The following is a 135332-nucleotide window of genomic DNA, read 5'->3' as shown; positions in this document are numbered from 1 at the left end:
CAGTGTGTAAATCTACAGCAGAAGGACTCTATCCTACATGGATTGTTACTGCAGTGAAACTTTAGCTGTAGATTTGATTTTATATTGAACATTTATCTAGATATTTATACTCTACAACTTCTCATCAACTGTTGTTCAAATATTATAGACCCGAATGATCTAGGATTTTGTTTCAGTCTGGTACTTTATTACATTTTACTAGAGCTGACTAGAGCTGATACTAATTTATTATGTTCGATACCGATACTGATACAAATCCGATACCGTCATTTCTCCTGTCTAACAACTAAGCAGTAATAATACACATCTCAATGCACCATGGTTAAACTAGCTATCTAAATAACAATATGCTAAAGGAATAAATACAGAACCTACAACATCACACTGATGCTAAACTGTTGTTTTTATTGTCACTTTTACACACAGAACATTTAGCAGCATTTTTGGCTTGTTTAACAGCACCGTACAAACATTTAAAATACAATGTAAAGTGCAACTTTATCTGTATTTAACAAATAAATTATCATTTCAATATAAAATTATACATCTGTCAACTCTCAAGTCTACTCCTTGAAGAAGCAGTGAAAAAAACAAAAACAAATGTAACTATCTTGCCTGTTTAGCCATTCCTACCACTCTATGAAAAAGTATTTGCTCATTTTGCTATTAAATCAACCAGTTAAACAAATTAATTTGCTAATTAGGTTGAATTGCACTAGCCACACCCAAGCATGATCACTGCCAGAACTGTTGGATCTGAAAATCACATAAATAGAACCTGTCTAGTAACATAAAATGTTGTCGGTTACATAAAATGTTGAAGATGTGGAAGTTTAATGCAGCTGAAATACGACCAGGGTAACTGAGTTAGGAAAACTCCCAACCGATTCAGTAGACGCAGAGGATGGTGTGTCAAAACATAGACATTCGCCTCTGAGACGGAGCTTTTATGTAGCTGTGCAGTGTACTGTAGCTTTATTTATTCTATCATTTACTTTATGAATGTAATTTAATGATACCTTTTTTTAAGAATTAAAAAGATTACGGCTGGTGGAAGAGCATTTTCTTACAAAGCTCCACAACTTTGGAATAATTTTCCTGCCTCTGTTCGGGATTCGGACACAGTCTCAATGTTTAAGTCTAGACTGAAAACATATTTATTTTCGCAGACTTTTGATTAGTATAGACAAAGGCGCAGAGATTGGGGGTTCTTGGTGATAGAAACTTGTGGTGATCAGGGATGTTGGGTTGCTGTCGTTCTGCCTCTCTTGTCCGATCACTCAGGTTTGGGTAGGAGAGGTGGGCGCTGATGTCCTGTGAAAGCCTTCATGACCTTGTTACCTGTTTGCTCTCCCTTTTAGTTATGCTGTAATAATTAGGGCTGCCGGAGTCTAAAACTCTCTGTAAAACTGTTTTACTAGCATTGTACATTATTAACTACATTCTCTATTGTTTTACCCCAAGGGCATTCTGATGGAAACCTGTTTACCCGCCGAGGTTAAGGATTAAAGTCGAGACTGCAGTGCCAATATTGCTGCTTCTGCCAGATGTGATGGGTCGGCAGTAATTGCACCAAGAATGACAAGAACTCACTACAGACTTTATTGAAGACTAGAGCGAATAATAACTCTATTATTATTATTTAATTATTTATCTATTTTTTGCCAGTTATAACTTTTAGTTCATTTAATTCTGTGTTTGTATGATTTGTGTAAATTGTGTATTTATTTAAAGTATCCTCCAGGCCACCCAAAAAGGATGGGCCCTGCTGAGTCTGGTTCCTCTCAAGGTTTCTTCCTGTAATTTTCAGGAAGTTTTTCCTTGCCACAGTCACCGTCGGCTTGCTCAACAGGGTTTTTTTGTATCTGTTGGTCCTGGATTTTGTAAAGTTGCTTTGAGACAATGTCTATTGTAAAAAGCGCTATATAAATAAAGTTGACTTGACTTGAATTAATTCATTAATTTATGAGTAAATTAATAAACTGAGCTGAACTGAGAGAGTGAAGAGTTTACCACATAAAGTACACATTTACAGTAAATTAGTGAATTAATTAGTTGTGTGTTTTAAATTGCCTTTTTTTAACTCAACTTCAGGGGCCTGGACAGCGAATAGGATTTAAACTTCTATTAAGATCACGTGACACAAAGGTTTCCACCCACCATGCAATTTAACCACTTGTGTTCAGTAGGTGATGCTAAAACCTTAGTTTTGACGAAACATTCTAATTTGCTTTAATTTAGAATTTTGGTAAAAGATTGTAAAATCTTGGTAAAACTTAACTCTTAATATCACTTAAACAATAAACCAAAATCTAAATAACCATACATGGATTACACAAGTCTAACATACAGAAATCGTCACATATGTGATTTAAGCATGCAGTACAAATGTCCTTTTATCCTTATATACAGCAGTGTTATGATTCAGCAAACATGATTCTTAACACTATATTTTTAGTTACAAACATTATATAAAAAAGAACGATGTATAGAAAGTATAATTTTGTGGGTAAGTATGTCTGAAGCAAATTCATAGACATTACAACCATAGTGATCTTTGATTTAATTAACTTGGCTTAGTTCTTTTACCAATACTTTCTCAGATCATGGGAATTCCGGATGTGTGTGTGTGTGTGTGTGTGTTATAGTTAATAAATTGTCTTGGCATCTTTAGGGCTTTTACGAGATTTGAAAGCCCACACTGTGGGTCCCATATTGAAGGACACGTAATTTACATACAAAAAGTGCGGTTTTATGTCTGATTTCTGCCTGGCGTCTCCAAAAGTTGTAAACGGAGTTAGAAAATCCCAGGAGGGAAAAGCAAAATGGGTCTGTGTTGTGACACTCGTGTGACCTCTAGAGTCATAAAATTGTTCTGAAGGGGAAGCATTTAGACTCTTCCTTTGGGGTTGTAAAAATCCTTGAAGATAAACATAAGGCCATAGGAAGAAACAGAAAACTGAAGAGAACATTTTTAAGAATAAAATAATCCCTGGATCCATTTTTTTTAGCAGCGTTCCGCTACATTTACAACATAAATATAGTATAGAATCTATAAGTGACAGGTGATGATTGCACATACAAAAAGAAAAACATCACACATGATTTACACAGATCAGATCCAGTATGATAATAATTGTTACTGAATGTGTACATTCAATTGCATTGTATGAAGTCCAAAACCCAGTTACAGCTGGTCTTGACCAGTTCCTATGTTCTAGCTAAAAAATCTCTTTTAACAGTGGAATCCTTTCGTATCTGTAGCTGTTCCTAAAATGGTTGTTCTGCACAATGATGTTTATGTAGCATTTGCAGGAAATTAATGAATTATTGTGTTCTGAATTGATGAACTGCGAGAGTGAAGAGTTTATCATTGTTCTCTCTGCAGGTTGTATAATTGTGGTGTATCAGATGAAGGTTGTGCTGCTCTGGCTTCAGCTCTGAGATCAAACTCCTCACACCTGATAGATCTGAGTCTGTCTTTTAATAAACTAGGAGATTCAGGAGTGAAGCGTCTCTGTAAACTGAAGATACCGGGGTAAGATAATCTCTCTGAGATTCACACATGATCTGCTACTTTTGTGTTCTGGCATGAATGTGTCTCTAAGCATAAAGCTGGACTATGGAACATGTGGAGGAGCTCCAGTGACCTTTTCCCATTTTTGTCCAAATTTTTGGTCAGTATTTTGACATTTTTGAGGCTAGACTACTGCAGTTTCCTGCTGGTCGGTCTTTCAATGTTCATCATCAGACCTCTGCATCTAATTCAAACTGCAGCCACATTCCTGATTATTCATCTACCCAAGCAGTGCCACATCTTTCCTACTGCTGCACTGTTTCTTGTAGCTGCCTGCATTAAATTAAACAGCATGATGCTTTCCTACAAAGCCAAAAATAAACCAACTTTGACCTGCCTTAAGCATTTATCACCCACATCCTCATAACTTTTAAGTCACAAGTCTGGCTTGTCTTTCACTTTTCAAGACTAAAAAAAGCCAGACATCAAGGAGCTTAGTTATTGTTTTATTAAAACACTGTGTTAAAACTTTCTTAAAACTCTAACTAAAAATCCTATTTTAGCTGTTGGGTGCATAATAGTACTCAGCTTTCCTGTGACCATGATGACGTGCCGCCAGCAGCTGTCTAGGTGGAGCAATAATGGACTTATACACTATTTTCTGTTAGCATGATCATGAAATTCAGACCAGTTTATGCTAATTCAGTTGTTTATTATACTTCCAGATTGCCACCACTTTATGAAAGATGAAGACTGAGATAAAACAAAACCTTTCCTCAGTGGTTATAGTGGAGACTACTTACCATCTTTTCAAAGCTTGATGTCAAAGGGTGTTGGGAGTGCAAACAAGTCACAAAACGACACAGACTTGAAACATTGATTAGTTTCATTGATTGAATCAGGATAGAATTATTTGTTAATGAATCCACAGGATTCAAATGAATTACATTGTTGAAGGGTGACTATAAACCAATCAGAGCTTTTAAATTCAGTTTAGGTGGAATGTATGTGTATACAACCCAAAATCAGAAAATGTTGAGGCAGTATGGGAAATGCAAATAATGGTACAAAAGCAGCATCCAGGAAAGGCTGAGAGTCTTTGATGAGCAAAGAATTTCAGTGCATAAAGGCCAAGGAATCAAGCTTAAGCTGAACGCTTGTGATCTTCCATCCCTCAGACAGCATCAAGAACCTCCACTCAACAATAGTTGAGAGAACCACATGGGTGAGGGATTATTTTGGCAAACCTTTATCAAGCTCTACAATGAAGAGTTACTGCACAAATGATAATTAAAACTTTACAGTGCAAAAAAGGAGCCTTATGTTAACCATGTCCAGAAGCGGCGTCGACCTCTCTGGGCTCTGAGCCATCTAGGACGGACCATCACACAGTGGAAATGTGTATTGTGTTCAGGTGAATCAGCATTAAGCATTTTGGAAAAAACACATTACAAAGGCGTGGCTGTGGCAGAAGAGGGTACAGGTACTGGACTGGCCTGCCTGCAGTCCTGATCTGTCCCCAATAGAGAATGTGTGGAGAATTTTGAAAGGGTTAATGCGACAATGACGACCCCATACAGTTGCACGTCTTAAGACGTGTTTGCAGTAAGAATGAGACAAAATAAAAGCTGAAACACCAAATCACTTGCTCTCCTCGGTGCCAAAACCTTTTTTAAGTGGTGAAAAGGAACGGCAACATTACAAAGTGGTAAATTCTTTACTGTCCCAACTTTTTTGGAATGTGTTGTAGGCCTGAAATGCAGGAATGGATGTTTATTAATAATTATTAATTAATTAGTTAGTTCCGACCTTACAAATATGATTGGTTGAGAAGCGTTCTAACCGTGCTGATATTTGTGATAACAGCACAGCCTTTCCACACCACAACTGTATTACTCCGCTGACCCGTTGCCAGTATGTTATCACAGCCGTGATGTTATTTGTGATAACACAGTCCCTCTCGTGTTCTATTGCTTAAATGAAATGGAGTTGAGCAGATAAAACATGAATTATCTCAGGTTCATCCTGTCTGCCATCAAATTGTAGTGTGATATACTGTTGGGCCCCTGAGCAAGGCCCGAAACCCTCAATTACTTTACTGAGATTTGTATTCAGTCATAATTGTAATAAAAGTTTCTTTGTATAAATATTTGCTAAATAACATAAATGTGCTTGTAGCTTACATTTAGTTAACGTGACCTGTCCCTTAAAGAAGACACTCATTAAGGCTCTTTACTTAACTCTACCCAGGTGATAAAATGAAGTTAAATAAATAGTCTCATTATTTGTACTTTGTTTATAAGAACCAATCCTAACCCATCTACTATAATTCTATCTTTATTTACTCACATCATAGCCTATTAGTGATGTGATGACCTTTTAAATCTCAGAAACCTAAGTACAGATTTTAACAAATTAAAAATGTCATTTGGCGCTACTTTTAGACAATGTCAGGTCCCAAGATCTGTAAAAGCAATACCCTATATATGCAAAGTACTGTAGGAAATAAAAAGATGCAAGTGCAAAAGCTTAGTGAACATTTTATTTGGGACGTTGCAGTTAATAGTGCCATAGTCCTTGAGGGGTATAAGGCATTTATACCTGACAACACTGTAGCTCCTGTTAAGCAATTGGTTGTTACATAAAGTACACATCCAAATGGTTTTAAAGGGGAAAATCCAGCTTTGAAATGGCCTAATAAAGGTGCTGATTTTAACCCTGTTGATAGTATGTGGATGAAGTGGAATATGTAACTAAAAAGTGAAGTCTTCTACAATAATTTGGCAGCAATTACATCTTCTTTGATGCATTTCTACAAGCTTGCATTTGATTCAGGCAATTTATCCAACTATCCAATTTTCTCAAGCTTCATCAGATTGGATAGTGAGTCTGTAAACTGCTAACTTCAGGTCTCTCAACAGATTGTTTGATGGGGTTTAGGTCTGAGCTTTGGCTTGAAAGAACATTCTTGAATATTTTACAAAATACATCATCATTATTATTAATAATAATCTGTAAAATACTGGATATCTTTTTGTAATTTTTGTACTTTAAATAAAGATTTAACAAACCATTTAACAAAACTACTCACCTGAAAAATATACATATAATTATTAATAGATCCAATCAACTGGAACTGTTACAAACCTGCCTGGGTGAGGACCCAGTTTTGTTTCGGCCCCACACGTGTTGCAGAGGGTTGTAGGAGAGGCAAAAAAAACAACAATCTGGGAGCTCTTTAAAACTACCATCAGATGTCACCCCCATGACAACAGATTATTTGAAAGGCTTGTCAGGATTAACCACAAATCTAAGTGCCTAAAGTTTGCTAAATGCTGCTGTTTTATGGCCAGATCTAACAAAAATTGAGCTTTTGGCAACTTTTTGGCACTTAATGTGTGTCACACATATGTGTTTCTAAAAACCCTTTTTACTCATCTTCACCAAGGGTGCCAATAAGTGTGGAGGAGACTGTAGCAAACTTACTTATTTACACAATTTCCTAGTCCCTTTACGCAGCCATCCACGATATAATAATAAAGAAGCTTCTTGATCATTATAATTATAATAATAATATATCTGTTTCTTTAACAGTACTGAGAGGATTCTAAAATGTTTAATGTAGCTTAAATGTGACGTGCTTTATCTACACCAGGTTACTGTCCACTGTCTAGATTCTAGAATAAATTTACTTACAAAAAGCTTAACATGAGGCAATGAGTTACAACAGCGACCCCAAACACATCACAGTTATTTTGCACTTCATTATAATCACGTTATAACTCACGAGGTTCGGGCACAAAGCCAAAACTGAAAGAGAAACTAAACTTCTTCCTTCATTACAGTTTCTGACCACATGAGGGAGGAGATTTACAGGAAAAACGTTTCTTCTCAGCGCCATTTTGTTCTGCGTCTTTATAAACATGAAGCTGTTGGGCCGCACACAGAAACAGTGAGATTAAAGTCTATCAGTGTGAAGTTCTGATTAAAGGTGAGAGATGTTTTATATTTAAATATATTTTTGTAAGAAGAATGTGGATGTGTTTTATAGTCGGTGTGTAAATCTACAGCAGAAGGATTCTGTACTACATGAATTCTTACTGGTCAAACTTCCGATTTTACATTAAACATTTACTAGATATTTACACTTTATAACTTCTCATCAACTGAACGTTTAAAGTTTTTTGGTATTTTATTACGTTTTGAGACATTTTAGCACAGACGCGGTGCAGCAGGTTTTAGTTATTTACCGAGTTATAATAAAGTTAACAGCACTGAAAAACTGAGTGCGCTTCTATTATAGACATTAGAGCAGAGTGAGGGAGCGGTGCGTGTTTGCTGCCATTCACTCAACGGCACTGAAAACTGAGTGCGCTTCTATTATAGACATTACGGTGCGTGAGCGCTCAGAGAAAACAACTTTGTGAGCACTTTACTGACATTCACTCTTTATAAAATATAAATACTGTTTAAACATAAATCAAAATTTAAATGTAGCATATGCTGCAGGTGTACGATTTTATTATATTTATGTTTTAAGAATGATTTGTTCTTTTAAAATTATAAATTATGTTTAATATATAATCAATGCTGCAACCAAGTGAAATGTTACCATTGTTTTTATTTTCACTGTACATAGAAACTCAAATCCAAACGTGTTTATAATATTATTAATATTTTATAATGTTATCATTATCATTGTTTGCCTAAAGTGTTTTCCCTTAATGCTTAAAATCTCCATGAACATGCCAGAGAGGAAACCTCTCCAAATATCACATCGATATACACTGCCTGGCCAAAAAAAAGGTCACACACTTTAATATTTCGTTGGACCGCATTTAGCTTTGATTACAGCACACATTCGCTGTGGCATCGTCCAGAGTTGCATTAATTTTTCCCCAAGATCTTGTGTTGATGATGGAAGATTTGGAGCACTGCACAAAGCCTTCTCCAGCACATCCCAAAGATTCTCAATGGGGTTCAGGTCTGGACTCTGTGGTGGCCAATCCATGTGTGAAAATGATGTCTCATGCTCCCTGAACCACTCTTTCACAGTTTGAGCCAGATGAATCCTGGCATTGTCATCTTGGAATATGCCCGTGCCATCAGGGAGGAAAAAAAAAAAATCAATTGATGGAATAACCTGGTGGTTCAGTATAGATAGATAGATAGATAGATAGATACTTTATTAATCCCGAAGGAAATTGAGACCTCAGTAGCAAGTTACAAGATAGATACTTTATTAATCCCGAAGGAAATTGAGACCTCAGTAGCAAGTTACATAAGTCAAAATGTAAGTAATAGTACACACTACAGAGATTCACATTATACAAAAAAAGTATCTGTATAACCACAACAACACTCGGACAACACACAACAACAACAGGACCTGAGGGTACATATGGAACATGTGGTACATATGGAGGTGTTATTTTTAGTTAACATTGCTAGGCTAGTATAGATTATAAGTCACAGTTGTAAGATATAAATTATGAAGTAAATTATAAAATGAATTTAAAGTGAATTATAAAGTATGAAGTGAAACCACAGTGCAAATTTAGGAAATGTAAGAAAAAGTAGAAAAAGTGCAGATTTATGTACATAAGGTGCGGATGTGCTTGTCTGTGCATGTACACATGAGTGCCCACAAGTGTAAACACACACGTGCTCACCCACATACACAGATTATTGTACATGTACATGTACCACAATTCTGTTACATTAATTCCTCAGTTCCTCCCCATCCCCCCTGCATAGAGTTAAAGAGCCTAATGGCCCTGGGAACAAAGGATTTCCTGAGTCTGTCTGTATATTAGTATTAATATACAGACAGGTACTGTCTGACTGACTACCTGTATATTCAGGTCAGCTGACTACCTGTATATTCAGGTCAGCTGACTACCTGTATGTTTAGGTAGTCATGCTAAAGTGTATGTTAAAGTACAATACATGACGTACAACCTACAAGCTCTCTTGTGTTAACATTAGTCTTAACAGTTTTGTGTTAACATTGTATTTATCTTATATTAACATTAGTTGGAGGATCTGAACATTTAAATGTGACAGTATAGCAAAAATTAAAGAAGAGTGAGGTCATGCAGAGAGACCTGCCTGCAGTCCACATCTGTCCTCTGTTGAAAATGTGCGGCATAATACAGTGCGGCATAAAAAGGGGAATCGGACGATGTTGACCAATGACTGTTTAGCAGCTAAAGTCTCATATCAAGCAAGAATGGAGAAAAATTCTACGTACAAAACTGCAACAATGTGTCCTCAGATCCCAACCATTAAAAAGTCTCATTAATATTAATACTAAAGCTGATGGAACAGGGGTAAACATGCCTTTTCTTTTTCTGCATATCCCAGATTGTTTGAAAGCTGGGTTCAGAGTGCAGAGTCAGGCATTGTATGAAGCCCCTGGTGCAGAGAGGGTAAAGGTTCTTGCTCAAGGGCTTGATAGCCCAAAGCTCTACCCACTAAGCTACAACTGTTCGGTCTGAGTTCAAACAGAGGAAAATCCTAATTCTGCTCTTTTATACATGGGTACATACAGGGGTTGGACAAAATAACTGAAACACCTGTCATTTTAGTGTGGGAGGTTTCATGGCTAAATTGGACCAGTCTGGTGGCCAATCTTCATTAATTGCACATTGCACCAGTAAGAGCAGAGTGTGAAGGTTCAATTAGCAGGGTAAGAGCACAGTGTTGCTCAAAATATTGCAATGCACACAACATTATGGGTGACATACCAGAGTTCAAAAGAGGACAAATTGTTGGTGCACGTCTTGCTGGCGCATCTGTGACCAAGACAGCAAGTCTTTGTGATGTATCAAGAGCCACGGTATCCAGGGTAATGTCAGCATACCACCAAGAAGGACAAACCACATCCAACAGGATTAACTGTGGACGCAAGAGGAAGCTGTCTGAAAGGGATGTTCGGGTGCTAACCCGGATTGTATCCAAAAAACATAAAACCACGGCTGCCCAAATCACGGCAGAATTAAATGTGCACCTCAACTCTCCTGTTTCCACCAGAACTGTCCGTCGGGAGCTCCACAGGGTCAATATACACGGCCGGGCTGCTATAGCCAAACCTTTGGTCACTCGTGCCAATGCCAAACGTCGGTTTCAATGGTGCAAGGAGCGCAAATCTTGGGCTGTGGACAATGTGAAACATGTATTGTTCTCTGATGAGTCCACCTTTACTGTTTTCCCCACATCCGGGAGAGTTACGGTGTGGAGAAGCCCCAAAGAAGCGTACCACCCAGACTGTTGCATGCCCAGAGTGAAGCATGGGGGTGGATCAGTGATGGTTTGGGCTGCCATATCATGGCATTCCCTTGGCCCAATACTTGTGCTAGATGGGCGCGTCACTGCCAAGGACTACCGAACCATTCTGGAGGACCATGTGCATCCAATGGTTCAAACATTGTATCCTGAAGGCGGTGCCGTGTATCAGGATGACAATGCACCAATACACACAGCAAGACTGGTGAAAGATTGGTTTGATGAACATGAAAGTGAAGTTGAACATCTCCCATGGCCTGCACAGTCACCAGATCTAAATATTATTGAGCCACTTTGGGGTGTTTTGGAGAAGCGAGTCAGGAAACGTTTTCCTCCACCAGCATCACGTAGTGACCTGGCCACTATCCTGCAAGAAGAATGGCTTAAAATCCCTCTGACCACTGTGCAGGACTTGTATATGTCATTTCCAAGACGAATTGACGCTGTATTGGCCGCAAAAGGAGGCCCTACACCATACTAATAACTTATTGTGGTCTAAAACCAAGTGTTTCAGTTATTTTGTCCAACCCCTGTATTTGTCCCTTTAGCTCCTACATCAACCAGTTAAACACATTCAATTGCAAATTGGGTTCAGTTTCACTAGCCGCACCCAGAAATGATCACTGCCAGACCTGTTAAATCTGAATCTGTCTTTCGATGTAAAGCAGACTAGAAGATCTAAAAAATTCCTGCAGTTACATTACATCAAATTACATTAAGTTTTTACACACGGTTTGCTATACACTGAAAGGGGCTAAGGTGGCTAAGTGGGTAGCACTGTCGCCTCACAGCAAGAAGGTCCTGGGTTCGAACCCCAGGTGGGGCAGTCCGGGTCCTTTCTGTGTGGTTTGCATGTTCTCCCCGTGTCTGCGTGGGTTTACTCCGGGAACTCTGTTTTCCTCTTACAGTCCAAAGACATGCAGGTGAGGTGAATTGAAGGTACTAAATTGTCCATGACTGTGATTGATATAACCTTGTGAATCGAATAAACTTGTGTGATGAATAACTACCGTTCCTGTCATGAATGTAACCAAAGTGTAAAACATGACGTTAAAATCCTAATAAACAAACAAACAAACACTGAAGGGCGGCACGATGGGTAAGTGGGTAGCACTGTCGTAGGGCTGGGCGATATGGATCAAAAGTAATATCTCGAAATTTTTCGCTGAACCACGATATACGATATATATCTCGATATTTTTTTCATCCCATAAGGTAATAACAAAAAGACACTTCTGAGACAAAGCTACATGTTCCAAATTTTTTACAGGCACTTTTGTTAACACTCATGCTGGGGAAACTATTTTTCCTTAAAAAACAAACAAAACAAAAAAAAACGTCTCACCTGTCGTGTAATGTGAATTACAAATATATTGTCTGGCCCTTTAAGAATGTTAAGTGCACTATAGGGCGCAGGGAGCGAGTGTGTAGGGAAGGTGTCAGAATTTATCGTTTCCGGCTGTGCTCGTGTTCTTCTGTTGTTTTGCACTGAGCTTGTGTGATATTAATGGTAGCGTTCTCATTAAACCCCCTTCACATGTTTGGACTTTATACATTATTTTATGTATATGTTGCCACAACATTAACATTTACATTAATATTTTTTTTTTAACATATAGAACTCAGTTCTGTAATACAGGCAGAACTAATCGTTAATGTTATTGTGTAACTATTACAACATTTCATGCATTTTAATCAGCGTTCTGCTTCATGCACTTTATTATTATTTAACAGCTTTATTTGTTGTTTAATTGCTGTTTGCTCCGTGTTTACTGCAGAGTTAGTTCATGCAGTTTTATTAATTTTTTGTTGTTTATTGGCCGAGAACAAGAAATACTATAATACAAGATAAATAAATAAATGACGTGTCAGAGGTCGGGCGATCATCCAGTATAAACTAACACGACCACGTACAACATCCAGTACAGAAATCACTCCCCTAATGTTTTTTTTTTTTTTTTTTTTTTTTTTACAGATATAGCAGATATCTTTACATGCACATCACATATACAAACACAAGAGTCAGAACAACAGGAGACGCACCGTTACGTTATTATTACTTTCTCAACACTTGTGCATAATTTACACTGTTTATATATGAAGTAAATACGTGCATGTCAGCGCGTGCATGCGCTTGTATGTTTATATTGGCTTTTGAAACGAATAATGACTCGTTTTCTTGTTTTTCAACTTTGGGATTTGAAGTGAAAAACGAATGAAGGTACACGGAGCTGGAACCTTTTGTCTGGACTTGTTTTCGGCATTATACATTATTCTGCTGCTCACCTGACACTTCTCCACCACTGAATCCGAACCATCTCCAAATAACTGAGCCATTATTATTCTTTTTACTAACCGGCTCCTTCACCGTCTCCATGCTATCACCTGAGGTTTACTTACAGAAATGTGTTCTGAGGGCAGAAAGAATTGACGGTGGTGGGGAGGGGGGAGTTGTGTTCAGTGAGGGAGAGGGGCGGGGTAGGTGAACATGTGCAGAGACAAACTGGGAGAAGATAAAGACGAACTGTCGGATCTAATTGGAACGCAACATTTATATCGATATACGCGATATTGTCTTATCTTATATCGCGTATGAAAATATATCGTGATTTTATAAAATCTCACGGGGGGGTCAGTATCACAGTCAGGCAGTGTTGCCAACTCCTCAGTAAGGAAAGCAGCTATTGGCTGTCCTAAAAGTCGCTAGAAGTCGCTAAATGACGTCATCGCCTAATTTGCATAAGGTCCATTTGTGTGTAATTGATGGTGTAGAAGAGAGGAATAACATCGTGGGAGAGACAAAAAGTGGATAAAACACCCTAAATATGTTTAGAACTACAAATGAACATTCGTCTGTTGATTCGTGGTTTGTTTTTGTTTTTTAAGAAAACACTGAGCTACTCTGGGCAGGGTTGCCAGATTGCGACAGTAATTTTCAGCCAAAATGCATGAAAAAACACCCAAAACACAGGATAAGCAGATGATGTTTAGCATTTCACAAATAATAAACCAGTTAAACCATCATGACCTACAAATTAATATCTTAAAATGTACAGATCAGTAATTACAGTACATTATAAACGACAAATTATTTTAGCTTGCATGTCTTTGAAGTAGTCTACCAAGTTTGTAAAATGCATTATTTATGATAGGACACACAACCCTGCAAGTAAATAAAAATAAACTTATAAGCAACTGAAGTTTACCCTCTCGTACATATGAGAGGTTGTATGTACGAGACTTGCTTACCTTCATATTCATCTCAAATCACACATATTCAATATGAATCACTGTATTGATGGGTGTGGCAACAGTGTCTTGGACTGGAAAGAATAACCTGTCAATCAAACTTTTGACAACGGGTTGGATGTGGTGGGAGAAGGTAGACCTATTTATATTCCACCTGCTTTAGCAATAGCTTTTTTTATTTATATTTTAAGCTGCCAAAATGATTACAAACCAGCCCAAATTTTGTCCACCTGCCAAAGTGTGTTTTTCCCTGCCAACATTCGCTCATTTTGGTGGAAAATCGCCCAATCTGGCAACACTGACTGTGATACTGACCCGTGCTTTGGGACGGCGGAGGGGCTCATGGCAGGACCCGCTGCTCGTTGAGGACAGTAACTGCAGAACAATGTAATTTTATATAACAGTTTTCACGTTCGAGTCTCCAAAAGTCTCCAATAACACCAGAAAAAGTCGCTAGATTTCTCGCTAGTCGCTTTTTTGAAAAAAAAGTCGCTAGAGGGCTCTGAAAAGTCGCTAAATATAGCGACAAAGTCGCTAAGTTGGCAACACTGCCCTTTGCAAGTAAATAAAATAAACTTGAAAGCAATGAAAGGTTATATGTACCAGCCTTGCTTACCTTCATATTCAACTCAAATCACTTGTCTAACATGAATCAGTGTATTGATGGGCAAACTTTTCACAACGGGTTTGGATGTGGTGGAAGAAGGTAGACCTATTTATATTCCACCTGCTTTAGAAAGCAATAGTTTTTTTATTTACATTTTAAGCCGCCAAAATGATTATAAACCAGACCAAAATTTGTCCACCTGCCAAAGTGTTTTCCCCTGCCAATTTCCAACAAAATCCACCCATTTTGGTGGAAAACCGCGAGGGAGGATCAACATAAAATACTTTCCTCCTCGGCGCCATTTTGTTCTGCGTCTTTATAAAACATGAAGCTTTTGGGCCGCACACAGAAACAGTGAGATTAAAGTCTATCAGTGTGAAGTTCTGATTAAAGGTGAGAGATGTTTTATATTTAAATATATTTATGTAAGAAGAATGTGGATGTGTTTTATAGCCGGTGTGTAAATCTACAGGAGGATTCTGTACTACATGAAGTCTTACTGAAGTCAAACTTTCGTTTTTACATTAAACATTTACTAGATATTTACACTTTATAACTTCTCATCAACTGAACGTTTAAAGTTATTTGGTATTTTATTACATTTGGAGACATTTTAGCACAGACGCGGCGCTGCAGGTTTTAGTTATTTACCGAGTTATTATAAAGTTAACAGCACTGAAAAACTGAGTGCGCTTCTATTATTAGTTCCTTTTTACACTGGTGGTGGTGAGAGATACGCTGGCGCGTGTGGCTGCCGCTTCTCCCCCTGTTAAAATTCTAAAATTTTTAAATTGTTTACTTGTGTTCCTACGGTACTACGTTTCCATGTTGCCATGATTATGTGATGGACATAGTGTTGCTTACAAACTGCACAAAGTCCACATATTGTCTTTGATCGGGTCTGAAACTGATCTGAATATTTCAGCGGTGGTGTAACATCCTCATGCTACAAATGCTAAAGGCTACTCCTTTAAGGACGCTTCGCTGAGTGCACATTTTCCGTACTTTCTGGACAAGTATGGGAATAGCTGTCGCTGCTGGACTTTCTGCCGATTTTCTGTTCTCCTGGGCTGTGTGGCTTGTTCTGTGTTTGCTCCTCCGGCTGTTGGTCTGTGTTGGGTGCAACTTCCATCGTGGGCTCATCATGACGATAAGGTACTCACTCAGTCAACTTTATGCGCTTCAAAAAGCACACTACAAAACTCCGGACCAATTATTAATTCATCGTCATCTTGGTATCCTACGAAGACCTAAATACCTTCACCGGAGTTTGGGTCGGACTTTTGTTTACAAACAACGCACCAATATCATTCCAGTAATCTGGACGGTGCGGTTTCCAAGGTGACGTTATGTTCAGGCAATCTGAATTGCTCTCGGAATCTACGCTACATACCAGTTGAAAACTTGCCACTGCCGAGTACCGCTATGAATGTTAAAAGTGCCCTGTTCAATGTTCGTTCTTTGAACAACAAGGCTACATTTATTGCGGATATTATCCTTGAACATAACATTGATTTATTGTGTCTGACGGAAACTTGGCAACAACCTAATGATTATTTTGCATTGAACCAAGCTATGCCAGCAAACTATCTTTTTGTAGATAAGCCTCGTGCAACTGGGCGTGGTGGAGGTCTGGCCATTGTGTATAAATCAAAGTTTAAAGTTAAAACCATTCCAGTCTCCCATACTACCTCGTTCGAGTGCCTAGCAGTACTTATCACTGCTGCTAGACCTCTACTGATTGTACTTATTTATCGTCCTCCAAAGATATCTCCTGTTTTTATTTCAGAGCTCTCTGAGTTACTCACTTTATTCTGTCCTCTTTACTCTGACTTTTTGCTTCTTGGTGACTTTAACATCCATGTTGACTCTGATAAATGCTCGTTTGCCAAAGAATTTTTAAATGTGCTCCAGTGTTTTGATTTTATCCAGAATGTGGACTTTTCTACACATAACAAGGGACACATTCTGGACATTGTTTGCTCTACTGGCATTTCTCCTACAAATGTGCACGGTATTGATTTAACTATATCTGACCATAAGGCTGTCTTTTTTGATTTTACACTACCTTGTCTTAAGCAGGGGCATCACGAGTCACGACAGATCACGTTCAGAAACATAAAAAATATCAGTCCTTCTGCCATTATGGACTTGGTCAGTCACACTGTTATACCAGACTCATCGGATCCGGTTACTCTAATGCTTCACTATGATAATACTTTTTCTTCTATTGTTGATCATCTGGCTCCTCTAAGAACTCGCACTGTTACATTTGAACATTCTGCTCCTTGGTATACACCAGAGTTGCGCAAATTAAAGGCTGCTGGACGTCAAATTGAGCGTCTTTGGAAGAGAACTGGCTTGACTGTGCATGCCCTTGCCTACAAAGATTTTGTAGTGAATTACAAGGAGGAATTAAATAAGGCTAAAACTTTTTATTATTCAAACATTATTCAGGGTGCTCATGGTAATCCAAAAGCTCTATTTTCTACTGTTAATAAGTTACTGCAACCAGTAAAAAGCTCTCCCTTCGTCCCATCAACTGAACTATGTTCTCGGTTCATGGAGTTCTTTAACCAGAAGATAGCTGCAATTCACTCTCAATTTTTATCTAGCCCTGCATCAGCTGATATTATTTGCACCCCTTTTAATGGCAGTTTGTCCACTTTTAATACTGTGCAGGAAGGTTACATTTCAAATTTAATTAGGACTTCTAGAGCCACTTCATGCCAACTAGATCCGTTGCCAACATCGTGGGTGAAAGCTTGCCTTACCTCTGTTTGTCCAATTATTACTCACTGTATTAATGCGTCTCTGACTTCAGGTCTAGTTCCGGCTTCCTTGAAGCTGGCTGCTGTTACTCCAGTTCTGAAGAAAAAAGGCTTAGACCCTGACAACCTGGCCAACTACAGGCCAATTTCCAATCTTCCTTTCCTGGCGAAACTGCTAGAATGGACTGTAGCTGCACAGTTAACTGAACACATTGAATCAAATGATCTGTTTGAGGTGTTTCAGTCCGGTTTCAGGAAAAATCATAGTACTGAAACTGCACTGGTAAGGGTGGTCAATGATCTTCTTACAGCAGCCGATCAGGGGCTGGTAAATTTACTTATATTATTGGACCTTACAGCTGCATTTGATACAGTCAGCCACAAGATACTGATTACTCGGCTTTGTAACCTGATTGGCACAACTGGTACTGTTCTTGCTTGGCTCCAGTCCTACCTTACAGATAGGAAACAGTTTGTTGCAATTGGAGGCTTTAGATCTGACTCGAGCATTTTGTCACATGGTGTCCCTCAGGGTTCGGTCCTTGGCCCATTACTTTTCACATTGTATTTGCTTCCTCTTGGTGACATCATTCGGCGACATGGGCTACAATTTCATTGCTACGCTGATGATGTGCAAATATATATATGCACTAAACCTTCTGTCAGCCTACCGACGCCTGTCCTGGTGAAGTGTTTAGCTGAGGTGAGCACATGGTTGAAGGTGAACTTCCTGAGTCTCAACAGTAATAAGACAGAGGCTATATTAATTGCTTCTCCAGCCATCGTTAAGAAGATGAGTAACAGTACTGTCTCTATTCCTGATTTTAATGTTTCATCATCTACCCAGATCAAAAATCTGGGAGTCATTCTGGACTCTACCCTGTCTTTTGAACCGCACATTAAAAACATCTGCAAGACAGCCTTCTTTCACTTAAGGAATATCTCTAAGATTCGACCCTTCCTCTCCCTTCCTGCTGCTGAGGCTGTCATGCATGCTTTTGTTACATCTAGAATTGACTATTGTAATGCTGTGTTGTATGGACTCCCGGCTCGGCTGTTGAACAGGCTTCAGTATGTGCAAAACTCAGCTGCGAGGGTCTTAACTAACACCAGATCCTGGGAGCATATTACTCCTATTCTGGAACATCTTCATTGGCTCCCTGTTCAGTACCGTATCCAGTACAAGGTAATTATCTTGGTGTTTAAATCTTTGTATGGTTTTGCACCATCGTATTTAAGTAGTCTGCTCCAGACCCACTCTCCTGTACGCACTTTGCGCTCGGCCGAGCAGCATTTGCTTAGAGTTCCTAGCAGTAAACTGTGCACGGTTGGTGACAGGGCTTTTAGTGTAGCTGGGTCAAAGTTGTGGAATAGTCTGCCACTTGAGTTGCGTGCCTGTACATCATTCACTGTATTCCAGGCTCACCTAAAAACCCATTTTTTCCAGCTGGCCTATAGCTGAGTTTTATTCTCACTTTTATCTACCTTATTTTATCTACATTTTCTATTTTATCTACATTTTCTTTTATTGTCGATGTTGTATTTTATTATAATTTTATTATACATTATTTTGTTTTTATTATATGGTCTTATTGTAAAGTGACCTTGGGTGTCCTGAAAGGCGCTTGTTAAATAAAATGTTGTTGTTGTTGTTGTTGTTATAGACATTATGGTGTGTGAATTATGGCTTTGTTAGCACTGAAAAACTGGGTGCGCTTCTATTATAGACATTACGGTGCGTGTATTATTGCGTTAGCACTAAAAAAAACTGGATGCGCTTCTATTATAGACATTACGGTGCGTGTATTATTGCGTAAGCACTGAAAAAACTGGATGCGCTTCTATTATAGACATTACGGTGCGTGTATTATTGCGTTAGCACTGAAAAAAACTGGATGCGCTTCTATTATAGACATTAGAGCAGAGTGAGGGAGCGGTGCGTGTTTACTGGCGTTCACTCTTTATAAAATTATAAATACTCAAATAAATAATTAAATGTAGCATATGGTAGCATATGGTGCAGGTGTACAATTGCTTTTGCTTTTTTAATTATGAAATTTTAAACATTATATGGGGTGCCACCAGTAATAATTCTTTCTATAAAGGGAAACTCAAATGCATCTGTGTTTATATTATTATTGGTATTTTGGGCAAAAGGGGCCTCAATTATTATGCAGATCCATTTTTGAAGAAAAAAAACCCTTTTCTTTTAAACGATGAAATCGTACAACAATTAAATTATAATTATTATTGTCATTATTATTATTTGCCTGCAGTTTAACATTTTCCCTTAATGCTATAAATCTCAAGGCCTCTCCTCTTTGGAACAAATTTGGACCCAGTCTGGACCCACAGTTTCATATACAGATCAGGGAGGGGTGTGGTCGATTGGCACCCTATTTAATATGATTTTGATTCACAAAAAATAATATGGAGTATATCAATATGTGTGATATATCATCCAGCCCTAGTTTTAGAGAGACACATGCTACCATCGAGTCGAGGTTTTTTCCTGGGAAGGTCATGGTGATTTCAGCAAGATGATGCCACTTACAAATGTGTGGCATCATATACACAGAATGTGTGTGTTTGATTGGCCTGCCTGCAGTCCAGATCTGTTTCCTACTGAAAATGTATAGTGCATCATGAAGAGAAGTATCAGACAATGACAACCACTGACTGTTGAACAGCTAAAGTCTCTTATCAAGCAAAAATAGAGAAACAATTCCACTTACAAAACTGCAACAGTTTGTGTCCTCAGTTCCCAAACCATTAAAAAGTGTAATTAATTGGAAAGGTGATGGAACACAGTGGTAAACATGCCTTGTTTGTATGTTGCAGGCATTAAATTAACTTAAAATAGAATGGCCAGCCAAGTTGGTCAGTCAAAACATTGGAAATCTTATTTTCTGGTTTTATAAGTTAAATATTCAACATAGTTAACAGATATATTCCTCACAAAACATTCCAACTTTTAAAGAAATGGGGTTTGTATATGGCCCATGTAAAATAATTGGGTATCTAAACTAAATTATAGGTAGTGCATTTGAAGTAATCATTTACATAAAAGACCTAGTTAGTTTACTTGACCCATTTGATGTGACAATAATGAAAGAAGATTAATGTTCTTCTTACCTGTAAGGTACATCACTCTTAAAATGCACCTCAAGATCAGCGAGACGGTTGTGATCATTTCCAAACTTTACTTACTTTTCTTTTTTATTTCAGTAAAAGAGATCAAACTCGACAGTACCCAGCTGTGTGTCCAGCTGTGTGTACTAACGTTTAATGATGGAGTCTCCTCTTCAGGACTCACAAGTCGAGCTTCTACTATTAAATAAGCGGTAAGATACAGAGCATCATTATCAGTACTAATTCTATAGTGTTTGAAGTTTTTACATAAATTTTATATGAAATGTAGAATTTATTTGTTAACAATGTCACATTTAGTATACAGTAATTAGTTAGTATGATAGGATGATGCTAGATTAAACACTATAGAGATTTATCAGTACACAAAGATAAAGTGAAAGTACCTGCTCTGTATTTGTATGTAGGATACTATAAAAACCTATAAACATGAAGTGTTAATTCATTATACAGATAATCCACAGTACATTGGGAATAACATCAGATAGTGAATCATCAACTCACTGGATTCAAAATGGAAATTACAATGATTTAATTTACATTTTTGACATTCAGCCGACTTATCCAGACTTATCCACTCTTATCCAGAGTGACTTACATTAATGGTTTTATAGCAAACATTTACTTACTTTAGTAAAAGTTGACAACATTCAAATGATACAATTCTAAATAAAGTTGACTCGACTTGACTTGACAATTCTGACGAAACCATCCTCACTGACCAGCCATGTTACAGTGTGGTATTCCAGTTGCACCGCCGCCAAGCGTAAAGATCTTCATCTGGTGGTGAAAACAGCTCAGCACATTGGCACAGAACTTGTGTTGTATGCTAGCTGACTGAGGAAGAAGGCTAGCAGCATTATCAAAGACACCACACACCCCGGACACACACTATTCCAGCTACTGCCCTCAGGCAAACGATTCAGGACAATAAAAGCACACACAAATAGACTAAGGAACAGCTTTTTTCCCAGAGCTGTGGCCTCCATCACACACCACAGAACTGAAAAAGACTGAAAACAGACACAGGACTATGGGTCACACACACATGCAGCATTTGCACTAGTGCTGGACAATAATTCGATATCGATATATATCGCGATAGAAAATGTTTCAATAACGGTGATATGATTTTTAAACAAATTCGATCGATATACATGTCAGTGCGTGATGACGTACGGCACAGGCAGGAAGCCAGCGTTACCGCTCTGATTACACTCCGCTACAACACGGTGGATATTAGCGGCTAAATGAGTTCAACAGCTGTAAGTGAACGAGCATCCACTGTTAAAAAAGAAGCAGTAGAAATAATTGATAAGAGAGGAAAGACTAGACTCTTTTTTTTCTGTATTCTTTAAGCACAACATCTGCTGCAGCAAATTCTGCAGCAACTCTTAAGCACTTTTTATATTCTTTATCCTGGTTTCGCACTTTTGTTCGAAAATGTTTACATACAAATAATAATCAGTCCATGTTGTGGATTAAAGTTAGTTAAGACCAGAGGTGGAAAGTAACGAGTTTACTCGCGTTACTGTAATTGAGTGTACTTTTTTGTTTTTGTGTACTTATACTTTTTAAAGTAGATTTCACAGCCTGTAATTTTACTTTTACTTAAGTATGTTTTGTATTAAGAATTGTAATTCGCTACATTTTAAATAAGATCCGTTACTGAGTAAAATAATAAACGCTAAAGAAATCGCGTCTGGGAAACTGCTGCAGTGAATTCTGCGACAGGGAGTCGGATCTTTTGTCTCGGTTCCTTTTAAAGAGCCGTATATATACATAAAGCGTGAATCGATTCCTTTATTTCAGTTTAAAGTGCCGTTCAATAGATTCAAATCATTCTACGACACATCACTAGTGGTTATACGGTTTAAAAAAGTTTTATGGGACTAAAATGACACATTATACACCCCTAAATGTTTTAAATGTTGTATCAACATGTTTCTTCTATTATATTTGAATTAAAAACAACTATTGTGAAATTTATATCCACTAGTCCTGTTAGCATTACACAGAAGAGACCCCCCCTCTCCTGTTAATAAAGTAACTAAGTTTAGTAAGTAACGTTTACTCTGAGTACATTTTAAATGAGTTACCTTTTACTTAAGTAGATTTTTAGACTAGTAACTTTACTCGTACTTAAGTAAAAATTCATTAAAGTAATAGTACTTTTACTTGAGTACAATATTTTAGTTCTCTTTCCACCTCTGGTTAAGACATATGTTAATATATTATATTATATATTGTCAAAGCTTATGTTTATTTGAGAATGATGTGTTTTTGTCTGTATACAAATGCTGAATACAAGTAAAGGGTGAAAGCTTATTTACTTGTACCATTATTATTATTATTTCTAAAATAGTATGTAGTTGTAAAGGGTGAGATTTGATAGACTTTTCAAATAAATTTTTCAGAAGTTCGCAGGTACAGCCTTTCAATGTTGGTGTTCCTGGCAGTTTTTCTGACATTTGTATTATTCATATCGTATCGGAATTATATCGTATCGACCGAAATTAGGAGTTATATCGTGATAAATTTTAGCCATATCGTCCAGCCCTAATTTGCACACACAGTCAGTGTATAGTGACAATAAAGATTCTATTCTATTGCATGTGTGCTATATATATATATATATATATATATATATATATATATATATATATATATATATATATATATATATATATACAGGGGTTGGACAAAATAACTGAAACACCTGGTTTTAGACCACAATAATTTATTAGTATGGTGTAGGGCCTCCTTTTGCGGCCAATACAGCGTCAATTCGTCTTGGAAATGACATATACAAGTCCTGCACAGTGGTCAGAGGGATTTTAAGCCATTCTTCTTGCAGGATAGTGGCCAGGTCACTACGTGATGCTGGTGGAGGAAAACGTTTCCTGACTCGCTTCTCCAAAACACCCCAAAGTGGCTCAATAATATTTAGATCTGGTGACTGTGCAGGCCATGGGAGATGTTCAACTTCACTTTCATGTTCATCAAACCAATCTTTCACCAGTCTTGCTGTGTGTATTGGTGCATTGTCATCCTGATACACGGCACCGCCTTCAGGATACAATGTTTGAACCATTGGATGCACATGGTCCTCCAGAATGGTTCGGTAGTCCTTGGCAGTGACGCACCCATCTAGCACAAGTATTGGGCCAAGGGAATGCCATGATATGGCAGCCAAAACCATCACTGATCCACCCCCATGCTTCACTCTGGGCATGCAACAGTCTGGGTGGTACGCTTCTTTGGGGCTTCTCCACACCGTAACTCTCCCGGATGTGGGGAAAACAGTAAAGGTGGACTCATCAGAGAACAATACATGTTTCACATTGTCCACAGCCCAAGATTTGCGCTCCTTGCACCATTGAAACCGACGTTTGGCATTGGCACGAGTGACCAAAGGTTTGGCTATAGCAGCCCGGCCGTGTATATCGACCCTGTGGAGCTCCCGACGGACAGTTCTGGTGGAAACAGGAGAGTTGAGGTGCACATTTAATTCTGCCGTGATTTGGGCAGCCGTGGTTTTATTTTTTTTTGGATACAATCCGGGTTAGCACCCGAACATCCCTTTCAGACAGCTTCCTCTTGCGTCCACAGTTAATCCTGTTGGATGTGGTTTGTCCTTCTTGGTGGTATGCTGACATTACCCTGGATACCGTGGCTCTTGATACATCACAAAGACTTGCTGTCTTGGTCACAGATGCGCCAGCAAGACGTGCACCAACAATTTGTCCTCTTTTGAACTCTGGTATGTCACCCATAATGTTGTGTGCATTGCAATATTTTGACTGGTCCAATTTAGCCATGAAACCTCCCACACTAAAATGACAGGTGTTTCAGTTATTTTGTCCAACCCCTGTATATACAGGGGTTGGACAAAATAACTGGAACACCTGTCACGGCAGAATTAAATGTGCACCTCAACTCTCCTGTTTCCACCAGAACTGTCCGTCGGGAGCTCCACAGGGTCAATATACACGGCCGGGCTGCTATAGCCAAACCTTTGGTCACTCGTGCCAATGCCAAACGTCGGTTTCAATGGTGCAAGGAGTGCAAATCTTGGGCTGTGGACAATGTGAAACATGTATTGTTCTCTGATGAGTCCACCTTTACTGTTTTCCCCACATCCGGGAGAGTTACGGTGTGGAGAAGCCCCAAAGAAGCGTACCACCCAGACTGTTGCATGCCCAGAGTGAAGCATGGGGGTGGATCAGTGATGGTTTGGGCTGCCATATCATGGCATTCCCTTGGCCCAATACTTGTGCTAGATGGGCGCGTCACTGCCAAGGACTACCGAACCATTCTGGAGGACCATGTGCATCCAATGGCGGTGCCGTGTATCAGGATGACAATGCACCAATACACACAGCAAGACTGGTGAAAGATTGGTTTGATGAACATGAAAGTGAAGTTGAACATCTCCCATGGCTTGCACAGTCACCAGATCTAAATATTATTGAGCCACTTTGGGGTGTTTTGGAGAAGCGAGTCAGGAAACGTTTTCCTCCACCAGCATCACGTAGTGACCTGGCCACTATCCTGCAAGAAGAATGGCTTAAAATCCCTCTGACCACTGTGCAGGACTTGTATATGTCATTTCCAAGACGACAGCATTTCTCCAGAGATTCTCATGCGGGTTCATAACAATTGGATCCAGCACCTTCAGCTCTGTGTTCAGCACCAGGGACAACACACTGAACACGTCAAATAGCTGTGCATCACAGGGAACATTCCCGGTTGTTGTTGCAACTTTGTGTTGATAACTTTTGAACCACAAGATAGCGGCAATTGATTTCTGAGAAAATTCTGGTCTTCTTTGATATGCTACATGACCACCTTCTCATTGGGAAAAACTTGCCCTTGATCAAATATGACAGCTTTCAAGATGGTGGCCATGTTCTGAACATAAAAGATAGGCCCCCTCACCCATTACTTGCTGGGGTATTCAGATATGTCATTTTCCCTTTCGTTTCTGAAATAAAAGAGTGTTTTGTGACTTGACTTACCCTGTATGTACATATATAAATATATATAAGCCGTAGCATAGTGGTTGAGGTACTGGACTACTAATCAGAAGGTTGGAGTCCATGTCTAGGGATGTCCCGATCCGATCTCAAAGATCGTAAATCGGGCCGATCAAGGCATTTTTTAACTGATCGGTATTGGCTTTACTAAAGCCGATCGTAATCCCAATCCTTTGTTTTACGTCAGCATGTCCGTTGTGTGGAAATACTTTAAATTGGAAAGTGAAACAAGTCCAACAGTGAAGTGTAATATCTGCAATGTGAGCGTTTCACGAGGCGGTGGGAGCAGAGCTGCGTTCATTACTGTAGAATTTTACTGTTTATATGGTGTGCGTCGAGGATCACTCCGGTTTACAAAACAATAACTTTTAATCCGAGTATGAAAACTTCAGGACCATAACATACAACTTTTACGAGTTTACGTGTTACAAGACTGAACGACATCTCAGTATCAAGCACTCTGATTGGCTTAGTTATGTAACCGAGCGTCGTAGTGATGCACTTGTTTAATAAAGAAATAAATACACGATATATTCACAAATTGTCGGGAGCAGAACACTATTAACTTCTTCTGTTACGGTACCGAATAGCGTACAGCTAGAGTCATCGCATTAGTCAAGCACGCTATTCCATGCACCATGGAAGCCCCAAAGGGTCAAAACACACTCACTTCGCGTAGAAACGTCCATCAAACCATTGTCACAACATTTTGAGTGTTCCAGTTTTACTACTACAATGCTGCACTAAGTTTGTTTACTTTTACTTTGTAAAAATAAAAGAACATTAAGCCAATAGCTTGGATGCAGTTTTTTTTTCCTACAGCAGTGCAGAGCTGTTTAATTGTTAAACATATACACTGGATTAATTAGAATAACTGTAATGCACTTGAAGTGTGCACTGTGTGAACAGTATTATCTAGTTCTTATCTAGACAATATCTAGAAAATACAAGTATCGGTTTGAGACTCGGTATCGGATCGGGATCAAAATTAATGTTTGGGATCGGGACATCCCTATCCATGTCCACAACCTATAGAACTTTACTGTATTTGTTTAGGATTTCTACTTTGTACATGACACAAGTAATTTTTTCCAACAAATTTTTCCTTTAAATGCATCATATCGAAACTGCAGACATATATATACATACTCACTTTATTTCTGCAACTGTAATTAGTGCTACTGTTACTACAACATATACATTGTCAATATTGTCACTATTACTATTGCTTCTGTTACTTCAATTACTATTGTTACTCCAATTACTATTGTTACTTTTACTGTTAAAGCGTGTAACTGAGGAGATTTGTGTCTGTCTTGTTGTGTAGTCGAACTAAGAAGAAACGATCACACTCACCAGTACCGAGCTGTGTCTCCATGAAGAGTGATGATTCTATGCGTCCTCCTATAACATTTAAAGATGGAGATCCTTCATCTGTACACAGGTAACAACTCCTCAGTTACACTATGGTAGTTGTTTACATGTTTTTTTCTGTATAGCTTGTGCCCATTTAATAGAGTTAGTATTATTATTGTTATTGTTATTAATGAGGATGACGTCTATGATCATAATTGCTATTATTTAAAGAATAGTAATGTTTTACCTAGTCTTTATTAGTCGTGCCTTTATGTGAGGCCACTTTTTTCTTATTTGGTGTTGTATTTATTCAGTCCAATAATAATGAGCAGCAATGAAGGGATTTGTGTCTGTATTTTTGTGTAGTTCAACTAAGGAGAACCGATCACACTCACCAGTACCGAGCTGTGTCTCTATAAAGAGTGATGATTCTATGCGTCCTCCTATAACATTTAAAGTTGGAGATCCTTCATCTGTACACAGGTAACAACAATATTTTGTCTGTATGACTGGTGCCCGTTTAAGTTATTATTATTAATATTGTTATTATAATTAAGGCTGATGATGATGATGATAATTTCTATTATTTACTAAATAGTAAGATTTCACATGCAATAAAGTAAAGAATTATGCCGGTAATAAAGATTAGGTGTAGTAATGTAGACAATAAAGACATGAATGATATGTAATACTAATTTGATATCATTTTGATTTGTTCACAGTGTTCTGCAGAATTCAGGAGATGAAATAAAAATGAAAGTCATCACCGATACAGAGTAAGAACAAAACCATCACTATGAACATGACATGTTGCAGATCAGCTGTCAGACGGGCATGTGTTCATAAAATATTGTGCATGTATTTTTATGCAAAAACCATTAATTTTATGCAAAGGTGTGAGAACTCCTGGTCAGTAACATATTTTATTATTTGAAATATGTAACTGTAAACACAAAATACCACTTCAGCATACTACTCCTGTAAGTCTCTCTGGATAAGAGCATCTGCTAAATGTTGTAAATGTAATTGCTTTAATCACAGTTTCCTGCTTATTTTATAATTGTTCCATTTGAATTCTTTTTTTAATTTTTTTATTTAAATTTTTTTATTTATCATTTAGCGTGTCCAATTTCATCCCGTCAATCATCCTCTCACTAATGCCGGTCCCTGCTCCTGATTGGGGCTGACGAGGCCGTTCCACGCCTTCTCCGACACGTGCACAGCCAATCCGACCGTCTTATCACCCACACTTGACGAGTGCAGCGCGGCACAGCACCGTGCATGGAGGATCACACACTCCACCGCACCCCCTCCCGTCTCCATGCAGGCGCCACCAACCAGCCAGCAGAGGGCGCAACCGCCCCAGTCCTGAGAGAGTATCCCCTCCGGTCTCAAATCCCGCCCCCCCACCTGAACAACAGTCCAATCGTTGTTCATATAGCCGCCCAGCCTCGACCGGAGAAGGCAGAGCTGGACTCGAAACGACGCACTTTCGAGATCCAGCCCTGGTTGCAGCGCGTGTCTTTTACCGCTGCGCCACCTGAGCGGCCTTCCATTTAATTCTTAACTTAAAAACTCTTTGAGCACTCAGAGATTTTTGGGCCCAATTGTACCCACAGTTTTTCATTGATGCTCAGGGACTTTGAGGAATATGCTGGAATAAATACAACCCCAAATCAGAATTTTATTTTATTCATTTGTCGATAAACATTCATTCCTGCATTGTGTCTCATTCTTCCTGCAAACATGTCAACAGTACAATCCCAGCTTTTTGGAATGTGTTGCAGGCCTGAAATGAAGGATTGGATATTTATCAAAAAATTTAATAAAGTTGACCAGACAAAACATAAAATACTGTGTGTTTATGTGGTCTGTAGTAAAATAAAAGTCAATTTAAATGTAAGAAACACTGATTTTGTTATTCACATTTTTGGGGTTGTAGTTATTAGAGATAAGTTTTAGTGATATCATTGTCCAGCCTCTTTTTAACTTCAATGAATTGAATGTTTATGTCAAATGTTAAATGCTTTTTTCCAGCTACGTGTACTATATTTTCATGCCACTAGCTGCCACACAACCCCAAATCATAATAGGTTCATTTTTGTGCTTTAAAATGCCAATATGTTATTTTTCATTTGTTTAAGAAATGTCTCTGCCTCATCCAGATGTTATTTTGCCAAGTTTAGGTCTCATTTTGCTAATTCATATTTAATTTGACCAGAGGTGGTTAAAATTTTGCATAAAACTCTTATAAAGAGAAAATGAACTTGTCTAAGAAACAGCTGTTGTTATTTCACAGACAATAGGTGTGTTCGAAAACCTTGTGAGCTGCCTTGCTGTCTTACTGCCTACATGGGCAGCTGCCTCAGTACAGAGGATTCTAAAAAGTCAGTGACTTATAAGGCAGGTTTATTCGAACACGCTTCTTAGACAGCAAGGGTTTTGCTTACTAAGCTAGCTTAGCAGTTAGCATCTTGCCATTCAAACCAATGGGATGAGGTGGCACACTGTGCTAGCATGTCAACCCTCCGTGTACCGAAAACAGTTAAATTTGCTGACAAGCCCGAACTTGCAAATATAAACACTTGTGCAGGTTTATACAAATTAAAAATCAATAATAATTTATTTACGTATGAAAGTAACACGTTTGTTTCCGCACTGTCAGCCATGTGTTTTTTTATTTTTCTGTGAGAGAAGAGCTGCCGCAATGAATGCTGGGATTGCCTTGATTACTAAGGACGATTCCAATGCTCATTCGTTCTTGAGTCAAAATAACATTGAAATTTTAAGATGCCTAACTAGACAGCTTATTAAGGCATCTAGGATTTCGAACAGCATCATTCTCGGGAGCGCGCGTAGGATGACGTAAAATGCTGTCTATGTAGAGAGAGCTAGCTTTTCGAACACACCCAATGTCTCATCACATGTTCTTATTTAAAACAGGTCTGATTCTGCATCTGCTGGAACTGAACTCCAGAAAAACTTCAAACTGCATTTGTTACAGAAGTTTAAGTGTTTAAATGACGTGACATCAAACCAGAAAAACCCAACATTACTGAATGAGATCTACACAGAACTCTACATCACAGAGGGAGACACTGGAGACTTCAATAATGAACATGAGGTGAGACAGATCGAGGCAGCATCCAGGAGATCAACAACAGAGGAAACACCAATCAACTGTAACGACATCTTTAAACCTTTATCTGAAGAGGACAAACCCATCAGAACTGTACTGACAAAGGGAGTCGCTGGTATTGGAAAAACTGTCTCTGTACAGAAGTTCATTCTGGACTGGGCTGAAGGAAAAGCAAACCAGGATCTTCACTTTATATTTCCACTTCCTTTCAGAGAGCTGAATTTAATGAAGGACCAAAAACTGAGTCTGATGGATCTTTTCAGCTTCAGATTTAAGGAGTTGAAGGACACTGAAATGTCCAGTTTGCAGAAAGTTCTGTTTATTTTTGATGGTTTGGATGAGTGTCGTTTCTCTCTAGATTTTCTGAACACAGACAGATTGTGTGATGTAACTGAATCAGCATCAGTGAATGTGCTGCTGATAAACCTGATTAAAGGGAATCTGCTCCCATCTGCTCTCATCTGGATAACCTCCCGACCAGGAGCTGCTGATCAGATCCTCTCTGAGTGTGTAGATCGAGTGACTGAGGTACGAGGGTTTAATAACCCACAGAAGGAGGAGTACTTCATGAAGAGAATCAGTGATCAGAGCCTGGCTAACAGAATCATCACCCACCTGAAGTCATTACGAAGCCTCTACATCATGTGTCACATTCCAGTGTTCTGCTGTATTTCAGCCACTGTTCTTGAGAGATTGTTGGATGAAGCTGAAGGTGGTGAGATGCCCAAAACTCTGACTCAGATGTACACCCACTTCCTCGTCATTCAGACCAACATCATAAGAGAAAAATATCCAAAGAACCAGGATACAGATGAAGAAATTATTCTCAAACTGGGAAAACTGTCTTTTAATCAGCTGATGAAAGGAAACCTGATCTTCTATGAAGAAGACCTGATAGAGTGTGGAATTGATGTGAGGGAAGCATCAGTGTACTCAGGTGTGTGTACACAGATCTTCAGAGAGGAGTTTGGACTGAACCAGAATAAAGTGTACTGCTTTGTTCATCTGAGTATTCAGGAGCATCTCGCAGCTCTATATGTGCACCTGATGTTCATGAAAGAGCAACAAAACATTAACACACAGGAGCAGCTTTCTTATCTCGATGTCCTATTTAGAAAAAAACTCTCGGACGTGCACCGGACTGCAGTAGATGAAGCATTAAAGAGTAAAAATGGACATCTGGATCTTTTCCTCCGTTTTCTTCTGGGTCTGTCACTGGAGTACAATCAGACTTTGTTACATTCATCAGTGACACAGACAGGAAGTAGCTCCCACAGCAAAGAGGAAACAGTTCAGTTCATCAAGGAGAGGATCAATAAGAACACAACTGCAGAGAAATCCATCAATCTGTTCCACTGTCTGAATGAACTGGGAGATCATTCACTAGTGGAGGAGGTCCAGCACTACCTGAAATCTGGAAATTTTGGAGAAAGTGACCTCTCTACATCACAGTGGTCAGCTCTAGTGTTCGTGTTACTGACATCAGAGCAGGAACAAGATGAATTTGTCCTGAGCAAATATTGCACAGACAGAAACTCAAATCAGGTTCTTCTGAAGCTCCTTCCTGTAATTGCAGCCTCCAGAAAAGCTGAGTAAGTAAATGATTATCTATTTTACACTGTTACAATATTAAAAATGTAGAAACTAAAAGTACAAACACAGATGTATCATACATAACTCTTAAATAAACATATGATCTTTAAATGTGTGCTCTAGTTACAGTTGCTGAGCATATTATTAGGTACACCTACTGTTTTGGGTATGCAACTGGTTGTAGCTGATCTGTTGTTTTATTCACTTTGTCACTCTCCTGTATTCAATTTTCCCTATTTCCAAAGTCATATGTGTATTTTTGCATATTTGTCACAAATTTGAAAACAAAAACAAACAAATTAAAGGAAAAATGCTGCCAGCCATTTCTATACTTGTATAAACAAGTATTTACTCATTTAGCTATTAAATCAAAAAGTTAAAATAGAGCCAGTCTGGTAACATAAAGCAGATTAGATTACTCAGATCTGATCCCATTCATCTAAAGAAATGTTTACCTAGTTGCACAATGCATCTGTCATGAGCTGATTTTTATCAAAGGTCATATGTAGAAGGATGTCCTTTAAACCTTTACTCAAGTCATGACCTACCACTGTTGAAAAAGCACAGATGTGTTGTACTTACCTTTTACCAGCTCCAGGACATCAATCGACTTTACTTGGCAGTTCTTCATGTTTCCATGATGGTTTCTTTGCATATAGGCCTTTATTATAAAAAGTGTCCATAGAGCTACAACTCAGAAATGAAACTGTTAGTTAAGTGTGTGTGTGTGTGTTCTATTAGTCTGCTGTTAAAAACAGCTTCTTCCCACAGGCTGTCATGGTTCTTAAAGTGGTTGTTGTGCACCATTGCACCATGATGCTCATGTAACATTTGCAGAAAATTAATGTATGAATTAGTTCTGTGTTTTAAATTAAACTAAGTGTTGAGGTTTAAGTGTTGAGGTGGATCAAGTCCAAGATGAAGCATTCATGAATTAAGGATTAAATAAATAAATGAATTAATTAATTCATGAGTAAAAGAAAGAATGAATGAACTGTGTGAGCTGAACTAAGAGAGTGAAGATTTTATTATTGTTCTCTCTGCAGGTTGAATAATTGTGGTGTATCCGATGAAGGTTGTGCTGCTCTGGCTTCAGCACTGAGATCAAACCCCTCACATCTGAGAGATCTGAATCTGTCATGGAATAAACCAGGAGATTCAGGAGTGAAGCTTCTCTCTGCTGGACTGGAGAATCCTCACTGTAAACTGGAGAAACTGGGGTAAGATCATCTCTCTGAGATTCACACATGACCTGTGTTTTATTTATTGTTTAGCATTATTTTTACATGTACTGAGTTAATATAAGTTGTTAACATAATCTTCTCCTGACGCTGTTGTAATGTTTTAACATTGCTTATCTATTGAGCTGCATTTTGTGGAGCTAATATTACCCAGATAAGCAGCACTGGTAACACCAGCTAAGAGGATGAAACAGAATTTTTTCAGAATCAGATTCCACAGTCGACACATAAATAAACAAAAGATTAAAATAAATTCCACACTTGTTTGTATGAAATAGTTTATTCTGTATACAGTAGTTATGTTTTCATCAGAATGAAAGTGTGTGTTCTATTAGTCTCTGTGGTTAAGAATCATGACGGCCTGTGGGAAGAAGCTGTTCTTCAGGTGGTTGGTGTGCACTATGATGCTTATGTAAAATGGAATGGAAATGGTTAAATGAATTATTTTGTTGTGTGTTCTAAAATTAGCTCTGTATTGTGGTGAATCAGGACCAGGATAAAGCACTTACAGTGAATGAAAGAATGAATGAACTGTGTTTACTGAACTGAGAGAGTGAAGAGTTTATCATTGTTCTCTCTGTAGGTTGAATGATTGTGATGTATCAGATAAAGGTTGTGCTGCTCTGGCTTCAGCTCTGAGATCAAACCCCTCACACCTGAGAGATCTGAATCTGTCTCAGAATAAACTAGGAGATTCAGGAGTGAAGCATCTCTCTGCTGTACTGGAGAATCCTCACTGTAAACTGGAGATACTGTGGTAAGATCATATCTCTGAGATTCACACATGACCTGCTCCTCAGTAAGAAATGATCTCTAATAGTGAGACTGAAACAGAGGATTTAGATTAAGTATCAAGATCCTGTATTAGTGGAGCTAATATTACTCATAATAACATTCCTACTCATAATAACATTCCTGCTCACACTAGCTTGGAAGAAAAAAAACACATGAATAAACAAAATATTTAATTCCACACTTGTTTGTGTGAAAGTTTCTTCTTTGTACAGTAATAATGTTTTTGTCAGAATGAAAGTGTGTTTTCTGTTAGTCTCTGTTGTGAAGGATCCTGTTAAAGAAGCTGTTCTTAATGTAGTTGTGTGCATCTTGATGCTAATGTAGCTTTTTCAATAAATGAATGAATTAGTTGTGAGTTCTAAATTAAACTCTGTTTGAAGGATGAATCAGAACCAGGATAAAGCACTTACAGTAAATGAATGAATAAATGAATGAACTGTGTGAGCTGAACTGAGAGAGTGAAGAGTTTATCATTGTTCTCTCTGCAGGTTGAGGTATTGTGGTGTATCAGATGAAGGTTGTGCTGCTCTGGCTTCAGCTCTGAGATCAAACCCCTCGCACCTGAGAGATCTGGATCTGTCATGGAATGAACTAGGAGATTCAGGAGTGCAGTGTCTCTCTGCTGGACTGGAGAATCCTCACTGTAAACTGAAGAAACTGAGGTAAGATCATCTCTCTGAGATTCACACATGATCTGAGTTTTATTTATTATTTAGCTTTATTGTTATATGTACTGAGTTAGTATAAGTTGTTAACATAATCTTCTCCTGACGCTGTTGTAATGTTTTAACATTGCTTATCTATTGAGGTGCATTTTGTGGAGCTAATATTACCCAGATCAGCAGCACTGGTAACACCAGCTAAGAGGATAAAACAGAATTTTTTTTTTAATATTGTAAATTTTTCAGAATCAGATTCCACAGTCGACACATAAATAAACAAAAGATTAAAATAAATTCCACACTTGTTTGTATGAAATAGTTTATTCTGTATACAGTAGTTATGTTTTCATCAGAATGAAAGTGTGTGTTCTATTAGTCTCTGTGGTTAAGAATCATGACGGCCTGTGGGAAGAAGCTGTTCTTCAGGTGGTTGGTGTGCACTATGATGCTTATGTAAAATGGAATGGAAATGGTTAAATGAATTATTTTGTTGTGTGTTCTAAAATTAGCTCTGTATTGTGGTGAATCAGGACCAGGATAAAGCACTTACAGTGAATGAAAGAATGAATGAACTGTGTTTACTGAACTGAGAGAGTGAAGAGTTTATCATTGTTCTCTCTGTAGGTTGGATGAATGTGGTGTATCAGATAAAGGTTGTGCTGCTCTGGCTTCAGCTCTGAGATCAAACCCCTCACACCTGAGAGATCTAAATCTGTCTCATAATAAACCTGGAGATTCAGGAGTGAAGCATCTCTCTGCTGGACTGGAGAATCCTCACTGTAAACTGGAGATACTGGGGTAAGATCATCTCTCTGAGATTCACACATGACCTGCTCCTCAGTAAGAAATAATCTCTAATAGTGAGACTGAAACAGAGGATTTAGATTAAGCATCAAGATTCTGTATTAGTGGAGCTAATATTACTCATAATAACATTCCTGCTCACACTAGCTTGGAAGAAAAAAAACACATGAATAAACAAAATATTTAATTCCACACTTGTTTGTGTGAAAGTTTCTTCTTTGTACAGTAATAATGTTTTTGTCAGAATGAAAGTGTGTTTTCTGTTAGTCTCTGTTGTGAAGGATCCTGTTAAAGAAGCTGTTCTTAATGTAGTTGTGTGCATCTTGATGCTAATGTAGCTTTTTCAATAAATGAATGAATTAGTTGTGAGTTCTAAATTAAACTCTGTTTGAAGGATGAATCAGGACCAGGATAAAGCACTTACTTTGAATGAATGAATTAATGAACTGTGTGAGCTGAACTGAGAGAGTGAAGAGTTTATCATTGTTCTCTCTGCAGGTTGAGGTATTGTGGTGTATCAGATGAAGGTTGTGCTGCTCTGGCTTCAGCTCTGAGATCAAACCCCTCACACCTGAGAGATCTGAATCTGTCCTATAATAAACTAGGAGATTCAGGAGTGAAGCGTCTCTCTGCTGGACTGGAGAATCCTCACTGTAAACTGGAGATACTGGGGTAAGATCATTTTTCTGAGATTCACACATGATCTGCTCCTCAGTAAGAAATACAGTGCTGTGAAAAAGTATTTGCCTCTTTACAGATTTCTTTGTTTTTTTGTCATACATACGTTTTCCAGATGATCAAACAAATTTTAACATCAGACAAAGATAACCTGAGTGAATACAAATTGCAGTTTTTCAATGGTGATTTCATTTATTAAGGGAAAAAAGTTATCAAAACTAACCTGACCCTATGTGAAAAAGTAATTGCCCCCTAAACCTAATAACTGATAGTGCCACCCTTGGCAGCAACAACTGCAGCCAAGCGTTTGTGATAACTGGCGATGAGTCTTTCACATCTCTGTGGAGAAATTTTGTTCCACTCTTCTTTGCAGAATTGTTTTAATTCAGCCACATTGGAGGGTTTTCAAGCATCAACGAGCTGTTTAAGGTCATGCCACAGCATCTCAATCGGATTCATCCAGACTTTGACTAGGCCACTCCAAAACCTTCATTTGTTTTTTTTTTTCCAGCCATTTGGAGGTTGACTTGCCAGTGTGCTTCTGATTATTTTCCTGCTGCAGAACCCAAGTACGCTTGAGCTTAAGGTCACAAACTGAAGGCCAGACATTCTTTTTCAGGATTTTCTGCTAGAGAGCAGAATTCATGGTTCCATCAATTACAGCAAGTCGTCCAGGTTCTGAAGCAGCCCCAGACCATCACACTACCACCACCATGTTTGACTGTTGGTATGATGTTCTTATTCTGAAATGCTGTGTTAGTTTTACACCAGATGTAACGGGACGCACACCTTCCAAAAAGTTCCACTTTTGTCTCTTCAGTCCACAGAATACTTTCCCAAAAGTCTTGGGCATTATCAAGATGTTTTTTTGGCAAATGTGAAACGGGCCTTCGTGTTCTTTTTGGTCAGCAGTGGTTTTCGCCTTGGATCTCTCCCATGGATACCATTTTTGTCCGGTCTCTTATTGTTGAATCATAAACACTGACCTTAACTGAGGCAAGTGAAGCCTGCAGTGCTTTAGATGTTGTTCTGGGTTCTTTTGTGACTTCCTGGATCAGTTGTCGATGCATTTGTGGATAATAGCTCTCACTGTAGTTCACTGGAATCCTGAAGCCTTAGAAATGGCTTTGTAACCTTTCCAGACTGATAGATGTCAATGACTTTGTTTCTCATCTATTCCTAAATTTCTTCAGATCGAGGCATAATGTGTTGCTTTTTGAGATCTTTTCCCTTCTTCATGTTGTCAGACAAGTTCTATTTAAGTGATTTCTTGATTTTACGGGTCTGGCAGTAATTAGGCCTGGGTGTTTTTCACATAGGGCCTTACTTTTTCACATAGGGCCAGGTTGTTTGGGATAGCTTTTTTTTCCTTGAAAATGTCCTTCATTTAAAAATGGCTTTTTGTATTTACTCAGGTTATCTTTGTCTGATATTCAAATTTGTTTGATACTCTGAAACATTTAAGTGTGACAAATGTGCAAAAACTGAAAGAAATACTTTTTCACAGCACTGTATTATCTAATAGTGAGACTGAAACAGAAGATTTAGATTCAGCATCAAGATCCTGTATTAGTGGAGCTAATATTACTCTTATAAACATTCTTGGTCACACCAACTTGGAAGATATAAGAAAAAAAACTTTTCCAGAATCAGACTCCACAGTCGACCACATAAATAAACAAAAGATTTAATTCCACACTTGTTTGTGTGAGAGTTTCTTCTTTGTACAGTAATAATGTTTTTGTCAGAATGAAAGTGTGTTTTCTGTTAGTTTTCTGTTGAAGGATCCTTAAAAGAAACTGTACTTAATGTAGTTGTGTTCCCCTTGATGCTAATGTAGCTTTTTCAATAAATGAATGAATTAGTTGTATTCTAAATTAAACTCTGTTTTGTGGTTGATCAGAACCAGGATAAAGCATTTTCAGTGAATGAATGAATGAATAAACTGTTCTCTCTGTAGGTTGGGTGATTGTGGTGTATCAGATGAAGGTTGTGCTGCTCTGGCTTCAGCTCTGAGATCAAACCCCTCACACCTGAGAGATCTGGATCTGTCTCATAATGAACTAGGAGATTCAGGAGTGAAGCATCTCTCTGCTGTACTGGAGAATCCTCACTGTAAACTGGAAACACTGGGGTAAGATCGTCTCTCTGAGATTCACACATGATCTGCTCCTCAGTAAGAAATATTCTCTAATAGTGAGACTGAAACAGAGGATTTAAATCCAGCATCAAGATCCTGAAGATCTTCACTCCTCATTATTTATTCATCACTTTGGATTAAACGTACTGAGCTGTTTGTGCCCATTTTCACGTGTAATATATACGTACATTAGATTTATTTAGTTATTACACTTGTTTGTATGATACAATATATTCTGTATACAGAATAATCTCCACACTGTTTACTGGTTCTGACACCAGAGTCTTTATCTACAATGATTTTATTTATGAACTTATTGATTCAGACCTGCAGGAAGATGTTTTAAGTAGGAGAGTGAATGTGACAATGTAATTAATTATAATCATCATAATATAGCAACATTACATTTACACTTTATTAAATTATGTTTTTCTATTATATAGATTGAATGTAACACTAATAACACAAACACATACATACACACACACACACACCATAATAAACACTAACTGTGTGGCAGTAATATTAGCATCAAAGTTCTGAACTTGATCCTACCTGCTGTTACAGGAGCTGAATAATCAAACCCTAACTGCACATCAGCAGTGTTATTAATAATATCATGTCTTACCTGGAATTATTGTTCTGCTGTGTCTCTAATGAAGCTTCCAATGAGAGATGATAAATCCAGTCTGTCCTGTGAGCATCTAAATACAATAAAATGTTGTACAACACGTTTACATACAATATAAAGTACAAATTCACAATATAAATAAAGTAAAGCGCAGGTGGTGATTGCACATACAAAGAGAAAAACATCTCGCATTATTTACACAGATCTAGTATAATAATAATAAATGTTCTAAAATATTATAAAACAGTTAATAAGAAACAGTTTGCTATTAGAGCAGATTAATATGATTATATTGTTATTTAACAATAAAGTATGAAATGTAAAGTATCAGTACAACATGGTTTATAACTGGACGACAGAATCTGTATTACTAATGTAAAAAAAATAATTGCCCTCTACTCCTTCCCACTAATCTACAAATCTGATAACTGGTTTTGCCACTTTTGGCAGTAACAACTTTAATCAAAGTTTGTGACGATTTAATAAGACTTACATCACTGTGAAGGACTTTTTCTTTCTCTTTGCAGACTTATTTTAATTCGGCTACATCGGTTTTTAAGCATGAACTGCTTATTTAAGGTCTTTTTACAGAATCCCATATTCAGCTATCTACATTTACACCCTCACAGCATCCAGAAACCTTCTTTGGTCTTTTTCTTCTCCTTCTTTTACCTGGCGGCTTCATCTTCAGCACACTTCTCCTGCTACAACTTTCATTCTTTTAGTCAGTGCCACCACCTCCAAGCCATCCAACATACCAGCCGGTGTCACTACTGTCATGTAAACTTTGCCTTTCACTCTGGCAGATACCCTCCTATCACTAATCACTCCTGACACACTACGCCACGTGTCAAACTCAAAGCCCGCCGGCCAAATCTGGCCGCCACGTCATTTTATGTAGTTATGCGTAAAAAATGATATATAAAAGTTAATTCTTCTGCAGACCAATACAGAATCATCATCTGTTAGTAGTAGACATTTATATTCTCAGTTGTTTGTAAATGTTTAGCGAGTGTGTTACAGTGATTCAGTTACAAAGTCACCATAATTCCATAATTTAATACAGTTGTTACCGTTACTATAGCAATTAGTATTTTCACACAAAATGCTAACTCGTAAGCGCTATTTTACATTTGATTGAATTTCATATAGTACTAGATGTAACACTTAACTACAGCTATGTGCCTGTACTGTATTAAGTTTTCTGTTGTTTGTATTTTATAGTTTTACTCAATTTTGATGCTGCACACAGTGTATCACACAGTTGGGAAGCAAATTAAACCGGCCTAAGTGTATTTTGGAGGGAGTTCTGTCTGTCTGTTACCTGAGAAAGGGGAAAAACACTTAGCGAGGGCAGAACAATCGTCTTAAAATACACTGTAAAATTGTACATAAACTGCATCTCCCACAATGCATGCCGATTTTGTGACCTACAAAGTGACGCATCCTGCCACTAGATGATTACAAATGATATACATTATAAACATACAGTATAAATTTGACATTTTGACACCAAACAGAAAAATTAGCCTCCAAAAAAACAACACATTGTACAATACTTAAAAGCCAGACTGCAATCACTGCAGAGGGCCACCATGATGCAGATGTGGCCCTCTGTGAAAATGAGTTTCACACTCCTGCACTACGCCATTCACACCACCCTCCACACTGTCTTCTGCTCCTTACTCTCACTACAAATCACATGTCCTCTGTGAACATCATATTCCATGGATCAGGACCAGGATGAAGCACTTACCATGAATAAATGAATGAATAAATAAACTGTGCACTGAACTGAGTGAGTGAAGAGTTTATCATTGTTCTCTCTGCAGGTTGGGTGATTGTGGTGTATCAGATGAAGGTTGTGCTGCTCTGGTTTCAGCTCTGAGATCAAACCCCTCACACCTGAGAGAGCTAAATCTGTCTAATAATAAACCAGGAGATTCAGGAGTGAAGCTTCTCTCTGCTGTACTGGAGAATCCTCACTGTAAACTGGAGATACTGAGGTAAGATCATCTTTCTGAGGTTCACACATGATCTGCTCCTCAGTAAGAAATGAGACGAGTCCTGAGTTATGTAAAGTGTGTATCGGAAATTAAACTGTTAGTTAAATGTAAAAGCATATGTGTGTTTGTCTCTCTCTGTGTGTGTGTGTGTGTGTGTGAGTGTGTTCTTATAATCTCTGTTGTTAAAAATCCTGACAGCCTGTGGGAAGAAGCTGTTCTTAAGGTGGTTGGTGTGCACCATGATGCTCATGTAGCATTTACAGGAAATGAATGAATGGATTAGTTTGTTGTGTTAACTAAATTTTGCTCTGCGTTGTGGTGGATCAGGACCAGGATGAAGCACTTACTGTTAATGAGTGAATGACTAAATGAATTACTGAATAAACAAATAAAGGGATGAATGAGTGAACTGTGTGAGCTGAACTGAGAGTGAAGAGTTCATCATTGTTCTCTCTGCAGGTTGGATGATTGTGTTGTATCAGATGAAGGTTGTGCTGCTCTGGCTTCAGCTCGGAGATCAAACCCCTCACACCTGAGAGATCTGAGTTCATCTCAGAATAAACCAGGAGATTCAGGAGTGAAGCTTCTTTCTGCTGTACTGGAGAATCCTCACTGTAAACTGGAGATACAGGGGTAAGATCGTCTCTCTGAGATTCAAACACATGTCCTTTCTTGTTCCAGCATTACTGTGCTCCTAAACACTTTTAAAGGATGAATGGAAAGATTGGTTGGGGACCAGGGCTTGCTGTCCAAAAACAAATCAGTGTCTGACCATACAGACGCTCTTTTTATTAAATGTGCACAAGTTCTCACAGAAACACTCCAAAATTAATATAGGACTGGGGGCGGTTGTAGCCACAAAGGGAGAGTTGAAGGGTCATTTTCATATTTGCAGTGCAGGCCACATCTTAAAAATAGTGAATGAAGACTGACACTGTAGAGAGAATTTTAGGTTGGAGGTTCAGGGTGGCTTCTGACATGTGCTGGGCAGCCACCCCGACTCCTTATTTAATAATTAATTTGTTTATTTAGTTATTTTTGTTTGATTTATTTCTTAATTTAAAATAAACGAAACATGAAAGTTTAAGAGCTTTGGAAGAAAACGGTGAGGTCTTAAATGCTCAGATTTGTCACGATTGAGAGAATGAAATAATGAGTATATACACTGATCAGCCTTGGCATTAAACCCACAAACAAAATATTATGTCTAAACATTTCCGCTAACACACGGACTCCACAAGACCTCTGAAGGTAGTGGTACCAGGCCATTACCAGCAGGTCTTTCAACTTTATTGCTGTATTTAGCAAGATGGGATGTCCTACAGTGCACCCTGATGCATTTCTTCTTCATGTAAACAGTGTATGTGGCAAGTAAGTTTAAATAGTTTTTTTTAAATCCCAACAACAACGCTGTACCTGCTACACTTCTACCAGAACAACAACCAGTACCATGTCTTCAACCATGTTAGTATCATTGCAGTGCTGAGAATGATTCACCACCCATTATCATTTGGTCCTATGGGGGTCCCTTTCTGTTGATACATTGGGAAACAGTCAGTAATTGTATACCCACAACTGTAAAAACTTTCTTTATTATTATTTGTTTTATTTCTTCCAGACTGCCATCAGGATCTGAACCTCGTAACAAAAAAAAAAAAAAAAGGTTGCCGACTGCAATGGAGGCCAAATGTTCAACAAAATTCTCATCAAACACAGGAGATGATGAATAAAACAGGGCTGCACTCTGAAAATAGGCAAATCTCTGTTACAGTAAGTATAGAGAAAATATTTGCTACCACATAAGGGGCGCCATCAAGGGGAGCCACAGCCACCCCTGCACAAGTACTGCCCCTCCAGTTGCCACATCTTGGAAAATTGACTCACATATGCATATGCTGCATGATTTGCTTCTATTTTATATATTCCATCAGCTACTGTTCATTTGAATCAAGTATGTAAACATTCACAACAATGTGTAAAATGTACATATTTACTTTGTACTCTTTATAAACTGTATATAAGCTGTATTTACTTTTTTAAGGAATGGAGTAACTAGCTTATTAAAAAAAATCAATGAATCAACTAACATGTAAATACAGATACATAACACAATAAAACAGGATTGTTGTTGTATAGTAAAAGCCATTAGGGTTTGTACAGTTAAATGTTAAATGTTAATTAACTGTAAAATAAGAACAGGAGTATGCAGTAACTATATCATTAACACATCATGATATAGTTATTAACTAGTCTATATACTCTACAAAATTTTGTTTTGGTTTTGGTGTGCTACCACAATGTTTTTAGTGCTCCTATCTAACCTGCTATGTTAATTTCATCATTATAAGTGTCTGTTTTAGACATAATTATGTTTAGTAGTTGTAAGTGTATGTGATTAACACATAACTAGAACTTCTAGAATGTTCTAGAAGGGCTAGATTAGACAAGTGCATCAATAGAAAGTATAAATGGTGTCTAAGTGAGGATACGTTCAACCCATTTTTAATTTCTCTCTTTAGTTTGTACCATTGTAACATCTTTACACTTTTTTTTTTAACTTTATTAAACTTTAAATCTTGTATGAAGTGTCCTTTATTTCTGTTTTTTTCGTAAGTAGGAAATATGACCAATTTTATCTCCTCCAGTAAGTTATAGGTTTTACCACATACAGTATTCTAGAAAGTAAATACTACATAAAAATCAAACTTTGTCATTACCTGTATAACACTAGTTTGATAAAACACATCATACAAATTGGTACAGGTAAAGTCAAAAGTATATTTACACTTTTAAGGTAGATCTACACCAGGGGTTACCAACATCACCTGGTCATCCCGCAGGGACCATGTGAGTCGCCCGCAGGGCATGTTCTAAATTAGCACTAGTGACTATAGAGCTCCTTCTTTAAATTATATTTGCGTTGCTGATCTTTTTGAATCAATAACACTTGCCCTGATGTAGATTTGAAAATGACAAAAACTTAATATAACATTTCAGGAACAAACATGTTGTATCTTTCTGCAACTGCCTCTGGAGGACTGACTTCTCCAAGTAAGGCCTCTCCCCCCTTTGGTGTACTAGCAGGCATTGCTGAATATCTGCGTCTCACCTTATCAGTGTGTCTTCTTACCAGCTTTTAATTTCCCAAGGAGATGCTGTAGGACACTGGACCCGTTCTTTTCTCCACAGTTCCCCGAATCCATATGGGTCCTGGTGCGAAGTTGCAAGTATACACTGGACCTCCTGTTTGTACCTTTTTCTCCCTGGCTTTGTGGTCATGGTACAGTTTCTGATTCAGCTCTGATATGACATCCAAAATCTAATAATAGCTCTGCAGGGGATTTTCCAGTCATGGACTGAGGTGTAATTTTGTAGTTAAAGAGGCTAAAGAGTGCTCTAGCTTTTTTGGTCTCAATGCTACTCCCTGTGCTCTCAACTTCTTGAATGTTTGAACTGCCCGTTCCGCTAGACCATTAGATGATGTGTGGTACGGTGCCGTAGTTACATGCATAATAACATTTCTCTACGTGAAATCTCCAACTTCAGCACTGGTGAAACCTGGTCCATTATCTGAGACCACCATCTCTGGAATACCGTGTTGACTAAAGCTGTGTCTTTAGTGGGTAGGCCTCCAACCATTTTGAATGTGCATCTATAATTATGAGGAACATCTTACCCATCCATTGTCCTGCGTAGTCATGTGCAGTCTCCTCCATGGAGTTTCCCCTGTGGTGAAATAACCACTCTGGCGCCCCACACAACCGCTCTGAATACTCAGTTCTTCTTGACGTTTAATATAGGGACTAAAAGCATATTTATTTACTTTTCTTGGCCAACCATTTAGAACGTACTCACGGACTCTGGAAAGCACTGTGTCCTTGTCAGTCCACTTTCTCACTTGTTCTGCTGTCACCAGAGGTGCATCACTGTCATCTAACAAAAGTACTCTCTCTCAATCCTCTTCTGGTGGTTTTGTTTCTCTTTCAGGCACATGAAGTCTGCTCAGTGCATCTGCATTACAATGCTCTCTGCCAGCTTTAAAGACAACCGAGTACTTATAAGCTCTCAAGTTCACTGGCCAGCGCTGAATGTGAGGTGAGGCCATCTGTGGCACTGCTTTCATTTCATTGAAAAGTGAAATGAGTGGCTTATGATCTGTCACAATGGTCAATCTTCCATACAAATAATTATGGAACTTTTTCACTCCAAAGAGAACATCGAGGCTTTCTTTGTCTAGCTGAGAATAATTTTTCTCTGCTTTACTTGAGGTTCTGGAAACAAACCCAATCGGCTTTTCTATTTTGTCTGACGTCCTGTGTGACAACAGCATCAACACATCAGCACCAATGCCACAAGGAGAAGCATCACATGCCAAAACCAGCTCTTTCTTGGGGTCATAGTGTACCAATATGGAGCATGACTGCATCAACAATTTAGACTCATCAAACACTTTCTGTTGCTCTGGCCCCTATGTCCATCTCCCTTCATTCTTTAATAACAGATGAAGAGGTGCTAGCAGTGTAACTCAGATAATTTAGGAAGGAAACTTACACACATGCACTTACTTTAGGGCTCAAGGTAAGGTAAGTATCTATAGGTTCATAGGCTCCCTCTACTGGACAGCTAGAAAAATTGCTGCTAGGATTACTACAGCTAACTTTACATTATGGGCATAACTATGTAAGTAACACAAACTTTTCTATTAATAATGTATTAAAATAAAATAAAAAGATTATCACCAAGATAAAGCAACTGCAGAGATGAATGTCCATGAATAAGTAAAAAAAAGTGTACAGTAATGTTAAAATATAAGCATAAAAAACTAAACTCAGCTTATTCACCGGTTTCATGTTCAAATTTTAATTCATATTAAAATAAGTTAATTGTTATTTAAAACGTGATGATTCAATACAAACAGAAATAGAAATAGAATACACAGAAATAGAATTGTAATTAAAAATCACTATCTAGGCAGTCACTGAGATTTTATCTCACGCTTTATTTGTTTATTTTTAATATTTTAATCTTAAATTAGTTACTTGCCTGTCAAACAGAAACAAACAGAGCAACATTCTATAAAACCTTAATGCCTTAAACGGTGCAGCAATTACATTAACTTTTTGCTTAAATGTTTTTCCCGTTCCACCTTAAATAGTGCAGCAGGTTATATTCAGACACCTGTAACTGCTACACCTTTTAAGGTGGAATGGGAAAATTAGAACATGAAATCGTTCTTCTAATAACAATAACATCATAAGTATTCCTATAATTGGTGCAAATGAGGTTGAGGATGTTCAGCAAACAGTCTGAGAAGATTAAGAAAACTGGGCAGAATAACGTTTAGGGAACATTTCACTGTAACCTTCCCACAACCAAACTTGGAAGGACGACATGGTGGCTAAGTGGGTAGCACTGTGGCCTCACAGCAAGGAGGTCCTGGGTTTGATCCCCAGGTAGAGCTCCTTTCTGTGTGGAGTTTGCATGTTCTCCCCGTATCCCTGTGCGGGTTTCCTCTGGGTGCTCCGGTTTCCTCCCACAGTCCACAGACGTGCAAGTGAGGTGATTTGGAGATACTAAATTGTTCATGACTGTGTTTGATATAATCCTGTGAACTGATTAATCTTGTGTAACCAAAGTGTAAAACATGATGTTAAAACCCTAATAAAGAAACAAACCTAAATGGATCGTTTGGGGAACGTTCTCACAACGTAATTCTGTTAGCTGGGGAGGTTCGGGCACAAAGCCAGATCTGAAAGTGAAAGTGAACTTCAGCCCTCACTACATTGTACGAGCCTCAACACTATTTTGTTCTGCGTCCTTATAAAACTTGAAGCTTTTGGATCACACACACAAACAGTGAGATTAAAGTTATGATTAAAGGTGAGAGCTGTTTCACATCTAAACATTTAGGGAAGTATTGCGTTTTTTTTATCGGAAAGATCACTTTACTTCAGTTAACAAAGTTGTTTATTACGAATTGTAGGAAAGTCAAGTCAAGGGTACAACAGCTCGGCTGAGGACTCTAATATCCTATATTAACCTAATATCAGGCGCATGCAAAAGAACCACGATTGTCTCTCTCTACACATTCTTATATATCTATGCTGGGGTGTGCTCACATTCTTACACATTCTTTGTTCTCAAACTGATTTCATCAAGTCTTAATCAACTAAGGCATAGTCCAGTCTCTTTTTACTGCAGTCAACATACATGTCAGCTGACCCGTACACACTGTTTTTCTACTTATCCGCTCCATTCTTTACACAATGACTTTGCTTAACCCTTTTTACAGAACATTCATCATATAAATAGACTTTACAGTATTATAATCAAGATTCACATTGTCTATTTAATAATCTTACATTGTCCATTTAATAATCTTACAATCTTACACTTTATAACTTCTCATCAACTGAACGTTTAAAGTTGTTTGGTATTTTATTACATTTGGAGAAATTTTAGCACAGATTTTAGTTATTTACCAAGTTATTATAAAGTTAACGGTACTGAAAAAAGGAATGTGCTTTTATTATAGACATTACGGTGCGTGAGCGCTCAGAGAAAAAGCCTTTGTGAGCACTTTACTGACATTCACTCTTTATACAATATAAATACTGTTTAATCATAAATACAAAAATAAATGTAGCATAAGGTGCAGGTGTACGATTTGATTATATTTATGTTCTAAGTTTGATTTGTTCTTTTGAGATTATAAATGGTGTTTTATTTATAATTAATGCTGCCACTAAGTGAAATGTTACCATTGTGTTTTATTTTCACTGCATATTGAAACTCAGATCCAAACGTGTTTATAATATTATTGATATTATAAATTATACAGATCGATTTTGAAAAGAAAAACTTTACTTTTTATAATGGAAATTACCACAATTAAATACATTTATTATTGTTAGCCAAGGTTAATAGTTTTTCCTTAATACTTTAAATCTCCATGAACATGTCAGAGAGGAAGCCAGATATCACATCAATATATGTGCATATGCTACCACATAGGAGTACTTTTTGAGGTTAGGTTTTAAAGAGAATATCCCATCATGCCTCAAGCCTCTTTCATCATCATATTATTTTTTTTGGTTTGTTGTAGCTCTTTCTCTTTAATGCAAAATGAAACCTTGATGTGTTAAAATGTGTTTATGTTATAGTAATAAATACATGATACATGATATGTAGGGCAGTTGTAGCCTAGTGGTTATGGTACTGGACTATTAATCAAAGAGTTACTGGTTCGAGGCCCACCACTGCTATTGGGCCCTTGAGCAAGGCTCTTAACCCTCAATTGCTTAAACAATATAATGTCACTACTGTAAAATGTAAATGATACAGCCTACAAGCTCTCTCGTGTTAACATTAACAGTATTAACAGTCTTGTATTAACATTGTCTTTATCTTATATTAACATTAATTGGAGTATCTGAACATTTTGAATTGACAGTAAAGCAAAAATTAAAAAAGAGCGAGGTCACACAGAGTGTGTGCTTCAGAGACCTGCCTGCAGTCCAGATCTGTCCTCTGTTAAAAATGTATGGTGCGGCATAAAAAGGAGAATCAGACGACGTTGACTACTGACTATTTAGCAGCTAAAGTCTCATATCAAGCAAGAATGGAGAAAATTACCAACAGTTAGTGTCCTCAGTTCCTAAACACTATAAAAAGTCTCATCAATAGTAAAGCTGATGGAACAGATTCCAGAAGATTTACAAATCACAGATATTTCTTTTTATTGCATTTTATAAAATGCCCCAACTCATAAAAAATTAAAGCACACAACAAATAAACAGTTAAAGAAAGAAATTGTAGGTTTTTTTTTAAACACAATTGAATTGAAATCCTCTGATAACCTTTTGAAGAGACAGTGCTGTAATAAGTATTTGCCCCTTTTCCAGTTTCTTCTATTTTTGCATATTTGTCACACTTGCAGGTTCAGATCATCAAACTACTTTTATTGCTTTTATTTATTCAAGGAAAAATGCTGTTCAGATGTACCTGGCCCTGTGTGAAAAAGTAAATGCCCCCTTAGCTACTAAATCACCCATAAATTATAATTATATTTTATTATATTATAATTTGATTGAACATTGGGTTCAGTTTAACTAGCCACACCAAGGCATGATCACTGCCAGACCTGTTTAATCTAAATGTTACTTAAACGTAGAACCTGGCTTGCAATGTAAAGCAGTTTACAAGATCTTGAAAGCAGCACATGATGCATCTAGAGAGAGATTTAAATACAGAGGCAAAACAAAGTCATTAAATATACCAGTCTGGAATGGGTTACAAAGCCATTGCTAAGCTCTAAGACTCCAGAAAACCACAGTAAGAGCCATTTCCCACACATTTTCCAAAACTTGGAACAGTGGTGAACCTTCCCATGGGTGGCCGGCTTACCACAAATTTACCAAGAATGCATCAAAAACACATTCAGGAGGTCACAAAAAGCACACAACTGCAGGCCTCATTGCCTTAATTAACGTTAATGTACACGATTCCACACGTTAATGTACATGATTCTGCAGGGCGGCGACACGGTTGCTAAATGGGTAGCACTGTCGCTTCACAGCAAGAAGGTCCTGGGTTCGATCCCCAGGTGGGGCGGTCCTGGTCCTGGTCCTTTCTGTGTGGAGTTTGCATGTTCTCTCTATGTCTGCATGGGTTTACTCCGGGTGCAAGTAAGGTAAATTGGAGACACTAAATTGTCCATAACTGTGTTTGATATAACCTTGTGAACTGAAGAACCTTGTGTGAAGATAAACTACCATTTCCTGTCATGAATGTAACCAAAGTGTAAAACATGACATTAAAATCCTAATAAACAAACAAACATTCTGCAGGACCTGGGTGACATTATAGATGGAAACATGAATTCTATTCGCTATCAGAAACTCTTAAAGGAGAATGTCCACCAGTCGATTTGTGACCTAAAGCTCAAGTGCATTGGGATTATACAGCAGAACAGTGGTCCAGAGCACACAAGCAAATCCACCTCTAAATGGCTCGAAAGAAACAAGATAAAGGTTTAGGAGTGACCGAAACAAAATCCTGACTTGAACCCAATTGAGATGCTGCAACAAGAACCTCAGCGAACATTTCATGCTGGAAAACCAGCTGTAGGCCAGCTGTAGCCTAGTGGTTAAGGTACTAGACCAGTCACTGGTCACTGGTTCAAGCCCTTCCACTGCCAGGTTGCTGCTGTTGGGCCCTTGAGCAAGGCCCTTAACCCTCAATTGCTCAAACTATATACTGTAACTGTAATGTAAGTCGCTTTGGATAAAGGCGTCTGCTAAATGCTGAAAATGTAAATGTAAAACCCTGCAAACAATTCTGCAACTGATTTGAACTGATGGACTGATTCTATCACAAAGGTTGGCACAAACTGTTAAGCCATAACCCCTCTCTGTTAGCAAAGACTGAGCCGTTGGTGGATAACCATTCAAAATACCCTCACCTGTTTGTTAAGATTTTTAGAGATGGTCTTGTACTCTTCTAAACTTTTGAATGTTCTTCTTACGTACAGGGTTTAGAGGGATCAGATCTACACTACCCAGCTGTGTGTCCTTGAATAACAACCTTTTTATTCCTATTTTACTAACATTTAAAGATGGAGACCCCTCATCAGGACTCACAAAACGAGTCCCCACCATTCAAAAAGCCGTGAGTTGCAGAGCTTCATAATCAGTACAAATTCTAAACTGTTATTCTCTATATTTTTAGATCCACTTTGTATGAAAGACAGGATTTATTACAATCTCTCTTTATATGATTATAAAAAAATTTATGAATACAATAAACATTTCATGTTTAGGTTAGAACTGTAGATCTCTCTCATAATGTGTCTGAAAACAGAACTGGGTGGGTGAGGAGGAGTTACTGTTCATCAGACTTAATTTGTACCACTCTGCTGTAACACAGCTCTGTTGCTTCTCTCTTAATTTAAATCAAACCTTTAGCTGTTCAGGATTCTTTTAAATGACATTTTATCCAGCAGCAATAACTGAACAATGACTTATTTCATGGTTATCAGGTAGTCATTGACATCCCAGTCACAAATGATAATTATTTTTCAAAAACATATTAGTAAAGACTAATCAGTAATACTAGTTAAATAATTATAAACATGTCATTAATTTGTGTTTGTGTTGTTGTTTAGTCGAATCCAGGAGAAAAGATCAGACTCACCAGTACCGAGCTGTGTCTCCATGAAGAGTGATGAGTCTATGCTTCAGCCAATAAGTTTTGGAAATGGAGATCATTCATTTGTACACAGGTAACAGCTCCCCACAGTAGCAGTTAGTTTATTCATTTCAGTGCAGGAAGCAGCTTTTGTTTTATACAGCCAAGTGTTTTACAGGTAATGTACAAACTAATGCTGCAAAAAGTGTCAATAAACAAAATAACAATAATGAGTTCTAATAATAATGTATTTTTATTACTTGTTTTTATTACTATTATTACTAGGGCTGTCACATATTTAAAATTTTAATTAAGATTAATCGCGATTAAAGGACCAAATTAATCACAATTAATCGCTAACTAATAACTAAGCATAATTTGAACAGTTATGCACATTTTTATTGCAAGAACATGTTTACCAATAAAAAACATTCATAAAATTATGATACAATTATTAAATCTAAATTAATTTTAGAAAGCCAGCCAATGCCTATATAGAGTTATTAACAGCTACCCATCTTATTGTTATTTAAAATGACTGTTCACATTAACTGGTAAAAGTGAGGATCTTTATATGAGGATGTTTATAACCCTGCCACTGAAAACAGGCATTCACTAATATGAACCATTTCTAGATGCAACACCAGTGGCGTAACTAGGAGCTCATGGGCCCAAGTGCAAAAAAATGTTGGGCCCCTTCGACAAATTGAATATGCTGATAGCTGATCAGAATGTATTAAAAGTACTCACTCAGAAGTTACACTTCAAGTCCAAATTCCTGCCTCTGGTCATTTTAATGCATTTTAATGGTCATTTTAGTTATTTTAATTTTACTTAACGAAAATATTGTAATATAATAATAACGACCTGGCGAGTGAAGCCAGTGGTGGGGACAGTGAGGTGAGTGGTTGAGTTAATGTTGTGGAGGACCCCCCCCATTCTGCCATGGGCCCCAGTGCACCTGCCCCACCCCTGCCGCCCTGTATGTGTACAGTTCATGTGCTTTACATCCAAATTCCTCTGAAATAAAGTTAGACTGAGTCTGAGCTCATTTTGCCTGTAACGCATATTCGTGCGTGCAAATGCCTGATGAGACAAATCCGTGCTCTGACCAAAGATGATATTAAAGCATCAATTAATAACTGTAATTTTTTCTAGTGATGATTTCTCACGCTTTTTGAAAATTATTATTTAAAATACCCGATATTTCACAATATGTAGCATCAGCAGCTCGAGTCATTTGTAACTCACAATGCAAACTGGAGAAAGACCCGTGTTAATGCTACAGTATAAACACAATATTGCCGTGTTAAAGCAGCGCAAATTACCACAGAGACACATATTTACATGGCACAAACACAGCCCAATAAAAATAGTTTGATTAAAAATTTTAATCTTGATTAATTTTTTTAATCGCGATTAAAATTTTAATGCGTTAATCGCATTAATTAACTGATTGACAGCCCTAATTATTACAAATTTTATTTTTAACATTATTTCTTTACATTTTTTTCATCAAAAGCTTTATCCTGGACTCACAGTGCATCCAGTTCAACTGGAAACATTGACCATTAGGCAAAAATACCCTGGACAGTGTGCTAATTCATCACAGGGCTTTGGTTGCTCCTAAGAAATAAACAGTCATGTCTGGTTTAACTCCAGGCCAGCCAATAGCACTGCTGGAATTTGAACACAGAGAGCCACAGACTAACACGTGTGGAGTCGACTGCTGCTACTGTTTATCAGTCAGTGGTGAAGTCTCATAGACCAGGGGTTTTCAACCTTTTTGGCTCCAGCACTCGCCCCATGGACACGCACTCACGCACCACCCGAAGGACAGGTACGCCCCACAGTTTGAAAACCCCTGTCATAGACAGCCATACCATATACAAGGAGTCAAGCCATGCTTTCCCACCAGAGGGCAAACCTCATTTCCTCTCCCTACCTCAGAGCTTGAGTTTAATTAAATTAAGAACGCTTCAAACTTTCATACATTCTTGAGCCCCCTTGAAAAAAAAGTTTCTTCAACTCATTTATCTGGAATCAATATAGTGATTGAACAACTAAGAGAACCAACCTAAACAACCAGCTCATTCTAAACATTATTCTGCCTTTTCATGATGTTTTCAGTATTTTATCCACCACCTGTACTTTTTTAATCGATACATGATTTTGGTTTGTTCACAGTGTTCAGATGAATTCTGGAGATGAAATAGAAAAGAAAGTCCTCACAGATACAGAGTAAGTACAAAACCAACATGATCATGAACATGTTATTGTACATGTCATGTTTATGCTAAAGTTAAAGCACCACTGACCACTGATCAACCTTTTTTATTATTGAAAGTGAAAAGAAGTTAACACAGTGAACTTCAACTAACTATTTTAAAAACAGTTCTGCTAATTAAATTATTACATTAATTTTCATTTCATTTGAATTTTGATGGTGTTTAGGACAGAGACAGGGAGTGTCATTCCGAAAGCTGGAATTTAGTAGATTCAGAAAGTATTCAGACCCCTTGACTTTTTACATGTTATTGCATTGTGAATTTAATTTTGAATGGATATAATTGCTGTTACTAGCATCATTCTACAATCATTTACCCAAATTATAGTGATAACATGCTTTTAGAGGTTTTTTTCGCATTTTAATTATAAATCAAAAATGGAAACTTTTATTCACAAATGTATTCAGACCCCTCCCTGTGGCACTGTAAAATGTGATCAAATGCCTTCTGTTTGTTTTAAGTATCCTTGAAGTGGGTCTAGAACGAATGAAGTCCAACCGTTGCAGTTTGAATTGGCTGGACATAGTTTGGGAAGAAAAGGAAAGGAAATGGTTGCTGGTGGTTGTTGAGTGTTAGCACAAGGTTTTGGATATTTGGATTAGGGTGAGATAATTTTATGTTCTGGATTTGTTACCAGCTAACAATTCCTTATTTCTTGACTTTCCAAACAAGTCCTAAGTCTGAGATCATTGAAATGGCACAAATCACAATTTCTCTTTTTATTTGTTTTGAACTGAAGAAAAATGACTGCACATTAATAGAGATTGTTTCAAGTCAAAAATCACTTACACTTTGATTAACCAGGGTCCTTTAACATTTTCAAACAACTGTGTTGTAGAGAAAAATTGTTTCATCTTGTTTTAAAATCCATTGTAGTTTTACAAACATTTAAGGTATTTTTTTCTTTGAAACAGGTCTGATTCTCCATCTGCTGGAACTATACTCCAGAAAAACTTCAAACTGCATTTGTCACAGAAGTTTCAGTGTTTGAATGACGTGATATCAAACCAGGAAAACCCAACATTACTGAATGAGATCTACACAGAACTCTACATCACAGAGGGAGACACTGGAGACATCAATAATGAACATGAGGTGAGACAGATCGAGGCAGCATCCAGGAAATCAACAACAGAGGAAACACCAATCAAATGTATCGACATCTTTAAACCTTTATCTGAAGAAGATAAACCCATCAGAACTGTACTGACAAAGGCAGTCGCTGGTATTGGAAAAACTGTCTCTGTGCAGAAGTTCATTCTGGACTGGGCTGAAGGAATGACAAACCAGGATCTTCACTTTATTTGTCCACTTCCTTTCAGAGAGCTGAATTTAATGAAGGACCAAAAACTGAGTCTGATGGATCTTCTCAGCTTCAGTTTTAAGGAGATGAAAGAAACTGAAATGTCCAGCTTGCAGAAAGTTCTGTTTATTTTTGATGGTTTGGATGAGTGTCGTTTCTCTCTAGATTTTCTGAACACAGACAGATTGTGTGATGTAACTGAATCAGCATCAGTGAATGTGCTACTGATGAACCTGATTAAAGGGAATCTGCTTCCATCTGCTGTCATCTGGATAACCTCCCGACCAGGAGCTGCTGATCAGATCCCCTCTGAGTGTGAAGAACGAGTGACGGAGGTACGAGGGTTTAATAACCCACAGAAGGAGGAGTACTTCATGAAGAGAATCAGTGATCAGAGCCTGGCTAACAGAGTCATCACCCACCTGAAGTCATTACGAAGCCTCTACATCATGTGTCACATACCAGTTTTCTGCTGGATTTCAGCTACTGTTCTTGAGAGATTGTTGGATGAAACTGAAGGTGGTGAGATCCCCAAAACTCTGACTCAAATGTACACCCACTTCCTCGTCATTCAGACCAACATCATAAGAGAAAAATACTCAAAGAACCAAGAAACAGATGAAGAAATTATTCATAAACTGGGAAAACTGGCTTTGAATCAGCTGATGAAAGGAAACCTGATCTTCTATGAAGAAGACCTAAAAGAATGTGGAATTGATGTGAGAGAAGCAGCAGTGTACTCAGGTGTGTGTACACGGATCTTCAGAGAGGAGTTTGGACTGAACCAGAATAAAGTGTACTGCTTTGTTCATCTGAGCATTCAGGAGCATCTCGCAGCTCTATATGTGCACCTGATGTTCATGAAAGAACAGAAAAATGTTTTTAAAAATTGGAAGCGTTCTATTAGTGGAGTCCAGTTAGAAAGAAAACTTTCAGACATGCACAAGACTGCAGTAGATGAAGCATTAAAGAGTAAAAATGGACATCTGGATCTTTTCCTTCGTTTTCTTCTGGGTCTCTCACTGGAGTCCAATCAGACTTTGTTACATTCATCAGTGACACAGACAGGAAGTAGCTCCCACAATAAAAAGAAAACAGTTCAGTACATAAAGAAGAAGATCAGTAAGGACACAACTACAGAGAAATCCATCAATCTGTTCCACTGTCTGAATGAACTGGGAGATCATTTACTAGTGGAGGAGGTTCAGCACTACCTGAAATCTGAAAATTTAGGAGAAAGTAAACTCTCTACATCACAGTGGTCAGCTCTAGTGTTTGTGTTACTGACATCAGAGCAGGAACAAGATGAGTTTGTCCTGAGCAAATATTGCACAAACAGAAACTCAAATCAGGTTCTTCTGAAGCTTCTTCCTGTAATTGCGGCCTCCAGAAAAGCTGAGTAAGTAAACGCTTATAATCTATTTTACACTGTTACAATATTAAAAATGTAGAAACCTTAAAATACAAACACAGATGTATCATACATAACTCTTAAATAAACATACAAGATACAATATCTTTATATGTGTGCTGTATTTACACTTGCTGAGCATATTATTAGGTACACTTACAGTTGTGGGTATGCAATTGGTTGTAGCTCATCTGTTGCTCTGTCCACTTTGTCACCCTCCTGTAACCAATTTTCAGTGCTGTGAAAAATAAATTTCCCTCTTTCCAATGCCATATATGTAGTGTTGCATATTTGTCACATATTATATAAAAACCCAGTCTACTTTATTGTCAATACTGCAATATGTACAGGACATACAGAGGATTGAAATTATGTTACTCTCAGACCCATGATGCAACAATTAACATTAAATAAACACTAAACATAAAATATATGAATAATATAAGAATTAAATAAACACACTAAAACAAAATATATTTACACTGAGTTGTAAAGTATGAAAAATATAGGTCCCGATATTAACAACCAAGACAGTTAAGTGACATAATACAGATTAATGTCTGTGGGTATGACCAGTGCAATTATAAACAGAAGTGCAAACTGAATGAGCTTTTAGACAAGTTAAAGTGATAAGTGCGTAAACAGTTTCTGGGGATGTTAATGTTCAGTATTGACAGATTAAAGTGATGAGTGTGTAGCGTAAAAGTTATATAATTATATAATTATATAATTAATAGCTAATATAACGGAGCACCACCGGCAGTTTTAAGGATAAATGCCAGGAAACCTCATTCATAACATATCAGTCCCTTTCTGTTGGAGTAAGTACATAAAGCCGATTACTTTTCTCACCAAAGTAATTAAAACCACTGCGCTCAGTTCAAATCATTGTAATATTTATTAAACTAACAAAAACATAATGAATACAATGACAGTTAATAAGTAAATTGCATAACTAAGTGGAAATGATAAAAGTAGAAATCTGTAGTAGAACTATTACGTAAAATTAGCGTATGATTGTTGGAAACCAGAGATTTAGAGGCTGATTAAAGCGGTTGCAATTAATTAATAGTAAGAATGAAGAAAAATTTTAGCAAAATCAACAATTCACTACGTTCACCTGAAAAAAGTGTACCTGACTGCTGAAGGGAAACTGCAAGGAAGGATCTGTAGCCGCATCTCCTCAACATCAGTCGGTTCCTCTGTTTAGGCCCTGATCCATGGAGAAATGGCTTTGTCTGCCAGCAGAACTTCTCCCAGGCGCTGCGACACAGCAACCGATGGTTCAAACGTGTTCAAATCGGACTGAAGCGCTTCCCTTTTTTTGTCTCCAGAGATGTCCAGACGCGGATCACTGGTTATTCTCTACCCGCGGCCGAATAAGAAGTTCAGACGCGAACAATTTACGTTGAACCCAAACTTGCGAAACACGAACACTGAACTACTGAATCAAATGAGTCGGCACGTTTGGCCTAACTCTTTAACTCTTCTGAGTTAGCTGCATTGTAGAGCACCATTTTACTGCTTTCTGCTCTGTCTTTTTGTTAACTTTTTGCCTGGCAAGTGATGCTGTGTTGTTGGTCCAGGAGAGGTCCTCTGTGATGTGCACACCCAGAAACTTTACTCAAGTAAAGCACACCCAAAAACCTTTACTTAAGTCATAACCTAACAGTGTTAAAAAAAAAAACACAGATGGATTGAACTTGCCATTTACCAGCTTCGGGACCTCAGTCATCAGTTGACTTTACTGGACAGTTCTTCATGTTTCCATAATGATTTCTTTGCAGATAAGCTTCACACTGACCTCAGTCCAGTGCATTATGGTGTTGGTGAGATGAGTCCTGAGATATGAAAAAGTGTTCAAAGAGCTACAGTTCAGAGATTAAACAGTTGTGTGTGTGTGTGTGTGTGTGTGTGTGTGTGTGTGTGTGTGTGCTATTAGCTTCTTCTCACAGGCTGTTCGGATTCTTAAGGTGGTTGTTGTGCACCATGATGCTGATGTAACATTTGCAGAAAATAAATAAATGAATTAGTGTTTTAAATTAAACTTTCTGTTGACGTGGATCAAGTCCAGGATGAAGCACTTACTATGAATTCATGAATGAATAAATAAATGAATGAATGAATGAAGTGTGTGAGCTGAACTGAGAGAGTGAAGAGTTTATCATTGTTCTCTCTGCAGGTTGGGTGATTGTGGTGTATCAGATAAAGGTTGCGCTGCTCTGGTTTCAGCTCTGAGATCAAACCCCTCACACCTGAGAGATCTGAGTTTGTCTCAGAATAAACTAGGAGATTCAGGTGTGAAGCTTCTCTCTGTTGTACTGGAGAATCCTCACTGTAAACTGGAGATACTGAGGTAAGATCATCTCTCTGAGATTCACACATAATCTGCTCCTCAGTAAGAAATATTCTCTAATAGTAAGACCACAGTCAGATCTTACCTGCTATTACAGGAGCTGAATAATCAAACCCTAACTGCACATCAGCAGTGTTATTAATAATACATTTTGTCACCTTCCTGTAGCAAATTTTCAGTGCTGTGAAAAAGTATTTGCCCCTTCCCAATGTCATATATGTATTTTTGCAAATTTGTCACACTAATATGTTTCAAGTCATAAAATGTATTTTATTATTAGACAAAGACCCGAGAAAACAAAACAAAAATTTTATAATTTCATTTTTTGAAGAAAAAATGCTGTTAGACATTGCTATCCCTGTATGATAAAGTATTTGCATTTAGCTGTTAAATCAACCAGTTAAACAAGTTCAGTGGCTAATTGGGTTGAATTTCACTAACCACACCCAAGTATAATCATTGCCAGACCTGTTGGATCTAAACATCACTTGGTAATGTGAAGCAGTTTAGAGTCTCGAAAAGCAGCAAACGACACCTCGTTCTAAAGAGATTTAAATACAGATGTAAGTCATTGAAATCTACCAGTATTGAAAGTGTTATAAAGCCATTACTGAGGCTCTGGGACTCCAGTGAACCACAATGCAAGCCATTATACAGAAATATGTTTTTTCTCCCCAGGTTTTCTCTCACTTTAGTCATATCCAATCACCAGCTCACATTTCATTTCCTTTACTGCTGCAGACCTTCACTCCTGATTGAGGAGGGTCACATGTTACGCAAGAGAGGACAGTTGTATAGCAGCTAGCATGATCTCTAAAACAAAAAAAACCCAGCATCCAAAAAGTTCTGAGTGTTGTGTCAGCCACTGCCACCATCTTGTCTCTGCAGAGTTTTAAAACTGAAGCTCCTCCTCTTCCACTGATGTCAGTCCTCATGATTGGTCTTCCAGGAAGTACTTAGTCCACCAATGGCAAAACTGCATTGGCAAACTGGAGCACAGGGAAATGAGAAAAAACAACAGCACACAAAAGCACATATGTTCCATAGCATGTAACACACAAAGATCACACACCCTCTCCGACACGTGTGCAGTAGCTAACCGCTTCTTTTTCACCTGCATGAGATGGATTTATATGGATATCCATATCATGCACTGAGAGTCTGTGATGATGACTTTGATCATGCCAGTAAGTAGTCCTGGTTAAGTGAGTTAAGGCAGCCTAGTGCCATAAATAGTCTAGTGTGATTTTACCCAGCTTGTAAATATTGTATAGCAATGTTTGTATATAGCCTTAAGTAATTTGGAGCACATGTGAATAGTAAATAAACACATCTGGTGGAACATCAGTCCCTTTGCAGTGGTTTTCCTCACTGCTCTCCTTGACTATTATGACCACGCAGTTAACAACATCACAGAGTCACACATTGATCTCCATTATACTTGAATTTGTGCCAGCACCATTGGCCAGCCAGCAGAGGTTGTAATTGCAACAGTTACTAGGAATCCTTTATTCTCATGAATGAGCCAATAATTTTTAACATCCTGGGCAAAGTGCAGAGGTTGTGGTGCATTTCATTAAAGTGTGTGTGTGTGTGTGTGTGTTCTATTAGCCTCTGTTGTTAAGAACAGCTTCTTCCCACAGGCTGTCTGTATTCTTAAAATGATTGGTATGCACCATGATGTTCTTGCAAGCCCGGAGCAAGATGGGCCGGCTCATGTCAGTCTCGAGTTTGGGCCGGTTGGATGGAAAAAATAATTTGGCATTTATCTGTCACTTATCTAATCTTCTTCTTACATTCATTCATCTGACAGTGCAGCCCCTACCTACATCGCAGTAGATCAGATAGTTCTACCATCTGAAGGAACCCCCCCCCCCCCCCCCCAAATGTTTCAGTTGGTTTGGCCCACGAGTCGTCTTTTCTTGAGCGCCGGTAAAAGTAAACTTAGAACAAAATAGCGCAAACCAACAGTCAGCGGTGATTTTCGCAAATCATCAGTCGGTGGTTTTTTTAGAACCCAATACACAGCATTAATCACAAATATCCAGTTTCAAGCTGAAAATAATAAAGATAATTTGAAGTGTAATATACTAAATAGCCTAACTCATTAATGGAATGTTTTTGTTCCGACGCTGCTGTACTGATGATCCATGACTACTGAAGGGACAGGTAGTCTAACAGAGTTATTTAAACTAACATAGTTATTTGTAATGTAAAATATAACGTAGAGAATATACATGATATATGTTACATTGTTCAGACATTCAGAAAGATGTCAGCATGATAGCCTAATTTAACAAATGGAGACAAATAGCCTAAATCACTATAAATTTTACACCATCATAATATAGGCTAAAAAAAAAAAAAAAAAAACTTCAAGCATGTTATGTTATTCAGCAAAATAAGCTAACCCTTAATGAATTTTTTTAGACTCAGAGCAGCAGATAAGCCAGTCTGATCCTGCTGGTGAACCGAGTAGGCATGGAGAGGCCAGCACTACAGAGACAGGTAGAGAGGATAAAAATGAACTAAAAAAACTATTTTATGTGACAAGTTGCACACAGAACAGATGTGATGGATAGATTCTAAATGATACCCAGTACCCAGATATTCAGAATGCTGAAAATGCATTAAAATCAGCCCAAATGAAATAGGTAAACAGGAAATCTTGGAGGCCTTCATGTTAATGTACACAGAGAAGGAAATTCTCATGTCTATAGACAATCACACTGTTATTAATAAAGTTGCAGAAACCAGTGCACTGTTTAGAAGGTTTTTGATGCTGCAGGTAGCCTACTAAATATGTGTGTAGTGAAGCTACTTAAGAGTTTAGTGTAAACCTAACAATAGAGCACCTCTCTGTGGGGAAGACATGCAATTTTAATTTCAAATTATTTTTATTTCAACTTATTGCTCTTGTACAAATGTAAATACGTTTTCATCTTTATAACATTTTTTACCTTTTAAATCTTTATCTGATTTAAATTAAACATGTTTAAGTGAAGAAGAAGAAGAAGCTTTATTGTCATTATACTTGCATACAACGTAATTTAGTTAGACACTCTCCGAAAGATAAAAAGAAGCAGCAAAGTATTTACATAAGCATATGGATATTTAAAAAGAGACTGACAAACATAAAACAAGAAAAAAAACGAAAAAACTACAAAGGAAGGGAGAGCATCGAGCTGCTGCGTCTGCACGCGCCGCCAAGTGAAGTGTTTTCTGTTAACTTACCAACATATACCTGAACTTATACCCAATAAAAAGGCATTGTAAGAGCTAGCAGCTGTTTTATTTATTCAAATTCCTCCTCCATGGAAAAAGTGGGCCGGGTTTGGGAATGAAACTCCCGGGCTGAAAAAGGGGCCCACTCCGGCCCTGTGTTCTTGTAACATTTGCAGAAAATAAATGAATTAATTAGTTCTGTGTTTTAAATTAAACTCTGTGTTGACGTGGTTCAAGTCCAACATGAAGCACTTACTATGAATTTATGATTGAATGATTAAATAAAAAAAATTTATTAATTAATTGGTTAATGAGTAAATAAATGAAGTGTGTGAGCTGAACTGTTAGAGTGTTATCATTGTTCTCTCTGCAGGTTGGGTGATTGTGATGTATCAGATAAAGGTTGTGCTGCTCTGGCTTCAGCACTGAGATCAAACCCCTCACACCTGAGAGATCTGGATCTGTCTCAGAATAAACTAGGAGATTCAGGAGTGACGTTTCTCTCTGCTGTACTGGAGAATCCTCACTGTAAACTGGAGAAACTGGGGTAAGATCATCTCTCTGGGATTCACTCATGATCTGCTTCTTAGTAAGAAATATTCTCTAATAGTGAGACCACAGTCTAAGTTGCATGAATAAACAGCTTTTACATCTGATACGACATGTGGGAAGGTGGCAGGGACAGTAAGGTCTTCCATCTCTATCAGTGTTGTCCTCTTTCTTGCTTCTTGAGAAGTCTGGCAGCTTCTCTTAATTTTTGTCAAATATAGTTATGTTTACTCAGATCTGATCCCATTCATCTGAATAAATGTTCACCCAGTGAGTTTCCTCTGTGTGCTCCGGTTTCCTCGCACAGTCCAAAGACATGCAAGTGAGATGAACTGAAGGAACAAATTTGTCCATGACTGTGTTTGACATTAAACTTGTGAATTGATTAATCTAGTGTAAGCAGTGAGTACTGTTTGTCATGAATGTAACCAAAGTGTAAAACATGACATTAAAATCCAAATAAACAAACAAAATGTATCTCTGTGTTGATCAAGTCCATTAGGGTCACGCCCACTCATGGGTCACTACAAACATGGCCGCCATGATTCAACTTATTCAGTCACGATGCAGTCCTGTCAGCTGGTTACAGCACTGGGATCCTGCACTGGGGCGGGTAATGTCCCCAGCTACACAAAGGAACACTTCCAAGAGTGGTAATGGCGTAGGACCACATTTAGCAGTGTTGTGCAGGGATATTTCTCTAGAAAACTCTCTCAAGAAATATCTAGACTGACTGGATCAGATCTGATGGAAAGTGTGGAGTGTGCTGTGGGGAATGTGTATGCCAACGACCACTTAACTGTCACATATCTGGGAAAAAAAGCATATGGTTCATATTGTTTTTAATGCAAAGGGAACCTTTGCGAGCATCCTAGGGGAGCTTAGGCACCATCTTGAACTGAAGCTAAAGCTGTTGATGCTTCTAGCAGTAAGTTGCAATTGCTGGGCAGACAGGAGCTATTGAGTGCCTTTTGGAATCAAAGGAGGAGGGAACTAAAGATTTCACACAATGGTGTCAGAATGGCGCTCTCCATCAGCCCTAGTGAATCTGCAGCTTCTCCGCCAGCCTTCAATACCTTCTTCCTGACAGCATGCCAGACCTGGCAATGAAGAGCAATAAGTCCACAAATCACGGAAGGGTCACGCATGTTTTTAGAATCAAGTCCAAGATGAATCACGTACTATGAATTTATTAATGAATGATTAAATAAATAAATGAATGAATGAACGGTCTGTGAGCTGAACCGAGAGAGTGAAATGTGTATCATTGTTCTCTCTGCAGGCTGGTTGATTGTGGTGTAATAGATGAAGGTTGTGCTGCTCTGGCTTCAGCTCTGAGATCAAACCCCTCACACCTGAGAGATCTGGATCTGTCTAATAATGAACTAGAAGATTCAGGAGTGAAGCTTCTCTCTGCTGGACTGGAGAATTATCACTGTAAACTGGAGAAACTGAGGTAAGATCATCTCTCTAAGATTCACACATTTGATCTGCTTCTCAGTAAGAAATCATCTCTAATAGTGAGACCACAGTCACACACACACACACACACACACACATACACAAACGACAACAAAACACAACTCAAATTCTCCCCCACACTCCCATGAAGAAATGCTCTTATTCTCTTTCGAAAATGAGAGGTGCTTGTGTACCAAAACTGAAATACATTAACAAAGGAGGAGAACTGAGCTTCTGACTTGTACAGCTCAGCAATCCCCCTTTACTTTTCTTTTGATTTCTGCTCAGAGATTTTCTTTTCTTTTCTCTGTGCTTTTCTTTTCTGTTCTTTTTCTTTCTTTTTGCTTTTGTTTTCTGTTATTTCCCTTTCTTTTCTTTTACTTTCTTTTCACTTTCTTTCTTTTGTTTTGTTTTGTTTTGTTTTTTACATATACCCACCTTAACGTTTGCACTGAATCAACGGTGCGACGCTGGCCTCTGTTTGAGACCGGGTTTAAATGCAGTGCTGCACAGCTGAGCCTGGTTGGCGCTGATTGTCACTTGGGATTCTGGGGATTGGAGTTCTGACGCTCCGATCCACCAGCTCTTCCCCTGCGCCGCCCAGGCCCACTGCTGGTGGCTGACTGCATTGGCGGGACTCTTACATACACACCTTAAATAACACTAACTGTGTGGCAGCAATGTTAGAATGTTGGCAACAAAGCTCTGAATTTGTTCCTACCTGCTATTACAGGAGCTGAATAAGGAGCCAAACCCTAACTGCACATCAGCAGTGTTATTAATAAGTGTTATTGTAATGTCTTACCTGGAATTATTGTTCTGCTGTGTCTCTAATGAAGCTTCTCATGTGGGATGATAAATCCAGTCTGTCCTGTGAGAATACAATTACATTCTTGTAAAACAACACATCTACATACAATATAAAGCACAAATTTGCAGGAAATGAATGAATTAGTTGTGTGTTCTAAATTGAGCTCTGTGTTATGGAGGATCAGGAGCAGGATGAAGTACCTACCATGAATAAATGAGTTAGTGAATGAATTAATTAAATAATAAGTATTGAAAGAAAAATTAATAATTAAATAAATGAGTTAGTGAATGAATGAACTGTTTAAGCTGAACTGAGAGAGTGAAGAGTTTATCATTGTTCTCTCTGCAGGTTGAGGAATTGTGGTGTATCAGATGAAGGTTGTGCTGCTCTGGCTTCAGCTTTGAGATCAAACCCCTCACACCTGAGATATCTGGATCTGTCGCATAATGAACTAGGAGATTCAGGAGTGAAGCGTCTCTCTGCTGTACTGGAGAATCCTCACTGTAAACTGGAGAAACTGGGGTAAGATCATCTCTCTGAGATTCACACATGATCTGCTCCTCAGTAAGAAATATTCTCTAATAGTAATGGGGGATTGGTGCTGGGGGACGCCTCATCGAGCAGACCTGGAATGACTGAACGACTGCTTCTGTATTGACGTGGAAGGTCTAATCGATAAGTAACATCATTAACCTGTTTCATAATGTTAAAGGGACCAATATATCTGGCATTAAGTTTTTTACTTCACTTAGAGAATCTGAAGTCTCTAGTCGAAAGCCATACTCTGTCCCCAGGAGAGTAGATAGGTGTGTCCACTTGCTGCTTGTGTTCTCAATCTTTTGATGTGTTTGCTGGAAAACACATTTGCTTCTCCTCATCCAATTGTCCACAGCAGGAATTTCCGATGGCGTAGCCGTCCATGGAGACAAGGGGGGTTGGTAGCCGAGAATGCATTGAAAAAGGGTGATACCTGTAGCCAAACTGATTTAAGAGTTCTGGGCCATCTCTGCCCAGGGCAGAAACTCTGACCAGTCGGCCTGGTTATTGTAACAATATATCCTTAAAAACGTTCCTAGTTCTTGGTTTACCCTCTCACACTATACATTTAATTAAGGGTGATAGCCTGAAGTCAAGCTCACAGAAACTCAGATTCTCTCAAAAAATATGTTGCATACCTGTGAGACAAACTGACGATTGATCAGAAACAATGTCCTCCAGGAATTCGAAGATTCTAAAAACATGCTGAAACAAAACCTCTGCAAAAGCATTCGGGATAGTAGGAAACAGTGTAAATCAAACACCCCTAGAGAAACGATCTACAACAGATAAAATGACAGTGTAGTTATTACAGTTAGGCAGGTCAGTAACAAAATCTACTGCAATGTGGGCCCATGGACGTTCTGATACTGGCAGAGGCATGAGTTCACCTGCAGGAAAGGTCCTAAGAGTCTTACATTGGACACAAGTAGAGCATGACGCTGTGACTTGATGGATGTCAGTAAGAATATTTTTCCACCAGTATTGGGTGGAGAGGAGCTGTTGTGTCCAGGTCTCGCCTGGGTGTACCAATGACAAGGATAAGTGAGCCCAACTAGATAGATAGATAGATTCTTTATTGATCCTTTGCAGGAAATGTCTTTGTTATAGCAGCTTAGACAACAGACAACAACAACTTCTTGTATACGTACATACAACATTAACTTACAGTGTAAAACAAGCAATAAGAACAAAATGTACAGTATGGTACTATATACATGTAAACTTTTTATGGTGTATGCATAGCATACAAAATGAGTATTTATTGAGGTATGTAACCATTGGTTTAATGGTGCATGCATAGCATACAGAAGTAGGTATTTCTTATAAATGATTTATTTGGATTATTATGAATTGTTAAACAGTCTGATAGCAGTTATAAGAAAGGATTTTCTGTAGCGTTCAGTCCTGCATTTAGGCAAAATCAGTCTGTGACTGAAGGTGCTCTGTCGAAACACCTCCAAGGTATGAAATGGGTGTGGATTGTTGTTGATAATTGAGTTAAGCTTTGTGAGCATTCTTAACTCTGCTACCTGCTGAACTGAGTCCTGTTCAGACCCCACCCTGGCCTTTTTGATCTGTTTGTTTATTCGGTTTGTGTCCATTGTTCTCGCACTCTCACCCCAGCAAACCACTCCAAAGAAAAGAGCACTGGCCAACACAGACTGATAAAAGGTGCACAAAAGGGGCCTGCTGATGTTAAAAGATTTCAGCCTTCTTAAGGAGTACAGTCTGCTCTGCCCCTTTTTGTACACCGTCTCCATGTGTGTAGACCAGTCCAGCTTGTTGTCCAGCTGAACTCCAAGGTACCTGTAGCTGGGTACAAGTTCCACCTCAGTTCCTAGGATAGTAACTGGCTCAGGATCCCTCCTCCTCCTTCTAAAGTCCACCACCATCTCTTTGGTTTTTGTGAGTGTTAAGTTGTAGGTGGTTGTTGCTACACCAGTCCACAAAGTCCTTGACCATGCCCCTGTATTCCTGCTCACATCCTGCCCTAATACAACCCACGACTGCTGAATCATCTGAAAACTTCTGAAGAAAACAGTTGTCGGAGTTATATTGAAAGTCCGATGTATACAGCGTAAACAGGAAAGGGGACAGAACTGTTCCTTGTGGGGCCCCCATACTGCTCAAGGTTTTTACAGAGACACAGTTTTTAAGTCGCACAAACTGTGGTCTAGAAGATAGATAGTCCAAAACCCAGGAGACTAGAGCTGGTTCCACATTCATCTTCAACATCTTTTCACCTAGCAGTGCAGGTTGGATAGTATTGAAGGTGCATGAAAAATCGAAAAACATAATCCTCACAGTAGCGTCCACACTGTCCAGATGAGCATGAGCCCTCTGTAACATGTAGATGACAGCATCATCCACGCCGATGTTTTGTTGGTAGGCGAACTGTAGATCCATGTGTTCCTTCACTCTGGGTCTGATGTGAGCAAGGACTAGTCTCTCTAGCGACTTCATAACATGTGAGGTAAGGGCGACAGGCCTGTAGTCATTGGGGTTTGTTGGGTGACTCCCTTTGGGAACGGGAACCAAGCAGGAAGTTTTCCACAGAGTGGGGATCCTCTGTAGACGCAAGCTCAGGTTGAAAATGTGTGTGAAAATGCCACAAAGCTTACTGGAACAAATCCTCAACAGCCTGTGGCAGATTCCGTCAGGTCCAGCTGCTTTTCCCTGCTTAAGTCGATCTAAGGGTGTGGTTACTGATGACAAGGTGGCATTGTGTGCAACAGGTAGAAGGCATTGTGAGGTAGATTGTTCAAATCTGTTAAAGACCAAATTCAGGTCCTCAGCCATGTCCTGGTCACCATGAAGCAGCCCTCCTCCCCTGTTCCAAACCAGTGATCTTTCTCATGCCATTCCAGACCTGACGCACTCCTTCCTGTTGTAACTGCTGTTCTACTTTTTGTTTGTAGGCTTGTTTCCCCTCTTTAATCTCCAACTTCAGTTGTTTTTGAAGTAACTTTGCCTCTTCCTGGTCGCCCTCCTTGAAAGTCTTTTTCTTTTGATTTATCAGGGATTTCATGTTGCTAGTAATCCATGGTTTGTTGTTTGGGAAGCATCGGATTTCTTTGCTGGGCATGTTGCTGCCAACACAGAACTTGATGTAATCCGTCACGCAATCTGTGAGTCCCTCAATATCCTCCCCATATGACTCACAGAAAACATCCCAGTCAGTGAGTTCCAAACAGTCCTGCAGAGATTCGTTTGCTTCATTGGTCCAGCATTTTATCGGCAGTCTTTTTATAACCAGGGTGTAGGTGGGAGACAGGTAAACCAGGTTATGATCTGATCCTCTAAGAGGGGGCAGTGCAGTGGCTTCATATGCATCCTGAACGTTAGCATACAGAAGAGTTGTGTTTCCCCTTGTGGTACAGTCAACAAATTGTTTGAGTGTGGGCAGTATTTTGGAGACAGTGACATGATTAAAATCTCCACTTAGCAGAAGGAATGAGTCCGGGCATTTCTCTTGTAGTCTCGCGATAACCATGTTGATTACGTCACATGCTGTTTCAGCATGTGCAGACGGTGGAATGTAAACAACAATGGCGACCACCACAGTGAATTTCCTCGGTAGATAATATGGTCTCAGACTAACTGCTAAGAGTTCAATGTCCTTATTACAGATTCTCTCCTTAACGGTGGCATGCTCAGGTTTACACCATCTGTTATTAACAAGCACAGCAAGTCCCCCACCTTTCTTCTTGCCGCACGCTTTGGTGTCCCTGTCCGCCCGTATTGTCAGAAAGCCGCTAGTGCTGATGTTATTGTCTGGAATACAGTCCCTCAGCCACGTTTCTGTAAAACACATCAGGCTGCACTCTCGATACACCTTCTGGCTCCTGACGAGGGTCTCAAGTTCATTTTGTTGGTTAAGGAGCGAACATTACCCATAATAACCGAAGGAACAGCCGGTTTAAAAACTCTCTTTTTTGTGTTCTCTCGCTGCTTCCTTCTTATTCCAGCACTCGTTCCTCTACGTCTCCGACGCAATAACTCCACAGGAATATTGTGTCTAATTCCAGCTGTTTTGGAAACCGAAGCTATGTCCAGTAACTCCTGTCGGGAATAGACGATTGCCGATGGTTTTGGTCTCCAACACTCCTCGCGCTCAGATTCCTTTAATAACATTCTAATACGGCACTTTATCGATTTTTGCAAAATTGAAAAATAACAAGCAATTAAACACCAAAAGACACTTAAAACACATAAAACAAAACACGATACGAAGAGCTGCTTAGTAACAGGCTGCACTGGTAGGCGCCATCTTGGAATGAGGCGATTACGAAAAGGAGCAGGAACATACTTTTGATTGGAAGGACATATTTCAGGTACTGATTAAGAAGCTAAGGCCTCATCGACATGCCAACTGATCGCAGCAGTAATAACTTCAGGTGCCAGAATGGGTTACATCCTCTCCTCACTGTAAACCATCTCCTGACAGAACATGCGGGATAAAGCATCTTTCTTAGTATTCTGGGAACCCTGGCGGTACGTGATAGTGAAATTAAAATGTGAGAAGAACAATGACCATCTAGCCTGTCTGGGGTTCAATCTCTTAGCGTTTCTTAAATATTCCAGGTTCTTTTGATCAGTGAACACTACAAAGGGGTGTTTGGCTCCCTCCAGCCAGTGACGCCACTCCTCGAATGCTAATTTAATGGCCAAAAGTTCCCTATAATGTATCCCGTAGTTTCTCCCTGTGGATGTGAGTTTATGTGAAAAACAGCAACTGGATAAAGCTAATAGGAGAGCCTTAACGTTGTGACAAAACAGCCCTACCCCTACATCCGAGGCATCTTCCTCGATGACAAATAGTTCATTAGGGTCCGGATGTGTCAGTACTGGGGCTGAAGTGAAAGTCTCCTTAAGCTTCTGGAAAGCCTTTTCAGCTGAGGACATCCAGACTGGGGTATTGGCACTACCTTTGAGAAGAGAGGTCAAGGGATTAGCCAAACTACTGTTATTTCTAATAAACCTGCGATAAAAGTTCGCAGGAACCCAAGAACCTCTGAAGGGCCTTAATGGAGGTCAGAACAGGCCAATTCATGATTGCCTCCACCTTAGAATCATCCATGATGACGCCCTGCTGACAGATTATGTAGCCCAAAAAGGTGGTGCTAGACAAATGAAATTTACACTTCTCACCTTTCACAAACAAATTGTTTTCTAACAGTCTGGTGAGCACCCTTCTAACATGCATTGCATGGCTTTCCAGATTTGGTGAGTAAATTAGAATGTCATCAATATATGCAATCACAAAAAGCATTTCATGCAGAGTGTCATTAATGAAGGCATAACCAGATATTTGTAGTTTCCCCTAGTGTTAATGAACACAGTCTTCCATTCATCGCCCTCCTTGATTCTGATAAATTATTTGCACTACAAAGGTCCAGTTTAGTAAAAACATTAGCACCCCAAAGCTGCTTTAATGCTACGGGAACTAAAGACTAAGGGTACAGGTACTAATGGATACTTGATTTAAGCCTTGATAATCTATACAAGGTCTAAGGTCATCCTTCTTTTTGACAAAGAAAAATCCAGCGGCTGTGGGTGATGTGGATCGATGAATGTAGCCCTGAGCAAGAGCCTCCTGAATATACTCCTCCATAGCATGTTCCTCAAACTGGGTAAGAGGGAAAACTCTGGCTTTGGGAGGCATGGCACCCACAACAGGAGTCGTGCCTTTAAGGGGGGGTCTACTGTAATGAATCAAGCCTCTGTGCTCCTGGAGTTTGTTTATGTGCCACATGTTAGATGAGTGTTTGTTTTCACTGCCAAGTCAACACCCCCTTATCATGATTGGTCCACAGCCAATTATCCACAGCTTGTTTTTGGGATAATGCTCATAATATTTAAAGAAGCAGCTGTGGGTCAGTCATTGGAGGCTATTTTGACTTGACAGAATTTTGGTTTGGTTTTGCCATGCTCTTGTTAGTCCATGCTCTTGTTATTGCTTAGTCTTGTTTAGTCTCATTTAGTCTTATTCATGTCTTATTCATGTTAATCTAGGATCATGTTTAGCCTTAGCCTAGGGTCTAGTATAGTTTAGTAGTTTAGTTTCTTGTGTGTGTAGATTAGGGTTAGCATAGTTTAGCTTTAGCATTGTTCATGTGTGTTTAGTTTGCGGTTAGCTTAGCATTTAGCATAGGTCGTGTGTTTATGTCTGGTCTTGTGTATCCTGCCTCTCTCTTGTCTCCTCTAGCCCAATATGTTACACCATGATGTTAATGTAGCAATAAAGCAATGAATTAATTAGTTGTAAGTTCTGAATTGCATTGTGGTAGATCAGGGGCAAGATGAAGTACTTATTAGGAATGAATGAGGGAAATAATTATTAAGTAATGAATGATTGAACTGTGTGAGCTGAACTGAGAGAGTGAAGAGTTTATCATTGTTCTCTCTTCAGGTTGTATAATTGTGGTGTATCAGATGAAGGTTGTGCTGCTCTGGCTTCAGCTCTGAGATCAAACCCCTCACACCTGAGAGATCTGGATCTGTCATGGAATAAACTCAGAGGTTCAGGAGTGAAGCTTCTCTCTGCTGTACTGGAGAATCCTCTCTGTAAACTGGAGAAACTGGGGTAAGATCATCTCTCTGAGATTCACACATGATCTGCTCCTCAGTAAGAAATATTCTCTAATAGTGAGACTGAAACAGAGGATTTAGGGTGTGTTCGAAAACCTAGGGAGCTGCCTTGCTGTCTTACTGTCTACATAGGCAGCTGCCTCAGTAGAGAGGATTCTAATAAGTCAGTGACTTATAAGGTAGGTTATTCGAACGCGCTACTTAGACAGCGATTCCGATGGGTTTCGGGTTTCGCGTTTAGCATTTAGCATCCTGCCATTAAAACCAATGGATTGAGGTAGCACAGCACGCTAACTAACACCTCACTTCATGTACCGATAACGGTTAAATTTCCTGACAAGCCCGAACTTGCAAATAAAAACACATTTACAAATTTATACAGGTTAAAAATCAGTAATATTTTATTTACGTTTGATAATAACTCCATTCCTTTCTTCGCCCCGTCAGCCATGTTTTTTTTTGTGAGAGCAGAGCAGCCGGGTCGCAATGAACTCTGGGATTGCCTTGCTCACTAAGGCAGCGTCGGATGCTCACTCGTTCTTGAGCCAAAATAACATTGAAATATGAAGATGCCTCAGTAGTGAGGATTTTAAGTAATCTAGGATTTCGAACAGCCTCCTTCTCGGGAGCGCGCACAGGATGACGTAAAATGCTGCCTATGTAGAGAGCTCCCTAGCTTTTCGAACACACCCTTAGATTCAGCATCAAGATCCTGAAGATAAACATTTCATTTCGTGCAAGATGATGTTTTATGTCAGTCACAATGTGATTAATTAAAAGCATCATAATGATGCAACATTACATTTAAACTTAAATCATGTAGTTCTATTGTATCAGCTAAATTAATATCAATAATAACACTCACACACACACATACACTTGCACTATAATAAACACTATCTGTGTGACCAGTGGCGTATAGTAATGAAGTAATAATACTAGTATAATACTAGTAATAATAGTAGTTTTTCGGAGTTTAAAAATTTCTGCAACTTTTACTCCACTACATTTCCTAAAGAAAATGTGTACTTTTACTCTGATACATTTGATGTATGTAAATTTGTTACTCGTTACTACAAAATAAGACGACAGAATTTTTTTTAGCTAAATGATGTAAGATGTGTGACAAACTGCACACAGGTTTGGCGAGTCTGCACTTGTAAGTTAAGCACATGCGCAAGTGCAAACAAAAGTTCGCAATTAGAGTGAAGCACAACGTTCACCCAAAGACATGGAAATTTCAAAACCTCCCCGTCCAACACACTGATGTAAGTTACGAATGATTAACAAAGTAAAGCAGCATCATTGTTTTTATTTTTTATTATCAGCATTAAAATTGTTCGGATATCTAGCTAACATTTTTAATTACATTCAAACCACAGATATAATGTTTCACTAAATTTGTTTGGAATTAATTCAACTCATGAAGACGTGTCCATCATTTTCAAAACCTCACCAGCCAACTAATATTTCCTCAGATAACGTCTGTATTACACCGGCAGAGGAAAGATTCATGGTGTTAAGGGAATTGCACGTCTTTAACCCTTTAATGGTCTCAACAAGAAAATCAAGTTTAAAATATTATTTCTTTGCTTTTCCTATTTTTCCAACTTTTCATGGATGATTTTTCAGCTGCTGCTTCAAGTTGACATGTAAGTTAGAAATTGTGTTTTCTTAAAATAAGAATACCAATATTTTGTTAGTTTAACACATGCTAATCAGGGAGTAGATACGACCCAAACAAGATTATTTAAATACAGCTTATTTTACCCAAATATTTTGATTTAAACTAATGGTTGAAAAGACCATTAAAGGCCTAAAAGCGTTTTGCAAAATTCAGTGGTTTTGAGTTATTGGGTTATACTGTATCTATAACTTGAATGTTTAACCCAGATCAATAACTACAGTATAGAAAACGCAAATAAAATAGATGCAGTGTTTTTTACTTTTACATTGACTCTTATTTCATCTTATAGGAATCCAAAATATTTAATGTTTTTTCTGTTCAACTTCATTACCATTCTTAACATACAGACATGCTTTTTAAGCCTACAACACATACTAAAAAAGTTGGAACAGGGCAAGTGTTCATAGAGCTACAGTTCAGAAATTGAACTGTTAGGAAAGTATGAAAGTGTAATTAGTCTCTGTTGTTAAGAATCCTGATGGTCAGAGGGAAGAAGCTGTTCTTAAGGTGGTTGGTGTGCACCATGATGTTAATGTAGCATTTGTAGGAAATGAGTGAATGAATTAGTTGTTGGTTCTGAATTGGGTCAGGACAAGGGTAAGACACTTACCATTAATGGATTAGTGAATGAGTGAATAAATGAATCAGTAAAAAAGTAATGAATGAATAAATGAATGAACTGTGTGAGCTGTGAAAAGTATATCATTGTTCTCTCTGCAGGTTGAGGAACTGTGATGTATCAGATGAAGGTTGTGCTGCTCTGGCTTCAGCTCTGAGATCAAACCCCTCACACCTGAGAGATATGAGTCTGTCTGATAATAAACTGGGAGATTCAGGAGTGAAGCTTCTCTCTGTTGGACTGGAGAATCCTCACTGTAAACTGGAGAAAATGAAGTAAGATCATTGTAAATCAGTACTTGTCCAACATCAACGCCTGACCATACAAATGCCCTTTTGACTGAATGGGCACAAATTCCCTCAGATACACTCTAAAATATTGTGGAAAGCCTTCTCAGAAAAGTGGAGAATTTTAGCCACATTAGGAGGGTTGGGGGGGGGGGGAGGGGTGTGCAGGTCACACCTTTAATAATAGTGAATGAAGAGTAATTATGAGACTGTAGATAAAGGGACAGAACACTGAAAATTGTAGGTTAGTGGTTTCTCCTCTTTTTTGTGCAGTAACTCTGTATTGTAGAGCTTGATAAAGGTTTGATAAAGTAATCCCTCACCCATGTGGTTATATCAGCTATTGTTGAGTGGAGGTTCTTGATGCAGTGCCGTCAGAGGGATTGAAGATCACAGGCGTTCATCTTAAGCTGCACTGTAGAGGGAGAAATATTCATCCCTTCCAATATCCCTTCCAATCTTTCTTTGAGGTTCATTGTTTTTAAACATTTCAATTATTTTCTCACACATTTGTGGACAAACTGGATCCTCTGATCATCTTTGCTCATCAAAGACTCAGACTTTCCTGGATGCTGCTTTTGTACCAAACCATGATTACAATCACCTGTTCACATCACCTGTTTAAAATCGCATCATTGTTTAGCTTTTTCGCCTCATTACTAGCCCTAAATTGCCCGTCCCAGTTTTTTTTGGAATGTGTTGCAGGCCTGAAATGCAGAAATGGATGTTTATTAATAAATGAAATTAAGTTGAGTAGATACAACATGAAATATCTCTGGTTCATCCTGTCTGCTATCAATTAAAAGTTGAAGTAAATGTAAGGAGCACTATATTTTATCCATACTGTCCCAACTTTTTTTGATTTGTGGTTGTAAAATACACAAAACATGAAGGTTTATGAGCTCTGGAGGAAACAAGGAAGATTCATGGTAGAGGGAAAGGAATGATGAGTATATACACCAACCAGCCATAGCATTAAACCACCCACCTAATATTCTGTCCAAACATTTCTTACCCATCATGACATGATGTTGTCTTGCGAATTTTCCCACTGTGGGACTAATAAAGGTTTATCTTATCTTACATGGACTCCACAAGACACCACAAGGTGTCCTTTGGCATCTGGTACTTATTTATTACCAGCAGGTCTTTCAACCTCTATATGTTGCAAGATGGATTGTCCCGCATCCTGGTGCACCTTTTCTGCATGTAAACAATGCATTAGTTTACTGGATCTTGGAGAAAACAGGATTTGTTGGACCAGTCCTACTTTCTTACATTACTCTGATGACCAGTTCAGATGTCTTTGTGCTGCTTGTAGGTGCAATTTAAGCCACATTAGATCTTCTGTTTGTCCATACCAGACACTGTCTTCATGTCCTCTGGCATCAATTTGTCTTGGTCGGTTGGTCAGTTAGTCTGCTGGCAGGTTGGGGCTTGTTTCTCTTTGGACCATTGTCTGTGGGTTTCTCACCATGACTGCCTGTAAACACATCTTTTTGTTTCTAAGATACTTAAACCAAGTCATCTGGCATAGTCATTATCAAAGTCACTCAGGTGTTTATGCTGAACAGAACTGATACTGATAGTCGATTCCTGACTATAAATGAACAATTGTTACTCTGCATATTTTTAGAGGGTGGTCCTAATGTTTTAGCTCTTCAGTGTACAGGCAATTAGTAGGGATGTGAAATAAGTTTCAGTTATAGAAGTCTATTAGAACAAGAAAAGAGATGCATCCATTAGCAGAGGACATTAATAAATCATTAACTACTCTAATTAATTAGTCTTAGCACTAGGGTTGGGACTAAATTCTGATTGAAATGTTTATGACAAGTGGTTCTATGCAGATAAAAACATAATTGTTGGTACAATTTCTAGAATATTGGAGACAAAAGGAAGGTTTTTATTAGACAGCATGTGTGGATCAAGACTACGTTTTTCAATTAATTGTTTATTAACTACACAGTAAAAAGATGTAGGTTCATATACAAGACTAAGGGATGGATTTATTAAGGTAAGCAGGGGCTCTACGATGGCAGGGAGTAAATCTTGAAGTAAGCACGCTGGAATATTGTCAAGTAACATGACAATGACTTTGAAAGTGTGCATAAAATTCACAAATTAAAGTTGTTAGTTAAGTATGAAAGTGTGTTTGCGTGTTCAATTAAAGTGTGTGTGTGTGTGTGTGTGTGTGTTTGATTAGTCTCTGTTGTCTCTGCTGACAGCCTGTGGGAAGAAGCTGTTCTTAAGGTGGTTGTTGTGCACCATGATGCTAATGTAGCATTTGCAGGAAATAAATTATTTAGTTTATTGTTCAACTGTTTTATGGTGGATTAGGACCAGGATTAAACACTTACTATGAATAATGAATAAATTAACTGTGTGAGCTAAACTGAGAGAGTGAAGAGTTTATCATTGTTCTCTCTGCAGTTTGAGGTATTGTGGTGTATCAGATGAAGGTTGTGCTGCTCTGGCTTCAGCTCTGAGATCAAACCCCTCACACCTGAGAGATCTGAATCTGTCTGGAAACAAACTAGGAGATTCAAGAGTGAAGCTTCTCTCTGCTGTACTGGAGAATCCTCACTGTAAACTGAAGATACTGGGGTAAGATCATCTGTCTGATATTCACACATATGATCTTTCCTGTTCCAGCATTACTGTGCTCCTGTACACAAACAAGCTCCAAAAAGAGCTAAACACTTTTAAAGGATGAATGGAAAGATTGGTTGTGGACCAGGGCTTGCTGTCCAAAAACAAATCAGTGTCTGACCATACAGATGCTCTTTTTATTAAATGGGCACCGATTCTCAAAGACACACTCCAAAATTTTGTGAAAAGTCTTCACATAAGACTGGGGGCTGTTGTAGCCACAAAGGGAGAGTTGAGGGTTCATTTCCATTTTTGCAGTGCAGGCCACATCTTAAGAATAGTGAATGAAGACCGAGACTGTAGAGAGAGGGAGGGGAACACTGAAAATGATAGGTTGGAGTTCAGGGTGGCTTCTGACTTGTAGCATTAAAACCCACACACACAATATTCTGTTTAAACATTTCTGATCTGCTAACACATGGACTCCACAAGACCTCTGAAGGTGTCCCGTGGTATCTGACACCAGGTCATTACCAGCAGGTCCTTCAACTTCTGTTCTTTGAAAGATGGGATGTCCTACAGTGCATCATGGTGCGTCTCTTTTGCAGATATACAGTGTCCACGTGCTATCCACATGATACTGGAGAAAACAGGATTCATCAGACCAGTTGACCATCTTCCATTACACTGCCTAGTTCTGATGCCTACATGCTCATTGTAGGTGTTTTCAGCAGTGGACAGGAGTTACTATGGTCACATTGACTGACCTTTATGCTGATCAGATCTGCTGCATTTAAAAAATGAACTATGAGGAACAACCAAAAGCCCAACATTTAACCTTAAAATTCACAAATAATAAGCAATAAGTATTGTCATGCACATTTAAGGGGGTGGTCCTAATGTTATGGTTCATCAGTGTATAGGCAGTTAGAATGTGGGACGAGTTCAGTCATGGCTTTTCTCTCAAACTTCAGTTATTCATTAAGTTTATCCCAATACATATTAGTCTGGATGTTTTGCCTCATCAGAGAACTTGAGCACATATCTGATGCATACATTTACTGATTAATTTATAATATACATCCACAATACAGACAAACTTTGTGGGTATACAATCACTGATTGTGCATATTTGTTGCACTTTATCAGTCAAAAAGGACTCCACGGGACCTCCACTAACCAGATTTGAATACCAGGCAAGCAATTAAGGGTTAAGGGCCTTGTTTGTTCTAGTTAGTTCAGTTTAATTTAATGAGCTTTATTGGCAATACAGCTGTTACAATATTACCAAAGCACTGAATTTAGTCTCGGAGTGTACACAAACAACACTGCTGTACCTGCTATACTCCTACCAGAACAACAAACAGTACCATGTCTTCAACCATGTTAATATTGCAGTGCTGAGAATGAATTACCACCCATCATCCTGTGGGGGTCCCTTTTCATTGACAAATTGGGGAACAGTCAGTAATTGTATACCCACAACTGTATAGTAATTCAGTTCATTATCATTAGTTGTTTTATTTCTTCCAGACTGCCATCAGTGTATAAGGATGAAGACTTGATGAATACTTAAATGAAGATGAAGACGAGGATGGTTAAATCAGACTGTACAGGATCTAAACCTCATGATAGAACTGATGACAGCTGGAATGTGTAATGTTACAGACTGAATCGAGATGCTTGCGGTAAAAATTGGTAGAGGCTTTTATTTTTTAGGGCTGAACCAAAAACAGTAATCGAAATACAAGCGTGAGTCAAAACCCTATAATCTCCGAACCAAAGCATCAAATCCAAAACGCAGTCCAAAAGGGCAAGCGTTAGCCAGAAACAGGATTGAAAACCAGATACAATAACTAGTAAAACATGGTACAAAGGGCAAGCCAAAAATCAAAGTGGATATACGAAAATGAGTCAAAGCACGATATTCACAAACAGAAAAAGTACACAGTTGTATACAGTGGCAATACTTTACAACGTTTTACATTTTACATGTTAACAAACAGGTATTTATACAGGAAGTTATCTTAGAACTCAGGTGAATCAGATCTTGTAATCAAACTCAGATTGGCTTGCAGTCACTGGACTGACTGGTGCATCCTGGGAGTTTGAGTCCGTTATGGTGGATGAGTCTGTAGAGCGACCGGAAAGTGTGAAAGAATTGAGACCAATGTTCATTAAACACTGAAGATACAGAGACGTTCCTGCACCTTTCTCACCTCATTTACTCAGAACAGCCTAAATACTAAACATAACTCATAAATACTAGCCAATGTGCCCAACGTTCCCTTGTGGGTTAATGTGAGCACAGTAGGGCAAGCTGTAGCCTAGTGGTTAAGGAGCTGGACTAGTAAACAGAAGGTCACTGGTTCAAGCCCTACCATTGCCAGGTTGCTGCTGTTGGGCCCTTGAGCAAGGCCCTTAACCCTAAGTTGCTCAGACTGTATACTGTACTGTAAGTCGCTTTGGATAAAGGCGTCTGCTAAATGCTGAAAATGTAAATGTAGGGGATGCTGATTAAAACAATGCTGACTTAATTATGTTTAGTAGTTGTTAGTGTATGTGATTAACATATAACTAGAACTTCTAGAATGTTCTAGAAGGGCTAGATTAGACAAGTGCATCAATAGAGAGTATAAATTATGCATTTTTGACTTCTCTCTTTGGTTTGTACCAGGCATATCTCTGTATTTGTTTAACTTCAAATCATCTTTACACTACTTTTAACTTTATTAAACTTTAAATCTTATCTGCAGTGTCCTGATTTCTGATTTTTTTTTCTTGGGTAAGAAATAATATCATTTTATCTCTAGTAGCATATTTAAGTTTTACCACATATGATATTTTAGAAAATAAATACTACATAAAATCAAACTTTAACTTTCATTAACTGTCACACATATTGGCACAGCTATGGTCAAAAGTATATTTACATTTTTAGGGTAGATCTACATTATTTGGTCGTAGACCATATATAAACTATATGAACATATGACTACATGAACACCAATTCTTGAGTTTAATATAAATTATTGAGTTGTTTTCCCACAGTTTGACATGCTGAAATATTTAAAATAAAACATGCTTTCAACTTCTTGGAAACAGTTTGGGAATTACTCTTTGATTTTTTGACATTTAAACATCATATAAGTTGTAGCGAGGCACGAGACACTGTTTTTTTTTTTGTTTTTTTTTGTTTTAAACCAAAATCGACATAACTGAACAACAAATATGGTGATTCTGGACTGCGTCACCACAAGTAGTGAATTTACTACTAACCAAATAACTAATAAAAAATGATGACTGATGACAGACATGACAGACAGAGAATTATGCGTCTAAATCTATTCAATATAGTGAAAGTGATTTAAATCAAGATGAATCATTAAGGTTGGGTGATGTGTGTAGTGTAGTAATTTACACTGATGACATTTAGCAGATGCTCTTATCCAGAGCAACATAGAACTGCTGCTTTAGTGAACATAAATACACAAATCTACTGAACCCCTGTTAGAACTAAATTATAGGTAAAATATTTATATCAATAATTACTAAGTGCAGGTTAGTTTCAATTTATGTGTGTAGTGGTGGATCAATAATCATCTTTTAAACACAAAGTGAGACTCATCTGTTCAAGCAAACAGGGGAAATTCCTTCCACTACCTTGGGCAGACTGTACATAACGTGGATTTACAGGTGTGGTTCACTCTGGAAAAGTGAAAACATGTTGCCTCTGGGGCAATCTGTTCTCTGAGGGCGGTTCTGTCATGAGGCCAAAAATTTGCACAACACTAGGTGAGTACTCAGAAAGAGGTAAGTGTGCTGGTATCACAAACCAGCAGAAAACTGGATCGGAACAAGTCCGGATATAAGGGAAAAAGTAGATTTGCCAACAAAGTTTGCTGGCGAGTGTTGGAGGGAGAAACAGTGAGATAAATTACAGCTTCCATTTAAAGCTAATTAACATTCATGAGCTACAGGTGCAATTAAAAGAAACTGACAAATCATCTGCGACTCCATGATCCCTCTACTGGCCAATAGGACACGGCTGTCAAGGTGGCTCACTATCAGCCAAACTATCAGCAGCTGAGCCACATTAGCGTTCTTGTCTTGTGCCTTGTGTTTCTGGCCCTGGCCCAGATAAAGCAGAGATGAAAATGAACTAAGTTCATAAGGAAAAGTATTAAATAGCTTTTTTATAAAACACCTGTAAAACACAAAACATTTGTATAATAAAGTGGTTGTACAACGTTACGGCAGTTCCTAGAAACCAAAAGGATGCTGACATCCCACATCAACAAAAATCCAGACAGGACCAAGCACTCCGGCATCGCAGCTACAGAGAAAAGCGAGTTTTCAAACAAAGTAGCTGGTGAAAGTGACAGGGAGAAGCCGTGATATAAAGAGGAAGTTGCACCTGCAGTGTATCAACTTTTTTTGAGGCGGAGGTGATTGCCAGTTGAAAGTGAGTGACAGATCACACACCATATTACAGTGGTGGTAAAATCCCTCAGTAATCAGATATACACAGAAGCTGAGAGGTGAACAGTAAATGCAATATTTACACTATAAAGACTCTAAAAATCTGGGTTTGATCTTTGACACTCCATTTCATCTCCCAGAAACAAGCAGTAGAGGAATTACTGGTGAAATACTTCAAATTACCCCAAGGTGTGAGTAAGAAAGTTTGTGTTGCTTTTCTTGTACCCAGTGTTCCCTGGTACAATGAAATGGTGAGTAAAAATGAAAGATACATCGCTGGACTTGTTTGTTTGACTTTGCTTCACCCTGCACCCTCCCACATGCAGGTAAGGTATCCCGAGGCTCTGACATCAAGTCTCTACTTGTTACTAATGTTACTCTTAATGTGAAAGTGTTTTTAGCATCGACACCATTTTGTTGAGTGATTTAATAAAAGCTGCAGCTTTTGAACTGCAAACAGAAACAGTGAGATTAAAGTTCCTCTACATCAAGTTCTGAATAAAGGTGAGAGCTGCTTCACATGAACATTTATCTGAGTAGAATGTGAATGTGTTTTATAGACGGTGTGTAAATCTACAGCAGAATGACTATACTAGATGAATTGTTACCGAAGTGAAGCTGTAGAGTTGATTTTATATTGAACATTTATCTACTGCGGTACAGTTAGTTTAATATTCAACATTCGTTTGACATTCATCATTCTTATCTATATAAAGGGTTGAAAAAACACATAAGACCGACTTATTTTACAAATTCTTACACAGATGAAAATAGGCATCATACTGCAAAAACATGTTAATTCTTAGATTACGTCTATTTATTTAAAGAAAGCTTATAATGTACGCACTGATCAAGCTCCCACTTCAGCTAACGACCATCAGTAAGGGACCGTCATAAAACTAACGGAGAAACGTAGGAAACATTTACTCTGCACTCATACAGACAGATAAATCTATTAAAGTCTGATATGATTTAATGTAATAAAGTCAAACTATATATATATATACACATATTAATGTCCCTCACCTCCTACAAACCTTATTTTTTAAAAACTGCTCTTATATTTATTTTAATTTAGAGTAAAGATAAAAAAAAATGCTTAATAGTTTTATACCGAAGATAAATAAATCTATTAAAGTCTCATATGATTTGATGTAATAAAGTCAAACTATTTTTATAAACACATAACACATATAATGTTCCTCACCTCCTACAATCCTTGTTTTTCTTTTTTAGAAAAAGACATAATTTTTGTAAATATTTATTTATTTATTACAGATAAATTAATTTATTAAAGTCTGTAATGATTTAATATAATAAAGTCAAACTATTTTTATATACACATTAGGGATGCATCAATACAATTTTTTCCCAACCGAGTATGAGTACAAGTACATGTATTTTTGTACTTGCCGATACCGATACCTATTTAGAATGATGCAATCTGGAGCATTATGGAATAGTGTAGTTTTTAATGTAAAATAGTGCAATGGAACAGTTGATTTGTTTCTTTAAGTACACGCACTGAACAGAAACCAACATAAAACCAACATGGAGCAATGAATTGGAATTATTTGAACATTTACTCTTTAGATTTACCTACATACAGTGGGGCCAAAAAGTATTTAGTCAGCCACTTATTGTGCAAGTTCTCCTACTTAGAAAGATGAGAGAGGTCTGTAATTTTCATCATAGGTACACTTCAACTATGAGAGACAAAATGAGAAAAAAAAATCTAGGAAATCTCATTGTACGATTTTTAAAGAATTTATTTGTAAATTATGGTGGAAAATAAGTATTTGGTCAATAACAAACAATCAAGATTTCTGGCTCTCACAGACCTGTAACTTCTTCTTTAAGAAGCTCTTCTGTCCTCCACTCGTTACCTGTATTAATGGCACCGGTTTGACATCGTTATCTGTATGAAAGACACCTGTCCACAGCCTCAAACAGTCAACCATGGCCAAGACCAAAGAGCTGTCGAAGGACACCAGGAAGAAAATTGTAGACCTGCACCAGGCTGGAAAGAGTGAATCTACAATAGGGAAGCAGGTTGGTGTGAATAAATCAACTGTGGGAGCAACTGTAAGAAAATGGAAGACATACAAGACCATTGATAATCTCCCTCGATCCCGTGGGGTCAAAATTATCATGAGAACGGTGAGCAAAATATCCCAGAACTACACGGAGGTACCTGATGAATGACCTGCAGAGAGCTGGGACCAAAGTACCAAGGCTACCATCAGTAACACACTACGCCGAGAGGGACTCAAATCCTGCAGTGCCAGGCGTGTCCCCCTGCTTAAGCCAGTACATGTCCAGGCCCGTCTGAAGTTTGCCAGAGAGCTTATAGATGATCCAGAAGAGGATTGGGAGAATATCATGTGGTCAGATGAAACCAAAATGGAACTTTTTGGTAAAAACTCAACTCGTCGTGTTTGGAGGAAGAAGAAAAACCCAAGAACACCATACCTACTGTGAAGCATGGGGGTGGAAACATCATGCTTTGGGGCTGTTTTTCTGCAAAGGGGACAGGACGACTGATCCGTGTTAAGGGAAGAATGAACGGGGCCATGTATCGTGAGATTTTAAGCCAAAACCTCCTTCCATCAGTGAGAGCATTGAAGATGGAACGTGGCTGGGTCTTCCAGCATGACAATGATCCCAAACTCACCGCTCGGGCAACGAAGGAGTGGCTCCGTAAAAAGCATTTCAAGGTCCTGGAGTGGCCTAGCCAGTCTCCAGACCTCAACCCCATAGAAAATTTGTGGAGTCCGTGTTGCCCAGCGACAGCCCCAAAACATCACTGCTCTAGATGAGATCTGCATGGAGGAATGGGCCAAAATACCAGCTACAGTGTGTGCAAACCTGGTGAAGACTTACAGGAAACGTTTCACCTCTGTCATTGCCAACAAAGGTTATGTTACAAAGTATTGAGTTGAACTTTTGTTATTGACCAAATACTTATTTTCCACCATAATTTACAAAAAAATTATTTAAAATTCCTACAATGTGATTTCCTGGATTTTTTTTTCTCATTTTGTCTCTCATAGTTGAAGTGTACCTATAATGAAAATTACAGACCTCTCTCATCTTTCTAAGTAGGAGAACCTGCACAATCAGTGGCTGAATAAAAAATACTTTTTGGCCCCACTGTAAACATATCACTCATTTTTCAATATTTTTACTACTTTCTAGAACAAAGTTGGGGAAAAAAGCTTAACCAAATTTCACAGAAAATATTTATAGCCTTTACTTTACAAAGGCCACAACAGTAACTATATCAATGAGACTAGGCATAACAGTGCAAACAAAGCCTACAGTGTTTCAGTGCTTTCATCAGTTAATGGCAGGAGGAGATATATAACGATATTGCACACTATAACATTTTAAATTTAATTGATCTTAAGCATGCTGGTATACTGTTTATAACATCATGTTTTAGAAAATTACACTGATAAGACCGTAAAGACTAGGCTGTGAAGGCTAATCTTTTTTGCAATTGTAAGTGGCAGATTCTTCTTCAGGAAAAGAAGCATCTCTGCATGCTTAGCTGTTAGCCTGTTCCTACTTTCAGTGAGGATGTGTGACACTGAGCTAAATAATCGCTCACTTCCACACTACTACATGGGGCTGACAGGTGTCTTCTTGACATTTGGGACAAAATTGGGAATCGCACATTGTTAACTGCCCAGTACTGGAGCGGTTTCTCTGAACGAGAAATCGTGGTCTCTCCAAGGTATGTTTCCAACTGTATGGCAGCAGCCCATGGAACACTGCTTAGTAATACAGAAGCATTCTCATCAGCAATCTCATCAAACACACTGTCCAGACTGCTGCACAGCTGGTCTTTCCTTGGCCTTTTGAGAGATGGTTCCCCATGCTCCTGTTGGCCTATGTCTCTGCCAGATATTTTCTGCAGCTCCTGCATCACTATCTCCTTGGCATTCTCAGTGGTGTTGGAGCTTGAGAAAAAACGATCCTTATATCTACAAGAGAACAACATTGGCTATTTTGCTGAAAATGTTCATACTATCATTAGACTTATGTAACCACTTAAAGGCTATTTCAGTAAACAAAGATCATTATAAAACACTGTCAGCCTAAGTGTAGTTGAGAGAATAAAAATGTAAATGAATTATAGGCATACACAGTCTACAATAAAAGAGTATAAATTAATACATTCATTATTTAAAATTTTATTTGGCATTTTCCCTGCACAACATCCCTGTTAAATTACTGACAATGAAACGCGCACACATTACCTCGGATCTAGTAAGGTTGCAGTGGAGAAGAGTGGGTCTTGCTCCACGTCAGCAAATCGCTTCTGTACAGCTGTAAGTAAACTGTGTTTCATTGTTTTGATCCCATGTTCCTCGTCTGTTTCTTTGGACAGCAGTCTCTGTAATACGGTGATGGCGGGAATCACGTCGGAGGCTAATGCGTGAGATGAGCTTACTTGTCGAGTCAACTCTTCGATGGGTGCCAGAATTGTCATAGTCTTCTCAAGTAGATTCCACTGATTAAGGCTGAGGCTGTCAGGGAGCTCATGTTCTGACCCAAGTATTCCGAGAGCCCGTTTCTGCTCAATGAGGGACTGCAACATGTAGAATGTGCTGTTCCACCGTGTCCTCACGTCTTGATTGAGATGTTTAATTGGCTGGTTGAGTTGTAGTTGAATGTCTTCTAAGCGGGAATATGCCACGGTAGAATGTTTGAAATGCCCAACAACTTTGCGTCCGACTGCCACGGCGTCAGCCACACTCCGCTGTGCAAGCAGACCCTCGTTCACTGCAAGCTGAAGTGTGTGTGCAACACATGAAAAGCTAGCCACTCCAGCATCATCCATTGCCTTTATCATGTTTTTCGCATTGTCACGCACCACGACATGGACGGAACTTTTAGGAATGTCCCAAGTCTTGAGCATTTTCTCAAATGTGCTTGCGATTGCTTGGCCTGTGTGTGACCCACGGATTTGCTTTGCGTGCAGTACAACTCGCTGGAGAATGAAATCCTCATCTATCCACTGTGCAGTTAAGCTAAGGAGAGACATTGGACAGACATTGCTGCTCCAAATGTCTGTAGTAAAGCTGAAGGCTGTAATGTCATGCAACAAGCTCTTGGTGTGTTTTTGCACAGTGTCGTGCATCTTTAGTAAAAGAGTTTCCGTTACATGATAACGGCTGGGAATTTCGTACTTGGGCTCTGACACATTAAGAAGGCGTCGAATACCTTCGTTGTCGATGACCGAAAATGGCTGATCATCAAGAACGATATACTGGATAAGAGCCTCTGTTATTTTCACAGACCTAGGGTTGTGTGCAGACATTTTTTCTCGCCTGGCTAGTGTTTGCTTCAGTGTTGGTTGCTGACGTGTGCTGCTAGCCGTGAACTCCTCGTGCTGAGTTTTGTGTTTCATTTTAAGATGTTTTATCAGGTTACTTGTATTGTAGGAAGATGCTGAAGTACCTCCTCTTGATATTTTTGTAGAGCACAGTTTGCAGTCTGCTTTGCTAGGGTTGCCATCACTAATTGTAAAATAGTTCCAGATCGCCGACATTTTAGGTCGTCTGTTCGTTAATGCCAAGTTCACACTACACGACTTTTTGATTTGCCGGGTTGCTGTACAGTTTACACTACACGACTGTATCTTTTGCACTCAGAGTCTTTCAGTCGGTGTATATTTCACACTACACGACTGATCGGTGATAGGGGATCACACACTACATGATCTATCACCAACTGGAATCACAGGCGAGCTTCTCCGGTCTCACAAATACCGTTTTTTTTTTTTTTTTAAACAAAAACACACGTGAGAAGTGACGAGAAGTTTAATGACACCACGTCCAAAAATGCACGTCAACAAGTAGCGAGAGATCAAAGCTGTTTGTGCGCTGATGTGATGAAATCACAGAGGAAAAATAAATGAATCTGAGTGAGATAGAGGTTAATAAATATTTCTGCAATGTTGGTGTTTTGTTAATACAGAATGATAAAGTCAGAAATACTGTAAAACGTGCGTGTGCCGATGTATTCTGATATAAACTTTATTATCCCCCTGTACCACCTTTTACACTCCTCTCCTGCGTTTCCCCTCACACTGTATCCTGCGTTCTCACTGGCTGTTCGACATGTCACTCATTCCCAGTCGCACATCAGATATCTGACGGTTGCCGAGCCGGTGTTCTGTCGATTTATCCTACCCATCGATTTGTCCTACTGAGCATGCGCACATCGGTTTTGACTCGTTGCGGGGAACGCCTATAATTCTGTGCTACCTTTGCCTAATTTATTTGTTCTAGCGGTTAGTAACGTATGGTTTCGTTTTAATTCTTTAAAAAGTTTAAAGTTTAAGTGTATGTAATGATGTTATTATGTGACTTTAAAAAAAAAAGCTATATAAAAATATTCAAAGTGCTTAAATGAGCTGTACTTGATTGATTACAGTTAAATAACTGTGTATCTTAATAATGCTGTGTTAACGTTGTATTTAACCACGTTTATACATGCCTTTGGTAATTTTAGATGCGTTTTTCATACATCTAGAAAAGCCAATCATTTTTAAATAACCATCTGCGACCTTAACATTATGACAACACAAAATGTATTAGGTTATTTTTCAGTTTTGTGCTTTATTAGCAGTTCAATATGTACAGTAACGGTTGTTTGAAGTTAAAGTTGAGTTTAAAGTGAATTACTGAATGAATATGTTGAGCATTTATTACGTTTTTTATGTACTCAGTTATTTGTATATGTACAACTATTTTTTGCTGCTCCCCTGTCAGTTTAGTTCTAATTATTTGAGATTAAGATGTTCTTCGGGTTAGAATATTATTTACTACAAAATCAAAATGTACATACATCATACACACATACACATATATATATATATATATATATATATATACATACTGTATATACATACATATACTGTATATACATATAATACTCACTACATAGCCAACACTACATATACACACTACATAGCCAAAAGAACTCGCTTGTAGTTCTACAATTACTGACTGTAGTCCATCTGTTTCTCTGCATGCTTTGTTAGCTCCCTTCATGCTGTTCGTCAATGGTCAGAACCCCCACAGAGCAGGTATTATTTAGGTGGTGGATCATTCTCAGCACTGCAGTGACACTGCCATGGTGGTGGTGTGTTATTGTGTGTTGTGATGGTATGAGTGGATCAGAAACAGCAGTGCTGCTGGAGTTTTAAAATACAGTGTCCACTCACTGTCCACTCTATTAGACACTCCTACCTAGTTGGTCCACCTTGTAGATGTAAAGTCAGAGACGATCGCTCATCTATTGCTGCTGTTTGAGTCGGTCATCTTCTAGACCTTCATCAGTGGTCACAGGACACTGCCCACAGGGTGCTGTAGGCTGGATATTTTTGGTTGGTGGACCAATCTCAGTCCAGCAGTGAGGTGTTTAAAAACTCAGCACTGCTGTGTCTGATCCATTCATACCAGCACAACACACACTAACACCATGTCAGTGTCACTGCAGTGCTGAGAATGATCCACCACCCAAATAATACCTGCTCTGTAGTGGTCCTGTGGGGGGTCTGACCACTGAAGAACAGGGTGAAAGCAGGTTAAAAAGTATGTAGAGAAACAGATGAACTACAGTCAGTAATTTTAGAACTACAGAGTGCTTATACATGATAAGTTTTTCAGGATGAACTCAAGTTCATATGCATGTATAAATAGCTGGAGGTAATATTGTTATTGAACATTTTAAACTAGTTAGAATTTTGCTAAACCAGATTTTGCCACTGTCTCCATTAATTAATAGGAATTATAAAGCCAAGTGAACTTCATGACAGCAGGGCTGAGTGGTGATTTAAGACAATGCAGAGGATTACTGCATAAGTTGCTCCATGCTGCAAGACAGAGCTGACAAGAGCATGATTGAAATGATAGATATTTAGAGCAGCTATATTATACAGATATACAGATATATTTTATCTAATTTTACCTTTATTATTAAAAAGTTATTGTGAACATTATTTACTGATTTGTACAGCATTGTTACCTGTTTTACTCAGGTGCAGTGTGACAGTAGATGGGTACATTTTAATGTGCAGAATATAACAAATCACACCCAAAATACATATGTAAAAAATGTAGACACATCCACCAGAGACTCAGGATGTGTTGTTGTTAATAAACTAGTTTAAAAATTACACAATTATTTGAGATGTATGGGCTGTATAGTGGCTCAGTGGGTAGCTTTGTTGATTCACAGCAAGAAGGTCCTGGGCTCCATTTACAGGTGGATTCTTTCTGTGAGGAGTTTGCATGTTCTCCCCATGTGTATGTGGGGGGTTTTTTCCGGGTGCTCTAGTTTTCTCCCACAGTCCAAAGACATGCAAGTGAGGTAAATTGAAGATACAAAACTGTCTCTGACTGTGTTTGATATTAAATGTGTGAACTAATAAATCTTGTGTAATGAGTAACTACCTGCCCTGTCATGAATGTAACCATGATGTTAAAATCCTAATAAATAAATTAAAAATTAAGATAAATGTCTGAGAGACAGGTCAATAAATCAAGTGTGCTACCTATCATTTGTAATAAAATATAAGCCCATCGAGATGTGCTAACACTATTTATAATAAGACATAGATCTATCGAGATGCGCTGTCTATTGTTTATAATAATATACATACCTATCGAGATGTCCTACCTATTGTTTATAATAATATACATACCTATCGAGATGTCCTACCTATTGTTTATAATAAGATACATACCTATCGAGATGTCCTACCTATTGTTTATAATAATATACATACCTATCGAGATGTGCTACCTATAGTTTATAATAAGATACATACCTATCGAGATGTCCTACCTATAGTTTATAATAAGATACATACCTATCGAGATGTCCTACCTATTGTTTATAATAATATACATACCTATCGAGATGTGCTACCTATAGTTTATAATAAGATACATACCTATCGAGATGTCCTACCTATTGTTTATAATAAGATATAGAGCTATCGAGATGTCCTACCTATTGTTTATAATAAGATATAGACCTATCGAGATGTCCTACCTATTGTTTATAATAAGATATAGACCTATCGAGATGTGCTACCTATTGTTTATAATAAGATATAGAGCTATCGAGATGTCCTACCTATTGTTTATAATAAGATATAGACCTATCGAGATGTCCTACCTATTGTTTATAATAAGATATAGACCTATCGAGATGTGCTACCTATTGTTTATAATAATATATAGACCTATCGAGATGTCCTACCTATTGTTTATAATAAGATACATACCTATCGAGATGTCCTACCTATTGTTTATAATAATATACATACCTATCGAGATGTCCTACCTATAGTTTATAATAAGATACATACCTATCGAGATGTCCTACCTATTGTTTATAATAAGATATAGAGCTATCGAGATGTCCTACCTATTGTTTATAATAAGATATAGACCTATCGAGATGTCCTACCTATAGTTTATAATAAGATACATACCTATCGAGATGTCCTACCTATTGTTTATAATAAGATATAGAGCTATCGAGATGTCCTACCTATTGTTTATAATAATATACATACCTATCGAGATGTGCTACCTATAGTTTATAATAAGATACATACCTATCGAGATGTCCTACCTATTGTTTATAATAAGATATAGAGCTATCGAGATGTCCTACCTATTGTTTATAATAAGATACATACCTATCGAGATGTCCTACCTATTGTTTATAATAAGATACATACCTATCGAGATGTGCTACCTATTGTTTATAATAAGATATAGAGCTATCGAGATGTCCTACCTATTGTTTATAATAAGATACATACCTATCGAGATGTGCTACCACTAGTTATAATAAGATACCTATAATTTATAATATGATAGACATAATTTTAATAAGAATAGATCGATAAAACTTAAATATTTACTACAGGAATACATTTCGATAGGGTAGGACAAATCGACAGATAGATCTATAAATCTGCGCTACGGTAGGAAGTTTCGATAGGGTAGGACAAATCGACAGAACACCGGTCGGATCGAGAGCCGAGTTTAGCGATCGAGAGCCGAGTTTTGATCGCCGAGTTGCTCCTGAGCCGGCAAATCTAGCGCTGACCAGTCGCGAAAATCAGTGCAAAAATCGTGTAGTGTGAACCAGGCATAACGCAGCAATGTGCACTATGTACACTGTATCGGATGTTTAATATCGGAGCCTCGTTTGCGAGTACGAGTACAAGTTAATGAGCGCGGTATCGGGCCGATACCCGATACCAGCATCGGTACTCATGCATCTCTAATACACATATTAATGTCAATACACATTAATACAAACCTTGTTTTTAGAAACTGCTTTTATATTTATTTTATTTTAATGTGCAGTTAAGATCAATACATGCATAATAATTGTATATTGAAGATCAATATATCATTTACTGATCTTCATTATCAATTAATATAAAATAAATAAGGTATGAAGGAGATGATAAACATTGATGTGTGTATATAAAAATGGTTTGACATCAAATTTTACAAGACTGGTATATAATTTAATATATATATTTTCCCTTAAATTAGATAAACAAGATAAACAAAACAGAGAATAAACAAACAATCTTAAACTCTAAAATAATGAATGCATGAATTAATGCAAAAAAAAGACTGCAATTATTAGATTAGATTCAACTTTATTGTCATTGTGCAGAGTACAAGTACAGAGCCAACGAAACACAGCAGCATCTAACCAGAAGATATACAGATGTCCATTATGTGGTAATTGTAGTGTTTTATTGCTCATTTGTATCAGATATTATATTTACATATAATACAGTTAAAGTGCAGTAGTGTCCAGATAAGTAACAATAAAGAGACATGTATTAAGAACAGTAAACAGACAATGATTGTCCAGTGTACAGTATAAACTATTGTCAATAATTACAAAGTTATGAAAGTTGAAAATTATAGCAAATGCATTAAAACACGCAAAACACACATGTCGACTCAAGATCACTTCCTGGTGAACTTTCTGCTGACTGCAACACGTGACGCAGCTCTGGTGTTGAGGTGAGCCTCTTGGCCTCTTTTATGATATTTGGCTTGAAGAACGCATTCTGTCTCGTCATCAAAACAGAAGAGTCTTGATCAGCCTTTAATAAAGAATTAATTTTAAACTACTAGTTGTACTACTACATTAAATGCTTAATTTTAACCCAGTATATTTATCATTCCAAACTTACCAATCCTTTTGTATCCAGAAATCTTGGGAAGGTGGAAAGGATATCAGCACTTCTGCCTGGATCATTAACAAGTTTCTGGTGGTGCTAAAAAATCTCCCTCATCATCTTCTCAGATTCTCATTTAATCTAAAAAGAGATTAAATATCTCATTTAAATGTATGCAATTGTCATGCAGTTATTTGGCACAAATAAAACGAATATGGAACACACATACCCATGATTATCAATCATATGAGCCACCAATATGTTAACCATTTGTTCAGAATAATCATTGAAAAAAGAACACAAAACAACCACAGTACACAGTTACAGTACACAGTTACCCATCAGGCAGGGAGAAAACAAGTCATTTAGCTTGCTAACCTAGCTGACTAGACGGCAAACAAACAAAAAAAAAATCACACAGGACCAAAAGCAGCTGATGTAACTTAAGTGGCAGCAATCAGCTGCAGTTAATTAGTGCAGCGTTCTTACACCAGAAACTTTCTCTCTCACTCTCACACACATCCTTCATTACACCTGTGTTTTATACTGACTATATCATCATCAATGTATACTTTCATTAAGACTGAATTAATTACACTTACCGCGTAAACTTGAGAGGAGGAAAATGGTGCCGTTGTCTCCTTGTCTCCAACCAAAGAAGTAAAATGCATGGGTGGAGTTTAATTAAATCTAAATGCATGGGTGGAGTTTAATTAAATCTAAATGCATGGGTGGAGTTTAATTAAATCTAAATGCATGGGTGGAGTTTAATTAAATCTAAATGCATGGGTGGAGTTTAATTAAATCTAAATGCATGGGTGGAGTTTAATTAAATCTAAATGCTTGGGCGGAGTTGAATTAAATCTAAATGCATGGGCGGAGTTTAATTAAATCTAAATGTATGGGTGGAGTTTAATTAAATCCAAATGCATGGGCAGAGTTTAATTAAATCTAAATGCATGGGCAGAGTTTAAGTTAATCTAAGTTAGGTTAACACTGATCCAATCAACTCTGCCAAATAACTCCAACACTGAACACATTTTAAACCCGAATGTGTTAAAATGACACTTTGAGAGTGAAAATCAACTCTGAAATGTTCAACTCTGAAATGTTTAACACTCCAGTTTTTGCTGTGTGCGTGACATTATAGATGAATTCCATTTTCTATCAGAAAATCTTAAAGGAGAATGTCCACCATTCGATTTGTGACCTAGAGCGCAAGTGCATTGGGGTTATACAGCAGAACAATGGTCCAAAGCACACAAGCAAATCCACCTTTAAATGGCTCAAAGGAAACAAAATAAAGGTTTTGAAGTGACCGAGACAAAATCCTGACTTGAACCCAATTAAGATGCTGCAACAAGAACCTCAACAAACATTTCATGCTGGAAAACCCTGCAATCAATTCAACTGATTCTATCACAAAGGTTGGCACAAATTGTTAAGCCATAACTCTTCTCTGCTAGCAAAGACTGAGCCGTTGGTGGATACCCTCGTTGGTCATAATATCCTCACCTGTTACCAATTCAGCTCTTTATGTTTGTTAAGATTTTTTGAGATGGTCTTGTACTCTTCTAAACCTCTGAATGTTCTTCTCACCTACAGGGTTCAGAACTCTTAAAACTACACCTCAAGATCAGAGGGATCAGCTTCTACACTACCCAGCTGTGTGTCCTTGAATAACAACCTTTTTATTCCTTTTCTACTAACATTTAAAGATGGAGACCCCTCATCAGGACTCACAAAACGAGTCCCCACCATTAAAAAAGCCGTGAGTTGCAGAGCTTCATAATCAGTACTAATTCTAAACTGTTATTCTGTATATTTTTAGATCCACTTTGTATAAAAGACAGGATTTATTACAGTAGTGTATTTAATAATGAATTTACGTTAGTAGGCTTCCGTTAGCATGTTAAGGTGAAAGAATCTTCTGGCTATTGTTCACTCAAAATTTTGGACACATCTGACTGAATGTTTTTCTCTTGATTTAGAGACGTTGATGCCTGATGTTAACAGGTCAACCACAAAATTATAATCACTGACAAGAGAATCTCTCTTTATATAAATATAAAAATAAATATGAATACAATAAACGTTTCCTGTTTAGGTTAGAACTGTAGATCTCTCATAATGTATTTGTAAACAGAACTGGGTGGGTGAGAATGAAATACTGTTCAGTCTTATTCTGAACCACTCTGCTGTAACACAGCTCTGTTGCTCTTCTCTTAAGTTAAATCAAACCTGTAGCTGTTCAGGATTCTTTTAAATGACGTTTTAACCAGCAGCAATAACTGAACAATGAGTTTTTAATGGTGATCAGTTAGTCATTGACATCCCAGTCACGAATGATAATTATTTTTCAAAAATATTAGTAAAGACTAATCAGTAATAATAGTTAAATAATTATAAACATGTAATTACCGAGCTGTGTCCATGAAGAGTAATGATTCTATGGTTCGTCCAATACAATTTAAAGATGGAGATCATTCATTTGGACACAGGTAACAGCTCCCCACAGTAGCAGTTTTATACATCCAAGTGTTTTACAGGTAATGTAAAAACTAATGCTGCAAAAAGTGTCAATAAACAAAATAACAATAATGAGTTCTAATAATAATGTAACTTCACTGTTACTGATATTTATTACTGATATTGTTTTAATTTCTATTATTACTAATTTTATTTTTATTCATCAAAAGCTTTATCCTGGACTGTCACAGTACATCCAACATTAACCGTTAGGCAAGAATACCCTGGACAGGGTGCTAATTCATCACAGGGCTTTGGTTGCTCCTAAGAAATGGTTTAACTCCAGGCCAGCCAATAGCACTGCTGGAATTCGAACACAGAGAGCCACAGACTAACACGTGTGGAGTCGACTGCTGCTACTATTTTTCAGTCAGTGGTGGAGTCTTATAGACAGCCGTACCATATACAAAGAGGCATGCCATGCTTTCCTACCAGAGGGCAAAGCTCATTTCCTCTCCATACCTCAGAGCTCGAGTTTAATTAAATTAAGAATGCTTCAAGCAAACAAACATTCTTCAGCCCACTTAAAATAGTTTATTTCACTCATTTATCAGGAATCAATATAGTGATTGAACAACTAAAAGAACCAACTTAAACAACCAGCATTCTAAACAGGTCCTGCATAAAGATCTCAGCATTTCATATGAAGCTCAACATTAAACAATATCAATAACAAGAAACTACAACTACTACTGTTATTGTTGTTTTACCATAAAATACATTTAGAATAAAGCTAAACATAAAAATCAGGTTTAGTGATGTAAATCATAAATATTGCATATTAAAAAGAGGTAAAAGTAAAGACTGAATAAATGACAATAAATAATAATAATAATAATAATTCTAAGCATGTAATTAATTTGTGTTTGTGTTATTGTTTAGTCGAATCCAGGAGAAAAGATCAGACTCACCAGTACCAAGCTGTGTCTCCATGATAAGTGAAAATTCTATGAGTCCTCCAACAAATTTCACAAATGCAGATCCTTCATCTGTAAACAGGTAACAGCTCCCCACAGTTACACTGTTGTATTTGTTATTTTATCTATTTTAGTTCAGGAAGTCTTTTACAGGTAATGTACAAACTAATGCTACAAGATTTTATTTATTCATATACTTTACTCTTTGTTTTTTGGAATTCTGTTAGTTGTCTCATGCTGCTTCAAAATAGTCTATAAGAGTGCTAATAACCAGAGATATTTTTTATCTGATAGATGCTGTTTTCTTAAAGTCAATCTGCCTTTTCATGATGTTCTCAGTATTTTATCCACCACCTGTACTTTTTTAATCGATACATGATACTAAATGCCATATCATTTTGGTTTGTTCACAGTGTTCAGATAAATTCAGGAGATGAAATAGAAAAGAAAGTCCTCACAGATACAGAGTTAGTACAAAACCAACATGATCATGAACATGTTATTGTACATGTCATGTTTATGCCAAAGTTCATGCACCCCTGACCACTAATGAACCTTTTTTATTATTGAAAGTAAAAAAAATAAAGTAAACACAGTGAACTTCAACTATTTTAAAACATTTTCTGCTAATTAAATTATTACATTAATTTTCATTGTTATTGTAATTGCTATTTTTAGCATCATTCCACAATCATTTACCCAAATTACAGTGATAACATGCTTGTAGAGTTTTTCTTGTTGTTTTTTTTGTTTTTGTTTTGCATTTTAATTATTAATCAAAAATGGAAAGCTTTTATTCACAAATGTATTCAGACCCCTCCCTGTGGCACTGTAAAATGTGATGAAATGCCTTCTGTTTGTTTTAAGTGTCCTTGAAGTGGGTCTAGAACTTAAACAAAGTCCAGCCGTTGCAGTTTGAATTGGCTGGACATAGTTTGGAAAGAAAAGGAAAGGAAATGGTTGCTGGTGGTTGTTGAGTGTTAGCACAAGGTTTTGGATGTTTGGAAGAGGTTTGCTTGTTTTAATAATCAGTTCACAGTACAAAAGGATGATCCAAGACAGAGTCAAAACCAGACAGTAGGTCAGCATGCAAACAAACACAATCACAAAAGAAAACCGCAGTCGTAGTCGATAACAGGCAAAAGGGTCATACACAAAAATTGCTAAACACATAAAGAACCGCTCAGCATGCAGAGAGAAACTGGCAATACCTCGCAAAGTTTCACTAATGTCCAAACACTTATATAGACTGTTCATAATTAGCTTCAGGTGCTAATCAGTACACAGGTGACGCAGACTTCCTCGGCACTGTCTGATTGGTCGATTAAATGCAGTCCCCTGCATTCCTATCTTCAGTGGTATCTTCAGGAACCGCAGGAGATGTGACAATGTTTCTCTCTTGATTTAGAGACGTTGATGCCTGCTGATGTTAACAGGTCAGCCACAGAATTATAATCACTGACAGGGGAATCTTTCTTTATATAAACATAAAAATATATATGAATACAATAAACGTTTCCTGTTTAGGTTAGAACTGTAGAGCTCTCATAATGTATCTGTAAACAGAACTGGGTGGGTGAGGATGAGTTACTGTTCAGTCTTATTCTGAACCACTCTGCTGTAACACAGCTCTGTTGCTCTTTTCTTAATTTAAATCAAACCTGTAGCTGTTCAGGATTCTTTTAAATGACGTTTTAACCAGCAGCAATAACTGAACAATGAGTTTTTTAATGGTGATCAGTTAGTCATTGACATCCCAGTCACGAATGATAATTATTTTTCAAAAATATTAGTAAAGACTAATCAGTAATAATAGTTAAATAATTATAAACATGTAATTACCGAGCTGTGTCCATGAAGAGTAATGATTCTATGGTTCGTCCAATACAATTTAAAGATGGAGATCATTCATTTGGACACAGGTAACAGCTCCCCACAGTAGCAGTTAGTTTATTCATTTCAGTGCAGGAAGCAGCTTTTGTTTTATACATCCAAGTGTTTTACAGGTAATGTAAAAACTAATGCTGCAAAAAGTGTCAATAAACAAAATAACAATAATGAGTTCTAATAATAATGTATCTTTACTGTTACTGATATTTATTACTGATATTGTTTTAATTTCTATTATTACTAATTTTATTCATAATATTTTACTTTTAATTTTATTCATCAAAAGCTTTATCCTGGACTGTCACAGTGCATCCAACATAACCCGTTAGGCAAGAATACCCTGGTGCTAATTCATCACAGGGCATTGGTCACTCTTAAGAAATAAACAGTCTGGTTTAACTCCAGGCCAACCAATAGCACTTCTGGAATTCGAACACAGAGAGCCACAGACTAACACGTGTGGAGTCGACTGCTGCTACTATTTTTCAGTCAGTGGTGAAGTCTCATAGACAATCGTACCACGTACAAAGAGTCATGCCATGCTTTCCTACCAGAGGGCAAAGCTCATTTCCTCTCCCTACCTCAGAGCTCGAGTTCAATTAAATTAAGAACGCTTCAAGCAAACAAACATTCTTGAGCTCCTTTAAAAGTTTTTTCAACTCATTTATCAGGAATCAATATAGTGATTGAACAACTAAGAGAACCAACCTAAACAACCAGCTCATTCTAAACAGGTTCTGCATAAAGGTCTCAGCATTCCATATGAAGCTCAACATTAAACAACATCAATAACAAAAAACTACAACTACTACTGTTATTGTTGTTTTTTCATAAAATACATTTAAAATAAAGCTAAACATAAAGAACAGGTTTAGTCATGTAGACTATAAATATTAAATATTATAAACAGGTATAAGTTCATGTTTGGTTTGGGGGGAAGGGGACTTTGTTGCCCTTTTTTTTTTTTTTTTCTCTTTGTTGCTATTTTTTGTGAAATTGTATTAAAAAACAAAATAAACAAAATTTGATAAAAAAAAAACAGGTATAAGTAAAGACTAAATAAATGATAAAAAATAATAATAATTTAAAAAAAGTAATAATTTGTGTTTGTGTTATTGTTTAGTCGAATCCAGGAGAAAAGACCAGACTCACCAGTACCGAGCTGTGTCTCCATTAAGCGTGATCGTTCTATGAGTCCTCCAAAAAATTTGACAAATGCAGATCCCTCATCTGTAAACAGGTAACGTCTTCCCACAGTTACACTGTTGTATTTGTTATTTTTTCCATTTTAGTTCAGGAAGTCTTTTACAGGTGATGTACAAACTAATTCTGTTACGTGAAAGAACCAGAACTCAATGATGCAGATTTAAAAATAAATGTTTTGGCTTGGGTTAAAACCGGAACTAAAACCGTTCCACTGGAAAGTCCCAGACGCAATAACAAGCGAATAGGGTGACAGGACCGGCCTCGTCTCCCGATGAGGGTCACTGATGCTGGGAGAGAACCGACCTGGAATATATGAAGCAAAAAGAGAATTAGTGAACCCTCAGAGAAAGCGGATTTGAACCGGGGTTGCCGGCGCCGGAGACAAGCACTTACCCAACAGCGCCAACCCGGAATTAGCGAACCACTTTGGCTTTACACTATACAAGCGCCACAAGCGCGCGGGCTGAGCGCAGTCACACCACACTTTCCCTATCCAAGGAAAATAACGGGACTATCTACCTCGGCCTTTCAGCCTACACCCCCGACCGACCTATCGCCGCCCGATGGTACCTTCTGTCCCTAAGAACTGTAAGGACAACACTGCCATGCAAAAAAACAAAACCAAAGGTGCGACGCCCGCCGCTGCGCCGCACCGGCTTAAAAACTAAAAATGACTGAACATTAACAGAGATTGTTTCAAGTAAAAAAATCAGTTACATATTTGATTAACCAGGGTCCTTTAACATCTCCAAATAACTGTATTATAAAGAGAAATTGTTTAATCTCTTTTTTAAATCCATTGTAGTTTTACAAACATTTAAGGTAATATTTTTTCTTTGAAACAGGTCTGATTTTCCATCTGCTGGAACTGAACTCCAGAAAAATTTAAAACTGCATTTATTACAGAAGTTTCAGTGTTTAAATGATGTGATATCAAACCAGAAAAACCCAACATTACTGAATGAGATCTACACAGAACTCTACATCACAGAGGGAGACATTGGAGACGTCAATAATAAACATGAGGTGAGACAGATCGAGGAAGCATCCAGGAGATTAACAACAGAGGAAACACCAATCAACTGTAACAACATCTTCAAACCTTTATCTGAAGAAGATAAACCCATCAGAACTGTACTGACAAAGGGAGTCGCTGGTATTGGAAAGTCTGTCTCTGTACAGAAGTTCATTCTGGACTGGGCTGAAGGAAAAGCAAACCAGGATCTTCACTTTATATTTCCACTTCCTTTCAGAGAACTGAATTTAAGGAAGGACCAAAAACTGAGTCTGATGGATCTTCTCAGCTTCAGTTTTAAGGAGATGAAAGAAACTGAAATGTCCAGCTTGCAGAAAGTTCTGTTTATTTTTGATGGTTTGGATGAGTGTCGTTTCTCTCTAGATTTTCTGAACACAGACAGATTGTGTGATGTAACTGAATCAGCATCAGTGAATGTGCTGCTGATGAACCTGATTAAAGGAAATCTGTTTCCATCTGCTCTCATCTGGATAACCTCCCGACCAGGAGCTGCTGATCAGATCCCCTCTGAGTGTGTAGATCGAGTGACGGAGGTACGAGGGTTCAGTAAGCCACAAAAGGAGGAGTACTTCATGAAGAGAATCAGTGATCAGAGCCTGGCTAACAGAGTCATCACCCACCTGAAGTCATTACAAAGCCTCTACATCATGTGTCACATTCCAGTGTTCTGTTGGATTTCAGCCACTGTTCTTGAGAGGTTGTTGGATGAAGCTGAAAGTGGTAAGATCCCCAAAACTCTGACTCAGATGTACACCCACTTCCTCATCATTCAGACCAACATCATACGAGAAAAATACCCAAAGAACCAGGACACAGATGAAGAAATGATTCTCAAACTGGCAAAGCTGGCTTTTAGTCAGCTTATAAAAGGAAACCTGATCTTCTATGATGAAGACCTGATAGAGTGTGGAATTGATGTGAGAGAAGCATTAGTGTACTCAGGTGTGTGTACACGGATCTTCAGAGAGGAGTTTGGACTGAACCAGAATAAAGTGTACTGCTTTGTTCATCTGAGCATTCTCATATCGCAAACTCAAACTCAAAAGAAGCTTTATTGGCATGAAAAATAAGGACATTCGTATTGCCAAAGCAAGTTACAGGGTTTGAGTTTGAGTGTGTGTGTGTGTGTGTGTGAGTGAGTGTGTCTCTGTTGTTAACAATCCTGATAGTCTGTGGGAAGAAGGTGTTTAAGGCAAGGCAAGTTTATTTGTATAGCACCTTTCATACACAGTGGCAATTCAAAGTGCTTTACATAAGGAGTGTGTCTCTGTTGTTAACAATTCTGATGGTCTGTGGGAAGAAGGTGTTTAAGGTGGTTGGTGTTCGCCATTATGCTAATGTAGCATTTGTGACAATGGTAGCCTAGTGGGTAGAGTTTTGGACTACCAACTGAAAGGTTAAGAGTTCAAATCCCGGGTCTGCCATGCACCCACTCTTGGGCCCTGAGCAAGGCCCTTCATCCTCTCTGCTCCAGGGGTGCCGTACTATGGTTGTGTGTGTGTGTGAGAGAGAGAGAGAGAGAGAGAGAGAGTAAGTGTGTCTCTGTTGTTAACAATCCTGATAGTCTGTGGGAAGAAGGTGTTTAAGGTGGTTTAAAATCTCTGACCCCAGCTTTCAAACAAGCTGGGATATGTGCAAAAAGAATTTTGTTTTTATTTCTATTCATTCTATTTGAAGGAAATCAATGAATGAACTGTGTTTACTGAACTGAGAGAGTGAAGAGTTTATCATTGTTCTCTCTGCAGGTTGTATAATTGTGGTGTATCAGATGAAGGTTTTGCTGCTCTGGCTTCAGCTCTGAGATCAAACCCCTCACACCTAAGAGATCTGGATCTGTCTAATAATAATCTAGGAGATTCAGGAGTGAAGCGTCTCTCTGCTGTACTGGAGAATCCTCACTGTAAACTGGAGATACTGGGGTAAGATCATCTCTCTGAGATTCACACATAATCTGATCCTCAGTAAGAAATATTCTCTAATAGTGAGACTGAAACAGGATTTAGATTCAGCATCAAGATCCTGAAGAAGATCATTTCATTCTTTACTTATTTATTCATCACTGTGGATTAAATGTACTGAATTGTTTGTACTTATTTTGGATGCAGTTCAGACATTCATTAGATTTATTTAATAAAATATGAAAAACATTCTACATTTTATTTAATATTCAGAATTATCTCTGTATGTACTGAATTAATATATTTATGTTAATAATTAAATCCTCTTATTCTCAGAAATGTGTATTTTAGGAATATAAAATAGGAAAGTATTTAAAAATACTTTTACGGTGATAAAGTGTTACAGTGTAATAAATCTGTAAGGAAGAGATGGTGAGTCGATGCTAAACAGTGTATAAAGCAACTATTAGTGAATATAAAATAATAAAGTGTGTTATGGTGGTGGTGAGACGAGTCCTGAGGAATAAAACTGTTTAAATTAAACTGTTAGTTGCATATAAAAGGGTGTGTGTGTGTGTTCTGTTAGTCTCTGTTGTGAATACTGACAGCTTGTGTGAAGAAGCTGTTCTTAATGTAGTTATGTGCGCTGTTATGCTAACATAACATTTGCAGGAAATGAATGAATGAATTAGTTGTGTGTTTTAAATTAAATTCTGTGTCATAGTGAATCAGATTCAGGATGAAGCACATACCATGAATGAATAAATAAATGAATGAATGAATGAACTGTGTGAGCAGAACTAAGAGAGTGAAGAGTTTATCATTGTTCTCTCTGTAGTTTGAGGTATTGTGGTGTATCAGATGAAGGTTGTGCTGCTCTGGCTTCAGCTCTGATATCAAACCCCTCACACCTGAGAGATCTGGACCTGTCTCAGAATAAACTAGGAGATTCAGGAGTGAAGCTTCTCTCTGATGTAATGGAGAATCCTAACTGTAAACTGGAGATACTGGGGTAAGATCATCTCTCTGAGGTGGTTCACACACATGATCTGCTACTTTTGTGTTCTAGCGTGAATGTGTCTATAAGCATAAAGCTGGACTATGGAACATGTGGAGGAGCTCCAGTGACCTTTTCCCCTTTTTGTCCAAATTCATGGTCAGTATTTTGACATTTTGAGGCTAGACTACTGCAGTTCCCTGCTGGTCGGTCTTCCAATGTTCATCAGACCTTCGCATCAAATTCAAAATGCAGCCACACTCCTGATTATTCATCTACCCAAGCAATGCCGCCATCTTTCCTACTGCTACACTGTTTCTTGTAGCTGCCTGCATTGAATTAAACAGCATGATGCTTGCCTACAAAACCAACTTTGACCTGCCTTAAGTCTGGCTTATCTTTCACCTTTCAGGACTAAAAGAAAAGCCAGACATCAATGAGCTTAGTTATTGTTTTAACAAAACACTGTGTTAAAACTCTAACTTTGGCTGGTGGGTGCATAATAGTACTAATTGTAGTTTGACTTATACACTATTTTCTGTTAGCATGATCATGTAATTCAGACCAGTTAATGCTAATTCAGTTGTTTATTAAACTTACAGATTGCCACCACGTTATGAAAGATGAGGACTGGGAATAAACCTTTACTCAGTGGTTATAGTGGAGACTGTACAGGATTCATGGGAAAGCTGGAAACCGCTGGAATGGAGACCAAGTGTTCATCAAAGTTTTCAGTGTGTGATTGGATATTGAAGATATAACGACCTTAATGCACTTTCACCACCTTATTTGCTCAGAACTTCGGCTGAATAATAATAATTTTATAACATCTAATATGAACAGAGCAAGAACAAAGAACAAAGGAGAGAGATCAACAAATAAGTGTTCAGCAAAATTTTTACCAAATATTATCTTCTAACTAATTCTGATCTGAAGTTAATGAAGTTGGAGTAAAGAGAGTCCATATAGTTTTCAAACCTTTCTAACACGAAACAATACTGTTAGATCTTAGTTACACTTGGTAGTATTTCTGCTCTTCTCATCGCTTATGAGCTGAGAATGCAGTTTACACACACACACACACACACACTCTCTCTCTCTCTCTCTCTCTCTCGCTCTCTCTCTCTCTCACACACACTCTCACACACACACACTTTATAAAAACTCTGGGTGTTTTCCTCGTACGAGATTCAACAAATGATTCTTCTCCTGGTTAAGTTCTAGTCTAGTTTAAGGGACAGGACTTTGAGAAACTCATAACAAATGTTAATACCTAAGAAATGATGGAGAATGCGGGAACTCAGCACGTGACCTCTACAGCAGGTGACTCTCCTTTGATGACCTGGAGGTCCCGAGCTCCCTCAGGAGCACCATATTGATACCAAACTTAGTGCGGACGCCCGATCGACATAGTCCACTGCAGCCCAGAACCCCTGAGCTCAAACTCTCCGCCAGCCTATGCCTCCTGGTAGCTTGGATTACAGGCACGCGCCACCGCGCCCAGCAATCCTGAGAGTAGATATGAAGTAAAACCGAATTATTAGCCATGGATGCTACTATTAGAAAAATAGTGTGTTTGCTAGCTTTGGTCACTTGTATGATTGTGGTCCTATGCTTTTGTTTTGACCAGACAAGCAATCTGTCTGTTACATACTGTGCTGAGACACGCACTTAAAGATCTGTGTTGCCTCAGGAACATAGTTATCTGACTAAGTGATAGATAGATAGATAGATAGATAGATAGATAGATAGATAGATAGATAGATAGATAGATAGATAGATAGATAGATAGATAGATAGATAGATAGATAGATAGATAGATAGATAGATAGATAGATAGATAGATAGATAGATAGATCACGTTATTAATCCCAGAGGGAAAGTCAAGTATTACAACAGCTCAAGGTACATCAGAAAAAAGTATTAAGTAAATAAAGACTCAGTTACAATTATTAATTAAATAGGCTGAAGGTGCATAACAAATATTAAGTAAGTATTGCAGTACAGTGTTGGTAGGAATAAATATATACGCGGTATGTAATATAATAGAACAAATTACAGTGTCTTTGCATTAAATGTCCAGAGATGTGCAATGACATAAACAGAGTGACAGATCATGCTTCATGACTCTGTCCTGATAGTCCTGGTATAAACTCAGTGAGTAATGATTTCCCGGCACAGTGGGGATGAGTTATACAGTGTGATCGCTGTTGGTACAAATGATTTCCTGTATCGTTCCTTCTTACAGCGGAGCTGGATGAGTCTGTTACTGAAGGTGCTCCGCTGTCTGACTAGGGGGTCATGGAGGGGGTGTGATGGATTGTCCAGTATGGAAATGAGTTTGTTTAATGACCTCTTTTCGACCACCAACTCGAATCCTTCCAGTGAGCAGCCTAAGATTGAGCCAGCCTTCCTGATCAGTTTATTGAGTTTTTTTGCATCTCCTGCTCTGATGCTGCCTCCCCAACACATCGTTGCAAAGAAGACAGCTCCCGCGACAACAGACTGGTAGAAAATGGTCAGCATCTTGCTGCACACATTAAAGGACCTGAGCTTTCTCAGAAAGTAGAGTCTGCTCATCCCTTTCCTGTACACAGCCTCTGCGTTGGCGCTCCAGTCCAATCTGTTGTCAAGTACTTGTACGTGTCCACCTGTTCAACATGCTGACCCATGTGTTTTAGTATAATGGACTGATCTATAGGTTAAACTTGTTCTACATAATAACAACAGTTAAATACATCACCAGCATCACTGTAGTGTTTTATAATTACACACACAGTGATATACATGTGGGGAACCATATTCCTCAGGTCTCCAGGTAAATGTGTTCCCCCCTGTGTTGTTAGTATAATGGACTGATCTATAGGTTAAACTTGTTCTACATACTGTTTGTTAATTTTTAAATCACATGGATGCAGTTTGTGAAGTTTAAATGAACGAGAGATCACCATGAATGAAACTATTCTTGAAAGTAAATGGTAGTGCAGCTGAGATGAGTAACCTTAAATAATAACAGACTACTTATTGTCCTGTACCATATAGTTTATTTGTATCTGCACCAAAACTTTATCTTGTGCGACAAAACGAGAATAAACAGACTAGTGTGTGAATAAGAGCATGTCCTGTATTAGGATTTATTTACAAAAAAATCTGACACGTTCATTATAGTTGATTGACAGCAAGGCTGAAGACAGCAGTGTGAAAACCTCTGACTTGCGGTGGAGCAATAAAACCTCTGACAGTAGTTCATTCAATACTTTAAAGTATGTATTTAATCACAAACTACCTAACATACAACATGAAATGTGAAAAGAACATACCGCTATAAATACATATTCCAAATAAACCGATGCTCAACGAAGCGACTGAAAAAAACGTCATGATTTTTGCACATGCGCGTTAAAGGGGAAACAGGGGGAACTGAATTCTCGGTCCCAGACCAATCACCTGACACTACCCACGGGGTTCGCCCCGTCACACATGGGTTATGAGTAATACTAAGTAATACTAATATGTGTTTCTGAGCACCACATGCTGCTAGTTTTAACAAGACAATGCCAAGCCACATTCAGCTTGTGTTAAACACTGTGACTTTGTAGTAAAAAAGTACAAATGCTAGACTGGTTTGCTTACATTTCAGACCTTTTGAAGTGCAATATATGACCACTGTAAAACAGTTTAAGTGTTATATTGAGTATGAATGAAAAAAAAATTACAATTGGTGTTCTTAGTTCCCAAATTATTACAAGACATTGTTTAAAAGAAAGGCAGTGTAAAATATTTTTGGGACTTTTTGACAAAAACAGTAAGGTAAGGTATGTGAGTCCACTACCGCTGAGATCAAGGTATTGAATGTCATTGTTATACTGGTTGGCTGGCTGGCTGACTGGCTGACTCTGCACAGACATCATTGGCTATGTCTGCGGTGGCCAAACAGCCTAACCAGTAGAGGTAAATTAACCAGTAAACGTGAGGCACTTGAAAGCTACGTGAATAAAAAACGTTAAACCGCAGCAGTAGTCATTAGTAGTCAACATTAATCATTAGTGTAAATACATAATACAGGGTTCTTCTTACCCACAGGGTGTATCACTCTTAAAATACACCTCAAAATCAGAAAGAGAAGTGAACATTAATGTGATTGTTTATTGACTTCACTATTTCATTTCTTCTCATTCATTTCAGCAAAAGTGATCAAACTCTGCAGTACCCAGCTGTGTGTCCACAACCAACATTCAGAGATGGAGACCACTCCTCAAGACACACAAAATTACCCTACATTAAATAAGCGGTAAGTTACAGAGCATCAGTACAAATTTTAAATTGTTTTAGCTATTTAGATATTTAAAGCTAGTAGGCATCAGTTAGCAAGTTAGGATTGTTGCTAGATTGTAATTAATAGAATATTAAAAGTAGAATATTATTAACAGTTAATTAATACTATCAATATATTACCACTGATTTTGTTAGTCTAATAGTAGTAGTTATCTATTGCTGCTATTATACCACTACCACAAATATTTAATAACTACTATTACCACAATTATTAAAATTCTAGCAGTCACTAATGCTACTTTGAGTACTAGTCAATGATCAAGGGTATAACTGCTTTTTCTACTATTTACTTTTTCTATTTTACTGCTATTACCACTATTCTGCTGGTACTACAAACCATATTTCCAGAAAAGTGGGACACTTTGTAAAATGCAATTTTAAAAAAGTTGATTTGTAAATGATTTTGAACCGTTATATTATTTTTAATTTCTTTTTTTGAATTTTCTATTTTTCCCACTTTTTTCCCCCCAATTTTTCTCCCCTAATCTAGTCGTGTCCAATTACCCTGATTACGTCCTCTATACTGATTCGACCCTTCACCGCTGACTGAGGACGCCTCTCAACTGACATACACCCCCTCCGGCACATACAGTCAGTACAGACTGCATTTTTCACCTGCACGAGTCGAGTTCATACACCGACGGGCACTGTGTACGGAGGGCCACACCCCCATCAGCATTATTCCTCAGCCCTGTGCAAGTGGCATCAGTCAGCCAGCAGGGGCTGCAGTTGCACCAGTTATGAGGAGCCATGACCCGACTTTTTACCCCTAACCCTATGAACAACAGCCAATCGTTGTTCATGCAGCCGCCCCCACCCAGTTGGAAGGCAGACCTGAGATTCGATACGATGTATTTGAAACCCCAACCCTAACTGGTGTGCTAGCGTGCTTTACAGCTGCGCCACCTGAGCGGCTGAACCATTATAATTATTATTATTATTTTCCTTTAAGCGGTTCCTGTTCTTCTTCTTCTCCTGGTCGTCTTCTTTTTGCCCTGTCTTTAGTCACCCGACCCACCCTGTCCTCCCTCACCACATCCATAAACCTCCTCTTTGAACATTTTTCTCTTCTTATCTACATTTACATTTTCGGCATTTAGCAGACACTTTATTCAAAGCAATCTGAGCAATTGAGGTTAAGGGCCTTGCTCAAGGGTCAGTCTGTTTAGTGAACCAGTTGAGGCAGAGGATTCAGCTTTCAGAACAAAATTGCTTCCAAAAGAACACAGAAGTGGTACTGCAGTACTGTTTAAATAGCTAAGAATGGTAAAATAAAATATATCTCCTTCCTTAACCAGCAGGGCTAATGCATAACGGCCAACTACTATACCGACTGAGCACAAACAATGACTTAGGGTGACTGGGTGAAACAGCCATAGAATCAGGTGCAATGCATTAGCACTACAGTTCTTGAGATCTGTAGTCCATTTGGGACTATTATGAGGCAATCTCCAATTCCTGTCCCGAGATGATGTGGACAATGGTAATCGAACTGTTAAACCATGCTATTATAGCATGTGCAGAATGTGGCCTGGCAGTGGAGTTTCATGGCATCAATGTGCCCCCTTACCATGACACATTACCATGACAGATTTATTTATCTTTTGTTGATAACAGTCTGGATGGTCCTTTTTGTCTTTGACACAGACATACATTTTTGGGGGAAAATGTACAAATAATAAATAATAATAATAATAATAATAATACATTTTATTTGTAATGCACTTTAAATTTGCCACAAGCTAAAAGACATTACTACAAAAAATAATAAATTAGCCATTTAAAAGATAGCAGCAATCAGTATATTAATTAAAATTACTTATAAGTTCTGCTAAAAATAAATATTTTAATAGTACAATACAATCAATAGAGTTGCAATGGAACTTTAAACAAGTTAAAAATATTCATTTGTATCCATTTTTTTCTTTTTTATGCATTTGTTCTTTTGTGTTGCAGTAAAAACCTGGAACAAAGATCAAACTCACCAGTATTTAGCTGTATCTCAATGAAAAGTGATGTATCTATAGATCATCTTATAGACTTCAAAGATGGAGAACCTTCATCAGTACACAGGTAGCTCCCCACATTTACACTACTACACAAATTAGTTCATTCCACATTGTAGTAATGAATGCAATTATTGATGTCATATAATAATACTAATACCACTATTATTATGTTACAACTATGACTCCTAATAATAATAATAATAATATTTTACTACCAGTAACTACACTAAACAACTACAAATATGCTTTCTATTACTTTTACTGTCTCTACTGTTTCTACTACTGTTAGTACAGTCGGTACATTAGGGACGTAGCAGAGGCTTTTATTCAAAGTGACTTACAATTAAGACTGAATATAATTTGAACAGCTTCCTGACTGATTCTTCTCTAGTTTTGTGATTTACACGTGTCCTTGTCACTACTGGTAGAATGAGGCAGTACCTGCAGCCCTTTCAGGTTGCACAGGTAGTCCAGCTACTTCAGAATGGCACATCCATACTTGCTGCTGCGACAAAGTTTGCTGTGTCTCCCAGCACAGTCTCAAGAGGATGAAGGAGATACCAGGACACAGGCCATCACACGAGGAGAGCAGGACAGGGCCATAGAAGGGCACCAACCCAGCAGCAGGACCGGTATATGCTCCTTTGTGTGAGGAGGAACAGGAGTGGTGCACATGTTTCTGAACAAACTGTCAGAAACAGACTCCATGAGGGTGGCATGAGAACCTGAAGTCCTGTAGTGGGACCTGTACTCACAGGCCAGCACAGTGCAGCTCGACTGGCATTTGCCAGAGAACACCAGAATTGGCAGGTCCACTACTGGCGCCCTGTTCTCTTCACAGATGAGAGCAGGTTCACACAGAGCACATGTGACAGATGTGAAAGAGTCTGGAGATGCAATGGTGAACGTTATGCTGCCTGCAACACAAACCTCTACATGATAGCCAACGGTACCCTGAATGCTCTTAGGTACCAAGATGAAATCCTTAGAGTAGTTGTCTGACCTTACGCTGGTGCAGTGGGCCCTGGGTTCCTCCTGGTGCAAGACAATACTCGGGCCAGAGTGTGTAGGCAGTTTATGTATCTTTATGTATCAGTGCATCCGACACTGCCAAGTTGCACCACAGACCGCCCAGGAGCTCACTGATGCCCTGATCCAGGTCTGGGAGGACATACCCCAGGACACAATCCACTGTCTCTTCAGGAGCATGCCCAGACATTGCTGAGAGTGCATACAGGCACATGGGGGCCATACACATAACATTATGAGTTGCCGTGATGAAATTCACGGAAATTGGAGCCTATGATTTCAATGTTTTACTTTGATTTTTGGTATGAATTTGAGTTCAGCTCACCATGGGTTGATGATTTTGGTTTCCATTGACTTATGTTATTTTGTTCTTAACTAATTACACAATTTATATCAGTAAAGATTTTTTAACTTGAATCTTTTGTTCATCGAGATCCGATGTGTGATTTGAGTGTTCCCTTTAACACTGTGATAGTAGAATTATTGTTATTATTATTACTACTAATAGTAGTACAACACCAGAGTTGCAGTAGAACCTTTAAAAAAAGAAAAGTAAAAAAGACCACAATGAGTTGCAAAACTTTTATACATTTGTTCTTGTGTTGTAGTGAAAACCTGGTTCAAAGATCAAACTCACCAGTACTTAGCTGTGTCTCAATGAAAAGTGATGTATCTATAGATCATCTTATAGACTTCAAAGATGGAGAACCTTCATCAGTACACAGGTAGCTCCCCACATTTACACTACTGCACAAATTCGTTCATTCCTTTCAAAGCAGGCGACAGCTTTTGTTTCATGAAAGGAGCTTTATAAAAAAACACATAGTAATAAATGCAACTATTGATGTAATATAATAAGAACTAATACCATTATTAATACTATTATTATGTTACAACTACTACTTCTAATAATAATAATAATAGTATTTTACTACCAGTATTTCAACTACACTATACAACTACAAATATTCTTTCTATTACTTTTACTGTCTCTACTGTTTCTACTACTGTTAGTGCAGTCGGTACATTAAGGTATGTAGCAGAGACTTTTATCCAAAGTAACTTACAATTAAGACTGAATATAATTTGAACAGCTTCCTGACTGATTCTTTTCTAGTTTTGTGATTTACAAGTGTCTGTAATAGTAATTGTTATTATTATTAATCATAATAATAGTACAACACCATTGTCACGCGGGGGCTACCACATGAAAAAGGGGCGGACACACGCAGAGATGTATATGAAAACCTGGATTTATTAATAACATTAGCTATTTACATAGTAACACAACCTAAGCACACGGCTAGTAACACAAGCTAAGCACACGGCTAGAAACACAAGCTAAGCACACGGCTAGAAACACAAGCTAAGCACACGGCTAGAAACACAAGCTAAGCACACGGCTAGAAACACAAGCTAAGCACACGGCTAGAAACACAAGCTAAGCACACGGCTAGTAACACAAGCTAAGCACACGGCTAGAAACACAAGCTAAGCACACGGCTAGAAACACAAGCTAAGCACACGGCTAGAAACACAAGCTAAGCACACGGCTAGAAACACAAGCTAAGCACACGGCTAGAAACACAAGCTAAGCACACGGCTAGAAACACAAGCTAAGCACACGGCTAGAAACACAAGCTAAGCACACGGCTAGAAACACAAGCTAAGCACACGGCTAGTAACACAAGCTAAGCACACGGCTAGTAACACAAGCTAAGCACACGGCTAGAAACACAAGCTAAGCACACGGCTAGTAACACAAGCTAAGCACACGGCTAGTAACACAAGCTAAGCACACGGCTAGAAACACAAGCTAAGCACACGGCTAGTAACACAAGCTAAGCACACGGCTAGAAACATAACTTCAGAGTCCAAAACAGAGTCCAAAACAGAGTCCAAAACAGAGTCCAAAACAGAGTCCAAAACAGAGTCCAAAACAGAGTCCAAAACAGAGTCCAAAACAGAGTCCAAAACAGAGTCCAAAACAGAGTCCAAAACAGAGTTCCACACCATAAACCCAGTTCAGTTCAATAGTTCTCAGAGTCTGTAGAGAAGCTGCCTCCTTTTATTAGGAGCAGCTGGAGCTAATTAGCCCAGAAGAGCCAATCAGGAATGGGGTGTGGCAGGAGACAGAGTGTGCTCATGGAGAGGGGGGCGTGGCACCTCAGGAGCACACACAGAGGCTCAAAGCGTGACAACCATCAGAGTTGCAGTAGAACATTTAAAAAAGGAAAGTAAAAAAAGACCACAATGAGTTGCAAATCTTTTATACATTTGTTCTTTTGTGTTGTAGTGAAAACCTGGTTCAAACATCAAACTCACCAGTACTTAGCTGTGTCTCAATGAAAAGTGATGTATCTATAGATCATCTTATAGACTTCACAGATGGAGAACCTTAATCAGTACACAGGTAGCTCCCCACATTTACACTACTGCACAAATTCATTCATTCCTTTCAAAGCAGGCGACAGCATTTGTTTCATAAAAGGAGTTTTATATAGAAAAACACGTTACAACTACTACTCCTAATAATAGTATTTTACTACCAGTATTTTAACTACACTAAACAACTACAAATATTCTTTCTATTACTTTTACTGTCTCTACTGTTTCTACTACTGTTAGTACAGTCGGTACATTAGGCATTTAGCAGAGACTTTTATCCAAAGTAACTTACAATTAATCACATAGGGCAGCTGTAGCCTAGTGGTTAAGGTACTGGTCTAGTAATCAGAAGGTTGCCGGTTCAAGCCTCACCACTGCCAGGTTGCCACTGTTGGACCCTTGAGCAAGGCCCTTAACCCTCAATTGCTTAGACTGTATACTGTCACAACTGTAAGTCGCTTTGGATAAAAGCGTCTGCTAAATGCCAAAAATGTAAAATGTAAATGTAAATTAAGACTGAATATAATTTGAACAGCTTATGACTCAGGGCCTTACTCAGGGTCCCAAAATTGACATCCTAGCAGTGGTTGGACTTGAACCAGCAACCTTTTGATTACTAGTCTAGCACCTTAACTGCTGAACTATCAGTGCCTATTTCTGCTGTTACTAGTTAGTATAGATAGATAGACAGACAGACAGACAGACAGACAGACAGACAGACAGATAGATAGCTTTATTAATCCCATAGGGAAAGTCAGTTATTACAGCAGCTCAAGAAACATTAAAGTATTAAAGCACACAAGTATTAAAGTACAAAGTATTAAGTACACATGTAATGTTGTACACACAATGTAATCAAATAAATAAAATTAAAATGTAGTATGTAATATAAATACTTTAAAAGCATCCTAGCAGTAAATATTGCTAGATGAGATATGTGATACTTAATATACTAAACTGTTGTAAATAGTATTACTTCACATGCCAATACTGACACTAGCATTACTACTAAATGTACAATTATTAATAAGAATATTACTACAATTACCTTTATTATTATTACTGCACAGTATTACTTTTATTTATAATGCTCTCGACTACAATTACTACTGCTGCTGCAACTACTACTACCACTACTGCAACTACTATTACTACTACTGCTAATATCACTACTTTAAAAGCGGTAATAGTAGTACTATTGCTACAAATCATGGCAGTGCACGTTCCCCCAAAAGCAGGCTTCACAGCATAATAAACAATCAGCTAATGGAACATCCAGGCAGAGTTGTAATTGTTTCATTCTGAAGTTTTACAAAAACACGCATTTTCCCACCAGTGGGAGCAACATTCTGGATCAGGAGTATGCAAGTGCACTGAGAATGTCCAGGCTCTGATTAGGAGATCTGATGCATCTCTAAGGACAAGTGACAGACACTCTTATTCAGCACCTCAAAGAAACCAAGGAGGCCAAGGACAGATACAAGCAGCCCATTGAGGAGCACTTTGAGAACAACATATGTATATGGAATGGAATCAAAGTACTGACAGACTACAAGACTAACAGTGACAACACCAGTCTACCTGATGTGTTAAACCTGTTCTTCACCACTTACCAAATAACCAAATAATGCAGCCTTCTACATCACATCACCTGTTGAGAAGCACACACTGGTTCTAAAGTGTCACAAGGTGAGAACCACCTTGCAGAGAGTAGATAAAGTTTCTGGAAGGACACTAAAGTTTTGTGCCAACCAACTGACGGAGGTCTTTACAAACCTATTCAATCTCTCGCTAAAACAAACTGCTGTCACAGCAGGCTTTAAAACCTCCACAGTCACAATGATCCCTAAAAAGTCTGCTGTGAATGCCTCAAGCAAGAAGGCACATCATAGACTGAATAAGCTAAAACAGGCTCAACCACCTCAAAATCTCCTAGTACCATAGCACTGCTGAGAGCATCCTCTCCCACTGCATGATCGTGTGGTACTCCAGCTGCACAATCCCAGAGAGGAAGGATCTGCTTCTACTGCTACTGCTACTTGTCACTGCTGCTACTAATACTACTACAACTAATACTACACCAACCATTACTTCTACTACTACTACTATTACTACTACAAATACAGTATTACCATTACTGCTACTACTACTACTTTAACCACTGATGCTTCTTGATTATGATGAATACTAATACGTTTTGTTAATGTTCTTGCAAAAGTTAAAGTTCAACAAGAATATTACCAATGTCACTATTGCTACCACTATTATGTTTACTACCACTACCACTTGTAAATCTACTACTAGTATTAGTCTAATGCCTGTTACTACTTCTACCACCACTACTACAACAACCTCTACTACTGCTACTTAAGTAATAATAGAAATGATGCATGGCTTATTTGATTTTTGAACTGAGTCTCCCAGAAAAACCAAACACTATCTAACACTGTAGACTGTAGCCTATATTTACACTACTGTAGTCATTGGGTTATCCATTTCAAAGCAGGTAACAGCATTTGTACGATACATGATGGTGTTACTACCCCTAATACTTCTTCTGCCATTACTTTTTAGTTTCTTCGATTATTACCCCTACCACTACTTGTAACATCCCCAGTAACTAAACTTGTGTTGGCCTGCCAGGGCAGTCAGGGGTGCTAAAATCGCAGATTAACCACCAGAAAAATTGCAGAAGCCCAGGAAGATATCCTCAATGTGTTTATCCAGCCATAGAGTGGCGGGGCAAGTTTAACCACTTTTTACAAGGTAACCACTCTACAAAGGCCAAGTCCTTGTAACCTGGGTCAACACTGAAGTAAGGGCTAAACTTAACCATAAAAATTCAGCCTAACAATTCAGAGATCTAGTGGCATCCAGGAGAGCCAGTATGATCTTCTAAGAACCAACAGGTCTGTCAAGAAATCTTGTAGACAAGGTGGTGTCAAGATCTAACCACAGGTGCATGTGGAATGGGTTACCATTTTCCACCTCATTACATGACATCCAGTATTTTATTTAGCTTAACATTCCTCAGTCTTATTAATTGTGTGGATGTTGTTAGGCTTGGCTTTTTTAAACAGCTCTGTATCATCTGCATAGCAGTGGAAATTAATGTCATGTTAATGACTTTTTACCCAATGGTAGCAATACCAGTCATTAAACTAGTCATAAAATACCAGTCAATATAAATGCAGCATGGTGTACACTTATGACTGTTTTAAAGTAAGTGCAATTAGAGCCGTTATTGTCAATAAAGGAAATCTGAAATAATTGTTAATCTACTAAGGAGTTGTTGCATGTTACACATGACTGCACACTGGTATTTAAAGTAAGTGCAATTAGAACCATTATTGTCAATGAAGGAAATCTGAAATAATTGTTAATCTACTAAGGAGTTGTTGCATGTTACACATGACTGCACACTGGTATTTAATGTAGTATATTTAGTAGCAACCCTGTTTTAACCTCTTTGTTTCTCTTTGCTAATGCAATTTGTTCAGATCTGCTAATGCAGTTTGTTCAGACTGTTAACCATAACACTTAAATGGCTGTGACTTTGTAGCTTCAAAGTCCAGGTACTTCTTTATTTGATTTTCAGATTCGTAAATTAAGCTTTAAAATATATGAATGTTATCATATCATATGTACATTTTTTCTCTTTACTCCTCTGCCTTAGATAGCAGGAGTTAATGTTGCAGCAGCAAGAAGGTGACTTCCTATTCGGTTTCAGACATGTAGGGCTCCCAGCCAGGATGGTGGTGGGTTAGCGCATTAGCCTGCTCGCCATTTAAAATGTATTTATTGTTTTAACACAAACTCTACTTTACAGGTGTAACTAAAATTGTAATGCACTTAACATTTATAACACCACTGTTTAAAATACTGTGTTGTCTGTTTACAGTGTTTCACAGAATGTAGGTGATGAAATAAAAGAGAAAGACACAGATGTAGGGTAAGAACAAAACCAATGACATGAACAACAATAAACCTATAATGACACACATATTTTATAAAAACAGTATATAATCAAAAGTATAGGCACCCCTTGGACAAACTGCATAATTTGTTATTTTTAATAAAATGTTTACATGGTCAGATAATTCATTATACTTTGAAATTGTAAAAGCTTAAATTTCCTCATAAAACTATTGATCTGACTAGCCAATTAAGGCCTAAGCTAACTCTTACGATTAATAGAAGGTTCCAAATGTTTACACATGCTACAATTGTTTTTCCTCTATTTTAAAGTAAATTAAATAAAGTCAATTGTAGTCAGATATTTAATTTACACTTTTTAATACATCTTTATCATAGACAGAAAAAATACAAAAATTAATTGTCATTTTACAAACAATTGAGCTAATGTATCACCAAATGTTTATGCATATCATACCATCATATAACAGGTCTGATTCTGCATCTGCTGGAACGGAACTCCAGAAAAACTTCAAACTGCATTTGTTACAGAAGTTTCAGTGTTTGAATGACATAATATCAAACCAGGAAAACCCAACATTACTGAATGAGATCTACACAGAACTCTACATCACAGAGGAAGACACTGGAGACGTCAATAATGAACATGAGGTGAGACAGATCGAAGAAGCATCCAGGAGATCAACAACAGAGGAAACACCAATCAACTGTAACGACATCTTTAAACCTTTATCTGAAGAAGATAAACCCATCAGAACTGTACTGACAAAGGGAGTCGCTGGTATTGGAAAAACTGTCTCTGTACAGAAGTTCATTCTGGACTGGGCTGAAGGAAAAGCAAACCAGGATCTTCACTTTATATTTCCACTTCCTTTCAGAGAGCTGAATTTAATGAAGGATCAAAAACTGATGGATCTTCTCAGTTTCAGTTTTAAAGATATGAAAGAAACTGAAATGTCCAGCTTGCAGAAAGTTCTGTTTATTTTTGATGGTTTGGATGAGTGTCGTTTCTCTCTAGATTTTCTGAACACAGACAGATTGTGTGATGTAACTGAATCAGCATCAGTGAATGTGCTGCTGGTGAACCTGATTAAAGGGAATCTGCTTCCATCTGCTCTCATCTGGATAACCTCCCGACCAGGAGCTGCTGATCAGATCCCCTCTGAGTGTGTAGATCGAGTGACGGAGGTACGAGGTTTCAGTAACCCACGGAAGGAGGAGTACTTCATGAAGAGAATCAGTGATCAGAGCCTGGCTAACAGAGTCATCACCCACCTGAAGTCATTACGAAGCCTCTACATCATGTGTCACATTCCAGTTTTCTGTTGGATTTCAGCCACTGTTCTTGAGAGATTGTTGGATGAAGCTGAAGATGCTAAGATCCCTAAAACTCTGACTCAGATGTACACCCACTACCTTATCATTCAGACCAACATCAAAAGAGAAAAGTACTCAAAGAACCAGGATACAGATGAAGAAATGATTCTTAAACTGGGAAAACTGGCTTTCAATCAGCTGATGAAAGGAAACTTGATCTTCTATGAAGAAGACCTGATAGAGTGTGGAATTAATGTGAGGGAAGCATTAGTGTACTCAGGTGTGTGTACACAGATCTTCAGAGAGGAGTTTGGACTGAACCAGATTAAAGTGTTCTGCTTTGTTCATCTGAGTATTCAGGAGCATCTTGCAGCTCTACATGTGCACCTGATGTTCATAAAACAAAAGAAAAATGTTCTTCAAAACAGCTGGTTCTATAAACTATGGTTGCTGTTTAGACAGGAAACTATTGCAGATGTACACAGGACTGCAGTAGATGAAGCATTAAAGAGTAAAAATGGACATCTGGACCTTTTCCTTCGTTTTCTTCTCGGTCTCTCACTGGAGTCCAATCAGACTTTGTTAGACCCATTAGTGACACATACAGGAAGTAGCTCCCACAGCAAAGAGGAAACAGTTCAGTTCATCAAGAAGAAGATCAGTTTAAACACATCTGCTGAGAAATCCATCAATATGTTCCATTGTCTGAATGAACTTGGAGATCATTCACTAGTGGAGGAGGTTCAGCGCTACCTGCAATCTGGAAATTTACAAGAAAGAGAACTCTCTACATCACAGTGGTCAGCTCTAGTGTTCGTGTTACTGACATCAGAGCAGAAACAAGATGAAACAGACTCAACATCAGATCAGGTTCTTCAGCATCTTCTCCCTGTGGTTGCAGAATCAAAAAATGCTGAGTAAGTAAATGCTTACAACAATTTTACACTGTTACAAGAAATCCAACCTGAAACGTAAACAAAGTAAAGCTGTACATTAATTCTATGCTGAAACATTATTGAGTTAACAAGTGATGTTGAGTTATCTGTGTGCAAGACAAAAAGGACCATTTACACTGTACTAAACATTTGTCATGGCAGATACGTAGGGCATGTGTTTGACTGGTCTGCCTGAAGTCCACATATGTTTTTTATTGAAAATTAATGGCACATTATGAAGAGAAAAACAAGACAACAGCAACCACAGACTAGACAACTTCTTGATGAATTATTTTGTCAAGGAAGAATAGGCAAAAAAAAGTATATTTGCAAAGTTGCAACAATAGTCTACTCAGTTCTTTAACCTTTAAAAAGTCTTGTAGTTAGGGTTGTGAAGCTCAGTGGTTTGGATACTGGAGTGATTATAGGAATCTTCCTGGTTTAGTTCCCACCACTGCCAGTTTGCCTTTTTTTGGGCCTCTGAGCAAGGCCATGAACCTTTAACTGCTTGCATTGCACTTAGTCAAAAGTCACTTTGGATAAAAGCATCTGCTAAATGTTGTAAATGGAAATTAATAGAAGACATGATATAACAAGCTGGTAAACATACAAACAAAAATGCAATTAAGTAGGTCGGCCAAAACATTACTGGTACTTCTTTAAAATGTTTTTTTGTTGTAGTAACACAAAGTTTTTCTTACAACCTACTTTAAAAGATAAAGTAGTTGGGAGACCTGCTGCAAAAGCCTATTATTTATTGCCATAGATGTAGTAAATATGATATATCAATATTTTTTTCCTATTCATTTTTAACACTTAACATTTGTGTATTAATGGTCATATACATGGAAAATAGAGGTTAGCAATTAATTATTTAATTATATAATTAATATCTAATAATCAAATTCGGGGCACCACTGGTATTTTTAAAGAGAAATTACCAGGAGAACTATTATACTAGTCGATTATTTCTCTCACCCAGGTAATCAAATCACAGCCCAAAATTTTTAATCATTATGTTTATTGAACAAACAAAAATATAACACATACAATGAGAGTTACTATGTGGTGATGATAGAAGTATAAATCTGTAGGTAAACTTTTACTGGGAAATAACATATGGTTATCTATGGTGGATTGAATTGTGGATAGAACCAGGAGGTTTAGAGCCTGATTGAAGTGTATGCTATTGATTAATAGTGGAAGCGAATAAAAAGGGTATCAAACCAAAACTTTACAGCAAGCACATGACGATGTGTGTACCTGTCAGCTCAAGAAGGTCTTTGAAGGGAGAGAGGCCTGTAGTAGAATCATCGCACGTCTGTTGGTTCTTCCATCTCTGGCCCTGATACACAAAAAAGTGGCTTTCTTTGCCTTCTGAACTTCTCTTGAATACCTCAATCCCATGACCATTGATTCTGAGGTGTTTTTATTGAACTGAAGCACTCTCCTTTTTCAGCTGTGCACACAAATCAGCACGTGTTGTGCAATTCGCTAAAAAAGTTGGATTCTTTACACGCAGCCGAATAGGAACTTTTACTGGTGGTAAAGTTCAGAAGCAGACAATTCACATTGACTCCAAACTTGCTAAAACATGAACAGTAAACTACTGAATCAATTGAGTCAGCTCATTCAGAGAAACTCTTTAACTCCTCCGAGTTAGCTGCATTTGACTCTGGAAGTTCCAAAACTTTTGAATTTTTGAGCATTCTTCAAAACATTTTCACTCTGAACTGTGTACTCTGAAAAAGTCTTTTCTCTGAACTCTGAACTAAGAAAATAAAATCACTATAGTTGAATAACTACTGTATATATGCTATATATTCATTATACACACTGTACAATCCTTTTGGTAACTTCTTTACTGCACAGCTCGTTGCAACATATGTGTTTTTTCAACTTAGTCTTGTTACTTCAAGTTTTTTTTCTTCTGTAGTCTTAGTGACTGTTATCTGAAAACAAAAAGTTGTGAAGGTCTGGCCTCAGTGCTCAGATCAGAATCCTGCAGACTGAGAGATCTGAATCTGACTAGGAATTGCCTGTTAGATTCAGGAGTAAAGCTGCTCTCTGCTGGACTGGAGAACTGTCACTGTAAACTGGAGACATTAAGGTAGGTTAATCTCTCTGAGAGTCATACATTTTGAACATTTGTTTGTATTTTACACTACAGTAATCTCCGAAAATATTGGCACAAGTAAAAAAAAAACTTTGTTTAAAGTATTTATGAAAAGCTAAATTTCTTATTTAGGGGAAGACCAGATTCTCGGTCGCTATGTGTGAACTGTTCAATAACCCTTTCTCCAACTGAAATGAAATTTCTAGCATGTCAAATATCTTGTACTTACGCTGCATTGCAAACAATCTTTATTAACCTCCAGGTCACTACAGAACAGATGATCCCTGCTAGGATTTATTTATTTTATCTTCTACGCTGCACATCACCGCAAAAACAACTTTGATCACTTATTGTTGACGTGCATTTTGGACGTGGTAAAATTAAACCCCTCGTCACTTCTCGTGTGCAATTCCTCTTGATGGTGGATGGTATAGTGTATGACCCCCTGTCGCCGGTCAGTTGTGTTGTGTGAAAAACGACTTAAAAGACTCTCGATTGCAAGAAGTCCAGTCATATCTTGTGAACTGTACAGCAACCTGAAAACCTTGAAAATGCTGTAGTGTGAACTTGGCATTAGAAGTCTGGCATTTTAACTGGCATTAGGGGCCAGTGATAGCTCAGTGGTTAAGGTACTGGACTAGTAAACAGAAGGTTGCTGGTTCATGCCCCACCACCACCAAGTTGCCACTGTTGGGTCCCTGAGCAAGGCCCTTAACCTGCAATTGCTTATTGTGTAAGTCGCTTTGGATAAAAGCATCTGCTAAATGCTGAAAATGTAAATGTAAACTTAACCTCTGGCTGATCTAAGTTCAGTTGGCTTTCCATCAGCTTGTAGATTCAGCAGCTCATGTCTGGCTTATTTCCCACTTATCTCACCCTCCACCATCACAATAAGAGAACTTAGTGTAAAACTTTCATTGCACTTTCCACTGAAAAGTGACAGTTGGACAATAATGAAAGTGTAAATGACTGATTGGTCAGACAGAGGAACAGAGCTGGGATGAATATACAGCAGCTTTGAATAAAAAGGGATGCAGATAAGAATGTGCTGAACATGAGAAGAGTACTGAGAGTGTGTAGTCTTAAGCATTTGTTGTTTTAGCTTATCTTTTAGCTTTAGTTGCCTGTTGCTTAGCCTTTGCTTAGCCTTTACTATTGCTGTAATGTTACTACAGTCTCATGAACGGAGCTCTGTGTTATGATGGATGGGGGAGTTATAGCACTTACTGCTGATGAATGAATAAGTTAATCAGTTAATCTAAATAATAAGTTGTATGCTAAAATAAAAAAAGATTGTTCTCTCTGCAGGTTGAATAATTGTGGTGTATCAGGTGAAGGTTGTGCTGCTCTGGCTTCAGCTCTGAGCTCAAACTCCTCACACCTGAGACATCTGGATCTGTCTATGAATGAACTAGGAGAGTCAGGAATGAAGCGTCTTTCTGCTGTACTGGAGAATCCTGACTGTAAACTGGAGAAGCTGGGGGTAAAACAGACAATGAATGAATGAACAAATTAATTCATTTACACTGCTCACAAAAATTATGGGATATTTCAAAATGAATATGAAGCAATAAAAAAAGAAGCATTTGATTTTTTTTATTAAACAAGAACGTCAGAAAAGCAAACGATAAGTCAAAGAAAATTGTTCGATTATGCAAATGAGATGCAAACTCAATTATCGTGATTGAGTAGCAAGTGACATATTGGTGGGGGTGAACAGAAGCATGTCAAACTGGACGAGAGTGCCACACATTGACTGTTCAGTAGGATGTATGGTCACCCAAGACTGCCAAAACACACTGACAGCGATGGGGCATGGTCAGGATCAGATTGTCCAGCAGTTCTTGTGGGATCCTCTGCTAATTAATCCAGGGCAACTTCCAGCTCAAGAAGTGTTGTGGGAGGCATCGGACGGTTTGCCAGGCGTCTTCCCAGTGCATCCCAAGCATCAGGTCTGAAGAACGTAAAGGCCAGTCCTTTTTTTTATCACTTCATATTCATTTTGAAATATCCCCTAATTTTTTTGTGAGCAGTGTATTTATATGCACATATTCCTGTAGGCAGTTGTCTCTGCTAGAGTAAAATTTGTTCCCATTGCCTTTGTTTCTGGTTGCGCCATTTTGTTCCTGTTCTTCCTAATACAATATCTACCCAACATATTCTTATCACCTCTATTTCTTTAACCAACTTGCTCATTGAAGTCAGCTCCAGTCACAAATTTTTGGGAAAAACAGATAATGAGGTCTGAAATGTTATAAGCAAAGATGGAAAAAACAGCATGTGTTACGATATGTGAGTGCATCATTGCCTACATCATAGGGAACTTGCAGATGTGTGGAGTTAACAAGAACTATATCTTTTACCCAGGAAACACACTTATTTTAGCATATGCGTATGTCACACCAGTGGAAACATAGTGGACATATCAAAACTGTATAGCACATCATAATGAGTAGAATCAGACAACTGCTACCAGAGACTGTTTAGCAGCTGCATTAGTGCATTAGCCAAAATGGTAAAAAAAAAAAATAATTAAAAAAAAAAAAAAAGTATTCTACTTGCAAAACACAAAACTGCAAAAGCTAATGAATAAATTAACTGTGTGAGCTGTGAACAGTTTATCATTGTTCTCTCTGCAGGTTGGGTGATTGTGATGTATCAGATGAAGGTTGTGCTGCTCTGGCTTCAGCTCTGACATCAAACCCCTCACACCTGAGAGATCTGAATATGTCTAATAATAACCTAGGAAATTCAGGAGTGAAGCTTCTATCTGCTGCCCTGGAGAATCCTCACTGTGAACTGGAGAAACTGGGGTAAGATCATCTCCCTGAGATTCACACATGATCTAATTCTCAGTAAAAAAAAAAAAACTCTAAAAATGAGACTTTAGGATTTAGATTCGGTATTGTTGTTCTTCTTGGATTTATTCATTACTGTGGACTGGATTCACTCAGCTGTTTGAACCCCTTCTCTGGTTTTATTTAAATATTTTCAGTATCCGAATGCCACAATGTTTATTGATGTGTGAAAAAGGTATATGTGTGGTTTAGGTGAGTGTTAAACAGGTCTGTTGAACTTATCTGTACCTTCACAGTTAATAACTTTTTTAACCTACTCCGCAACTTAAATCTACAACCCCAATTCCAATGAAATTGGGACGTTGTGTAAAACATAAATAAAAACAGAATACGATGATTTTCAAATCCTTTTTAACCCATATTCAATTAAATACACTACAAAGACAAGATATTTAATCTTCAAACGGATAAACTTTATTGTTTTTTGCAAATATTCACTCATTTTGAATTTGATGCCTGCAACACGTTCCAGAAAAGTTGGGACAGGGGCATGTTTACCACTGTGTTACATCACCTTTTCTTTTAACAACACTCAGTAAGCGTTTGGGAACTGAGGACACTAATTGTTGAAGCTTTGTAGGTGGAATTCTTTCCCATTATTGCTTGATGTACAACTTCAGTTGACTCCGTTGTCGTATTTTGCGCTTCGTAATGCGCCACACATTTTCAATGGGAGACAGGTCTGGACTGCAGGCAGGCCAGTCTAGTACCCGCACTCTTTTACTACGAAGCCACGCTGTTGTAACACTTGCAGAAGGTGGCTTGGCATTGTCTTGCTAAAATAAGCAGGGACGTCCCTGAAAAAGATGTTGCTTAGATGGCAGCATATGTTGCTCCAAAACCTGTATGTACCTTTCAGCATTAATGGTGCCTTCACAGATGTGCAAGTTACCCATGCCATGGGCACTAACACACCCCCATACCATCAGAGATGCTGGCTTTTGAACTTAGCGCTGATAACAATCCGGACAGTCCTTTTCCTCTTCGGCCCGGAGGACACGACGCCCATGATTTCCAAAAACAATTTGAAATGTGGACTCATCAGACCACAGGACACTTTTCCACTTTGCGTCGGTCCATTTAAGATGAGCTCGGGCCCAGAGAAGCCGGCGGCGTTTCTGGGTGTTGTTGATATATGGCTTTCACTTTGCATGGTAGAGTTTTAAGTTGCACTTGTAGATGGAGCGACGAACTGTGTTCACTGACGATGGTTTTCTGAAGTGTTCCTGAGCCCATGTGGTAATATCCGTTACAGAATGATGTGGGTTTTTAATGCAGTGCTGCCTGAGGGATCAAAGGTCACAGGCATTCAATGTTGGTTTTCGGCCTTGCCGCTTACTTGCACAGATTTCTCCAGATTCTCTGAATCTTTTGATGATATTATGGACTGTAGATGAAATCCCTAAATTCTTTGCAATTGCACATTGAGAAACGTTGTTCTTAAACTGTTGGACTATTTGCTCACCCAGTTGTTCACAAAGTGGTGAACCTCGCCCCATCCTTGCTTGTGAACGACTGAGCCTTTCGGGGATGCTCCCTTTATACCCAATCATGACATTTACCTGTTTCTAATTAACCTGTGGAATGTTCCAAACAGGTGTTTTTTGAGCATTCCTCAACTTTCCCAGTCTTTTGTTGCCCCTGTCCCAACTTCTTTGGAACGTGTTGCAGGCATCAAATTCAAAATGAGTGAATATTTGCAAAAAAACAATAAAGTTTATCCGTTTGAACATTAAAAACCTTGTCTTTGTAGTGTATTCAATTGAATATTGTCACTAGGACAAGACAAAGAGGGCAGAGGTTTATTAAATAACAAAAGACAAGGCAAACTGAACAAACAGGACTAAACAAGGTGAAACACAGCTAAATTAAACTAACAAGACTAAACAAGGCGAACTATGCTAAACATGGCTGAACAGGGTGAACTAGACAAAAATACACAGGGCTAACAGGGCTAAACAAACAAAGGCTAACAAGAACTAACCAGATAAACAGAACTAAACAGGGGAAACATGAAACGGACTAAACAAACTAAACAGGATAACAGACTAACTAAACTAAACCAGCTAAACAGGATGAAGAAGACTAAACTAAACAAGCTACATAGGTTAGACAAAATGGCTAAACAGTACAAACAGAACTACACAGGACAGGAACACGAACTGAACAGTCAGGAGCATAGATTAACAAGATCAGATTATCTCTAAGAAAGTTCAAAAACCAAACCACAAGACATAATGCAAGGCAGTGCAATGCAAAGCAGAACAACCTCTACTGAGGTTTCTCCTAGCTTCCCTTTTATTCTTACTGAAATGAGGGACAGCTGGAGCTAATTGGTTCAGGGAACCAATCAGAAAAGGGCATGGCAGGAGACTGAGTGTGCTCACTGAGAGGGGGGCGTGGCACACTGGAGCTCATTGTTACAAATATGGGTTGAAAAGGATTTGCAAATCATCGTATTCTGTTTTTATTTATGTTTTACACAACGTCCCAACTTCATTGGAATTGGGGTTGTATCTGCAAAACTAAATATAACAAGCCTGAGAAAATGTTAAATGTATTTGCACCCTCTTCTCAAAAACTGGAACAAATGGAAGCACCTCCATTTACTCATCACTCAAAATGCTCATCATACTCAAACTATTGAATCTTAACATCAGTGCATCTACCATCTACTTGTTCATTGGCCTTGTACTGAAATACTCACAAGATCATCCTTTATAACACAACATTTCTAAGCTGCTCAAAGACTTTTAAAGGGTTGAACCACCTCTTTATTTTATTATACTGCATTTATTTAAATATGCTGTGTCTTTCTAACTACTCCCACAGCCCTAAAGTTTAGTTTGACTTTTTAAAGCACCCAGGATTCACATGAATAAACATAAAATCTTGCATTCTTTCCATGCATCTCTGACCTCACCATCCCAAACAATGACAGACAGACATTCTAAAGTCTAAAGACCATCTAAATAGGGCTGGACGATATGGCTAAAATTTATATCACGATATAACTCCTAATTTCGGTCGATACGATATAATTCCGATATCTATATGAATAATACAAATGTCAGAAAAACTGCCAGGAACACCAACATTGAAAGGCTGTACCTGCAAACCTCTGAACCCTGCAAAAGTCTATGAAATCTCACCCTTTACAACTACATAATATGTTACATAATAATAATAATAATAATAATAATAATACAAATAAATTAGCTTTTACCTTTACTTGTATTTAGCATTTGTATACAAACAAAAACACGACATCATTCTCAAATAAACATAAGCTTTGACAATATATAATATAATATATTAACATGTCTTACCCAGAGGTGGAAAGAGTACTAAAATATTGTACTCAAGTAAAAGTACTATTACTTTAATGAATTTTTTACTTTAGTACGAGTAAAGTTACTAGTCTAAAAATCTACTCAAGTAAAAAGTAACTCATTTAAAATGTACTCAGAGTAAACTTCACTTAGTTACTTTATTAACAGGAGAGGGGGGGGGGTCTCTTCTGTGTAATGCAAACAGGACGAAAGGATATAAATCTCACAATAGTTGTTTTTAATTCAAATATAATAGAAGAAACATGTTGATACAACATTTAAAACATTTAGGGGTGTGTAATGTGTCATTTTAGTCCCATAAAACTTTTTCAAACTGTATAAGCACTAGCGATGTGTCATAGAATGATTCGATTCTATTGAACGGCCCTTTAAACTGAAATAAAGGAACCGAGTCACGCTTCTGGGAGTCGTTATGTATATACGGCTCTTTAAAAAAAACCGAGACAAAAGATTTGACTCCCCATCGCAGAATTCACTGCAGCAGTTTCCCAGACGCGATTTCTTTAGCGTTTTTTATTTTACTCAGTAACTTATTTAAAATGTAGCGAATTACGATTCCTAATAGAAAACATACTTAAGTAAAAGTAAAATTACAGGCTGTGAAATCCTGTAAAAAAATGTGAAATTTAAAAAGTACAAGTACACAAAAAACTACTCAATTACAGTAACGCGAGTAAATGTAATTCCACCTCTGGTCTTAACCAACTTTAATCCACAACATGGACTGATTATTATTTGTATGTAAACATTTTCGAACAAAAGTGCTTAGAGTTGCTGCAGAATTTGCTATATCAGGTGTTGTGCTTGAAGACTACAGAAAAAAAGAGTCTAGTCTTTCCTCTCTTATCAACTATTTCTACTGCTTCTTTTTCAACTGTGGATGCTCGTTCACTCACAGCTGTTGAACTCATGTTGCCGCTGATATCCACCGTGTTGTAGGTAGCGGAGTGTAATCAGAGCGCTAACATTGAGCACTGGCTTCGTGCCTGTGGCGTACGTCATCACGCACTGACGTAATGTATATCGATCGAATTTGTTTAAAAATCATGTCACCATTATTGAAACATTTTCTATCGTGATATATATCGATATCGAATTATTGTCCAGCACTACATCTAAAGAAGTAAGACGTAGTTAGCATAACAACAACTCTTTGTATTTTGACTATAACCCATACCACTTCTCAGTATTCAATAATTTTTTTTGGGATAAATAAAGTTATGTATGTATTGACACAGTCATTGGTAACATTTTTTATCCAAGTAGCAAGCCTTCCAAACTAATCCCACTAGTTCAAGTTTGAAGCATCATCTTAATCATCTGAATATGTACCACTAAATCACATGGTCCAACTTCTTGTACATTGTTTATGGCAAGCCTACCACAGCTACAGAACTTAGACCCAATAAATCAAAAACAGCTAGCATACAGCTAGTACTAGTTTTGGGGGTCTGGCTCTTTTCCACTACTGAACAAATCATGCAGAATCATCTCTGTCTTTCATCACAGTTTTACAAGCCATGTGCTCATTATTTCACTGACCCTTTGACTATATAAGTTCTTGTAAAGTCAAGAAAGTCTTGTTAATCATTTAGCTGCTGTATTGTAGTAACTTTTTGCTAATGGAGTTTCCTCAGAACTGAGTTCATTGTCTTAATAGAACAGAAGCAAGACATACTGCTAATGAAAAAATTTATTTAATTAATTTACAATTAATAAATGAATACATAAATTTAAACTCAACAGTGTGAACTGAACTGAGAAAGTAAAAAGTGCATCAATGTTCTCTCTGCAGGTTGGGACTTTGTGGTGTATCAGATGAAGGTTGTGCTGCTCTGGCTTCAGCTCTGAGATCAAACCCCTCACACCTGAGAGATCTGAATCTGTCTGATAATAAACTAGGAGATTTAGGAGTGAAGCTTCTCTCTGCTGGACTGGAGAATTCTCACTGTAAACTGGAAAAACTGTGGTAAGATTCACACATGATCTGATCCTCGGTAAAAAAATTATTCTCTAATAGTGAGACTGAAACAGCATCAATTAGCAGCAGCAGTCAATTAGATTCACCATCAGTATCCTAAAGACGATACTGATGTCCATTTTGTTTCACTCTTTACTCATTCATTTATCACTAGGGACTAGATGTATTAAGCTGTGCTCATTTTAGGTGCAATTTTGGGTGCAGCGTTATGGATGGCACTGGTGCATAAACATAAATGAAAAGACAAATATTGCAAATGAAAAGCATTAAGCAATTAGCAGTAGCCAGTTTTGCACTGTTTCGTCAGCTTTTCAAAGTCACATGTAAATTATTTTTGATTATTTTGATTATATCAAAAAGTCAATAAATATTTCTGCTGGAATTCTTTCACAAAATACAGATGTGTTTTTAATCATACATATTTTCGCCTCCTTTAATGAAGCTGATGAAGGCTGAGTAATTCCATGCTAATTCATTACTGTAGTAACTCTCTTCATAAAATGTATACTGAAATAAGCTCTGCATCATGGCAGATTAAAATCAGGATAAATCTCCTTACTGCTGATGAACAGTGAATGAATGGTTAGTTAATTAGTTAATACATTCATTTATTAATTGTCTGTGCTAATCTGAGAGTTCTCTCTCATTGCTCTCTCTACAGGTTGAATCAGTGTGGTTTAGCAGATGAAGGTTGTGTTGCTCTGGCTTCAGCTCTGACATCAAACTTCTCACTTGTGACTGATCTGAATCTGACACAGAATAAACTAGGAGATTCAGGAGTGAAGCTTCTTTCTGTCGGACTGGAGAATCCTCACTGTAAACTGGAAATACTGGGGTAAGATCATCTCTTAGATGTGATTTACAAAAGACGTAAAGACATGACTCAGGAGCAGACAACTAAGCAGCTAAAACCTGCACGTATCTTGCAATATGTTTTACAATTGTTTCTAATAAAATGACTTCCTCAAACTTTTACTTTCACCTCACGTACACTAGCCAAAACAATAGGACAACCCCACCACCCCGAAAATGTATATTGCAATGCGCAATGCCTAGTTTGTAACAATTGTGAGGTAAGTCAGAGCTGTTTGGCAGCATACTAAGTGGGTGCTTTTGAAGTTGGCTAATCAGTGTATTTCCAGTCCTAGACAGCCCTCCTGTTCCATTGCTGGCCCCCGTTGGCCTTTCTATTCTTTCTCCAGTCCTAGCTGGCCCCAGTTGTCCTGTCACCAGTCTGTATTCCTGTCTTCATCCCCACAGCCAGCCCTCTAGTCCAGTTTCTTGTCCTAAATCAATAAGTAGCTTTAGAAAATTTTACCTCGGTCAATGGCAGAGTCTCAAATGCTGATGACTGGATCCAAATCCCAATGTGAAGTTTAGCTGGATGCAACCAGCGCACAAAACTTACCAGGGGACCGTAAGTGTAAAAACTTTCGAGCTCTGTCTGAACGAGACATGAATGATGAGCTGAACAACTGAGCTGACTCGTGAATCAGCATCAGCTGCTTTAATTAATCGACTCCGAACCTCAGAGCAACTCTAAGAGAAAATCTTTAGTGTACAAACTGACTGCCTGGAGAGGTTGTTCTGCCCCTTTTAACCTATTTTGAAAAGTGTTGCATGCAGTGGATGTAGTCAATAAGAAATAGGCTTCTCTTAATGTTAAACATGACAAAATATAATTATTTCCTTTTGGGGCAGTGGTAGCCTAGTGGGTAGAGCTTTGGGCTATCAACTGAAAGGTCCCAGCTCTTCCAGCTCTTCCATGCAGCCATGTTGGGCCCTTGAGCAAGGCCCTTAAGGCTCGATAGCTGACCCTGTGCTCTGACCTCAGCTTCCAAACAAGCTGGGATATGCATTTACATTTTCGGCATTTAGCAGACGCATTCATCCAATGCGACTTACAGCTGTGACAGTATATTGTCTAAGCAATTAAGGGTTAAGGGCCTTGCTTAAGGGCCTAACAGTCGCAGCCTGGCAGTGGCTTGAACCAGCGACCTTTTGATTACTAGTCCAGTACCTTAACCACTAGGCTACAACTGCCCTATATGGGAAGAAAGAATTTTGTTGTACTGTACGTATGTACAGTGTATCACAAAAGTGAGTACACCCCTCACATTTCTGCAGATATTTAAGTATATCTTTTCATGGGACAACACTGACAAAATGACACTTTGACACAATGAAAAGTAGTCTGTGTGCAGCTTATATAACAGTGTAAATTTATTCTTCCCTCAAAATAACTCAATATACAGCCATTAATGTCTAAACCACCGGCAACAAAAGTGAGTACACCCCTAAGAGACTACACCCCGAAATGTCCAAATTGAGCACTGCTTGCCATTTTCCCTCCAAAATGTCATGTGATTTGTTAGTGTTACTAGGTCTCAGGTGTGCATAGGGAGCAGGTGTGTTCAATTTAGTAGTACAGCTCTCACACTCTCTCATACTGGTCACTGAAAGTTCCAACATGGCACCTCATGGCAAAGAACTCTCTGAGGATCTTAAAAGACGAATTGTTGCGCTACATGAAGATGGCCAAGGCTACAAGAAGATTGCCAACACCCTGAAACTGAGCTGCAGCACAGTGGCCAAGATCATCCAGCGTTTTAAAAGAGCAGGGTCCACTCAGAACAGACCTCGCGTTGGTCGTCCAAAGAAGCTGAGTGCACGTGCTCAGCGTCACATCCAACTGCTGTCTTTGAAAGATAGGTGCAGGAGTGCTGTCAGCATTGCTGCAGAGATTGAAAAGGTGGGGGGTCAGCCTGTCAGTGCTCAGACCATACGCCGCACACTACATCAAATTGGTCTGCATGGCTGTCACCCCAGAAGGAAGCCTCTTCTGAAGTCTCTACACAAGAAAGCCCGCAAACAGTTTGCTGAAGACATGTCAACAAAGGACATGGATTACTGGAACCATGTCCTATGGTCTGATGAGACCAAGATTAATTTGTTTGGTTCAGATGGTCTCAAGCATGTGTGGCGGCAATCAGGTGAGGAGTACAAAGATAAGTGTGTCATGCCTACAGTCAAGCATGGTGGTGGGAATGCCATGGTCTGGGGCTGCATGAGTGCAGCAGGTGTTGGGGAGTTACATTTCATTGAAAGACACATGAACTCCAATATGTACTGTGAAATACTGAAGCAGAGCATGATCCCCTCCCTCCGGAAACTGGGTCGCAGGGCAGTGTTCCAGCATGATAATGACCCCAAACACACCTCTAAGACGACCACTGCTTTATTGAAGAGGCTGAGGGTAAAGGTGATGGACTGGCCAAGCATGTCTCCAGACCTAAACCCAATAGAACATCTTTGGGGCATCCTCAAGCGGAAGGTGGAGGAGCGCAAAGTCTCGAATATCCGCCAGCTCCGTGATGTCGTCATGGAGGAGTGGAAAAGCATTCCAGTGGCAACCTGTGAAGCTCTGGTAAACTCCATGCCCAGGAGAGTTAAGGCAGTTCTGGGAAATAATGGTGGCCACACAAAATATTGACACTTCAGGAACTTTCACTAAGGGGTGTACTCACTTTTGTTGCCGGTGGTTTAGACATTAATGGCTGTATATTGAGTTATTTTGAGGGAAGAATAAATTTACAGTGTTATATAAGCTGCACACAGACTACTTTTCATTGTGTCAAAGTGTCATTTTGTCAGTGTTGTCCCATGAAAAGATATACTTAAATATCTGCAGAAATGTGAGGGGTGTACTCACTTTTGTGATACACTGTATATGTATACAGTGGTACCTCGGTATACGTCCTTAATCCGTTCCAGATCCTTGGACTTATACCAAACAGGACGTATACCAAAGGAATTTTTCCTATAAGAAATAAAAGGAAAATGATTCATCCGTTCCCATGAAAAAAATCCTGTTGTTATTGGCATATTATACGTTGATGGGGTTGTATAAAATAATTTATAAAACGGATAGTTCCGGTCCTAAAATCTGATTGGCTGAGCCGCGTTCGAAGCCGTTGTAAAATCCCAGATATACGTGCACCTATGCCCACCTCACATCATTCCATATTAATATGCCACTGAAAAGAAAAAGTACAAACTTGGTTGAACACTATTTTAAGTCATGTACTATACATGGAAATGTCCAGATTAATATAAACAGTAATCCTAATCCTAGGGACAGTGGTAGCCTAGTGTGTAGAGCTTTGGGCTATCAACCGGAAGATAGGCGGTTCAAATCCAGGCTCTGCTATGCAGCTACTGTTGGGTCCTTGAGCAAGGCCCTTAACCCTGTCTGCTCCAGGGGCGCCGTACGATGGCTGACCCTGCGCTCTGACCCCAGCTCCCAAACAAGCTGGGATATGCGAAGAAAGAATTTAATTGTACTGTACATCTGTATATGTATATATGTCAAATAAAGTATATCTTCTTCTTCTTCTTCTAATCATTAAGCGGGTGTTTCGTCCAAGAAATAGTGTAATAGTTTGCGAATGTTATGTTCGCCCTCATGTTGCCTAGCAACACGGCACACCGTTACCGGGACTACAGTACCTGTAGTACAGTACCTGAAAATTCACAGAGCGTTATAGCGTGGGTTGTGTACTGAATGGTAGCAACTGGCGTAATGGCTTTGTCTCGCGAGAGGTAAACAAGGGTAGAGTGCTGTGTCGTGACTCATTTTGACCCACACGCGAGTCGTATTCCAAACAAAGGTCGCATACCAAGCACAATTTTTTGCGTCCAAACAGGACGTATACCAAGTTGTACTTTTTCCAAAACGGACGTATACCAAGGTTCCACGGTATATGCCAAATAAAGGCCTTCTGTTCTTCTTGTCCACGATGAAGAGTAACCATTTTTGGTAGACAGAAATTGCCATAGATTTATATTTGACATGAACATCCTGGGATTCGTTCACAAAAGAGAAATGAGCTAAACTAATTCCTTATTCTATAGATAATAACTTAAATAAGCTGACATACAATATAAAGAACAAAATCTAAATACCAATATATAGATTCACTCGATCTTACATAAAATCCTTATTTGGGTGAATGAAACATTTCTAATGATAGAAGATACAGTACATATGCAATACAAATATTCTTCATATTGTATGTATACATTTCTATAGCTCCTGGGCATAACTATATCTTAGTTTAAAGGGAGTAAACAGAGGCATACAGCATAACGTATATGATGCAAGCACAAAGTATAATGATCAGAATAGCTGTATCAACCCTGAGAGTGATCATAAAAAGAAGTCATTTGTTAACTGACAATCAGACGCTGAGTCACCCAGCCACACCCAGCCTGGTAAATCAAGTATAAGTGTATGTGGAAGAGGTGTGAGGAGGGTGAGTTTTTGTTGATGTAGTTCTTGCTGATCTGAGCTCTCTAGTGTAATGGCTCAGGAGCCGGATGACGCAGTTACTGTTGATGAATGAACTGTATGTGATGAACTGAGAGAGTGAAGAGTTTATCATTGTTCTCTCTGCAGGTTATGTGGTTGTAGTGTATCAGATGAAGGTTGTGTTGCTCTGGCTTCAGCTCTGAGATCAAATCCCTCACACCTGAGAGATCTGAATCTGTCTAATAATGAAATAGGAGATTCAGGAGTGAAGCTTCTCTCTGCTGAACTGGAGAATCCTCACTGTAAACTGGAGAAACTGGGGTAAGTTTCTGCATTAATGCTGCCATCACAGAAGTGTTAATGACCTTTGCCAAGTGGCATTTGAAAATCCTCCAGATTCCTTGACTTTGCCAACCATTTAAGTGATTTCCAATCACAATTCTTCTGCAAAGTTGACATGGGTGGGTTAGGTTTTTGGTTCTATAAGTTGCTTTGCAATAATCTATTGTCTATTGTAAAAAGCACTGTAAAAATTAATTTTACTTGACTTTATTTGAAAATAAATGCTGGTAAAATAAAATATTGTAAAGTACTGCTAAGAATGAAATGTCACATTTAACTGATTAATCTAAATAATATCCAGTATTATCTTTCAGTTTCAGTATTTACCTGAATAATATTAAACCCTAATGTCATTCGGAATCATTGTTACCCTGATGTATGTTATTCAGATTGTAGACAGTAGCAACTATTTGTTGATGAAGTTCTTGCTTAATTGAGCTTTGTGTTGTCATGGATCAGTGTAAAGCACTTACTCTTAATGAATGTATTTATGAACACATGAATAAATGATTGAACCTTGTGCTGAGCTGAGAGAGTGAAAAGATTATCATTGTTCTTTCTGCAGGTTGAGGTTTTGTGGTGTAACAGATAAAGGTTGTTCTGCTCTGGCTTCAGCTCTGAGATCAAACCCCTCACACCTGAGAGA

At 38.2% G+C, this 135332-nt stretch overlaps 3 protein-coding genes across 6 annotated transcripts in view; all 3 read left to right on the top strand.

Annotated features, from left to right (window-relative positions):
• The first annotated feature begins 14967 nt into the window (after positions 1–14967).
• LOC134334653 (NACHT, LRR and PYD domains-containing protein 12-like) lies at positions 14968–43244 on the top strand. Of its 3 annotated transcripts, XM_063017069.1 has the most exons (15): positions 14968–15053; positions 20660–20775; positions 26948–27064; positions 27343–27459; positions 27699–27752; positions 29920–31707; positions 32755–32928; positions 33533–33706; positions 34233–34406; positions 35031–35204; positions 35709–35882; positions 37849–38022; positions 40492–40665; positions 41125–41298; positions 42284–43244. In XM_063017069.1, the coding sequence occupies exons 2-15, from the start codon at positions 20720–20722 to the stop codon at positions 42393–42395; spliced, it is 3636 nt and encodes a 1211-aa protein (XP_062873139.1). In that variant the 5' UTR covers positions 14968–15053; positions 20660–20719; the 3' UTR covers positions 42396–43244. The 3 variants fall into 3 exon arrangements, with proteins under 3 accessions (XP_062873139.1, XP_062873154.1, XP_062873147.1); XM_063017077.1 differs by lacking the exon at positions 14968–15053 and having other exon boundaries at positions 20426–20775; XM_063017084.1 differs by lacking the exons at positions 40492–40665; positions 41125–41298; positions 42284–43244 and having other exon boundaries at positions 37849–38026.
• A 7028-nt stretch (positions 43245–50272) lies between these two features.
• LOC134334671 (NACHT, LRR and PYD domains-containing protein 3-like) lies at positions 50273–79322 on the top strand. Of its 2 annotated transcripts, XM_063017096.1 has the most exons (12): positions 50273–50334; positions 50831–50947; positions 53041–53094; positions 54056–55843; positions 58038–58211; positions 61810–61983; positions 63268–63441; positions 64606–64779; positions 71210–71383; positions 73796–73969; positions 76415–76588; positions 78107–79322. In XM_063017096.1, the coding sequence occupies exons 1-12, from the start codon at positions 50282–50284 to the stop codon at positions 78147–78149; spliced, it is 3273 nt and encodes a 1090-aa protein (XP_062873166.1). In that variant the 5' UTR covers positions 50273–50281; the 3' UTR covers positions 78150–79322. The 2 variants fall into 2 exon arrangements, with proteins under 2 accessions (XP_062873166.1, XP_062873169.1); XM_063017099.1 differs by lacking the exons at positions 73796–73969; positions 76415–76588; positions 78107–79322 and adding an exon at positions 72867–72991.
• A 37589-nt stretch (positions 79323–116911) lies between these two features.
• Positions 116912–135332, top strand: part of LOC134301978 (NACHT, LRR and PYD domains-containing protein 3-like) — an 18518-nt gene continuing 97 nt past the window's right edge. The window contains exons 1-6 of the mRNA XM_062986927.1: positions 116912–118707; positions 122150–122324; positions 122714–122793; positions 123481–123654; positions 129695–129868; positions 135252–135332. The exon at positions 135252–135332 is cut by the window's right edge and continues 97 nt beyond it. Coding sequence (XP_062842997.1) covers positions 116912–118707; positions 122150–122324; positions 122714–122793; positions 123481–123654; positions 129695–129868; positions 135252–135332 — 2480 coding nt within the window. The remainder of the gene's footprint in view (positions 118708–122149; positions 122325–122713; positions 122794–123480; positions 123655–129694; positions 129869–135251) is intronic.

This window comes from Trichomycterus rosablanca, chromosome 2, assembly GCF_030014385.1.
Source record: "Trichomycterus rosablanca isolate fTriRos1 chromosome 2, fTriRos1.hap1, whole genome shotgun sequence".
Classification (NCBI taxonomy): domain Eukaryota; kingdom Metazoa; phylum Chordata; class Actinopteri; order Siluriformes; family Trichomycteridae; genus Trichomycterus; species Trichomycterus rosablanca.
This window is presented reverse-complemented; position numbering and strand designations above follow the sequence as displayed.

Coding starts and splice junctions, on each gene's coding strand:
- LOC134334671 (XM_063017096.1), top strand. CDS start 50,282: ATGGAGACCCCTCATCAGGACTCACAAAACGAGTCCCCACCATTCAAA. Junction 50,948..53,040: donor GATCATTCATTTGTACACAG/GTAACAGCTCCC, acceptor GTTTGTTCACAG/TGTTCAGATGAATTCTGGAG. Junction 71,384..73,795: donor TGTAAACTGGAGAAACTGGG/GTAAGATCATCT, acceptor TTCTCTCTGCAG/GTTGAGGAACTGTGATGTAT.
- LOC134334653 (XM_063017069.1), top strand. CDS start 20,720: ATGATGGAGTCTCCTCTTCAGGACTCACAAGTCGAGCTTCTACTATTA. Junction 27,065..27,342: donor GATCCTTCATCTGTACACAG/GTAACAACTCCT, acceptor ATTTTTGTGTAG/TTCAACTAAGGAGAACCGAT. Junction 35,883..37,848: donor TGTAAACTGGAGATACTGGG/GTAAGATCATTT, acceptor TTCTCTCTGTAG/GTTGGGTGATTGTGGTGTAT.